Genomic DNA, 144,179 nt, shown 5'->3' with positions numbered 1-144,179 from the left:
ACTACCCCATAACCTTGGATTCAGCCCCTGGGAGTCCCAGCTCTGATGGGGGAACTGTTGCCTTATCTTGTTGGGAAACAGGCTAGCACACCACTGGCCAGCCATCCCAACTGTGGTGCTTGCTCCCCTGCCCACTCACCCCACTTTCAACCTCCCTTTTATGTGTTAGCTTCTCTTATTAAAATAAAAGTTCCCCCAGGCAGGGACTGTTTTACTTGGTTAGCTTCTCTTATTAAAATAAAAGTTCCTCCAGGCAGGGACTGTTTTACTTGGTTGTATTTGTATTCCCAACATTTAGCACAGTGCCTGGCACAAAGCAAGAGCTCAATAAATGCTGTCAGTCAGTCTGTCCATCTATCCATGCGTCCATCTTTCTATCTATTCATATATCCATCCTTCCATCTTTCTATTCATCTCTTTCTCTCTCTCTCTCTACCTGTGTACCTGTCTATTAAACTTCCTCTCATATTCCTTCCATTTTCTTGCATTCATGAAAACCTGGAGGATCAAAAGAGATAATATTTGTAAAGTGCTTAGCACAGTGCCTGGAACAAAACAAGAGCTTAATAAATGCTATATCTATTCTTCTATCTATCCAATCTATCCATCCACCCATCCTATCTATCCATTCATCCTATCTATCTATCTCTCTGTCTGTCTGACTCTTGTCTTCCAATCACTTTCACACTCCTTCCATTTTCTTGCATTCATAAAAACTTAGTTCCCCAACCAGGGGAGAAAATTAAATAATATTTGTAAAGGGCTTAGCACAATGCTTGGCGCCACATAGTAGGTACAATGCTTGGTACATATTCTATTGACATGGAATATAACAAACTCCTAGCAATATTCTGGGAGCTAGATAGAATAAGTGGAATGCTATCTATAAGCAAAGCCATCTGGAAGATCTCACCATCCAGAGGAAACCCTCTTCCACATGTACTAGACAGTGGCCATTCTCTGTAACTGACCTCTTCTGAATATTAAAAAAAAAATCCCCAGAAACCTCCCCCTCCCACCCCTGCACACATGAGAGCAGCTGTACTCAAAGCATTCATTGAATGAAAAAATGCCCAATGACAAAAGTTTCCTGTTTTCCATCCTGCCCCCACTCTAGCCTTTAAACCAGACAGTTGAATACTGAGCCCAGCCCGAACTAAACCACTCAACGTTTCGGCCACTGTGAGTCCTCATCCTCCCCACAATGATTCCCCATCATTCTGTGAGTTCATACCATACCCTCCCTACTCCAAGCCCCAACACATACACAGCTTGAAGAATGGCCATTCAAGGAACACTGCTGTCGCCATCAGTGGATGACCCTATTGCTCCACTCAACACCCTGTGACTCTGCAGAGCAGATCAGCCTTCCCTGGCCACCAACACTGATATGTGCTGTCTACCTCTATTAGAATATAAGTTCTTTGAGAGCAGGGACTGTGTTAATTTTGTATTAGTTCCCCAAGGACTTGGCACAGTGTTTAGCAAATAGTAGGTGTTTAATAAATGCTTTTTATTCATATATTCATACTAAAGCAGAGCTTTAAAGGAATCGCTATTTTTATCAGCCCGACTTACATGTTACATATATTGTCTATGTCCCAAGCAATGTGAAATATGCTCAAGACAAGCCAGGAGCCCATTGTGCTTCTTTATATCACTGCATCATGCTGAATGCTTTGTCGGAGTAAAGAGGGGGAAAGGGCAAAGCTTGGTGTGCGTATGGTAACTCCGTGACTCCTCAAGAAGCCACAGTGCAGAGCATGGGATCGATAGGTGTGATGGAAAGAGCAAGGACTCAGGGCCCGAAGCCCTGCATCGGAACCCGAGCTTGGCCACTTACTAAGTGTATGGGTTTGGCTTCATCTCCCTTTTCAGGGCTCTGTAACACGAAGGAGAAGCCCACTCCCTGAACAGCACTGGTTCTTAGGGTGGCCTTCCATCTGCATGTCACTGCCAGCCCGGGCTCAGGGAGCCGCCTGACTTATAATCAGTCATCAGAACTTTACTGAATGTTTGGACATCACCAATGCCTTAAGTCTCCCCAGGTTTACTGGTGCAGCTGTGATGGGGCACGGAGTTTATAATCTCAGAAGCCCCAACCGAAAAGAACAGAGCTCTGAGTCCCTCCTGCTCACAGGCCTGACGCTCTGGCTTCTCTTTGGCTGACAGTTAGAGGAAGCTTCAGGCCAGCTCTAAATTTGGGCATCTGCCAAGAGAAGAACACAAGGATTTTGAGAGTTACATTTTAAATCCTAATATAAAAAAGTGCAAGATGGTTACTAATGGCTTCCAATTCAATTAAAATGTCATCCCTTTGTTTTCACATTCATTAGGTTCTCAAAGCTTTGATCTGTGTCTACAAGGAAAATTCAGAAATTACTTATCTGGTAGATTAATTGTCATTAGTCCTAATAAAAAGTGATTAGAAAATAAAAAATAAAATTAAGAAGTGATTAAAACCTAAATAAAATAAAAGCCCTAGAGACTAGATAAACGTCTGTAATCTCTTCTAAACATCATGTGATCATAGATCCAGAAGGGATCTCAAAGGTCATTGGAATCAAACCTCCTCATTTCATAGATATGGAAACTGAGGTCTGAGGCTAAGTGACTTTACCCAAAGTACTTAGGTGGCATCAAAGGGGGTGATTTGAACCCAGGACCTCTCACTCCAGACCCAATAGCTCTTTTCCTTGTGCTACACTGCCCACCTTGCTGTAGGCATAGTCCATGATTTCACATCCCTGGGAACATAGGATCTTAGTATCAGTGGTCCAGTGAACCAACAATTATCAGAAAGAATCACATGGAGAGTTCCCCACTGTGGTTTGCTGGTCTTTTCCTAATAGCTGCTATTTGCTGTTGTCCACAGAACACTATGGAGCTCACATCCCAATCAACAAAACCATTTCCAGTAAGAAAATTCACCAGGCAGAACCATCTAAAAGTGGAGAGTTGGTAATTATCCTGTGAATGTGCCGGCCTGGAGAGCTCAGCTGGGTATCTCAGGGCAGGAGATAGAAGTGTTCACGTGGGAACAGTCCTGAAACATCAATGATCTCACTCGCTCCTGGAAGAGAGAACTCGAAGAGGCTGAGCAGCAGCAGGGGACACTGTAAGAGGAGTGGATTCTCAGTCAGAATATATTCCTGCCATCCAGAAGCACAGAATTTCCGAGCTGAAGTGGACCTCAGCACTGAGCTAGTCCTGCCCTTAGCCAAATAAGAACGATAACAATAACGACCAATACTAATGAGAACAACTAGCACTTATCTAGCCCTGCCTTTAGCCAAATAATAATAATAGCTAATAATAATGATAAAAATATGCATTTATATAATCTTTTATAAATATTATCTCATTTGATCCTCACAACTGTCCTGGGAGGTAGGTGCTATTTTTATTACCCAGTTGTACAGATAAGAAAACTGAGACCGAAGTGAAATGACTTGTCCAAGGTCATGTGGCTAGTTAAGTGTCTGAGATCACATTTGAATTCAAGTCATCTTGACTCCAGTGCTCTGTCCATTATGGAGCTGCCAAACTAACAGACTGACAGAGATGGCCAGATAAATAAATTAATAAATTGATCGATTAGTAGATGGGGGAAGAATGAATGGATAGATAGACAGATAGATAGATAGATGGAACAGATGTTTCTCTACAATATCCCTGACAAGTAGTCAGGGATGAAGACCTCAAGCAGGGGTGGATTGGCTACCTCCTGAGGTGCACCTTCCCCTTGGGGATAGCTCCACTCAGAGTTTTTTCCCTATATCAAGCCCAAATTGGCCTCTCAACAACATCCCTTTCTGGTTCCTTGTGGTTCCCACTGGGGCCAGGCACAAGGCTAAACCTCTCTTTACAGAATAGCCCTTCAAATGCATGAAGACCACCGACATGTCCCCCCCCTCAGGGCTTCTCTTTTAAACGCCCCCAATTTCATTAACTCAAGACCTGTCACCATCTTGGTGTCCTCCTTGAGCCAGCTGATCATTGCTTTTCTTGAGCCGTGAGTGTAGATGTGGTCCAACCCTAGAAGAGCACAGTTGGGATCATCACTCCTTGCTCCTGGAGGTTTGGCTGTTTTAATGTAGCCTGAGATTTCATTTGCTTTCTTGGTAGCCATATCATAGGAGACTGTTGTATGGGGCATAAAGATCTGGATAAAGAAAAAAGAACTGTGAAATCTAGATGCAGATCAAACCATACTGTTTCTCCTTTTTTGTGTTTCTTTTTTCTTTTTTGAGGTTTTTCCCTTTTGTTCTGATTCTTCTTTCACAACAGGACTAATGCAAAAGATGTTTCATGTGATTGTACATGCATAATCTACATCAGATTGCTTGCTGTCTTGGGGCGGGGGAAAGGAAGGGAGGGAGGGAGAAAAATTTGGAATTAGAAATCTTATAAAAACTAATGTTGGGGCAGCTAGGTGGCACAGTGGATAAAGCACCGGCCCTGGATTCAGGAGGACTTGGGTTCAAATCCAGCCTCAGACACTTGACACTTACTAACTGTGTGACCCTGGGCAAGTCACTAAACCCCAATTGCCTCACCCCCCCCCCCAAAAAAAACAACTAATGTTGAAAACTATCTCTATATGTAACTAGAAAATAACAAAATACTTTTATGATAAAAATAAAGATCTGGATGAAAACCAAGAAGACCTAGATTGAAGTCCCAGAGAGAGAGGGAGAGAGATGACCCACGGATAGAGTATTTCTTAAGTGTGCCAGACACTGTACTAAGAGCTGAGAATACAAATAAAAGCAAGCCTAACAGTCCCTGCCCCAAGGAGCTTTCTGTCAAATGAGGGAAGACAACATAGAATGGGGAGTTGGAGGGAAATGTGGGGTTAGGAGCAGCATTGTTGGGACCTGCTGGCTGGAAAATGAAGTCAAGTCCTGGTTTCAGAAGCTCAGAACCCGGTGGTGGAGCCCAAGGTTGGGTGGAGGTGCGAATGATGGTCAGAATGAAGGAGCTGATAGCCAGGGAATGGAGTGCAGGTAAGATGGAATGACTCCAACCAGGGTGGCCAAAGAAAGTCCTTGGAAAAAACCTCGAAAAGGCAGCTTTTGAATTCTGGGCAAGAGAATCAAAGCAGAAGGACCAGCTTGAAATACAGGAAATGGAAATAAGACCAGAGCATTCTGGTCGGTGGACTCTAAATCACTTACTCCTGCAATCTGAGTGAGGGACAGAGAGGGATGGTGACATAATGGCGGCAGAGGCTCCTGTGGATGAGAGGCCTGGAGCTGAAAATACCCTAGTCCCAGGGCAGCTGGGGGGCACCATAGTGCATAAAGCACTGGCCTGGAAATCAGCAAGACTCGTCTTCCTGAACTCACATCTGGCCTCAGACACTTACTAGCAGTGAGACCCTGGGCAAGTCATCTAACCCTCTTTGCCTAAGTTTTCCCATTTGTAAAATGAGCTGGAGAAGAAAATGGCAAACCACTCCAATATCTCTAAGAAAACCCCAAATGGGGCCACAATGAGTCAGATATGACTCAACAATACCTTGCTCCCAGAGGCAGCTAGGTGGGGCAATGGATAGAGCACTGGCCCTGAAGTTGGCAGGACCTGAGTGCTAATCTCACCTCAGACGCTTATTAGCTGTGTAACTCTGGGCCAGTCGGTTAACCCCAATTCCCTTACACATCTAGGTTCATCTCCGGTCGTCCTGATATATATCTTTCTACTAGACCCAGATGCTCTGGAGGAGAGAGTGAAGTTGCTGACCTTGCACAGCCAGCCTTCTCTCACTTGGATCCAATTCGCTACAAGTCATGACATTGCCCTGATATCATGGTTCTCTTGGGGAGCAAAGGACAACAACTTTGGTCCCATTAAGTCAAACTCCTTCATTTTGGAGATGAGAAACTGATTGTCTTCCCCAGGATCACACAGCTAGTAAGTGTATGAGGCAGGATTTGAAACCAGATCTTCTTGTCTCCAAGACCATTCTTCTCACTCTAAATACTAAGCTGCCTCCATGGAGCACAGATTCCATTTGCCAGGCTTGCACCACAGTCCCTGGCTGCCCTTTGCCTCCCTTTGTGTTTCCTTCCTTTAGCATTGACCATGTGAAGGTTGAAGGGTCCTGGAAAACCTATGAGTTCTGATAAGAAGCAGTAGAATCTACCAGAGTGGCTGTAGTTGTTGTAGTCAGGCTGGCACCAAAGGAAGAATGGCATCAGAGAAAGTGAGGCCGCTAGAAAGACGATCATGCTTGGTATCTAACTGGGCTGCCCTCCATGGAGAAGAAATGTAAACTGGCTAATTAGCCACACTGAACTGTTTATATCCTAATACAGTGTTAATCTTAGTGCCCCCATCTAATTATTCTCCTAGTGATATGTCACTGAATTCTACTCTTATCATTCTGTAATGCATCTCTAATTCTCCTATGCTTAGCATTCCCTTTCTGAATGGATATAAACCTGTCCTATACTTGATTTACTAAGACATTGAAAGCTGTTTTATTTACTGCCCGCCCGTGCACGCACACGCGCACACACACACACACACACACACACACACACACCATCTTCAGGGAGGAAAATCCCTAGACAGGGGGGCCAAAGGTACATTACTGTAATTAGCAATGTTCAGGACGTAGAGGTTGGGGGCCAGGGCGGGTAATGAATGAAGGAATATGAGAATTGGGAAGCTCACATCTCCTATTGATAAGTGAAGCTTCTCCCAGAGCTGAACCCTTGTCAGACCTTGATGACAGGTTTAGAGCAGGGATTGACACAAGTTGCTACCCTAGCCCAAGGGTACCTAGCCAGCCACTGTGCTAGAGATGAGAAATATTTTTCAAAGAAGCCAGTGAAGAAGAGCTAACACACAGGATCCCAGGAGACCTTGATAGTCTACAACATTGGGCTGAATCTTATTAGATAAAATTTAATAGAGATAAATGCTTTCTGTGGGGATGATTCTTTATCTCATCCAAGCTGGAAGCCCAGGAGTCCTTCATGGGTCCCCATCCACCGCTGAGTGACACAAAAACTTTGACCTGCTCTGTTTCTGACCTGGACTGGTTTGCTCTTCAAGACTCAGCCTTGTGGCTCCCCATTCCCCAAGACTCGGCCTAGTGCATTTGATGAGGAAGCCTGATTGGTTTTAGCTTCACAGAAGCTCAGAATTCCTGAACTCAAGGGATCCAACAGCTTCATCCTCCCCAGAAGTAGAGATTACAGGATAGGTAACCCCCCCCCCCACACACACACACGCACACACACGTGCACGCACACGTGCATACTCAAACATATGCACACATGTGCACATGTACACACAGAGAATGATAAAATCTTACATTTAATGATTTACACAAGTTTAAGTACTAATACACAAGTACAAGTTAAGGCAAGTGTAGCTAGATGAGAGCTCCGAAAAATATCTGGGGTTGGATTGCAAGCTCAGCATGAGTCATCAGTTGATATGATAGCATGGCCAGAAAGCCCAATGCCAATTTTATGCTGCAATAAGAGAAGCATGGCGCCCAGGACTGGGGAGGCAATCACAGTATCTTGGGATACTCTGCCCTGGGCAGACCATCTCTAGAATACTATGTTGGGTTTGGGTGCTACAGGAACCTAGGAACCTAGGAAGGAAGCTGGACAGCATCCAGAGGATGGAAAATAGGATGTGGATGTAGGGTTATATTTACTTTAATGACAATCTAGGGCCACTAGATGGCACACTGGGCTTGGAATCAGGAATACTCATCTTCGTGAGTTCAAATCCTTCCTCAGACACTTACTAGCTGTGTGTGACCCTAGACAAGTCATTTAATCTCATTTACCTCAGTTCCTCATCTATAAAATAAGCTGGAGAAGAAAATAGCAAACCAATGCAGTAGCTTTGCCTAGAAAACTCCAAATGGAGTCAGGAAGAGTCTGACTGAAACGACTCAACAACAATAATGACATCCTAGAGGGCGGAACTAGGAACAACAGGTGGACTTTTCAATGAAGTAAAGTTAGCCTAGAAATAAGGAAAAGTTCCTCACAATTAACATGCAAATGGGATGAGCTGCTTTGGGAAGTAGTGGACGGCCTCTCTCTGGAAGCTTTCAGCCCACCCAAGACTAGATATCTTGTTGGCATTCTTGTTTAGGGACAGGTTGGATGAAAGAAGTTTGAGGGTCATTTCTGTTCTTCCTTCCTGGTGTAGAGGGAAGAGCACCGTCAGGGAGAGGGAAACAAGCGGCACTAACAGTATCTGCCCATATGAATATTCTGGGAAGATGATGAAAGCTATGGAAATGCTTTGGAGAGTGGACCACATGTGAACCAGCTCCCGATGGCTAACCATGGTGGTGAAGAGAACGTTTTGTGATTGGTGAGGGAAGAATTCTGGGATCTAAAGAACTGACATAATAAAAATGGTCCTGCCTAAATTAATCTGTTAATTCATTGGCACACTCACATATACACTCACACACACACACTGAATGTTTCTTTTTGCCATTTTATTTCCTGTGCCTTGTACAGTAGCTGGGATTATGGTGTGTTGCATTGAACTAAAATACTAGACCTCATGGGGGACCCATCATGCCTTCAGCCCTCCTTGCCAATGAAAGCATGTCTCTTGTTCCAGTAATAACATGTGTGAGTGACTTCTCTTAGCATTTACAAGGGCTTTTATTCTTCGACTTTATCTTCTCTTTTTTTTTTAGCATAGCTTCCTATGTGGGGTTTTCTCAGCTTTTATTTGTGGTCTGTCCCATCAATTCTGATCATGTCTTTGAAACTGATTTATCCGGCACCTATGATGTTGTTGTTCAGTCATTTTTCAGTGGTGTCCAGCTCTTCGTGATTCCGTTTGGGGTTTCCTTGGCAAAGAGCCTGGAGGAGGTTAACATTTCTTTCTCCAGCTCAAATACAGTGAAGTGACCTGCCCTGGGTCACACAGTTAGTAAATAAGTGTCTGAGGCTGGATTTGAACTCACAGAGATGACTCTTTCTGACTCCAGGTTCAGTGCTCCATCCACTGCACCACCCAGCTGCCCAATTAAAACAGACATCTTATACCATTGAGCATTATTCATCAGAGGAACTGAAGATGCTTACCTTGGAGAAGAGAAGGTTCAGGAGGGACAAGATCGCTGTCTTCAAGGATAGGAAGGGCTGTCAGGGGGTGGAGAAATCCAATTGCTCCTCCTTGGTCCCGGTTATCACCGTTACTTCCCGGTGACATAATTTCCCCAATAATAGAGCCCAACCTTACAACAACAGCAACAGCAGCAGCAGCCGCAGCAGCCTCAGCAGCAGCAGCAGCCTCAGCAGCCTCAGCAGCAGCAGCAGCCGCAGCAGCCTCAGCAGCCGCAGCAGCCTCAGCAGCAGCAGCAGCAGCAGCAGCAGCCTCAGCAGCCTCAGCAGCAGCAGCAGCCTCAGCAGCAGCAGCAGCAGCCTCAGCAGCCTCAGCAGCCTCAGCAGCAGCAGCAGCCTCAGCAGCAGCAGCAGCAGCCTCAGCAGCCTCAGCAGCAGCAGCAGCCTCAGCAGCAGCAGCAGCAGCCTCAGCAGCCTCAGCAGCAGCAGCAGCAGCAGCAGCAGCCTCAGCAGCCTCAGCAGCAGCAGCAGCAGCCAAGCCAAATCAATTCCCTCTTTGGCCCGGCCTCACTCTGTGCCTCTAGTCCCCATCTCTCTGAAAAGAGATGACTTCCTGTCCATCCTCTACTGAGGTCTCAGACTGATCTTCCTTAAAGGCAGATCTGGTCTTGACACCTACCTCCCCCCTCCCACCAGTTAACTCCAGCAGCTCACTAGGACTCCTAGGATACACTATAAAATTCCCTCTTTGGCTTTTAAAGCCCTTTATAACCTGCCCCCTTTCTCCCTTTCCAGTCTTATCACACCTTACTTCCCCTCTCTCCCTGCCCCCGACCCATTCTGTGGGCCAGTGACACTGGCCTCCTTCCTACTCCCTGAGCGAGTTACTCCCTCTCTCTACATTTCTGTTTACTGGCTATCCCTCATACCTACAACTCTCCCTCTCTTCATCTCTGCCTCCTGTTCTCACTGGCTTCCTTCAAGACTCAGCTCACCTCATTCGGCATCAGTTCATACAAATCTTCTCAGGTTTCTCCAGAACCATCCCCTTCATCATTTCTTATAACACTATGGTATTGTCACATTCATAAACCACAACTAGTGGGGCCATTCCCCAGGGGATGGGCATCCCCTCAATTTCCGATTCTTTGCCACCACAAAAAAAGAGCTGATATAAGTATTTTTAGCATATGGGTCCTTTTCCTCTTTCTTTGATTTCTTTGGGGTATAGACTTAGTAGTCATATTGCTGAGTCAAAGGGCATGCCCAGTTTGATAGCTTTGGGAGCATAATTCCAAATTGCTTTCCAGAGTGGCCTGACCATTTCACAGCTCCAACAAGTGTGCATCAATGCATCTGTTTTCCCAAAGCCCCTCTAGCATTGGTCATTTTCCTTTTTTGTCATCTTATCCAATGTTATAGGTGTGAGATGGTACCTTAGCGTTATTTTAATTTGAATTATTAGTTATTTTTAATGGCTATTCATAGCTTGGATTTCTTTCTCTGAAAAGTGCCTTTGGCCATTTATCAATTGGGGAAAGTGTCTTATTTTTAGAAATTTGAATCAGTTCCATAAATATCTTAGAAATGAGAGCTTTATTAGAAATACTTGTGCCAAAGATTTTTCCCCCTCATCTGCTTTTTTTTTCTATTTTTAGCTGCATTGGTTTTGTTTATATAAAAACTTTTTAATCCTATATAATAAAAATGGTGCAGTTTATCTTCTGTGATCCTCTGTCATTTGTTTGTTCATGAACATAGCTCTGACAGCTAAGTGGCCCAGTGGATAGAGCACTGGTCCTGGAATCAGGAGGACCTGAGTTTGAATGTGATCTCAGATGCTTACTAGTTGTGTGACCCTCAGAAAGTCACTTAACCCTGATTGCCTCAAAAAACAAAAGAGAATTCATGCATTTAGGACAGCTAGGTGGCACAGTAGATCAAGCACTGGCCCTGAAGTTGGGAGGACCTGAATTCAAATTTCACTTCAGATTTTACTATCTGTGTGACAATGGGCAAGTCGTTTAACCCCAATTGCCTTAAATATCCGGGGCCATCTCCAGTTGTCCTGATGTACATCTTGCCTTTGGATCTAAATGGCTCTGAAGGAGAAAGTGAGGTTGGTGACTTTGCACAGCCCTCTCTCCCTTAAATTAAATTCACTGAAACTGCATCACCCTGATGTCATGGTCCTCTTTGAGAATGAAGGACAAACAACAGCAGATCTGACAGTTGATTTTTTCCTTGCTTGTTTAATTTGTTTATATCACCTTTTATGTTTATGTTCTAATTTGGAGCTTATCTTAATATGTGATATGACATATTGGCCTATAACTCATTTTCTGCTAAACTACTTTCTATTGTTCCCGATAGGTTCTTGTTAAATAGTGAGCTCATGTCCCAGTAGCTGAAATATTTGGGTTTAGTAAATATGAAACTGTTGTGCTTTTTTGCTTCTATATATTATGTAGTTAATCTCTTCCACTGACCAACCTCTCTAATTCTTAACCAGTACCAAATTATTTTTGATCACAGAAGATAAACTGCACCATTTTTATTATATAGGATTAAAGAGTTTTTATATAAACAAAACCAATCCAGCTAAAAATAGGAAATAAAGCAGATGAGGGAGAAAATCTTTGCCACAAGTGTTTCTAATAAAGCTCTCATTTCTAAGACCAACCTCTCTAATTCTTAACCAGTACCAAATTATTTTGATGATTACTATTTTGTAATATAGCTTGAGATCTAGTACTTCTAGACCCTCTTCCTTCCCAATTTTTTCCTTAGCTCTCCAAAGTAATCCTTTTGTAGTTTCATTGGCATGGCATTGAGTTAGTAAATCAATTTAAACAATATGGCCATTTTTATTGTATTGGTTTAGATTACACATGAGCAATTAATATTTCCCCAGTTATTTAGATATGCTTCTTTTTTTATTTTGGTGAAGCAATTGGGGTTAAGTGACTTTCCCAGGGTCACACAGCTAGTAACTGTCAAGTGTCTGAGGCTGGATTTCAACTCAGGTGCTCCTGAATCCAGGGCCAGTGCTCTATCCACTGCACCATCTAGCTGCCCCTATATGCCTTTATTTTTACAAAAAGTTCTTTGTAATTGGGTTCATATGGTTGCTATCTCTTGACAGGTAGATTCCCAAGTATTTTATACTTTCTGTAATTAATTTAAATGAAATTTCTCTTGTTATATCTTCCTGCAGGATTTTGTTAGTGAATACAGAAATATCAATGATTAATGTGTGTGTGTATACACAAGGCAATTTTTCTAAAGTTGTTCATTGTTTCATTTAGTTTTTTTTTCAGTTAACTCCCTCTCTAAATAATCTATCATATTAACTGCAAAATTTTTCTTTGTCTTTGCTTATTCCCTCAATTTATTTTTGTTGTTGTCTTATTGCTACAGCTAGCATTTTTAACATGCCATTGAATAGTAAAGATGACAATGGATATCCTTGCTTTACTCCTGATCTTATTGAAAAGGCCCCTCTAGTTTATTTCCATCATGATTAATGCCCTTTCCACAGGGTTCTTAAGTTTTTCAATGTTGTTTCCCTTTACAGAAGTATGGTAATTGTGTAACTTGTTCTCTTGGTTCTGTATCAGTTCATAAGAATCTTCCCAAGTTTCTCTGAATCCTTCGTATTCATCATTTTTATGGCATGATAATATTCCATTATATGTCTATACCATAACGTGGTTATTTGATATTTTGCTTATGAGGGCTATATCTTTAACTAAACACCCATTAATATGAACAATGTTTCTAAATATAGGCTTTTTTTTTTTAACATGTAGGTCCTTTGGCTAGTTTCTCTTTGAAAGCAAGAGCAATAATGGCTGAAAATTCTTCCGTGGCTCCAGCATGGGGCAGATAACAATCCTTTGCATGTTTCTCCCCCAAGGTGCAAAGCCTACTCTAGCTGGCTAAAGCAATTAACTTGCAGATTCTCTAACTCAGTTAAATGTATAACCACAGTGGCATTTAACAGAACATCTTCTAAGAAACCCAACTACCATTTCCACTTTTGCTTCTCTTTCCAATTCCTCTAAATGTCTTTTTTCCCCCCTCTCTCTCTCAGTTTGGCCCTTTACTGAGGTTTGTACACTTAAAAGAGTTTGGTCATGTCATTTTCTATGAACCTAAGCTCTCTTGAGTCTCAGGCTCACCCGTGAGAATACACAGCACTAAAGTCAGAGCTACAATGAGTAAATTTGATGCCTGAAACAGCAGATCCAAGTTCACCTAGGATTCGACCTCAGGAGGAGGAAGCACACCCCAGGACATCACGGTTGTGATGCCCAGCTGCAAAACTCCATTTGCCCCACCCTAATTACGGCTCCAAATGAGGTTGACAGCAGCTTGACTTGGAATGGGTGGGCTTGAGGTTTTGGGTTTTACAAAGTCTTTATATTCTAAGATTCTGCGAATGTGTAGAGGAGACTAAAGAGACCCCATGTCTGTGATCATTAGCTCTGGCCTGCTTCTTCCCCAGAGATTCTAACCCCTTAAAAGCCGGATTGCTTAGTTCACTTCTGCATTTGCATCCCGGGTGGGGCTTGGGGGGGGGGTCAGAGAATTTAAAGGGACAGAGGACCTCCAAGGCCATCTAGTTCAGTGCTTCTCAAAGGGGGCAGAGAATTCTATGGGCTTTGGGTTACACAGAATCATGGGACATGAGAATGAGAAGAGACCCCCATGACCACATGTGAATGGACAAGTAAAAGACTTCTCCTCTGAATGTTGCTGATTTAAATGGTCATCATGTTACAATGCTTGGGGGCAAAGAATACTGTGCATGAGCAAAAAAAAAAAAAATGTGAGAAGTACAGATACGGTCCAATCCCCACATTTTACAGAGCAGGAAGCTGGGGCACCTTGAGATTCAGTGACCAGCCTAAGGACCCACAGATTGTAAGGAGCAGAGGCAGGATTTGAACCCTGTTCCTCTTATTCCCAATTCTGATGCCGCTCCTGCCTAACACTGGATCCTGCCCCTTGGACACCAGGCTCTGACAGGTGACCTACTGCCCCCAGTCCTCTGAATAATTTCTCTCTCTCTGAATCTTGAACTCTGTCCTTGGGACTCTGGATTCTGATAGGTGAACTTTCTGCTTATTTTGCCTCCAGCTGACTCCCTGCCTTTCCAAACTCCCCAGCACAGCGTGCCACATGCCCCACTCCCTTTCCCCTTATGGACAGTCTTCCCCGATTAGAATACAAGTTGTCTGAGGACAGGGACTGTCTTTCCAGCTTATTTTTGAGTCTTTGGTGCTCATCACAATGACTGGTGTGATACACACTAAGCATTTAACAAGGGCTTAGATCTAATGCTCTTTCCACCACAGGATAAGAAATGCTCATTGACTGATTTGCCCCAATGAATGTTTAGTTCTCTCTCTGTCTTTTTTTTTTTTTACTGATTAATATGTTTTCCAGCCATCGGGGTCCATTGCAGAGATTAAAAAGGAGATGCAGAAGTAAAAGTCCCTTTAATTTGCCTTATATGAGGGAAGACCAGAGAGAGGATTCCGTGACAACTGGCAATACCCAAGGCAGAGGAGGCAGTGACATGAAGGACAAGGGGATGAGGGCAGGCTCCTGACCACCCTCCTCCTTGACCCTGAGTGCAGGACTGACACCTCCAAACTGAGGCAGCCCAGCAAGCCCCTCCTAGTGGGGCTGAGACTGAAGCGTCCAAGGTTGGAATGGACAGGCCACACTAGGGAATGTCATGGGGAGCCTTGAGCTTGTTGGTTTAGTAAGAGGCTACTCCCAGGGCTGGGTACATGAGTGCGCCAAGTTCTTCCTGAGGGTCCTGAGCTCAATCAACACAGAGCAGCTAGTTCAGGTTGGAGTTCATGGCAGCTCAGTGGGTTTACAGGAAGGGGGAGAGTCTTCATTTAGTACGTTTGATTGGTTTCCCACCCCTAAGGTCATAGCTGGGAGAAACCAATCATGAAGGAAACCAGAACTTTCTTATCTGGGATAGAAGATAGCAGATCAATCAGCAAACATTTGTTAAGCACCTTCTTTGCACCAGATGTTGTGTTAGACGCTAGGGGTATAAATGCAAAAAAATAAAGCAATCTCTATTCTTATAGAGAAGAGTCAGGGAAGAAAGGAGGAGATAACAGGCAAGAGGAGGGGGCATGGCCAGATAATACACAAGCTGTTAGACAGAAGTCAGAGCTTTTTCCAGACACTCTTTCAAAAATAATATCTCAGCAGTCAGCAAGACAACACACACACACACACACACACACACACACATGTCACGATGCCTCATCTTCAGCTGAAGACAAAAGCCCTCCATTTGTGGGGTGCCAGGTTCTCAGATATCTTTCAATGGGAAATCCTGTCAAATTTCTCAAACTCAGAGCCACAACATTTCCATGACAGTCATCCAACAGCCCAGATGTTGTTTATAGATGAAGAAACCCTATGGGAAATGCCAGGCTTTTGACAAGGAGCAGATCATTTTTTGAGATGTTCAGGAGACCAGAATTCTTTTTGAAGCACGCATCCTACCGCCTCCCCAACTCCTGGTCTGTAGGCAAGGTTGCTAATTATCCAGTCTGGCTCTGCCACTCACCACCTGTGTGACTTTGGGGAAGTCACTTAATCTTGCCCTTGTTTTCTCCATCTGTGAAGGAGTGGGCTTGGAAGAGACGCTCCTACATCGGGGATGAGATGGTGGGGTTATTTGAGCGCAAATCGGGAATGTTCAGTCTTTTCTTTCTTTTTATCATTTTCTTCCTTCGGCAACTTGAGGCTGAGAAAGTATAGGGGCAGCAAAAGCAGAGATAGAAATACAGTCAGGAGAGCGGGATTGGATTTACATCAAAGAATTTTTAATTCTAATATTACATAAACTTTTTTTGGAAAATTAGGAAAAGAAGGGATCCGAATTCTTTCAATGATATAAATATGATCTTGACCCTCAAATCAGAGAGAAAGAAACCTATAGACCAATATTCAAAATGACTATCAATCGATAAATATTTATTTAGAATCCACTGTGTGCCAGGCACTGTGCTAATTACTGGAAATACAAAAAAGGCAAAAGAGAATCCCTGCCCTCAAGGAATTTATAATCTAATGGGGGAGACAACATGCAAGCAAAAATATGCACATCGAGCCATATGCAGAATAAGTGGGGAATAATTAGCAGAGGGAAAATCCTGGGATTAAGAGGGAATGGTAGGGTTTCAGTTGGAACATAAAGGATGCCAGGGAGGTCAGTAGTTGAAGAGGAGAAAGAACATTGCAGGCATGAGGGGCAGCCAGAGAACATGCCTGAATGAAGAGATTGGGTGCCACTGGATGTGGGTGAGGAGGAAGGCATAAAAAGACTGGAAATGTTGGAGGGGGGTGGTTATAGAGGACTTGGAATGCCAAACAGAGCATTTTTTTTTTATTTGATCCTGGAGGTGATAGGGAGCCATTGAAGTTTACTGAGCAGGGGAGAGACATGATGGAACTTGTGTTTCAAAGAAAATCCCTTTAGTGGCTGAATGGAGGATATACTGGACTGGGGAGAAACTTGAGGCATGGAGACCTCACCCACCACCTCCAGCAGCTATTGCAGTGGTCCAAGAGAGTGAGGACAGAGCATGGCTCCCAATGGAGCCCCAGACATAGTGTGGCCACTGATGGATTGTGGAACTTTCTGTCTGTTCACCTGTTCTTCCCCTGCTTGCTGCACATCAGCCCATTATCCATATCTTTGATGTCAGCCTTTGTGCTGCTTCTCATGGACCATTCTTGGTTGGGGACATATCATAGTCTGCTCATGCCCATCTTGTGCTTCTTCATTGTGCCTTGGTTGACCCTCTATCCCAATGTATCAGAGTCTAATGCAAGCCCATGACTGGCAGGCAGACAGCCTCACAGGAAGAGTATGGCTGGTGAAAAAATGGGCCCTTTTTCATTACACACACTGTGACTTACCCCCCAGACAATTTAGGTTTCTCTACTTCTGTTCGATTTGGGGCCCACTCATAGCTCATGAATATTATCTGTCCAAAGTATACACACTGAGGGATTGGCTAAAATGGATTAGAAACGTCTTCATAGTAGGCATTCTTATGGTAATAGTAGTAGTGCAGTATGAGTAGCAATAGCAGCAGCAGTAGTAGTAGCAGTGGTGACGGTGGTAGTGATTGTGGTATTTGTATTACAGGTTAAGGTTTGAAAAACACTTTATATATGCTATCTCATTTGACCCTCCCAATAATCCTTGAAAGGTATTTGCTATTATTATTGCTATGTTGCGGATGAGGAAATTGAGGCTGAGCAAGAAAATGAACTTGCCCAGGGTCACACAGCTATAAGTGCCTGATGCAGAATTTGAACTCAAATCTTCCAGATTAGTTTGTGAATCCTTTGAGGGCAGGGATTATCTTTTGTCTCCTTTTGTATCCCTGGTACACAGTAAGCACTTAATAATTGTTTGCTGATTAATTGACTACAAGTCTGGCACTTTGCCCATTGCAAAAGGAAAGAAAGAAAGAAAGAAAGAAAGAAAGAAAGAAAGAAAGAAAGAAAGAAAGAAAGAAAGAAAGAAAGAAAGAAAGAAAGAAAGGAAGGAAGGAAGGAAGAAAGAAAGAAAGGAAGGAAGGAAGAAAGGAAGGAAGGAAGGAAGGAAGGAAGGAAGGAAGGAAGGAAGGAAGGAAGGAAGGAAGGAAGGAAGGAAGGAAGGAAGGAAGGAAAGAAGGAAGGAAGGAAGGAAGGAAGGAAGGAAGGAAGGAAGGAAGGAAGGAAGGAAGGAAGGAAGGAAGGAAGGAAGGAAAGAAGGAAAGAAGGAAGGAAGGAAGGAATTTACTACACATCTATTATGTGCCTAGCACTGTGAAAAGCACTTCATAAAGATTATCTCATTTGATCCTCTATATATGTACAGGCATCTTCCCCATTAAAAGTTAAGGGCAGGGCAGCTAAGTGGGGCAGTGGATAGAGCACTGGCCCTGGATTCAGGAGGACCTGAGTTCAAATCCAGCCTCAGACACTTGACACTTACTAGCTGTGTGACCCTGGGCAAGTCACTTAACCCTCATTGTCCTGCAAAAAGGAAGGAAGGAAGAAAGAAAGAAAGAAAGAAAGAAAGAAAGAAAGAAAGAAAGAAAGAAAGAAAGAAAGAAAGAAAGAAAGAAAGAAAGAAAGAAAGAAAGAAATGATAAGCAGGATGACTTCAGAAAGGCCTGGAAAGACTTGTATGAACTGATGTATAGTGAAGTGAGCAGAACCAAGAGAATATTGTGCACAGAGACAGCAACATTCTTTGATGAAGAACTGTGAATGACTTAACTAATTTCAGCAATACAATGATCCAAGACAATCCCAAAGGACTATGGATGAAACATATTTTCCACCTCCAAAGAAAGAATTGATATTGATGGAACACAGACTGAAAAATGCTATTCTTCACTTTTTCATTTTTTTCTTTTATTAAAGTTTTCTTATACAAAATGACTAATATGGTAATGGTTTACATAATTGCACATGTATAACCCATATCTGATTGCTTACTGCCTCAGGGAAGGGGAAGGGAGGGAGGGAAGGAGTGATAGAAACTTTAAATAACTTTACAACCGTAAATAAACTTTAACTAAAATACTTATTATTATTTAAAAAATAAAAAATTGGTTAGAGAAAAAAAGTTAAGGGCAGGGACTTTTATATCACAAGTAACACAGCTAATAGTAGTAGGTACCTAATAAGTGCTTACTAGTTGATTAGGATGTTTATGTATGTACAAAATAGATTTAAAACATTTTTGGTGGGGAGTGTGCTCTGGAGAGGGAGGCAGGGGAATCAGGGTGTCCTAAGCTCCATGAAATCCCTCAGCAACTAGGGATTCTTTGAGGTAGAGCAGAGGAGGGGGTGGATTCCAAGCATGGGTGATGGATGACTTGTGTGAAGGTACAGAGACTGTAGAGGGGATATTGTGTGTAAGGAACTACAAGAAGTCCAATTTGGGTCTACTACATGTGCCATAGAAAGCAGTATTAGACAATAAAAGTAGAAAGTTCGATAGGAGTCAAGGTATAAAGGGGTCCAATTCAATTCAGCATTTCAATTTATCATCACCACCACTATTGCCACCATTATTAAAGGAAAAAAGATCTAAACCTTCTAAATAACACACTCTCATTCCTGCTCTTGACAACTTTCGACTAGAGAATAATGATGGTTAGTCAATGCTTGTTATTGCTAATCTATTGCCATTAGATCGAACAGACATAACAGACTTGCCTTTTTATGAACTGTATCCAGTTAATAGTACATTGGAGGGGGCAGCTAGATGGCACAGTGGTTAAAGCACTGGCCCTGGATTCAGGAGTACCTGAGTTCAAATCCGGCCTCAGACACTTGACACTTACTAGCTGTGTGACCCTGGGCAAGTCACTTAACCCCCGTTGCCCTGCCAAAAAAAAAAAAATAGTACATTGGAGTCCCTTGTATAATCATTGTGAAATCATTCATTCATTGTTCCTTCCTTTAACATACATATATTTTATAAGACTTGATGTATATTTTACTATTTTTAGCAATGTGTAGTGATTTATACATGTAGTATCTTATGTTTATGACATGTTGTAGGCTCTCTCTATGATTTCTTTGACGCCAATGCCTTAGTCAGAAGGCAAAACCCAATTGCAACATTATATACATGGATGAACATAAACCACCTTACATGGTCTCTACGAATGGATTCTGGCAAAAAGTAGGCACATCAGGGGGTTAAAAAGAACTCTATAGTAGCAGGCATCAAATTTGGGTTCTAGACTTCACTCAAACACTGTATAGCCTGGGGTAGGTCACTTTACTGGGTATCAATCGTCACATCCATGAAATGGAGATTTTACTACCTAACCTCAAGTATCCTCTGGCTCTATGCTGCCTTTTTCTTCTCCCCAAGAAAAGTTGCATGTTTATCTAACAATAGAGGTAATTGTAAAATACCCATCTATTCCATAAGTAATCCTTGGTTGCAAAAGATGAAAGTATTATAAGATAGAATGGAAGGAAACACACAATTAACGATCATAATTGTGAACAGGAATGGGATGAACTCACCCATAAAATGGAAAAGAATAGCAGACTGGATTAGAAAGCAGAATCTAATAATATGCTGTTTACAAGGAAGACTTCTGAAATAGTCATGTATAGTTAAAAATAAGGGACTGGAAAAAATGTTATGTTTCAGATGCACTTATGAAACTAGTGATAGTACTCATTATTTCTTTTTTTCTTTTCTTTCTTTTTTTTTGAGGGGTGAGGCAATGAGGGTTAAGTGACTTGCCCAGGGTCACACAACTAGTAAGTGTCAGATTTCTGAGGCCAAATTTGAACTCAGGTCCTCCTGAATCCAGGGCCAGTGCTTTATTCACTACGCCACCTAGCTGCCCCCCCCAAGATTTCTGATGAGACAACAATAAACTTGAATAAAAGAGATAGCCAGAGAAATCACATTTTTATGTCCTCCTATTGCATAATGGTAAGATCAATTTTGGCAATGGAGTGTAATGGAATATTACGGTGCCATAAGAAATGAAATGGGCAACTGCACAGGAAACTAGGAAGAGACATGGGGTTTTGGACATGGCTAATGTAGGAATTTGTTTTGCTAAACTATGAAGTTATATATCAAAAATTTTGGTTTTTAGTGTTTCAGAAATTGTTCAGTATGGGTAGTGAGAGGGTCGGATTAATTTGAAAAATAAATTATTTTTTAAAATTTGTAAAGAAACATTTTTAATTAAAATAATATATATTAAATTAAAATAATATATTTTATTATTTTCCAGTTACATATAGAGATAGTTTTCAACTTTTGTTTTTATAATATTTCTAGTTTCAAATTTTTGTCCCTCCCTCCCCTCCCTCCCCCCTCCCCAAGACAGAAAGTAATCTGATATAGATTATATATGTACAATCACATTAAACATATTTCTGCATTAGTCATGCTGTGAAAGAAAAATCAGAGCAAAAGGGAAAAACCTCTAAAAAGAAAAACAACAGCACCAAAAACAAAAGCAATAGTATGGTTCAATCTGCATTCCACAGTTCTTTTTTTTCTGGATTTGGAGAGCATTTTCCATCATGAGTCCTTTGGAACTATCTTGGACCATTGTACTGATGAGCAGAATCAAGTCTATCACAGTTGATCAACACACAATGTTGTTGATACTGTGTACAATGTTCTCCTGGTTCTGCTCATCTCACTCATCATCAGTTCATGAAAGTCCTTCCAGGTTTCTCTGAAATCCGCCTGCTCATCATTTCTTTCTTCCTTCCTTCCTTCCTTCCTTCCTTCCTTCCTTCCTTCCTTCCTTCCTTCCTTCCTTCCTTCCTTCCTTCCTTCCTTCCTTCCTTCCTTCCTCTCTCTCTCTCTCTCTCTCTCTCTCTCTCTCTCTCTCTCTCTCTCTCTCTCTCTCTCTCTTTCTTTCTTTCTTTCCTTCTTTTGCAGGGCAATGAGGGTTAAGTGACTTGCCCAGGGTCACACAGCTAGTTATGTGTCAAGTGTCTGAGGCTGGATTTGAACTCAGGTACTCCTGAATCCAGGGCAGGTGCTCTATCCACTGCGCCACCTAGCTGCCCCCATCATCATTTCTTACAGCACAATAGTATTCCATTACATTCATATACCACAACTTGTCCAGCCATTCCCCAATTGATGGGCAACCCCTCAATTTCCAATTCCTTGTCACCACAAAAAGAGCAGCTATAAATATTTTTGTACATGTGGGTCCTTTTCCCTTTTTTATGATCTCTTTGGGAGAAAGACCTAATAGTGGTATTTCTGGGTCAAAGGGTATGCACAACTTTATAACCCTTTGGGCATAATTCCAAATTGTTCTCCAGAATGGTCGGATCAGTTCACAGCTCCACCAACAATGTATTAGTGTTCCAATTTTTCCACAGCTTCTCCAACACTTATTATTTTCCTTTTTTGTCATCTTAGCCAATCTGATAGGTGTCAGGTGGTACCTCAGAGTTGTTTTAATTTGCATTTCTCTAATTAATAGTGATTTAGAGCATTTTTTCATATGGCAACTAATAGCTTTGATTTCTTCATCAGAAAACTGCCTGTTTGTATCCTTTGACCATTTCTCAGTTGGGGAATAACTTGCATCCTTATAAATTTGATTTAGTTCCTGATATATTTTAGAAATGAGGCCTTTATCAGAATTACTGCCTATAAAAATTGTTTCCCAGCTTTCTGCCTCCCTTCTAATTTTGGATGCATTGCTTCTGTTTGTACAAAAACTTTTTAATATAATGTAATCAAAATAATCCATTTTGCATTTCATAATATTCTCTATCTCTTGTTTGGTCATAAACTGTTCTCGTTTCCAAATATCTGAAAGGTAAACTATTCCTTCCTCTCCTACTTTACCTATGGTATCACCTTTTATGTCTAAATCATGTACCCATTTTGACCTTATTAGAAACATTACTTTTTAAAGGCACAATAGATGATACATCAATATAAACATTTAACATTATGTACTGAATGGCATAGAATCTAAGTACTTAAAGGAAAAGTTAAGCAATGTATAGGAAGAAGTAGACATATTATATTTTGAAATCTCAATGTACTCCGTTCTATAGCAATAAGACAAAAAAGAGAGAGAGAAAGGAAGGAAGGAAGGAAGGAAAGAAGAAAGAAAGAATGAAAGGAAGGAAGGATGAAAGAAAAAAGAGAGAAAGAGAAAGAAGGAAAGAAAGAAAGAGAGAGAAAGAGAAAAGGGAGGGAGGAAGAAATTGAGTGTATATCGAGGTAAAGAGGAAACAAAAGTATCTCTTTTGCATATGATATCATGGTCTACCAGAGAATCCTAGAGTCAACTAAAAATAGGTGGAACGGTTAATCATTTTAGCAAAGTAACAGGATTTAAGACTCACAACTTATCAGCATCTATATATTACCAACAAAACCCAACAGGAAGAGATACAAAGATAAGTTTCATTTAAATTTACTAGAGAATGTGTCAAATATTTAGGAGGCCCCCTACCAACACAAATAGTGAAATTATTTGAATACAACTAGAAAAGATTCAAGAAATAAAGATAACTAGAATTAAGTGAAGATATTGTTATTCATGGCAATATAATAAAAATTACAATGCATCCTAAATTATTTTTACGAATTCAGTGACATAACCAGGAGTGTTCTGGTAAATGTTTAACAATCAGTGTGTTGGGGGCAGTGCAAGGGGGGAAGGCAATGTACATACAACACGCCTTTAAGTTCAATACTTTATAATAACTTCCTCCATCACATTAAGTAAAGAAATCAACAAAACAATGAATCTGTAACCTCTGATGATTTCTGAGGTATAGATGCTCACCCTGAAAATTTAACATTCCTCTCTCACAAACAGGTTCCAGCCAGCTCCCACACGCCACTGAATGTAACAGAAGTGAGTTAACTGGGAAGCCTAGACACTTAAGTTCAAGTCTCCCGGGGTCAAATCTCAACCAAATGGGGACATTGACACTTCCACTGCCTCCCTACCTCACAGGTTGTGGTGAGGGAAGCTCTAGAGTCAGCTCAGTTGAACAGGACTTCAAGCTACTGTTATCATGCTCACAATCTCACACTCAATTTGCTTAACAAACCCTTTTTTCCAAGAACAAAAGAACTGACATACAACCTAGCTTTCCTTCTGAAGGTTCTCAATTTCTGAATTAGTGAAGACTAGATTAATGAGGCTTTGCCTTTGACTAATAGAATCACCTTGTCTCACCAGATCATTCACATCTAACATTTCGACTTAAGGGCATTCTGAAGATAGAGGGAAAAGAAAACCTAGTGAGAATCTGTGGGGCACACATTTACCAAGAGCTTTAAGGTTCACAGAGGGATTACATACGTGACCTCATTGGTTCCTTGTGTCAGCCCTGGCCGGGAGGGGCCGTTATCCCTTTCTGCAGAGGAGGAGACTGAAGTTCATAGAATTAGACAAGGCGGCACAGTTCATAAATACCTTGGCTTCAAGTCAGTGTTCTTCTACCCAATGTCGACTTGGAGTCAAGCAACACCTGAGTTTCTAATCCTTGTGTGAATGTTTTCTAGCTAGAGGCAACCGGCCCCCAGTGACATAGGGCTTTGTGATTCCCAAAAGGATATTTTCTCTTATTTAATCATCATGATAACCCCATGTGGTAGTCAGTAAGTCAGTCAACAAACATTTATCATGTGTCTCTCATGTGCAGGGCACTCAGTGATGTAAATATACAGAGAAGCAAGATGACATCCCTGTCCTCAAGGAGCCCACCCTAATGGGGGGAATTAACATGCAGGCAACTGTGTACAAGCAACGACAAATTGGATGGAGGATAAAATGGAAACAATCAACAGAGGTCGGTGGAAAAATCACTTCGCTTCTGAGTCTTGGGAGAAGGCATTTATATAACACCTAAAGGCTTGCAAAATGCTTTCCCTGTCTCCCTAGAGCTTTATAATGACTGAGACCGGTGCCAATTATTTTATCTATTGCATTGAACGGATGAGAAAACCGAAGCTGAAAGGTGTTAAGGGACTTGACCAGGGTCACGCCAGTCAAACCCGGATAATAGAATAGCCCCTGTCTGAGATCAAAAGATCTTAGGACTGGGTCTGGCAGGGACCTAGAAGAAGGTCATTTCGCCCAAAACCCCTCGTTGTAAAATGAGATGAAGAAACAGGCCCGGGGACTCGCCCCAGGCCGCTCGGTGGGATTTGAACCCAGTTTCTGTCCAAAATTTAAAAGTCACCCAACCTCAGGGTTAGATGTGAGAAACCTGAAAGTGTTCTTCCCTTATTGAGTGGAATGTCCAGCGCCTGAAAACACTAGCTGTACTGAAAATATTTGCTGATGCAGTGATTGGTTTGAGGCTCAAATGCACGTGGTTGTGGATTTTGTTTAACCTGAGAGCAGACAAAGGTAAACCCACTAGAATACTTGACCTTTTGATAAGGGAGAGGGCACCAAGAACTTGGGGGACCCGGAAAGAGTGATGCTTGAGGGAACCTGAAAGAAGGAGGGATTCTCCGAGGGAGAGCATTCCAGCCTGTTCAGTTCGTTCTCTGGTAACCATTGCCATTTTTTCCCGACGAACTCCCGAGACCAGAAACCTCTCCGGCAGGGCCTAAGTGCTGCAGCTCTTCTGCAGTCCCAGAGAGCCTGGACCAGAGCCCCACTCAGGTACCCAGGGGGTTCTCGGTAACGGGTTCGAGAGTGGGAGGTACAGCCTCTGAGCTTGGAGGGAAGCCCCCGGGAAAGGGCCAGCCGGGCGGCCCCACCCGCTCGCTCGTTACTCCTTCCTAGTGCGGTCACATTCACACCCCCACCCACCTGGTACTCGTTAGTTACCCGCCGCCGCCGCCGGCAGCCGCCAAGCGCTTACCCCAGCCGGGCTCCTGGGGAACTCCGGCTGAGCAGGACGCGGAGCGGGGACTGCCAGGGTCTGGGGATAGGGGCTGCCCCAGTACCAGTGGTCCCCACCCAGGGCTTCCCTCCAAACGTTTATGCCCCCCCCCCAACCCTGGGCTGATGCAGCGGAGGCTGGGTCAGAGGGTGGGGAGCCGCGGAGAAGGTAGAGGAGCCAGTGACATTGACTCGAGGACCGACCCGGGTGAGTGAGAGCCGGCCACCGGACCGCCGAGAAAGGGGGCTGGAGGGACCTCGATTTCTGTGGAGCGGCGGCAGCTTCCAAGCCCCCGAGGGCTGCGATTCAGGTTCGCTTGTCAACCCCGGCGCTCCCCTGCTTTTTTTGAAATAGGCGGCCCTTTGCTCCGAGATGATAAATTGGGGGAGTTTGTATAATGGGGGTTCTTAAAAAATAAATAGCTTTTGGGAATTGGAGGAAGAGGAGGAGAGTTGAGGGGAACTGGGGTGTTCACTATTTTTCCTAATAGATAGCCTTTCTCCTATTTCTGGGATTGGGAGAGAGAGAAGTTTGGCGGCTAAGGGAGGAAATCGGTTGGGCTTTTTTTCTAGTAGGTTTCCATCCCGGGCCCCAGGGGAGGCTAGTGTTCTTTTATTTGGGTTAGGGGGGAGTTTGGCCAGAAGATTAGAGTGGGGCTTGGTACAGGTTGGGATCGTTCCCATCACTGGACTAAAAGCCTGGGCGTTGGTGGGGATAGGAGAGGGAGGAAGGAGGTGGAGTGAGGTGTGAAGAGAGGACAGACAGAAGGTGCCCACCCCACCACATGCCTGTTTCCCACAAGCTTGGGCTTGCTTTTGGAATCTTAAAAACATTTTTGACAACAGAGAATGGAGTCTTCATTAAAAGAAGTGGGATGTTGGGGCTAATCCTCGTCATTTGGAGCAGCGGTTCTTAACTTTTTAATATGCTCAGACCGCTTTGGCGATCTGATAAAACCTATAGACGGGCTCCTCCTCATAATAATGTTTTCAATGTATAAAATACAAAGGATTACAAAAGGAAACCAACTGTAGTGAAATAATTAGTCAAAAACAATTTAAATTCAGAGACTCCAATCTGTCAGCAAGCCAATGAGCATTTATTAAAAGCCAGACACTGTGCTGAGTGCTGATTAACTCCAGATTAAGAAACCCGAGATTTAAAGGAACCCCTGATTAGAGCAATGCAGACCAAAAGTTTCCTCTGCTATACTAGATAATGGGAGGGGGAGGGGAAGGGGGAGGGCAGCTAAGTGGCACAATGGATAAAGGACTGGCCCTGGATTCAGGAGGACCTGAGTTCAAATTCAGCCTCAGACACTTGGCACTTACTAGCTGTGTGACTCTGGGCAAGTCATTTAACCCTCATTGCCCTGCCAAAAAAATTTAAATTAAAATTTAAAAATAGATAATCTGAGTAAACCAGCTGTTTATTTCACTTTGGACTGTCTTCATAAATACTCCCCTTAGCTACAGGAATGGATTTGTGGAACCCAATTTAGTTCTCTCAAAAGCAGAGCAAAAAAGAGAATGTTTTACAGGGCAAAGGACAATGGATTTGCAGTTAGAGACCCTGGGCCCAAGCACAACTTTGCCATTTACTAATTCTGTGACCCTTGGACAAGTAATTTGGTCTCCTTTTCTTCATCTGTAAATTAAGGGGTGTAGACTACAGGGCCTCCAAGAGCCCTTCCAGCTGGTCATTTCTGCTCTTGCCTATAAGAGGCAAATATATTTGATTCTCCTTTCCTCAGCATCAAGAAAGAACACTTTCCACTGACTGCCTTTGGCAGAAGGCACCTGAAAAGTCAATAAAATCTGAGATCTTTAAGGATCTCTCCTCCTTGGTCCCTAACTTCATGGAAAATTATCACATGATTACCATGCAGACAAAAGAAAAAGAGGCATCTTTTCTAACACTTTCTTTTAAAAGACTGAATCAGGGTGTTTATGCTTTTATACAAAATCGCGTTACATTTATTTGGTACTTTGAGGGGATTTCAAAGGCTTTTGTAAACATCAGTCATCAATCTGTCTTTGAAAACAATCATCAGATAAAGCTCGTTTGAGCCATGTGTGTTTTTGATAGGAAAACCATCCTTGAAGTTCAAATAATGGTGTGATTTTGCCTTATTTCATTTCCTCTGCTCCCATACAGTAACAGCTTTGGTCTTTGACAAAGTATTTACTTCTCAAGATCAGAAAATCGGCCATCTAGAATTGGAGAGGACCTGGAAGGTCATCAGGTCCAGCCTCTTCATTTTGCAGATCAGTAAACTCAAGCCCCAAAAAAGGGGAAGTGATTTTCTCAAAGTCACATGCATAAGAATGGCTTTCCTTTATCTAGAGCTTTACCGTTCGCAAATATAATCTCATTCCATCTTTACATTTCAGAGAAGTAGGTGCTATTATTATATCCATTTTACTAATAAGGAAACTGAGGCAGGCAGAAGTTAAGTGACTTGCCCAGAGTCACACAGTTAGTATCTGAGGCCAGATTTGAATTTGGGTCTTCCTGACTCCCCATTAATATTAAGTAGCAGAACTAGAATTTGAACCCAGGTCCTGGGACTTCAAGTCTAGTACTATTTCTACTGCCCTTCAATGAAAGTTTTACTCTTCACAATACATAACAGTTCATAAGACTGCTTGCAAAACTCCCCAGGCATCCTCTTAGGTTGTCTGAAGAAAGTACTTAGCTCCAAAAGGAGATGTAATGAAGCCTTCACAGATCAGAATTTCTTAGGTAAGTGGGACCTCAGTGGCCATCTAGTCCAATCCATATCCCCAAAGAACTCTCACTATAGTTCACTAAACTTCATAAAGACCTCCAATGAGGGGCCACCGAACACCACTCCTGGCAGTTTATTCCAGTTATGAAGCACCTGAAGTTTTTCCCTGACCCCAAGCTTCAGTTTGCCTCTTTTCAACTCCCACCCTTTGTTCTTGGTTCTACCACCTGGAGCCAAAGTGAATAACTAATAAGCCTTCCATGGGACAGCCGTTTAAATACTTGGGGACCTGCCCTGCCTAAATCTTCCCTTCTCCAGGGGAACCTCTTCAGTCCCTTCAACTGTAACCTATGGCAGGGACTCATTTCAGCCAGTTCCCTTTCCCTTGAAGAGGCTTGAGAGTACTATTAGCCAAACAGCTGATCTCTTCACTTATCTACCTGACAGAGTCTAAACTAAGGGGAAAGAAGAAAGGCAGCTGCCCAGGACACCGCACATATTGGGGTGCAACAAAAGATGAATCTTAATGTGAGTTTTGTATGCGATTTTTAATGCAAGGAAATGTCCTCCTTCCTACTTCATCAGTGTTTATTTTGTGACACCCAGTAGCATCCTGTGGGCAGTAACCCATGGTGGCCACAATTTTGAAAGTTTGCCCATGTTATGAGAATAACTTTGACTCAAGTTTAAATGGATTCACTGAGCACCTACAAGGAGCAGAACAGTGTGCTAGGCACTTCGGGTCTTTAGTTTAAGATAGGATTCCTGCCCTCAAATAGTTTATGGTTTAGTTGGGAGTAGAGTGAGAGGAGAGACAAACACCTGTAAAGTTAAGTCTATACAAATGAGCAACAATGGACTCTCTAGACAGAAACTGGCCTGGGGGCTTCACCTAACCTTGTAGCTATGACTTGAGCAAGACCTTCTCCTCTGGACCACAAACTTCTCACAGGTAGAAGGAAGGGATTTCATGAGTTGATTTCTGGTTTCCTGTCCATCGGTGATTCAGGAAACAGTCATCTAGATGGCATAATGCATAGTGTGCTAAATTTGGAATCCGGAAGACCTGAGTTCAAATCCTACATCAGACACTGACTAGTTGTGTGACCTTGGTCAAGTCCCTTAACCTCTCAGCCTCAGTATCCCCCTCCCCTCCATCAATTTATTACCACTTCACAGAATTGTTGTCAGGATCAAATGAGATCACATGTAAAGTGCTTTAAAAATTGTAAATCGCTATTACACACACACACACACACACACACAAATTAAACAGTGCAGTTATAGGAGGTCAGAAGCAAAAGACAGCTGTAGCCTGGGATGGTGAGGGAGTATGAGTTGGGTCCCTAGAGAGAGGTAGGACTTTGGTTGGGAAGAGAAGACAACAGAAACCACTCTGACTGGGCAGAGCATATTAGTTTCGAATGGTAGGAAGTGAATGGCGGAAGGAGGTTTGTGGGGAGACTCGGGAGTGTGCTGGAGTCCATCTTTCAATTTTCAATATGAAATACCTCGGAAATCAGCAAACCCTACAAATCCTGGCTTGATCTGTTCATTGTCTAGGCTTAAGAAAATGATGGAGGAAATGCAAATAATATAGTTGAAACTTAAAAGTATACTCAGTACTTCTTACTGCTCCCCATCAGGTATAGCTGTTTGTTAAATATTTACCAGTGCACCAACTCCTGTACAAATTCATTCCAAGTCACAAACATTTACCAGCACACCTACTGCCTGGAAAGAAGTGTTGTTTGTCTGACTAGAGTTAATGGCAAAGAGTCGGATGAGATGAGGGAGTGATGTGATCAAAGCATTACATTTAAATCAAAAATAAGGTTTAGTCATGGCTTTTCTTAGGAGATAAGTCATTTCTGAAAGTGCCTCCCTTCCCGTCTCTCCTACCTCCTCCCCTCAGTAGTGAACGCTCTTTTAACAAAGGAAAACAGACCAAAACAGCCCACATGGCGACCCACACGATGGGGGCGTTGAATTCAAAATCAGAGTCCCAGAATTTTAGAGCTGGAGGGACCTGCATGGCTCCAGCTGTCCCCGCTCTCCAAGGCTCTGCTTCTCTTCTATGCACCATCTTCTGCTGGAAGCTTTTCCTCATCCCCCCACCTCAATGCCAGCTCTGAGGGTCCATTGCATTTAGTCGCTTTGTAAGGGTATGTGAGTCTGTGTATGTGTGGTATGTATGCTCTCCAAACCTAAAGAGATCGCAGTCTTCCCCGTTAAAGTGTAAGCCCCGCACAGGTAGGGGTTGTGTCATTCAATGGTATGCCGGGTACCTAGCACTGTGCCAGGCACCTAGTGTGCCAGGCACACAGCAGGTGCTTAGTAAATCCTTGCCCAAGTCCCACCACAAAGGAATCTCTCCTAAGAAGTCCTCCAGCCTTGGTCGGAAGACCCTCCCTGAGGGAAGCCAACCACCTCCCATGAGAAGCAAGAGGATTGGCTGAGCTCATGAATGAGGAGAGAGAGAAAATCCACTCAACAGACCGAATTCTAGGAAAAGCTGAGCTCTCAGGAGAGAAGGGCTCAGAGGCATACTCAAAAGCTTCATTCCAGCATCATAGAAGTCAAGCTGAAAGGGACGTTAGCTGCAGAGACGTGCTGCTAAATGTTTAACAATGGACTCTCCAAACAAGTAGGCTCCAGCACATTCCGGATTAAAGGGCTGCCCCCAGCCTAACCTCATTTTACTGCTGAGGAAACCGAGGCCCGGGGAAGGATGAAGTCACTTATGCGAGGTAACACAGCTAGTAAATATTCTTTCTGCTGTACTATACATTACCTCTCATGTTGGTTCCAATTCAGTCTAATCCTGGACTGTCCCTGATTTTCTCTATTGTTTTGGTCAAGTTAAAGATTCTGCCCTCTGGGGGCAGCTAGATGGCGCAGTGGATAGAGCACCGGCCCTGGATTCAGGAGTACCTGAGTTCAAATCCGGCCTCAGACACTTAACACTTACTAGCTGTGTGACCCTGGGCAAGTCACTTAACCCCAATTGTCTTACTAAAAAAAAAAAAAAAGAAAGAAAAAAAAAAAAGATTCTGCCCTCTCCATCTCCCCTCCCCTGCCCCACTCCCCATAGACAGGTAGGAAATAACCAATACTTACTTTACAGGGTTACAATTAAATTAAATAGTTAGAGTCTATACCTTATGCTTTGGCAAAGTACTAAATAAATACCTACTGACGATAATCAAGATAGGCACCTTAATTTTGAGCCTATTGAGGATGAAGTGATAGGCAGAAAGGAGGTAGGAGTTCTTAAAAGCAAGACTGAAATTGAACCTGTGGGTCTCAATGAAAACACCTTGAGAAAGAGCAGTCAAGATAAGAACCTTGATTTCATAATCCCTGGGGGACATTTTGCAGTTATCTGGAGAGGTATTGGGAAATGCTCCCCAATCTCTAAACAAAACTCTATAAATGTACACACACATATACATAAATGAACTCATATATATATATACACTCATATGTAAACAAAACTCATCTACATATACATATATTTGCTCATATATAGAAACACAACTCATATATGTACATATACACATACATATATATATATATATACATATATATATGGTGGGGGAGGGGTTTAAAGGATGCTGTATTGTGCTGGGGGTAAGGAGGGGTCAGATTGCTGTTACAGCTGCTTTTCCCAGAACAATCCATGTTGTCTCTGGCTTCAGAATATCATTGTAATGTTAAAAGGCCTGGAAGAAGGTTTCCAGAACATTGGGTGGATCCTCTCTGAAGGGCTGATGAGAATCAAGGGAGCTGAGTTCAAATCCTCCCGCTAGTTATATGTGGAACCTTGGGCAAGTTCACTAACCTTCCTGAGTCTCAGTTTCCTCATTTTTAAATGAGAGGGTTGGACTAGCTGTCTTCTCTGGTCTCTTCCAGCCTAAGCCTCTGGTCCTATCACCCCTCTGCATCTCCGTTTCTTCTTCCATAAATGAAGGGTCGGACTCAGGGACCTCTGAGGTCCTGTATAGCTCCCACTCTCAGAAGGATAAGAATACTGTCTATGCCTGGGTCAAGATGCTAGTGTTCTCCCAGTGTGGGTGCACGACTGTATGACATGGCGCATCACTGTCTTCCAAGAATGAAAGAGGAGGGTTGGAAAGGTACACGCCACGTGGCTATGACCAGGCTGCAGCATCTGGCAAACCAGGAAGCAGTGTCAGGGATGTGGAACTCAGTGAGTTCAAGAAGATGGAAGGAGCCGGAAAGGCAAAGTTTACAAATGAGACCTGGTTTGTTACCTGTGGAGAAGCATCCCAGAGAACCCAGGGAAGAGGTGGGCAGCTTTAGAGGGGGAGCTTGGGGAGGGTTCAGTTGAGGGGGAGGAGAGAAAAGGAAGGGGTTTGAACAATGGCGTCCAGGAGCCAGAATCGCTGGGATAAAGAGGGATTGCCTGGGTAGGAGGATGTTAATCACTGAGCGGTGAATTCAGATAGATTAGTCCACAGAGGTTCTGCCTGCAGGTAGAATTGTCCCAAGGCATCACTTAGCAGTGGGGGTGGAGGGAGGCAAGGCAGCTTCTTCAGAGTTGTAGGTGGTGGCCAGAGTTTGTCACACCTGCACATAACAACTAGTGGGAGGGAGAAAGGGAGACTGGGCAGGAAGAGAAGGGGGAGGAGAGAGGAGATGAGAAGGGGAGGGAAGTAGAGAAAGGAAGGGGTGGTGAGTAGGGGAGGAGAACTTGATCAAGGGCAGAGAGGAGAGAGGAGGGGAGAAGAGAAAGGGGACGGAAGAGGCAGTAAAGAGGGGAGAGAATGTGACAAGAGAGACAGAAAAGGGGAGGAGAAGGGAGGGCAATGAGGGAGAGCGGAAATGTGGGAGGAGATGGGAGGTGGTGGAAGAGAGGGACAGAAAAGCCAAAGGGAAAAGGGGGAGCAGTAGTTCATGACAGGAAGGAAACCTCTTTATGGAGTCATGAGGGCAAAAATGAAGAAGCTGGCAGGGGGTGGGGGTGGGTCAGGTGCTCTTGGGAGCCAAGAGAAGAAAGTTAATGTCACTTTGAGGTAGAAGAAAATGGAAAACAAGAAGGAGTGGGGGGGGGGGGGGAGAAACAGTGGAGTTCAGAAGAGCTTGAGCAGAGAGCAGAAGAGACCAGACCAGGTGCTTCTGGCTGCTCTTTCCTCACTCAGGTTTTGCTCAGAGCATTTTGTCTGATAACACCCCTTCCTGGGGTTAGGAAGATCAGTAGCTTTTGGAAGGAAGAAAATGAGTTCTCTTTTGGATACGAAACTCATAAGATCCCTAAAGGTTTGGATAGAGAAGAGTGCCAGGGACAGAGCCCCTGGTGTACTCCCACCCAGAGAGGAGGTCATGGATGGTGGGAAGATGCAGCCAGTGAGACAGAGGTCAGGCAGGTAGGAGGAGGGCAGGGGACAACTACAGGGAGGAGAGAATGCATCAGAGGGGAGGATGGTTCAAGGTGTCTAGAGCTGCCGAAAGGTCAAGGATGAAGACTGAGAAAGAGCCATTGGATTTGGCGATTCAATCATTAGTTGAGTGTTTGAAGTCCGAGGATTGCAAGAGGAAGAGAAGTGAATGGGTTGTGAGGAAGGAGAGGGGAGGAGTGTAGACAGCTGCTTCTAGAAGTGTCACCATGGGAGAGAGGAGAGCTCTAGAACACTGGGTTAAGGGGGGAAGAGTGGGGTCCACATCGCAACCCTAGTGGTGGCTGCTCACCCAATATGCTTCTTGTCTATGCCATCCCGTAAACCCCCTACAGAGAATCCATTGAGGTGCTGAGGGTTACCCCAGCTCTCCTGACATTTTATGATCACTGATGCACCCTCATATCATGAAACCACAGCCAATACAAATGATGCACTTAGAGGAGGGGCTAGTGCCAAGGACTGCAACTTTGTAGAGTGGAAAGTGTTGGATAAATGCTAGCACTTACTATCTTGTCTAGAAACTGAAATTAAGCTCCCTGGCCTATGGTTTGCAGGTTCTGCTCATTTCCTTTTTTAGAAAATAAGGACACATCCGCTTCTCCAGTCTGTGGTCCCCCTCCTGCCTTCCATGAGCTTTCACTATACCTGATGGAATCAGTCTGCAGGGGTCTTACCTTCATCAAAGGCAGTGAGGATCTTACTGTGTCTCGAGTATCCTCTCTGTTGTCCATCTTTGTTCCACCATTTTCCTTTTCAGAGAGAACAAAGCAAAGTAAGAATTAGCAGCTCCCCCTTCTCTCTGGGGTCTCTGGGGTTCTTCTAGCCCTTTACCCACAGGACAGAATCTGGATCCAGCCAGAGGATTGTTTAGTTGTTGAAGGAATGAATTTATATGACCCCATCCATGCTTATGCCCGAGGGCATGTGTTTGCCAGGGAGTTGGCCAAGATTTTGAGCACAGCCTGTGAATATGGCTTGATTTGAATAGGTTTCTCAGCAACAGGGCTAACTACAGTCCTGGGGTACAGAAATAGAAAAGCAGGAGCTAGGACCTAATCCTGGGAAGTGTGAACAACTCCTATTGAAAAGCTGTATGGCACAACAACAGATATGTGTGTATACATGTATACATATACATATATGTCTAGGGTTTTCAAATCGCCTTATAATTTTATATCATGTGAATCTCACAACAATCCTTGGGAATAAGTGCTATTATTAGCATTTTGCTGCTGAGGAAACTGAGGCTGAGAAACTCATTCAAAGTCACATAGCCACTAAATTCTAAGACCAGATTCTAACCCAGGTCTTCCTGACTCCAAGTCCAGCAGGACTCATAATGTTCTGAGCTCTAGACTTGGAGCCAGACCTGCTTTGAATTTTTGCTTCAGGCTCTTCTTCTTTGGGTTAGTCATTTGAGCTCTTTGAACCTCATTGTCATGTCTGTGAAATGGGATAATAATCCTGCATGATTTCTTTAAGAAAAGCACCTGGAGAATCTTGAGTTGCTACTATATGGCACCAGGGACTTTACGTGAATAGTCTGCTGTGACAGTCAACCAACAAACAAACATTAAGGGACCATCATTATTTACATACAAGTCTTTCCTTTGTGGGTAATTATTTATGTGCACATCATCCCTGAGAGAATGTAGGGGACCCTTTCATGTTTGTCTGTGTGTCATCAGTGCCTAGCACACAGTGAGCACTAAAAGCAGCATCTGATCAGGTGTCATAGAAAGCTGGTTCCTCAAAACAGCCCAGGAAGGTGGGGGATCATCGGTGGGGAAGTAGAGGACATTATTCCTATTTCATAGATGAATAAAACTGAGGCCCAGAAAGCTCAAAGCAGGAAAAATCGTATCCCAGTAGAAAACAATGCATTCATCTGTTAAGCACCGAGTGAGAAAGTGACAGCTGGCATCAAGGATGCTTCCAGTATCATGAGATTAGGACTTTTTAAGGGAGATACACCTCAGAGCAGTGCTGGGGAGCCAGATTCAGACCTGGCAGAAGTGAGGAAGGTGACTCTCTCATTACCCAGGCCTGGGAGTCCCCCCCCCAGGGGGTGGCCTTTCATCTCTCACTGTCTGGAAGCCGTCTGAGTTGGAGTGATGAGTCATGGTGCCAAGTTGCCTTTGATCATCTGGCCCGTCTGCAGCTACTGTATGATTTTGGTGTCATCTCTTTAAGGCCAGTTGCATGAAGGATGTTTATAGTTGGTGGGAAGTTTCACTTTATTGGAAAATGCCCCATTTACTTGAAGTCTTAAGGTGCCCTGAACTTCTCACAAGGGGAGTGACTGTGTGGACCCATCATTCAAAAAGACCAAGTCAGACTGAGCCCAAACATCTCCATGTCTGACACCCTCCACTCAGTGGACGTCTTCCACCCACCCATTGTTTGGATACCTTCCCTCAGACGGATCGGGAGGAGAACAAACTGTGAATTCCCATTGGCCACATATTCTTCCTTCCCCAAATCTCATGCGTCTTGGAAGTTGTAAGTCTGTAATGGACGGTTGCCATTTCAGAGGCAAGTAAAGAGAAAAGCTTCCTCTCTTCTTCACTCCCATCTGTTCCCCAGAATCTCCAGGGAGTGGATTTTAAAGTTAGACCAGAAAGCAGGAGGAGGGTGGAGGACAGAATTCAGGGCTTGGAATGTAGAACTGATCTGTGTCTCCTTGGCTCTGTCCTTAATAACACGGGTGATCCCATTGGGCAGAAGACTTGGCTTAATGATCCCCATCTGTAAAATGGGAATATGGATCTGTACCCTACCTACCTCACAGGGCTTTGGGGAGGAAAATGGCATAAATTACTTATTACTGGTAGGGCCTCGGACAACCTGGGGCAAGTGGCAGCCTCCTAGTACCTACCTCAGTTATCTCATTCATAAAATGGGGAGGCCGGATTTAAATGGTCTCAGGGTTCCTTTCTGCTTTAAATTTGTGATTCTATTACCCTGAACTATAAAGCCCTATAAAATGAGAGTTGTTATTTACATCGCACATTTTTGTAGACCAAAGGTGTTGGCAAACACCTTTTGGTTTTAAGGTTTGCACTTTGCAAACCTTAAAACCTTATATGAGGGGGCAGCTAGGTGGCGCAGTGGATAGAGCACCAACCCTGGAGTCAGGAGGACCTGAGTTCAAATCCGGCCTCAGACACTTAACACTTACTAGTTATGTGACCCTAGGCAAGTCACTTAACCCCAATTGCCTCACCAAAAACAAAAAACAAACAAAAAAACCCACCTTATATGAATGCCATTATTGTTGTTACTATCATTATTATTATATAATTATATTAAATAGTCTTTCCAACACTATGGTGGCATTAAAACTTCATTATTTGAAATTTTATCTCTCTCTCAAGTCAGAAATATAAATAAGACTGAATCCCTTTCATATTTATGTAAAATATGTTAGATATAGAAATATGTGAATAAAGTGTAAAACATGGTTATATAATGTAGATTTGCTCAGATATGTATGTGTTTGTAGAAAGTGTGAGATCAAGATCATGTGGATCTACATATGTTGATAAATATATGGGTATATAAATATATTTGTTCACAGGGGTATATATTTGTGAGTATATCTACACATGCATGTATACATGAAGACATATACGCATATATACACACAAAAAGATACTTGCACATTCATACATACATACATACACACAGATCTCTTGATAGCAATAGCAAGGTCATGCCTTCCCTTGACCTTAACCAAAAAATGAGAAGTAAGATATTGCTGAATCATAACTGAAATTTATTTAATGCCTTGAAGCACTCTACATTCATTTAGCCTCCTCCCTGGGCATGAGGAAAGGCCAAGGCATGTTGGGTAGAAAGTTCAGTTTGCACTTGGGAAGCCCCAGCTCCAAGTCTTGCCTCTCACACATCCAGCCGTTTGACCCCGGGCAGAGGCGTCCTCTAAGGGAGGAATACAAACTACCAACAACAACTTGGAAAAGATTTCTCGTTTGTTGATAATCCAAAATGGAAACCAAAACAACTGCAAGGCGTGCCTTGGCCTGATCAAACCAGGCCATATCAACATTGTCCAGCATGCACCATTAGCTATGTTATTCCCTCTTGCTTTCCAAAGGAGTTGAGCCAAGTGGTAACTCCCCTGGTGAATGACTGGCAGACCTGCTTTCCCACCTCCTTGTCAACATGCATTTTTCTATCTTGGCCAATTTGATCTGACAAGAGTGTCCCTCAGACTTGCTTTGATTTGCATTTCTCCGATTATTAATGATCAGGAAATATTTTTCAAGATATTGTTGATAGTTTGTGAGAGCAAACTACCCTGTCCTGATCAGATTTTAATACTTCTATTTCTGATCTGAAATAATTAAATTAGAAACCATTTTCTAAAAATTCTGCAGGGGGTAGAAAATATATACTTTTCTTAACATTTTTCAGAGGAGCATTTAGGATAATTGGCAACTTTAGAATTGAATTTAAAATCTCTTTCTAGAGTGAAATAATATAGCCCATGTGGGTGAGCCTATCTGCTCCATACCAATACTGGGAGAAACCAACAAGACAGTTCAGAATCAGTGAGGATCAAGCCACTTTCCTTCTCTGAGACTTGTTTCTTTGTCCATAAAATGATGGGGCTGATCTCCTAGGTTCTGTCTAGCTCAAAATCCTGGAATTCCACTGTTGGTTCTGACCTCACCACACTGTGTGCAGGACAATCATTCTATTGTCTTTTGCTGCTTATTAGACTCAGAGTCAAAGAAACTAGGTTGGAACCTCATCTCTGCCGCTGCTTCTCGATCTGTTTGAATTTGAGCAGGTCAGCTGACCTTTCCTGGCGCAGTCCAGTGGGACACGGTCTGAACTTGGAGTCAGAGGCCTGGGTTTTGAATATTCCCTTTACTCTACACTTCCTTTCTCTGAGCTTTGGTTTCCAATAAAGTGGGGAGATTGGATGAGATAACCTCCCACATCTCTTCCAGCTGTGAATCTACGGCACATCATTCGACCTCTGTGGTCCTCAGTTTCTCTACCAGTAAGATCTTCTGGAGTTGGACTTGATCACCAAAGCCTCTTCCAACTTTAAATCTATAGCACTAGGGATGCTCCTCAGGCGTACCCTAAAATCTTTCATGGTTTTGTTTCTTGTATTTATCCCTTTGTTGGGTATCCCAAAGAGATCACCATTTCAGTGAGTCTTGACTTATTCTGAATGTTTTGTTGTCGTTGTAATTTTCCATTTGAACTGCATTATATCAACACGTGGGCCAGTTTATGCCTATGGGGTTATAAGAATACAAATATTTGCTGGTGACTCAAGTTTTGCTGCCCTCAGTCAAGAGAGGGTGATGGGAGGTGATATAATAATGAACAAGGCAGAGTCTTGCCATTCAGCAGTAGAGATCCACGTGGATAATTGGAGGCTGTTAATATGAATGTATGGATCACCTGGATGCGATAGAAGTGCCTTATTATCCAAAAGTATTTTTTATGAAGCCCTGGGTTAATAGGAGTAAATTGTCCTTCAACTGAACTCCAAACTGAACGCAGGTAGCTAGCAGATAAAAGTCCCTACCTGGTGACTTTTTTCCCCAGGATAGTAAGTCCCTATCTTATGGGGACATCTGGGCGTCCTCATCCTTGCCAAACTCCTTTTTGGAATCCTGTAATCTTATCATGGTGCTTCTATATTTCCTCCATGCTTGTTATAACTGAAATTGTTAAAATTGCTTTGCCTTACACCCATTCTTGTATTTGTTTTTGGGTTGATTTGTATCATGCTAATGAAACTGACAACAACCTGTAACCAGTGAACAAAAAACCCCTCATATACCCTCAGAAAGAGGGAGTCCCCAAGCTCCCTTCTTAAGAGGGGGTCTCCACATGATCATGTTTCTTCCTTCTTGGGACAAAAATAAATTGGTATTATGTTTTTCCTGTCTGTCTCTGATCTGTTTTTTCCTGTAGGAGAAACATTATGTTCTCTGATCTGTTTTGTTCATAGGATGGATATGGAAACAAATTGTAGGAGATGTTATAAAATTTATTTCTCTGATCTCTTTATTATTATTATTATTATTATTATTATTATTATTATTATTTGTAGGAGACAGGCAGATAAAAACTGTATTTAACAAGTGTTAGGCAACATGGGAGGAAAGAGAGAACAATCCTAGCTCGAACATCTAGCTTCTTTGCTCTTACATTCTATGTTCTACTGTCCCTCCCAGTTTCTACAGTCTGGGTTCTAAAGGCCTTTCCTTGCTCTTACAATCTGTGTTTTTGCTATTGCTCATAGTTTGTTCCAATATTCTAAGGCTCCTAGCATTCTATGTTCTAAGGTATCTTCTGGAGCAAACATTCTATGTTGTGAAGTATTTCCAGGGTTCTCAAGTCCCCGCCAGCTCTCACTGTTTATGTTCTAAGGTCTTTTCTTGGCCCTGCCTCCTGTATTTTAATACACTGTGCCCGGATATCTTTTGTCATTTTCTCTGAATGCCGCCTCAGGAGGAGCTGGGCTCCTTGTCATTGGAAGCCTGGCTGGATGACCACTCTTTTCTATGTTATGAAGAGAAGTCTTTTCTTTTACAAACCTGAGATTGGGTTCGAGGGTCACTTAGGTCCCTTCTGTCTCCGATGTTGTGATTCTCTCTTTAAGAGCTTCTGAGGCACAACTCTTAAAAAAAAAAAAAACTAACGAAAAGAGGCAGCTAGGTGGCACAGTGGATAGAGCACTGGCCTTGGATTCAGGAGGACCTGAGTTCAAATACGACCTCAGACATTTGACACTTACTAGCTGTGTGACCCTGGGCAAGTCATTTAACCCCAATTGCCTCACCCCGCCCCCCCAAAAAAACTAACAAAATTTGGTGAATAACAAAAAGGTATTTTTTACTGTCCTAAACTACTTAAGTTACTGAATTTGGAGGATCTACATAAAATGCAACTATTTATCTTTTTTAAATTCTATGCAAAAAACCCAATAAAATAGATAAATCTTTGGTTAATTTGATTTTTAAAAAGACAGAAGAAAACCAAATTACCAGTATCAAAAATGTAGGGGCAGCTAGGTGGCCCAGCCCTGGATTCAGGAGGACCTGAGTTCAAATCCAGCCTCAGACACTTGACACTTACTAGGTATGTGACCCTGGGCAAGTCACTTATTCCCCATTGCCCCACAACCCTGCCAACAAAACCCAAAAAATGTAAAGGGTGAATTCACCACCAATGCTGAGGAAATTAAAACAATAATTAGGAGTTATTTTGCCCAACTTTATGCCAATAAATCTGATAATTTAAGTGAAATGGATGGATATTTACAAAAATATAAATTTCTCAGGTTAACAGAAGAGGAAATAAAATACTTAAATAATCCTATTTTAGAAAAAGAAATTGAACAAGCCATCAATGAATTCTCAAGAAAAAATCTCCAGGGCCATATGGATTTACAAGTGAATTCTACCAAACATTTAAAAAGCAATTAATTCCAACACTATATAAACTATTTGGAAAAATAGGTGAAGTAGTTTTACCAAATTCCTTTTCTGACACAAATATGGTGCTGATTGTTGTTGGCTTTTGTCCTTCATTCTCAAAGAGGACATCAGGGTGATGTCATGACTTTCACTAAATCGGATTTAATGAGAGAGGGCTGTACAAAGTCACCAGCCTCACTTTTTCCTTCAAAGCCATCTGGATCCAGTGCCAAGATATACCTGGGATGACTGGAAATGGCCCTGGATGTTTAAAGCAATTGGGGTTAAGTGACTTTCCCCAGGGTCACAAAACTAGTGTTTTAAGGTGAGATTTGAACTGAGGTCCTCCTGACTCCAGAGCCAGTGTTTTATCCACTACACCACCTAGCTGCCCCTATGGTGCTGATACCTAAAGCAGAAAGAGCTAAAGCAGAGAAAGTAAATGATAGACCAATTTATCTAATGAATATTGATGCAAAATTTTAAAATACAATATTAGCAAAGAGATTATAGCAATTTATCACCAGGATAATACTCTATGACCAGGTGGGATTTATACCAGGAATGCAGGGTTTGTTCAATATTAGGAAAACTATCAACACAATTGACTGCATCAATAGCAAAACGAACAGAAACCATATGATTATCTCAATAGATGCAGAAAAAGCTTTCGACAAAATACAGCACCCATTCCTATTAAAATGCTAGAGAGCATAGGAACAAATGAAGTTTTCCTTAAAAAGACAAGCAGGATTTATCTAAAATCATTAGCAAACATTATATGTATTGGGGATAAGCTAAATGTGTTCCCAATAAGATCAGGGGTGAAATAAGGATGCCTATTATCACCACTATTATCCAATATTGTACTAGAAAAGTTCTCTTTAGCAATGAGAAGAAAAAGAAATTGAAGGAATTAGAATAGGCAAGGAGGAAACAAAACTATTGGTCTTTGCAGATGATGGGATGGTATACTTAGAGAATCCTAGCAAAACAACTAAAAAACTAGTGGAAACAATTAGCAACTTTATCAAAGTTGCAGGATATAAAATAAACCCACAGAAATAATCAGCATTTCTATATGTTGTCAACAAAGCCCAGCAGCAAGAGATAGAAAAGAAAAATTCCATTTAAAATAACTGTAGCTTGTTTAAGTTTTTCTTTCAATACAAGTTGAGTATGATAGTAAAAAAATAAAATAACTGTAGACAATATAAAATGTTTGTGAGTCTACCTTCGAAGACAAACCAGGAACTATATGATCACAATTATAAAATACTTTTCACGCAAATAAAATCAGATCTAAGCAATTGGAAGAATATCAATTACTCATGGGTAGGCTGAGCTAACATAATAAAAAGTGACAATTTTACTTAAATTAATTTACTTATTCAGTGCCATACCAATCAAACTACCAAAAACATTTTATAGAGCTATAAAAATCATAAAATTCAACTAGAAGAACAAAAGTTCAAGAATATCAAAGGAATTAATGAGGGAAAATGCAAAAGAAAGCAGCCTAGCCATACCGGATCTAAAACCATATTATTTTTTATCATAAAAGCATTTTATTATTTTCCAGTTGCATGTAAAGGTGGTTTTCAACATTTGTTTTCATGAGATTTTTAGTTCCAAATTTTTCTCCTTCCCTCCCTTCCCACCCCCATTCCCAAGACAGAAAGCAATCTGATATAGGTTAAAGATGTACAATCACATTAAACATATTTCTGCATTAGTCATATTGTGAAAGAAAAATCAGAGCACAAGGGAGAAACCTCAAAAAAAAGGGGGAAAACAGCCAAAAAGTAGAAACAGTATGATTCAATTTGCATTCAGGATCCACAGTTCTTTTTTCTGAATGTGGAGAACATTTTCCATCATGAATTCTTTGGAATTGTCTTGGATCATTGCACTACTTAGAAGAGCCAAGTCTATCAAAGTTGATCATCCCACAACGTTGCAGTTACTATGTACAATGTTCTCCTGGTTCTGCTCAATTCACTCAGCATCAGTCCACTTAAATCTTTCCAGGTTTTTTCTGAAATCTGCCTGCTCATCATTTCTTACAGCACAATAGTATTCCATTACATTCCTATACCACAACTTGTTCAGCCATTCCCCAATTGATGGGCATCCCCTCCATTTCCAATTCTTTACCACCACAAAGAGAGTTGCTGTAAATATTTTTGTACATGCAGGTTCTTTTCCCTTTTCTATGATCTCTTTGGGATACAGACATAGTAGTGGTATTACTGGGTCAAAGGGTATGCACAGTACCATAGCCCTTTGGGCATCGTTCCAAATTGCTCTCCAGAACTGTTTGGATCAGTCCACAACTCCTTCAACAATGCATTAGTCTAAAACCATAATATAAAGCAGCAGCCATCAAAACTATTTGGTACTGGTTAAGAAATAGAGTGCTGGAGCAGTGGAATAGCCTAGGTTCACAAGACGTGGTAGTAAATAACTATAGTCATCTATAGGTCTTACAAAAATAAATGTTGAAAACTATCTTTACATGTAATTGGGAAAAAATAAAATATTAAGTGAAAATAAAGTAAAATAAAATTGCATGCAAATATTTATTTTTCTAAAAAACTAAATGTAATTCATTGATTTTTGTTTTGTTTTGCTTTTACAAGGAGGAAAAAGAATTTGGGATCACCTTCAGGAGCTGTGTGCCTTTCATGGCATGTGTGGCTGAAGTTTACTCAGTGACCCTAATATTATTCATCACATGGATGTTATTGAAGGCAGAAATAGGTAAGGATATTATGTTTAAAAAAAACCCGACAACACAGAGACTCCTTGCTCTAAGTTATAATTTATTGATTAAATACATTCCTTAGTAGTGTGTTCATATTTATTCCCCTTTTGCATTCAATCTCTAGTCATTCATCTAAATTGATGAGTTTTATCATATGTTTCTGTGTGTATTTCTCTGCAGTTATATATGACAAGTCCCTTATTAATTCTGTTGTTCCACAACCCCATTTTTTACTAAAGTGGTAAGCTGTCCAACAAGAAGAACCATATAGGAATTCTTGGGAGGGTTGTATTTTAAATAACTAAGCCACAGAATCTGAGTTGTTGGGAGGAACCACAAGGGTCATACTCCACCTGACTAAGATGCCCTTTCTATACCTCACCTTACACCTTCCCAGGTAGCCATTTACTGATTTTCGTTCTGATCTCACCTTCCACCCTTTGTTCCTATTTGATTTTCTAGGGTTGAGCCTAACAAGCCTAATTCCTCTTTCATGTTATAAGCCTTCAAATACTTGTCAACCAGGTAACAGGAGTCATAGTGGATAGAAATCTGAACTTAGGGTCAAGTTCAAATCCAGCCTGAGACACTTACAAGCTAGTCATTTGACTCTTTCAGCCCCAGGGTCCACATCTGTGAAATGAGGATAACAGTGCCTCTGTCACAGAGTTGTGATAATAAAGTGAGAAAACATGTATTATATTTTGTTATGTCTATTGTATATTATATGCATAATATACAATATGTGTCATATGTACAAAATATATGTATTTTGCAAACCTTAAAGCCCTATGCAATGTGATAATTAAAAAATTCCAAGAGACGGAGTTTCTGGGTAATTTAATCATTTTATTAAAAAAGCCATGCTTTTTTGTTTGTTTTGTTGTTGTTTTTTTGGGGGGTGGGGGGGCAATGGGGGTTAAGTAACTTGCCCAGGGTCACATACCTAGTAAGCGTCAAGTGTCTGAGGCCGGATTTGAACTCGGGTCCTCCTGACTCCCGGGCTGGTTGCTCTATCCATTGTGCCACCTAGCTGCCCCCAAGGCCATGCTTTTTAATAAAAGGATGTTCAATTGGCCAACTCTGTTAGACCAAAGATTCCTCATGGGGGTGGGCTCACAGTTTATATGCCCTTGGAAGAGCAGGTATTCCTGAAGGGTGGCAATCAACTCTGATTGGATAACAACCAATGAGAAAATGAGTATTACAGTGAGAGATGGGGCTATGTTACAGCGAGGGTCTTGGAGTCACCCAAATCTTGGTAAAGGAGACATCAATTTCCATATCACCTATCTGACAAAAGGGAGAATCAACCCTTCCCCAGACCTTGTCAGAGCAAACACAATGAGCAGGAACACACCGTTAGCCCAAGCTTAGAATTTCTTTTACTGTCTGATTAGATCTTGGCCTGGGTAAATCTTTGAGAGACTTCCCACACTGGCTGGTTCCTGGATGAGGAAGTAGGAAAGGGGAAAAAGCTTGGTCCTAATAGAATAATTAATTAGTTATTAAATAAAAGAGAGAAATATTCATTTCTCCCAGTAGTTGCTAGTTTGTATTCAGTGCCTGTTATGTGCCAGGGATACAAAGAAAGGCAAACAATCCCTATGCTCAAGAAGCTTATATTCTAAGCTAATGGGAGACAATATGCAAATAAGTGCATATTTCTTATCTATAAATGCAAGGTAGTCTCAGAGGGAATGCTGGCGCAGCTGGGAGGAGTGGGAAAGACCTCTGCAGGCACTGTGATGGAGCTGGACCAGCTCGTCCTTCCTACGAAGGGCCGAGTCTACACTGATGCTTCTTTGTCTCTGTGTAGAGGCGCTGGTCTGTCCTCCCAACCTGGAAAAACTGGACCCAAAGACAGACTGGAAAAAAATCCCATATTAGCTGGTTGTGAGAGAAAACAGTCAAAAAAACCCAAAACTTCAGATTAAGGAATTTTGAATTGCTTGAGTTCTTGGGGGGAGGGGGGAGGAATGGAGGGGGGAAGAGAAGTTGGAACATAATGATTTTAAAAATTGATGTTAAAATTTTGTTTTACATATATTTTGGAAAAATAAAATTCTATTAGAAGGAAAAAAATGTTAAACCAAGATTTTCAAAACAAATAAAACTTATTCAATCAAAAAAAAAAAAAGACAGACTGGAGCTATTGTCAGAGGACCTGACTTTGGGGTCTCGAGTTTGGGAGAAGTTAATTGTCTATAGAGAGTTGGCTACTTGGTGATAATCCTCTTTTGGGGTCATAGCATCTCCTGAAGACAGGCTACCAAAATAGGGTGCGGGTAGAGCGGGAGAGAGTATTCTTACCAATAAAATCAGTGTGTGAGGACAACTGATGGTTTGTCTTTGAGGGAATTTAGTTACACTGAGGACAGAATGCTGGATATTTTGTTTGTTTGCTTGCTTGTCCCGAGAGATTTCCTTGGTTCTGAGGAAGCCAGTAGGTTCTCTAAGCCATCAGGACAGGCAGCGTAATGATTTAATAAATATAAAAATAAGAATACCTCTTTTCATTTCCCTTTCTCACCTCCACCCCTACCCCATATCCAATCTGTTCCCCTGGCCTCTCTGTTTTATCCTTGTACTGTCTCTCACATTCTCCCCCTTCTTTCCTCTGACATCACCACCCCTCTAACACGGACCCTTCAGCTCACACCTTGACTATGGCAAGAGCTGCTGGTGAGTCAGCCTGCATCAAGTCTCCCCTCTCCCCTCTAGTACATCTTCCATCCAACCACCAAAGTGATTTTCCTAAAGCAGAAGTCAAATCGTGTCACGCCGGTACTCAGTAAACTTCAGTGGCTCCCTATCGTCTCTAGGAGCAAATACAAAATGTTCAGGCTTTTAAAGCTTTTTCCTGTCTTTCTGGTGTCTTTATTCTTCCTCCTCCCCTCCCCCAAAACATACATACTCTGAAATCCACTGACACCAACCTCCTGGCTGTTCCTCAAACAAGATGCTCCATCTCCCAACTCTTCATATCTAATGGTTGTCCCTCCTGCCTAGAACTCCCTCCTTGTTAACCATCTTCTGGCTTCTTCGGCTTCCTTCCAGCTAAAACCAACCTATTATAGGAAATCTATCCCAGTACCCCTCAGTGCTTGCTAGTGCCTTTCCTCCGTTGCGTATCTCCAATTCACCTGTGTTGGGCTGTCCCCAAAATCTTAGTATAATTTGAGATGGGGAAGACTTTAAACTGCACTGATTTTTGCGACAGCTTCATCTGGTTTTGTACAGTCGTTTGCCCTTTGACTGTGAGCCTCCTCAAGGGCAGGGACTGTCTTTTGCCTTTAGTTTGTATTCCCGGCACTTAGCATAGTGCCTGGCACATCGTAGGTGCTTAAATGTTGGTTGACTTGACTTTTTCCCTCAATTATTTTTTTTTTTTGTGAGGCAATCGGGGTTAAGTGACTTGCCCAGGGTCACACAGCTAGTAAGTGTCAAGGGTCTGAGGCCGGATTTAAACTCAGGTCCTCCTGAATCCAGGGCCGGTGCTCTATCCACTGCGCCACCTAGCTGCCCCTAATTATTTTTTATTTATGAAGAAGAGATCACATTTATGAGTATTTATGAGGAATAGATTATATTATTTATGAGAAATAGGGAACTGGGCTCAGAACCACAGAGATCTGTATTCTAGCCCAGTCTCTGATACATATTGGTAGTGTGACCCTGGGCAAGTCACTTAATTGCTTAATACTCCATGCAACTTTCTAAGAATATAAATTTCAGAAGAGATGCCCACCTGTATTGGTAGAGAGAGTTTCCTTTCCTCACTCAGTATTATATTTGCCAATGAAATCTCAGATCCTATTGCTTTGTACACATTCTGTATCCATTTGCATATTGTTCTTCCCCATTTAATCTAAGATCTTTGAGGGCAAAGACAACTTCATTTTGTCCATTTATTGCCACCACCACGGATAGCACTTGTTACATAGAAGGCACATAATACCAACTTATTGATTGATCATTGAATTGAATTGAAGGAAAACATAGCCTCTAGCCATTTATCTGCTTCACTCTCTTCCTTGAACACAGAGAAGGTTCCTGGCAGATACTGGATTTTCAATGTCCACCTGCTGATTTCTATAACTTTTGTATTTCTGCCTGCTTATGTTCCAAAACCAGTGATCTTGTGACCACTTCTGTATACCTCTCCCTGGGGCTATATTGGACCATAAAGATCAAAGAAACCTTGTAAAACTTAACAAATCTCTCCAGTGGAAGCTTTGCATAGTATCACAAAGTTTAGAATCTAAAATCATGGTTATAAATCTAAATTTGTAATCCTCTCTTTCCAACCATTCAGCAAATAACACCAGGAGAATGCCATGGATAATAGTTTCCCTAGATTTTAGAAAAGTGTTTGACAAAGTGTCATCTTGTGAGCAAGATGGAGAGATGGGGCTAGACCATAGAACATTTAGGTGGATTTGAAATTGGGTGGGTGGCCAGGTCAAATAGCAGTCATGAATAGTCATGTCATCTTGAATAGGGGTCTCCAATAGAGTGCCTCAGGAATCTGTCTTTAGTTCTATTTTTTTTTTTTGCGGGGCAATGGGGGTTAAGTGACTTGCCCAGGGTCACACAGCCAGTAAGTGTCAAGTGTCTGAGGCTGGATTTGAACTCAGGAACTCCTGAATCCAGGGCCGGTGCTTTATCCACTGCGCCACCTAGCCGCCCCCAGTTCTATTTTTTAGTAACACTTTTTAGTTCTTTTTGTTTTAGTAACATTTTTGTCAGTGTCTGGGAGATAGCTAGGTGATGCAGTGGATGGAGTGTCAGCCCTGAAGTCAGAAAGACCTGAGTTCAAATCTACCCTCACACATTTACTAGCTGTGTGACCTTGGGCAAATCACTACTCTACCTCAGTTCCTCGCCTGTAAAATGAGCTAGAAAAAGAAACAGCAAACCACTCCAGTATCTTTGCCAAGAAAGCCCCAAATGGAGTCACAGAGTTGGACATGACTGAACAATCCAACAACAATACCAGTGTCTTGAATAAAGCCCTTAGTGGAATTTGCCAATGACACAAAGCTAGGAGGATCACTGAGACACACCGGATGACAAACAGGCTACAAAGCTGTTACAGGCACACTTACCAGCAACTATCTTTCTGTTGGGTTTGCTGGATAGAGTGGGGCATTTGCTGTTTCTGTAGGTGTCCAAGTCAGGATTAGGTTACAGCTGCCCTCAGGGGCCAATGAAAGGGAGAAAGGTCTGGAGCTTTCACAGTAGTCAAGACAGGGTGAAGTAGAGGGATGCTGGGTTATAATGAATGAAATGTAAGTATGGTTGTATTGGAAATGACCCTCAGGACTGACCATCCCTGGGGACAGTGGGAGAAGACCCATCTCCTACCCTCTGATTACTCGATCAAGTAGCCGTTGGCAACAAGCCACAGCCCCCTTGGGGTCATGCTAGGGCCCTCCCAGGGTGCCTACCACCACCCCCTCCATCGCTTTGGAGACCACCAGGTTAGAGGATTAAATCAGGTCTAAAAAATGAAATCTCAAGAGAGATAAATATAAAATCTTACAGTTGTATTTAAAAACAAAAACTTCACTAGTGCAAGAGAATGGTGTAGCTATTCAGTGGTTCTTCTGAAAAAAAATTCTTAGTCTTTCAAGTATACTAGAAGCTCATTATAAGTCAGCAATAGGATATGGAAGCCAAAAAAAGATAATTTAGCCCAAAGCTGTGTGGAGAGGTATATATACCTGTCCTCCCTAAGATCATGGAGGTATGAGAGTCCCATTGTCCTCTTCCCTGGTCAGAGCTTATCTGAACAATTGGATCCAGTTCTAGTCACCATACTATACAGTGGATATTGATCAGCTTGAGACTGAGAGTGGCCAAGACCTTGAAGGGCCTTGAGAACTTACCAATAAGAATCAGCTGAAGGATCATGGGATGGTTATTCAAGAGAATCGAATCTGGGGAACATGTGAGCTGTATCCCAACAAGCATCTGAGTAGAAATACTGGGAAGAGGAAGTACAGGGGTTTTGGTTTTTTGGTTCTTTGCCTGACCTCTAAGCAGAATGAGGAGCAATGGATGTAATTCCAGAGAGGGAGGTCTAATAATTTAGCTCATTGGAAATCTTCAAGCAGATGGCTAGACGTCACTTGTCAGGGATGATGTAGTCTGTCAACAAGCATTTAGTAAGCACCTACTATGTGCCAGGCACATATAAGCCATGTGTTAGGGGTACGAAGATTGTTACTGTTTCTCAATTGAAGTAACTGTTTATTGTTAATAGTGTTTTCAAAGGCTCTATAATTTAACCTGATTCCCATTGCTTGTATACATTTGTTTTCATTGTGTTTCATTGAAAAACGAGAATAAAGTGGGATTGACACTTCAAGGTGCTTCTAGGCTCCACTGGAGCAATGTCACCAGGCTTTGTCAATGACCACATCTGCCATTTTCCAAACACCTGTCCTTGGAAGTGTCCCCAAACATCACATGTTTTTCATTGCAGATGTTTGCAAGAAGGGAAATGTAACTGTGAGTCCTGCCCGGACAATATTGTTGGGATCCACGGTCAATATTTCATGCTTTTTGAAGCCCGAACAAGGCTGTTCACACACTTCAGATTTCCAAAAGTTAACCTTCTACCAGAATCGTATTCGGGTTAACTCCCTGAAGAGCCACTCTCTCAGCATCCAGGTCTCCAATCTCCACCTCGGAACAACGGTGTTTGTATGCAAGGTCTCCTGTGGCAGCTGGATGGAAAGTCAAGTGTGCGGGGCTGATGTCTCTGTTGGCAGTAAGCAGACTTTTCAACCTTATGCTTTCACGGACTTATGGTGCTTCAGTTGGGATAGACAAAGATTGAAATAGCAGATAACTGAGGTTGTCATTGATCTCAGTAGTGGGAATGCTAGAATCTCAAGCCTGACATATTCCCATAGAGATATAGAAATAGATTTAGATATAAGAAAACATTCTTGGATCCCAGGTTAAGAATTCCTTTCCAAGGGAAAGCCAATATATATAGGGGAGTGTGACTAGAGAAGGGGGTGTCTTGATCTGGGAAGTCACTGGAGTGTGAGTGGAGGCAGGACAGCTGACCTATGACCCCGCAGCCTTAGAGGTCTGATTGGTGCATTTCGGGGCTTTGTATCCCTGGCACCTAGCACAGTTCCCAAAGCACATCAGGCACTTAGTTAATGCTGGAACAAGTCATCCCTCTGAGTCTCCTCATCTGTACAAGGACGGATGGTACAACATAACCTCTCCGGTCCATTTCAGCTCTAAATCTAAGACCGGATGAGCCTCTCTGCCTGGTCCACTAGATAACCATTATGTGCCTTTGCTGTGAGGTTTGCTGCAGCTTTGGGGGTCGGGGCAGGGAGGGGTGGAACCAGATTTTGTTGGTGTCAGGAACTCTCAGGGAAGAAGCCCTATGAACTGGTACAAATTGGCAGCTCTAAAAGCGGACTGAAAGCTCCTTCTCGGGGTCATGTAGCCTATGAAGCTACATTGTCTCTCTCCTTTCTAGAATCCCAACCATGTTCTTCCTGGTCCCTACTTTGCCACCCAAGCAGACATTGGAGTATTTCTAGCTGTTTGAGGTTGGCTGCCAGTGGCAAATTGATCAACCAGCATTTATTAAGTGCTTACTGTTTTCCAGAAACTGTGCTAAGAGGTGGGGATGCAAAAATAAATAAATAAAATAAAAGGGAAAAAACCATCCCTGCCCTTGGAGCTTAAATTCTAATGGAGAAGATGACATGTACAGAAATGGGGCCAAACAAGATAGACAGAGTAGATGGAAAGTGACCTTAGGGGGCAGCTAGGTGGTGCAGTGGATAGAGCACCAACCCTGGATTCAGGAAGACCTGAGTTCAAATCCAGCTTCAGACACTTGACACTTACTAGTTGTGTGACCCTTGGCAAGTCACTTAATCCCAACTGCCTCACCAAGGAAAAAAAAGAAAAAGAAAAAGAAAAAGAAAGTGGCCTTGGACAAGAAAGCAGCAGCAGCAGGTGTGGGCACTGCAAAAGCCTTCTTCAGGAGATGAGGCTTGAGCTGTCTTCTTTGTTGTTTGTCTCTTCATTGTTCTTAACTTTTCCCCTTTCTTTCCTTTTTTGTTTCTTTCTCTTTTTTGTAAGACAATCAAGGTCAGGTGGCTTGCCCAGGAGCACACAGCTACTAATCCTGTGAGAATGTATTTGAACTCAGGTCCTCCTGACTCCAGGGCTGGTGCTCTATCTACTGTGCCATCTAGCTGCCCCTTTCCCTTTCTTTTTTTAAAAATTAGATTGGTTTTCCAGCTAACAAGCATATATTATCTCTTCCTCCCATTGAGAAGGGAAAAACAAGATAAACCAAAGTCTTTTAACAATTGTACATAGCGAGCCCAAACACATTTCCACATTGGCTGCATCCAAACATGTTTGTGTCATTGGTCAGACTCTCCCTCTGTGTCCCCCTGCTTCACTGTCAGGACTCTGACATTGTTGGTCTTTGCCTTGATCAGAGTTCTGAAGTCTTCCCAGGTTCTCTGAAACCATCTCCTTCCTATTTCTTGTAGCCCAATAAGGTTTATGGACCATAATATGTTCAGCCATTTCCTGATTGACGGGCACTCCCTTAGCTTCCATTCCTGTGCCACCACACACACACACACACACACACACACACACACACACACACACACTATTGTTTGGGCTGTCTTAAAGGAAGCCCAGGATTCCTGCTCATGTACTTGTCTGTATCCACACAACCATCTCCTATTCTCCATTAGTGTTTACCATGATGGACTTCCTGTAGGCTGGCTCCCTGGACCAAGTCATGGGCTCCTGCAGGTATATGTAACCATAGAGACAAATGACTCCTGGAAAGGGGTGTGTGGGTGTGTGTGTGAGATTGAACTCTCATGCACGTGTGCAAAATTAGCACCCAGAGGGAAACGAAGGAGTGGAAGTCAAACACCCAAGAGATGTTAAAGGACATTACTCTGAACCTGGACAGTCCTTTTCCAGGAAAAGCCAGTCAGAGAGAGCTGATAGATAGTGGGCGAAGCCGCCTGACTCCAGTCTCTCCCCACTACAGCCCCCAAAGTGATTTCCCTAAAGCATAAGTCAAATCATGTCACATACACACACCCCCGCGCTGGATAAATCCCAGGGGCTCCCTATCACCTCCAGGGTCAAATATTAAATCCTGTTTGATTTTCCCCACAATTTAGCTCCCTACCTGTACTCTCTGATGTGATGACATCAGGCTCCTGACTGTTTCACTGACAAGACCCTCCGTCTCTCAGCTCTGGGCATTCTCTCTGTCCCCAAGGCCTGAGATACTCTCCCTTCTCAGTTCTAATTACTGGGTTCCTCTAAGCCTCAGCTAAAACCCCATCTTCTGCAGGAAGCCTTTCCCAACCCCTCTTAATTCTCTTACGTATTTCCAAATCATTCTGTCTATAGCTTGTTTGTATGTATTTGTTTGCATGTTGTCTCCCCCAATAGATTGTAAGCTTCTTGAGGGCAGGGGTTGTCTTTTGCCTCTATTTGTCTCCCCAGTGCTTAGCACAATGCCTGCGTCATAGTAGTAAAAGTTTGGCTGACAGGGACCTCAGTTCCTCTCGACATGGAAGTAAAGTCGACCCCCTACCTTGTTGGGGAGAGCATGTAACCTCTTTCTGAATGACTGCCGGCTATGATGTCATCAGCCAAGTGGAGTGTTCCATGGGAGTTCCACCGGCCCACAGAAGGCTTCTGAGTGTTCTTACCACAAGTCTGAGTAAGCCTGAGGCTTGGCAAGCAGAGTTCTCGTGGGACTCGGTGTCTTTAAGTCACTTTTCCCCTCCTTCCTGTGGTTGGGCTGTTCTTTGAATTGTAACCAACGACCCTCATTCTCTCTAGGCTTAATAGAGGATTAGTGACTTGTTGGCTCGGCTCCCCTGTGGGAACCGCAGAGCCCACTAGTAGGATCCTATGTCACTACCTATGAGGTCTTACACTTGTCTAGCTTTTCAGGTGCATTTTATGTCTGATGCTCTCTCCATTTGAAGTGGGGCTCTTTCTACACAGCCTGATCACCCTGGGCCAATGGCTTTCACCTTTTTTTAAACCACAGACCCCTCTGGCTGTCTGGTGAAGCCTAAGTCGCCCCTCCTTCTCCAAAAATGTTTCTCAGTGCATAAGATAAAATACAGAGGATTACAAAGGTAACCAGTTATCTCGAAATACAAAGAACAAATCCACATACCCAAAATAAGAGGTTACCCATGACATGGCTTAGTCCAGGAAGCCCAAGACAATGGGTACAGCCCCTTCCTAGAAACAGAGAATGGGGGGTGGGGGGGTGGAAGGAATGCTGCATCTGGGGCAAGAGACCCCTGAATTGTGGCTATGACTTCAGGCAAGTCATTTTCCTTTTTCAGACCTCAGTTTCCTCATCTTTAAAATGGGGGTGGGGTCCCACACTAGATAACTTCAAAAGTCCTTTCCAACCCTAAGTTTATGCTCCCATAAATCTTCTGTGGGCCAGTGGCCACTATTCTTGTGCCCTGCTAGAGAGGGGGGAAGGCATTCTCACAGCTTGTACCCATAGCTTGAGGTATTTAACAGGCAGATCTGTAACCGGTTGTGGCTTTGTGCCGTCAAACCTGCTACCCATCGTGAGGAAGGAAGCACCTGCAGAAGCTTAATGAACACCTGGCTGCTTTCCTGGTTTTCTTAGTGTGAGGGTAGGGAGTAACAAAATAATTTACACACATGTTTATGCCTCAGGAACAAGAGGGAGAAGTAAGTGGACGGGAGGGGGACTCAACTGTTCAGGGAGGTGATAGATGTGAGTGAGTTTCTCTTTCATCTCACCAGCTTCACAGGAAACAGTTCATTTGCCTCATTTGCCCGGGCTGTGCAGGTGCCTGGACCCCTCTCCCTTGTCCTTGCCTTCTCTGAGAATCCCTGCCTCCAACCAAGCTCAGCTCGAGAGGCTTCCTATCTAAAATGAGCAGCTTGGACTCAGGGGCCCCTCCCGCTGGGGTCTTTTCCTAGGTTGTCTGGCCACAGGTCACAGAACAGGTGTCGTTCTTCATTGGCTACAAGGATGGCTAGAGCCTTCACTCACATCATGTGCTGAGCCTTTAGGTGCTGAATAATTGCATGTTATTGGATTGAATGTTAACTGGATAATGTCTACAAGGGATTTGAGAGAGGATAAAATGAGACAATAACTGGAAGGTTCTCAGCACTGTGCCTGGCACATAATAAACACTATATCAATATCAGATAATATTATTGTTAATCCAAAATTAATTACACCACCATTCCAGTAAGATACAGAGGTTCTTGTACTTATTAACCCTTTGCTTTTTCTTTGTAAAGTCACTCCAGAACAGCCCCAAAACCTCTCCTGTAGCCAACTTGGAGAGCATGGGAATGTGATCTGCACCTGGGACAAAGGAAGAGATACCCACCTGTACACCGTGCACACCCTGCAGTGAGTGAGGCAGTTCCAGCCTTTGTCTCGGGCCCCCTAACAGGGCTCCCTTAGACTGCTTCTTTTAGCACCAAACAGAAGGGGCTTTTCAGATCTCCTGCCTCACTAATTCACGAGCAAGTCAAGTCATCACCCGTGATGTCCTCCTAGAAAACGAAGGACAAATGAACAAGGATCAGTGCAAGGAACACTGATCCTGGAGTCAGAAGAGCCCAATCCTGCCACTGACACTTACTGCCTGGGGGCCACAGCTAAGTTCCTTCTCCCTTTGGGCCTCAGTCTCCTCCTATGTAAAATGAGAAGATTGAACTCAGTGGCCTCTGAGAGTCACTTGTGGTTATCTCTTAAGACTCCTACAACAGCTAGGAGATGCCACAATGATCGGGGCCAGAGGTGGGGCTGGAACCCAGCTCTCCTGCCTTCTAGTGCTCCGTCCTGGGCGCTCACTTTCTTTTGTTCTTTTCCTGAAGACTCTCCCCCACACACACATACACACAGAATATCCCCCGAGTCTCACACCAGACACCCTTACCCCGACTCCTCCCGGATGGAAAGGGAGGCAGAATTTGTTCTGTTTGGGTTTTCTAGTTTTGTTTTCATCTAGTTCATTGAATCAGAGAACTAGAAGTGAATCTCCAAGGCCACTGAGGAGCAGCAGTAGTAATAGCTAGCCTTTATAGTTTACTTTAAGGTTTTCAAAGGATTTTACACCTGTTGTCTATTTTGTTTGATCCTTACAACAACTCCGGGAGATGGATGCTACTGTCATTCCCATTTTCACAGAGGGGTAAACTGAGGCAGACAGAGGTAGAAGTGATTTGCCCAAGGTTCCCTAGCTAGTGTCTGAGGCAGGATTTGAACTCAGACTGCCTCCAGAAAAATCATCGTGACTATCAGAGCCTCAGTTCCTTCATCTGTAAAATGAAGGGCTTGGATAGTATGTTCTCAAAGGTTCTTTTTAATTCCAGATTATCTTGTTTCCCCCTTAAAAGCTCTCTGAGTCTTAGTTTTCTCCTCTGTAATACAGGGGTGGTAAAACTGACAATATTTCACAGGTTTAGTCTGAGAAAAATGCTTTGAAAACGTAAAGCTCTGGACTTTAATCCAGGGAGACACAAATCCAAATCCTATCTCTGACACTTCCTAGATGTAGGACTCTGGACATGTCACTTAACTTCGGTTTGCCTCAGTTTTCTGTAAAATGAGGTGGTGAAACTAGCTAAAGGACCTTTGAGGGCCCTTTCAGCTCTAGACTTTCCAGCCCTAGACTTCTACGATCTTATGAGCTTTAAGTGCTATGGAAATGTAAAGTGGGGTGGGGTGGGGGTGGTAGTAGCAGCAGCAGCACAGTGGTGGTTGCAGCAGCATGGTAGTAGTGGTGATGGTGGTAGTGGTCGAGATCACCTAGCCCATCCCGATCATTTTACAAATGAAGAAATTGAGGCACCCAATCAGGTGATCCTGCCCTGTGGTCCTGCCTCTCATGAAGCATCTTATGTGTCTCTTCTTTATAGGTTGACAGGGCCAAACAATTTAAATTTGGAGAAACAATGTGCTTTGTATCATGATGACTTGGATCTTGGAATAAGTCTGAGCCCAGCTTCTCCCGAAGCCACTTACACAGTTAAAGTTGTTGCTGCCAACAGCCTGGGCAATTCTTCTTCTTTCCCGTTGGTGTTCTCCTTCCTGGACATAGGTGGGTATCTTTTGTCCACCATTTATGCCACTCACTTGATGCTGGCACTTGCGGGGGGCAAAGGGGGGCGTTGTCAGCTGTTGTTTCCTGTGCCTCCCAGATAATGGCCCCAAGAGGACAGGGAAGTTTCTCTAGAGGCGGGGCTGGCTTGATGCTACTTCGTCTACCTTTGCACCAAGTACCATGCCTTGCATGCAGTTAAGAGCTCTCTAAGGTAATAAATACTTCTTGATGGATTGCTTTGTATGGGCCATCTCCCTTGGACCTAAAAGGCTTCCTAATTTATCTCTTGGAACTGAGATTTGGTACAACCCTCCACTTGTGTGCAGAGTGTTCATGGGAAGCTTTGCTGACCCCCTCCCCCAACTCCCTGGTACTCTCTCCTTCAAATGAACATGTCTCTTCTTAGCTGTGCGTTGTCTTCCCCCTAGTAGAATGTCAGCTCCTTGAGGCCAGGCATAGTCTTATTTTCATCTCTGTATTACTGGTGACTGGTGCCTAATAGGCATTAGCAATTCAATCCCAGAAGCCTGTAATCAGCAGTTACTTTGTACCAGACACTGACCAGGTGTTAGGGCTACAAAGCCAGGACTGAGAGTCCCTGCCCTCAAGGGCTTTACGGTCTGCTCAATGTTTGTTGGGTTAGGATCCTGGGGTAGGTGAGGCAGTCATTTCATTTAGTACCCTAGGACGCGTGCAGAAGAGAATGGGTTGGGGCAGCTAGGGGGCGCCGTGGATAAAGCACCGGCCCTGGATTCAAGAGGACCTGAGTTCAAATGTGACCTCAGACACTTGACACTTACTAGCTGTGTGACCCTGGGCAAGTCACTTAACCCTCATTGCCACGAAAAACAAAACACAACAAAGAAGAGAATGGATTTCAGGAAATTGTTTAGTTTCACTTGCTCATATTCCTTGGTGACGCCCTGCCCTTCTACCGCGCACACTGCCCATCCCAGCCTTCATTCCTGGTGCCATCTCTAAACTTCCTTCTTTCTCCTCCTCTTCTTTCTACTTCTAGCCCTTCCCCCACCCAAGGTCCTGTGCTTATTGCTCTGGGGCACCGTGCCTTCTTTCTTCCTCCTCTTCCTTTGTCTCTTCTCTGTTCTTTCCAGCCTGGCAGGTTATTTCCCCCACAGGGTCTGTATTTTGTTGAATTAAAGTCTTTAAATTAAAAAAAAAAAGTCCAGACCAATGATTTCACCAACATAGGGAACTTCTAATGTGGAAACTCTCTGTCTATGAATATTTAGCCTTAAAAATAGAGTCTTAAAGAATCTAGATAGAATTCCAATGACTTTCCTAGATTCAGACTGCCATTTTGTGTCAGAGGGAGCACTTGAACCCAGGCCTTTGAGAATCCAAATTCTTTATCTACTAAAGCAATGAAATCATCACCAGGACTGGTGGTAGTCATTGCTTAATTGGTAAAAGTCAGGAGTGGGTTAAAGGGATAAAACCATCAGTACCACCTCACAACTCAATTCTCTCTCTCACCGCAAATGGGATGTCATCAAATGAAGTTAATCGTGCTCATGGGAAATGAGTTACATGGCTTTGGTTACACCTCAAATACCCCATCCTCAGCCCAGTGGTGACCCCTCAAGCTGCTGGCTAACTCACTTTTTCATTTGTGTTCCTAGTGAAGCCTCTTCCTCCGAGCGACGTCAGAACTGACTTTCCCAATTTGTCGGCCAACTTCTGTACCTTGCAGTGGCAAGATCAAGGGCCGGTGGTGTTGAATCGTCTCCGATTCCGGCCAGTCCTAGGGAGTGCCTGGGAAATGGTAATCTTTCCATGGTGTCGAGAAGGGGACGGGAGAGGGGCCCTAATTTAAATGTGTAATATTTGTGGTAGGAAAGAGGTTTCTTTATCAGATATTTTCAGTATTACTACCTCTGTGTCATTGCTATTCATCTCTTCCTATCTGAAAAGTAGGGGCCCTGAGATGATCTGACCTAAAGGATACATATTTGAGTCATTCCTGAAAGTTCTGTGTGGTTCAGTCTCTCAGTAAACGTCTTAGACTTCAATCAATGATATTCTTCCTTTTGTTTGTTTTTATATCCCCGATGACCAAAATAATCATTCACTAATGATAAAATAATAATAATAGGATTCATATAGCTCTTGAAGGTTTGTAAAGTGCTTTACAAATTTTGGCTCATTTTATCCTTACAACAACCCTTGGAGAAAAGATTATTATGCCCATTTTAGGGGTGGCTATGTGGCACAGTGGGTAGTGTTGGCTCTGGAGTCAGGAGGACCTGAGTTCAAATCTCACCTGAGACATTTACTAGATGTGCAACCCTGGGCAAGTCACTTAACCCCAATTAATTGCCTTAAAAACAGCTGAAGCTATCTCCAGTCATCCTGAGTGAGGCTGGTGACCTTGCACAGCCCTGCCTCACCTAAATCCAATTCAGTGCAAGTCATGACATCATCCTGACATCGTGGTCCTCTTTGAAAATGAAGGACAAACAACAATATCCCCATTTTACAGATAAGGAAACTGAGACCCAGAAGCTTAAGTGACTTGCCAATCTAGTAAGTGTCAGAAGTAGGATTTGAACTCGAGTCTTTGTAATTCCAAGCTCCAAGCCCTGAACTCTCTCCAGTTCTATATCAAAGGAGATAACATTTGTAATGCCCAATGTCTGGCACATAGCAGGATGCTTGTTGAATCAAAATAACCTGCATTGTTCTCTCCATGGTATTTTTTTTCCGAGGCCTCATCTAGGTGACCAGATTTACGGTTTATATCTCTGAAAACAAGTGAAATGTATTGCTTCAGCACAGGCCTCAGCTTTGTCTTTAAGCGAAGAGAATTGGTCATTCAATTCAATGTATCAGACTCTTACTGCGCACCTGCTATATCCTCGGGCACTGTGAATACACAAAGGATGAAACAATTCTTATCCTCAAGAAGCTCATGTTTTCTCGAGCAGAGTGTAGACAAAATGATTTTCCTAAACATGTCTTTGGTCATGTCACTGCCCTCCTCAATAAACTGCTGTGGTTCCCTGTTACCCTTAGGGTTAAATACGGGCTCCGCAGTTAGGCAGGGAAAGCCCTGTCCAACCTGGACCCAGCCTTCCCTTAGACCATGAAAAATATGTTACTTCTATTATCCGGTTAACGAGACCTTCTTCCTTTCCTCATTTATGGCTTTCCACACCTTGGTACTGGCTGTTCCCCATGCCCAGAATTCATTCCTTCCAGCCCTTTATCTCTTACAATCCCATGATGAGGGAGCAGAGACCTATTGAGATGAATCGTGATTTGCTGAAGGTCACTCAGCCAACTAAAGGGCAGCCTGGGATTTGAACCCAGATATTTCAGTAGCTTCATTTGGCTCTAACCTCTCCTTCACACAACTGGAAAATTGATCTTGCTGAGAGAGTGAAGGGTTGTGACATGAAGTTGATCATGGGAAGAAGGAAGAGAAAGGATGAGCTGAAGAGGCTGATCCAGGAGAAAAGGCAAGAGAGGGTTAGAAGGGTTTGAAACAGAACCAAAGGTGAGAAGAAAGACTTCTGTCCAGACAGCGGCTCCGAGCTGGGCTTCTAGCTGCACACATTACTTCTCAGATCTACTCCACTTAAGTCAAACTGGACCACTGGTCTCCGTTCAAATCATGGACAAGACTTTTTTTTCTGAATCAATAGTTTGATTTACATGATTCTCTGTGCCTGGAAGGTCTCCTACCAACATGCCACCTCCTCTGGGAGAATCTTCCCTGACCCCTGATAGTGGTGATGGAGATAACTAGTATTTATATATTGTTTTAAGGTTTGCAAAGCACTTTGCAATTATTTTATCATTTCATCCTCACAAAACCCTGAGAGGCAGGGGCTTTTACTGTCCCCTTTTTACAGATAAGGAAACAGAGGCAGAAAGAAATTAGGTGGCTTGCCCAGGTTCACTAGTAAGTGTCTGAGGCTGTATTTAAATTCCAGTCCAGAGCTCTATTTATTGCACTGATCTAGATGCCTCAGTGGTGTCCTCCCCTTCTTGTACTGCACATAGCACTTCGTACCAATCATTCATTGTATAGTATAATTATTTACATAGTGTATCATATCCCTCCACTAGATCTTACTCTTGATGTGGCAAGGAGAGTCGTATCTAAACCCTGTGCACCCTCCAGCATCTAATAGTGTTCTGCATATGATGTAAGCTTCTCTAGTAGAGATTGTTTCATTCCTGCTCTCATGTTCCTGGTACCAAATGCAGTGTCTGGTATTCAGTAGGAACTTAATAAATACTTACAAATTGATAGGTAGTCGGTGTTTAATGAATGGTCATTCGAATAAAAACTCAGAGCAATGTGGTCAAAAATCCAGATCAACTGAATTTCTTCTCATAGAATCAGAAATGGGAGGTAGCTTGAAAGAGCATCAGTTTGACTTTACTTAACATTCATTGTTCTCCTGTGAACTTTTGGTTTGTATTGTCCGGTTCAAGGTTCATGCTGCTAATGCCGGAGGAAGATATGATTTGTACAACCTGAAGCCATTTACCGAGTATGAATTTCAGATTTCCTCTAAGCTGCATTCTGTCAAAGGAAGATGGAGCGATTGGAGTAAATTACTGAGGACTCGGACTCCAAAAGAAGGTATTAAACTAACTCTCTCTCTCTCTCTCTCTCTCTCTCTCTCTCTCTCTCTCTCTCTCTCTCTCTCTCTCTCTCTCTCTCTCTCTCCCTCTCTCTCTCATTATTCTACATCTGTGTGGTCATTCTATAGCTATATGTCACTATATGGTTGATCAGAGGATTAAGACTGGACAAGACCTATGAGGTCATGCTGAACAGCCCCTTCATTTTACAAATAAAGAAACTGAGCCCCAGGCAAGTCACTTCACCTCTGCTTGCCTCAGTTTCCTCATCTATAAAATGGGGATAATCAATGCACGTATCTGCCAGTATTGTGAGGATCAAATGATAGCATATGTTAAGTGATTTGCAGACCTTAAGGTGTTGTACAAATGCTGACTTAATATTATTAAAGGGTATATAGAGTATATTTCAAGGGGGAGTGAGCACCCACAATTGAGGGCAGGGATTGTGCCTTGCTTCTCTTTGTATCCTCAGCTCTTAGCAGAGGGACTAGCACCTAGTAGGTGCTTAATAAAATGTTTATTGATTGACTGATTGATTGAATTGGCAGCATCAGGCAAGGCCTTGTTGGAGGAGATGGAACAAGTGAAAAGCTCGGAAGGAATCTAGGGATTTGAAGAAGAGATGAGGAGGGGGCCTGAGCATTCCAGATATTGATGGCAGCCTGAACACAGCCGCTGGAGTGCTATGTATGGGAGAGTCAGGGGTCAGGACAGTGCTATGTGTGGGACAAGCTGCAGTCAGCCAGTCCGGACTCCTAAGAAATCAGACCAGAGAAGAAGGTGGGAGCCAGGTTGGGGGGCATTCTAAGTGCCAGTCTGAGGACCTTTGCTTCCTCTAGTAGGGGCTCTAACCCCAGGGTCCAAGACTCGTCTGGGGTCTGTGAGCTTGGATGGAGAAAAAAAAATGACCACTGCTTTTTACTACCCTCTGGCTGAAAGAGCATTTCCTTCAGTTATTTAAAACTGTTCTTCTAAGAAGGGGCTGTAAGTTGCTGCCAAAGAAAGTCCAGGACACCCTGCCTAGAGGCCACGTAGGATCAGGGAAGGCTTGGGGCATACAGCACCTTAACCCTCCTGATCGATTAGCCTGAGAAACAAGGGGTTTTGTCCAGGGCTCTCTCGTCTTCATTGGTTATCAGTCATAGGCAACACTCAGATTGAAGGCTGGAGGAGAGGCGGTTTTGACTGTTGGCTTCGCTGGTTCCCTCTCTTGTCCATCAGCAAACAGACTCGGAGGATTGGGTAAAGGAAATGACTACAACGCTAAGTGCATTATAGGAGTGAGTTTAATCTTGTCCTTTTAAAATAATTGTGTTCTTTTCTTCCCTCCCATGATTTTGGACTCATTCATCAAACATCCTATACATTATAGCTTCCAAAAGTTTAATTTGGTCTATAAGACAAATTTGAATTGTTGTTCAGTTATAGCCAACTCATAGTGATCCCACTGGGGTTTTCTTGGTAAAGATACCGGAGTGATTTGCCATTTCCTTCTCCAGTTCATTTTACAGGTGAAGAACTGAGGCAAACAGGGTGAAGTGACTTGCCCAGGGTCACACAGCTAGGAAGTGTCTGAGACTGGATTTGAACTCAGGTCTTCCTGACTCCAGGTCCACAACTCTATCATTCTGCCACCTTACTTATTAGAAGGAGGATGGTCATCCGAGAGAGAGAGAGAGAGGGAGAGAGCGAGCGAGCGAGCAAGCGAGCGCTGGGCTTGGAAACAAGAGGGACCTAAGTCTAAACCCTTTTTCTGATACCTAATAGTTGTATAGTGCAGTAAACCTTTCAGCATCATGGATTTTATCTTATTTGAGTCTCACAACAGGGAAGTGAGGTATGAAGTAAGAAGATTATTATCTCTAGATAAAGAAATTAAGGGACAGGGAGGTCAACCTCGCTGGGATTTACTCAAGATCACACAACTAATGATTCTCTAAGAGAATAAGCTACAGATGAAATTGTGGGTCTGGATAAGTGAAGGGCATTTCCATGCAGGGAGTTGCTTCCCTCCCCCTTGGTCCCCACCCCCCACCCCATGCAAACAGTCCAGGCCAAAAAATAATAAGAAATAAACAATTTGCCATCGACCTTTCCAATTCCATAATATGCCCAACAAGAGACGTATTAAAGGATAATTAGATATATTAGCCCAAAAGAAAACTGTCTTTCTGAAGACTTTCTGATATTCATGCAGAAAAATGCCTACTCCCCTGAAACACACCTTCCTTAGCACAGTCTTCTTGGCTGACACCCAATGTTTTCATCTTCCTTTTCTGCGTCTGCTTTTCTTGTGGGCTGCTTAGAGACCCGGGCTTTATTCTTAGCTGCTCGGCTCTTACCACTTACCGCTATTTCTGTCATCAGTTCCTTTCTGAAACACTAATTGATGCAAGACCCAAAAGGTGTGATATTTTTCTTCTCTCTCTCTCTCAAACTTTCCTTTTAACCCCTTCAGTGCACATTTGTCTGCTCGGGGGTTTTCGCTTGGGTTTTTTCCGCTGCTAATTTGGTAGTGAGGTTTCAATTCAATTTCATTCCTACCGTAACTATTATTGTACATTAATAGAAGAAATTGAACGTTGGCTTCCTTCAAAGCCCTCCAGCTGCACCGCAGCTTCTCAGAGACACATTCTGATACATCGTTTCAAAATCAGAGAATCTCTGAGCTAAATCAGCGCCCCTGGAGCCCACCCCATTCCAGACAAAGTATCCAGTAAACCACATGCCTGACCTTTGCTGGAAGGACTTTAATGAGGGGGAATCTGGCAAGTTTGGATTTGGTCGTTTACCAGGCTGGCCATTCCAGAATAGCTTCTCCTATGACATGAGATCATGAATTTCAAAGTTAAACAATGTCCCAGGCAATGCAGAAATCCCCTTGCCCCGCTTTTAAAAATCTTCTTTTTCCCCATCCCACCCCACTTTGTCTTTGGGGGGGGGGGTGCAATGGGAGTTAAGTGACTTGCCCAGGATCACACAGCTAGTAAGTGTCAAGTGTCTGAGGCCGGATTTGAACTCAGGTACTCCTGAATCCAGGGCGGGTGCTTTATCCACTGCGCCACCTAGCTGCCCTCACTTTGTCTTTTAAGTGAGAGATTCTGTAGTCTTAGGAAATCTAATTTCTACCTCATTTTTTGGGGGGGGGGGAGGTGGAGAAGGCTTAACATTTCCTGGCTCTTTTTATGTTCCCAAACTCCTTGGGTTGGGTAGAGAACTGGTGTCAGGAAGACTTAAGTCTGAATCCTATTTTTGGAGCCTTCCTTGGATCATCCGTCAAGTGGGGAAAATATTGCCTGTAGGTAGCGCACTGCTGTGATTGTTGTGAAATCAACAAGCATTTATTAAACGTTGGCTATGTATGTGCCAGCACCTGAACTCTGGGAATACAAAGCACTCAACAAGCATTTATCAAGCGCTTCTGGGGCGCTGCGGTAAATATGCCTGCAAGACAGTCCCTGCCCTCAGGGATCTTATATTCTTTTTTTTTTTTTTTTTGGTGAGGCAATTGGGGTTAAGTGACTTGCCCAGGATCACACAGCTAGTAAGTGTCAAGGGTCTGAGGCTGGATCAAGTGTTAGATTTGAATTCAGGTCCTCCTGAAACCAGGGCCTGTGCTTTATCCACTGCACCACCTAGCTACCCCCTAGTTTGTGCCTTTTGAAGCGAGCAAGCTAAAAGGTAGGAGTTTAAATGACGTTTTGTAGTGCTAAGTAGCAGAGTATCTGCTCTATTTTTACTTGAGTTCAGTGGTTTGACACTGTGGGTCTGAGCACTTTACGCTCCTCAGCCCAGGCAACAACCCAGGCGTCCTCCTGGTGAGCCTACACGAAGGGCTTGGCCGTGGGTGGCCGCTTTCCTCGTCCTGTGCCCTAAGGCTCACTAGGCACTCTCCTCACAGCCCTCCTGCGGGCAGGTGCAAGGAGAAGAATTCCCATTACGGGAGGAGGAAACAGACTTGTCCAGAGTCAGTCATCAGTCTCATACGTGGCGGAGCTCGAACCGGAGCTGCTACCATAGAATGCACCGCCCGAAAGCACTATTATTATTTTTATTTTTATTTTCTTTGTATCACTAGAGCGTAGCTTAGTGCCTGGTCTAATAAGCCCATAATAAACATATGATGGTTGATCGTGTCATCCAGTCCCGGGCTTTTGCTTCTGTTTCTCCCTGCTTCCCTAATGAGACCCCTTCCAGCCCCAATCCAATTTATTAGATCAGCAGTGAGCACTGGACTTAGCATCAGAAGACCTGGCTTCTAATCTTGCCTCAGTGGATAGAGTGACAGGTCTAGAGAGTCAGGAACATTCATCTTCCTGAGTTCAAATCCAGCCTCAGAGGCTTACTAGCCCTGTGACCCTGGGCAAGTCATTTCACCCTGTTTACCTCAGTTTCCTCGCCTGTAAAATGAGCTGGAGAAGGAAATGGCAAACCACTCCAGTGTCTTTACCAAGAAAACCCCAAATGGGGCCACAATGCGTTGGGCACGACTGAACAACAATGAAAATATCTTGTTAGTAAATAATTACTTTAGAAAAAGGCACTTACTACCTGCCTAATTCTGGGTAATAGTGATCAAGGATCTGGACTTGAAGTCAGATAGAATTGAGTTTGTATCCTACTAGTTGTGTGACTCTGGACTATGAGGCTTGGGGGGGAAGGGAATCATATCTGCAGCATTTACCTTACACGTTTTGTGTGAGAACCAAATGAAATCATTTTGTGAAGGTTCCAAGGCATTATACATGTTTAAAGGGATAGTGTTATTGTATTCTTCCTAAGAATTGTTGTTATTAATATTAATACTTGTGATGACGCAAAGGATGTTACAATTTAGAGCAAGATTTAAATACATACTTCTTCAGTTTCTGGCATATATTAGACATTAATAAATGCTTGTTGATTTATACATTATACATAGATGAGTATGTATATATGCATACATGCATATACATATATACGTGTGGTGTGTTGATGTATGTATGTGTGTGAGATTTTCCTGACTCCAGGACTGGTGCAATATTTACTTCACCATCTAATTGCCCCGTGGGAACAGCTAGGTAGAGAAATAGATAGAATACTAGTCAGTCAGAAAACAGTTCAAATCTAGCCTCAGACACTTGCTAGCTGTTAGACCTTAGGCAAGTCACTTAATCTCTGTCTTTCTCAGTTTCTTCATCTATAAAATGAGGTGGAGAAGGAAATGGCAAATCACACCACTATCTTTGCCAAGAAAACTCCAAATGGGGTCATGGAGAGACAAGACTGAAAAATAACTAAAAAGCAATAATACATATGTGTATACAAGCATATGCACATGTTCACACATGTATCATATATAGTACATATCAACCAATATGCGTTTATTACATATTATATATACATGTGTGTGGACATATGTATACATCTATTAATACATGCCTATATGTTACTATATACATATACTGGTGTCTGTTTTATTTGACTGCTGTATTATTGCTTAATTTCACTTCTATGTTGGAGCCATGTGATGGAGACCTGTGTAAATCCTATGTATCTCACTTGCCCTAAAGCCTTATTAGCATCTGAGTCTTGTTGATGACCCCAAGACCCCCTCAGTGACTTAACTGGGTGTCAAAAGTCCTGCATTTTGCTTCAGATTTTGACTTGCTCTAATCTTCACCACAGTAGGAGGGGCCAAACTTTTGTCAGGTGGAAAGCCCTGTTTACCCTTTGGAAGTTCCCTGTCCTCTTCCTTGCTTCCTCATCTCCTCATTGTTCAACAAAAGAAGGGAAATGTCAGAATCAGCAAAAATCAGCCGAATTTGATGTCTGTCTTGTGTGAGAGCCCCTATCTGTGATGGTCCATTGTCATTCAGAAAGGAGTTTGCCAGAATCCCCTCTTAATTTCCCCCCTCTATGTTGAGCCCCACCTTACCTGAGTCTTCAGATGATCTTCCTTAAACAGCACACACAGGATTAGTTTACCCTGGATATAGAATACCTTGTTTTAACCCCTCGGCCCCCCCCCCCGCCCCACCTTACAGAAGATCATATTTTTTAATTCTCATAACAAGGTTTTTAAACAGACGATTTCCCTCAGGACCAAAAGCAACTGCCAAAGTTATATTTCTTGACTTAAAAGGTGAGGAAAGCCTTTGCACGTTTGCTTAGGATGGTGGGACTCATTGATGTTATTCCAGCTAATTAGGCTATGTTCAAGAGTTTCTGATAACGTAATATCATTTGTGTAATTTTCTAGTCTACATCTTAAATTTCTTGTCTGACACCAGGATGTTATTTTTTCCTCCAAGTCTGGTAGGACCATGCTTTTCTTTGGTGATTTTTGTTCTGAAATAAGCTTTTCATCACTAGAGCTGATTTGGCTCTTTATCAGCTATTATTTAAAAATAAATATTTGACAGATGGTGTGGTATGGTAAATGGAATGCAGGACCTAGTATCAGAAAGACCCCATTTCAAATCTCATCCCCAGCACTTACTGACTGTGTGACCCAGGGCAAGTGACAACCTCTGTGAGCCTCAGAAACCTCTAATATTCTGAGTTATCTGCAAGCTGGGGGAAGGAAATTCCTGTGCCAGTTAAATCACAGGTCCTTGACTTGTTGACATAGAAATATTTGACAGTTTGGCAAGTTGGTCTTTAACCAACATTCCAAGCTAGAAGTAAGTCAATTCAACATTTATAAAGTGCCTACTATGTGCCAGGCCAGAGGAAAGAAGGAAGGGAGGGGAGAGGGAAGGAGGGAGGGAGGAAGGAAGGAAAGAGGGAAGGAGGGAGGAAAGAAAGAAGGAAGGAAGGGAGGGAGGGAGGGAAGGAGGGAGGGAGGAAGGTCTCTCCTTGCTCTTGAGAGTTTGAGTCCAGACTGTACCACTTACTAGCTATATAACCTTGGACATAGCCTCAGTTTCCTCATCTGTAAAATGAAGACATTGAGCTCAATGACCTCTAGGTTCCTTCCAACTCTAAATTCTGGCTCTTCTGCAGGGATCTCCCTCACTCCCAGTGCCTTCCCTCTCCAACTTCCCTTTGGTATTTGACACCAAGGTGTGCCTTTCTGCTTTTTTATAGACTGGAAAAGAGATAGAAAGGTGGGGAGGTAGAGAAATAGAAAAACGGAAAGATAGCTAGGCAGAGATAGAGCGTTGATTAAGCACTTACCATGTGCCAGGTACTGTGCTAAGGGCTTAGGATGCAAAGAGCGTCCTTCCTCTTAAAGAGCTAATAAGGTAAGATCCACATAAAAGGGCGTTGGAGAGAGGAAGGGAGAAGGGGAGGGGGCAGTACATGGTGGGGACAGACCTGAGAGTGAGCAGGGAGGGAGGCTGGCAGCATTGCTGGGACTTCTGGTGATAGGGCAGCCAGTCCTTCTATCCCCAGAGCCTAGCACATAGTAGGTGCTTAATAAATATTTGTTGAATGATTGATCCATTGATCCTCAGTAAATGAAAGGGAACTGAAGAAGGATAAGAGCATTAAGACATATGGATGTGTCCTACTGGGCTTCTAGCACCTAGCACCTAGCACGCTGTGCTTTGGCTAGAGAAGGTACTCAGTAAATAATCTTTCGATTCATGGGTAATGATTGAAGTATGTGGTCAGGTGCAAACCTCTTTGTGTCTCTTTAATAATAACAATTATCATAATAGCTAACATGTATAGCACCTACTATGTGCCAGGCAATGTGCTAATATCTTTACAAATAATGTCTCATTTGATCCTCATAACAACTCTAGGAGGCAGGGGCTCCATTTTTACAGTTGAAGAAACTCAGGCAAACAGAGGTTAAGTGACTTGCCCGGAGTCACACAGTTAACAAGTATCTGAGGCTGAATTTGAACTCAGGTCTTCCTGACTCGGGGATTGGTGCTCTTATCTATTGCACGACCATCTCTTCCTCTTATTTCTAGGACAGTGGCCAACACCGAGAAGGTCCTTAATTAATTCTTTATTTAATTGAATTGAGTAGAAATGGGATTCATTTAACTTAAAGAACCATTCTATCAAGAGAGCTCCTGACTTATTTGTTGTCATGGACCCCTTTGGGTGACTGCTGAGAATTCTGGATCCCTTTGCGGAATCATATTTTTAAATGCACAAAATCAAATACAAGAGATTACAAAGAAAATCAAATTGTACTGAAATGCAATTAGCCAAATATTTTGTCAAAACAAGTCACAAGCCCAGGAGATGAGTCTCAGGCAGCCTGTGGCTGGGTAACCTTTCAAAATTTTGTGGAATGATTTCAAATGACTCTGTTTCCGCTACTTTAGAAGCTCTGCTTGACACGAGCGAAACCCCTTTTTTTCCTTTTCTTTTAAAGCAGAACCAGGTGGGACGTTGGACGTGTGGTACACGACGTATGACTTGGGAGACGGCCTACAAACTCTCTCTGTGTTTTGGAAGGTGAGGTGGGGGTGAAAGCGACAATTCTATTGAATCCTTTTGCCCCCTGGGGGTCCCTGAAGTATGAGTCACTCAGCTACAAGACTTTCTCCTCCGCCATCCCTTTGTGGGGCTGCCCGGATCACAGCCCGTTTATAAGAGAGAGTTTGAGAGCTTCGAGAATTACTGGAGCTCACACAGATTGGAGGAGTCAGAGGTAGGATTTAGACGGGATTCCAAGGCCAGCTCCCTCTTTGGGATAGAAAGCGAAGATCACTGCACCTCTCTGGGCCTCAGTTTCCCATCCATAAGAGGAGGAGCTTCCTTCCACCTCTGGAACTGAGGTTCTCTTGTGGTTTCTGGTGGAGACAGTGCAGACCGAGGGGTGAGCCCTGGGGCTCCAGAGATGGATGGGGGAGAGGGTGCTCTGGGTCTGCTGATCCCCGATTTCCAGTGTTGGCCAGACTTCCTTTTCTTGGGCTAGGTAGCAGAAGGAGCAGCAGCAGGCAGAGTCATTCAACCCTTCTGATTGACTGACGAACAAGGGTTTGACTGGGGGAGGTAGGAAGGAAAGGAATTGGGATCTCTTCCTCCAATTCCCGCAGTAGCAGCCACTTCCTACCACTCAAACCAGGTGTTCTCTCTGCCCAATCACAAAGAGGTATCCATAGGAGAGTAGACAGAGTGTTGGGCTAAGTCACAAGACCTGGGTTCAAATCCTACCTCAGATATTTCCTGCTTTGGTGGCTCTGGGGAAGTCATTTCATCTCTGCGTCTCAGCTTTCTTCTGCATAAAATGAAGGGCTTGTCCTCCATGATATCCATGGTCTTTTGTCAATCTAAATCTGTGATTCTGTGAATTACACCCTTCCTCTAATCTGAACCCAACCACGTTTCTCCCTGTGCCCAGACTGCATGCCCCCTCAGTGCAAACCCCAGCCAGGCCTTCCCCCACCCTAAATCCCTAATCTCTTTCCACCCCATCCCTCCAACAACCATGTCCTCTCTTTTCAGCCCCAACTCAATCCATGGTTCCATATCCAAACACGTCTTTCCCCTAGAGGTAACGGGGTACATCAAAGGAGACCCCACTCTAGAGTCAGATATGTGTTCAAATCTCACCTCTGAAGTGTACTGCCCCGTGACCTTGGGCAAGTCACCATCTCCCTGCCCCTCAGTTTCCTCCTCTGTAAATGGAAGAGTCGGACCACATTGGCCTCTGGGATGACTTCCAACTCTCAGCCTGTGATCTTCTTCATCCTGTGACCTTGTCTGTTACCATACCATAGCGTGCTTTCTTTTGTTTAAAAATCTTACCTTTTTTCAATCTTTTGTTTTTACACCATTTTAATTTCCAAATATATGCCTCCCCCTTTCCAGTGAGTCATCCTTTTTGACAAAGAATTGAAAAGGAAGAGAAAAAAGTCAGGTCAGGAATCCAACCAACACATCAAACATTTCTGACAATATGCCACACTCCAGGTCCCTCTTCCATCCCTGATCATAAAGAGAAAGAGTCAAGCTTGGTCCCCGAGTTCTTTTCCCACCGACCCCTCTGGGGTATTGATATGGGGAGAGAAAAAGAGGAAGGAAGAACAGGAAAAAGATGCATCGATGCTTCTTCCCCCCAACTGTAAGAAGCAGATGGGTTGTCTTTCCCGTGCCCCAGCCCTCCCTCACACTCAGGGCCCCTTTCAATACGGGGAACTGTCCAAAAGGATGCTGCCGCCTCATTTCTCAGAACCCACTTCCCTTTCCTCATTGCTATCCCCAATGAAGGGTAAATAGTAGTAGTAGTAGCAGTAGTAGTAGTAGTAGTAGTAGGCCTCCACCAGTCGTGGACAACCACGGATCAGCACCTTGAAGAGCCACAGGCCACAGTGTGGCTGTGCAGTCCGATACAGGAGCCGCAGCTCCTGAGTGACTTATAACCAGTAACTGCTGCATCCCGTGTTGTATCTACCCTATGAAGAGTAGCTGGAGTGTCCTCTCCAGGGCGCTGGCCTGGGCGGATCAATATGGAAAACAAGCTGTTGCCCATGCAGCAGGTTTTCCCTCTCCACGACATTGGTGGATCCAAAGGAGAGGCAGAGCCAATACGGTTTGGCACCAGTGCTGCCACAGGAGTTGCCAGAGGGATGTGATGTCCAACATCCAACTGCCTAAGGGACTCTGGCTCCTGATTTTCCCTCGGGGTTAACTCCCGAAGCCTTTCCCATAGATGGGTATAGCCGCAAGGAAGCGGAGGTTTCAAAGCAGGGTTTCCTTCCCCTAGGCGGCTTGCCTGCCAAGGCTAACGAGCCCCACCTGCCCGAAGTGACTGGTTTTTAAGGCGCCCCTTCTCCTGTTAGTGGAAAGAGTTCTGCCACGAGAAGGCCAGGAGTTGGGCTTTGGTTGTCAGAGGCTATTGGAGACACACGCCATTGGAGCATTTTAGAGAGAGTGGGAGCTTCTCCCCACTCCCACCCCTGCATGCTCAAACAGATCCACAAAGTCAGAGTAATGGTAAAGGGGGGCTCTATAAAAGAGAGGTTCCCAGGTGGTTTGGGGAATATTCCGCATCCTTCCATTTTCAGAAATGAGGTAGCTGGGGAGGGAGTTCTCTCTTCCCCATCCCCATTTTGTCTTGCTTTCCCTTCTCTTTCTTCTCCTCTTCTTCCCCCTCCTCCTTTTCCTCTTCTTCCCTCCTCCTCTCATTCCTCTATCATTTCTTCCCCCTTTCTCTGTTCCCTTTCTCTTCCCTCCCTTTTCTTCTTTCCCTCTTCTCTATTTTCTTTCTCTTCCTTCTTTCCTCTCCCCATCCTCTCTACTATCCCTTTTTGTTCTCCTCCCCACTCCTTCCTTCTCTTTCACCTTCCACCATCCTCCCATCATGTCTCATACACACAAAGGTTGTTGGGTACCACCATCAGCCTCTTCATCAGGGACTTAATATAAATAGCAGGCTGATTGGCAGCAAAGGCCTTGGAATGGCTGCCATTCTTAAAATAGAGATAGGGATTAGAGTGTCATTTCAATGACCCAGGGAACTCCTGGAGGAGGAAATGCCTCAGGCACCTTCTTTGTGATGTATCCTCTTAGAGATTTGCCGAGGGCATTGAGAAGTTGGACCAGAACCCAGGTCTTTCTATTGCCACAGCACTTAGCACAGTGCCTGGCATATAGTAGGTGCTTAGCAAATGCTTATTGACTGTCTTGCTATGCCAAGCTGCCTTCATTCTGATTCAAAAGGAAACAAAACAACCGTTTAGCAGCCTTCTTCTATGAAGGTCAGCCAACAAAGCAGCCGCCATCTTGGGGCACCTTCAGAGAGATAGAGCTTCCAGGAATAACAAGGGGAACTTACCCTGCTATCCCTGGTCCCAGTCAGATTTCACACCTGGAATGCCGTGGTCAGTCCTGGGCACCACAATTTAGAAGAGACAGGTGTTCTGCAAGGGCAGACAGGATGGCAAAGGGCATTGAGCTCCTGCCATGCAAGGAGGAATTCAAAGAAGTGGGTCATGTTCAGCCTGAGGGAAGGAAGATGGGGGGTGGGGGGTATTAATAGTTGCCTTCAATGTGAAGGGCTCCCGCAGGAAGAAGGGATGTTCTCTTCAGCCGCAGAGGGAAGACCATAGCCAACTGATTTTGTCGGGAAGCCTTCCCAACCATGGGAGTTGTCCAGAGGCAGGACGTGCTGCCTCAGGAGCCCACGGGCTCCCTCTCTTTGGTGTGTTGTAGTGGGGATCTGTTGGTGTATGGGGAAGACCAGATGCCTGCTGGGGTCCTGTGATCTTTATGTATCCGAAGGGACTGTTAGGCCTGTGCTGCTTGACCCAAGAGGGCCGAACCAGGAGTAATGGGTCGAAGGGGTAAGAGGATAGACAGACTAAGTGTGATATTGGAGAATAACTTCCAGCCAGTCACATCTGTCTCCAAGCAAAATGGGCTGTCCTTGCCTCTCTTTACAGAAGAGGAAACTGAGGCCAAGGGAAGCCGGTCCATGGTCCTCCAGCTCTCAGACTGTACGTGTGCTTCCAAGCATTCCAGGGAGTTAGCCAGCTGTCCTTCAGTGTCTGGCTCACACAAGATAATGATGTCCAGATTCTTGGAATTCTGGGCAAACCAATCGAGCACTCAACAAACAAACAATTATTTAGCACTCACTGTGTGCCAGGCACTGCACGGGAAGCATACAGAGAGAAGAACGAGCCTCTACCTTCGAGGAGCTTACAATCTAAAGGCGGAGTCCTGTAGACAGTTGTACTTCCTAGATACGAGGGTGCATCCAGTTTAGTCAGCAGGAGGGGGAGAGGGATGCTCCAGGGGCTGCCACCAGAGACGTGGACCCCTGGACCCTGAGCATTTCCAGTTAAAGCCCTGCAGGTGGGCATCTAAGGGGCGGGGGGAGGTTCTCAGCCTGGGGAAAGACTAGACTCGTGGCTCTCCTGTTTCACTTTTGTCGGATGTTTACATTAAGAGGGACCAGTTTGGGTTTAGAATGACTCAGGGCAGCCCCTGGAGTCAAGAGAGGAGGGAAAATCCCTCTCGTGGCACCAGCATTTCTAGGTAGTTACTTACTCATTTTTCCAGGTTTCTTGGATGAGGGGCAGTCTCTGTTTCTCCTCTGAAAGCACAGTTTCCCCAAGATCTCTTGTCTTTCATTTGATGGTGACTATTTTTAGATCAAAAAATACTTTCTTTAAACAGTCAAAAAACCCAACCAAGGATATACTATGAAAACAAACGCATTGGGGTATTGTGTTTAAAAAAAAAAAACAAAAACCTAAGCATTGCTAGATAGAAACTCATCTTGATTTAGAAAATGGCATGACGGTGTTAGGTCACAGCACAAATATGCTTTCTTTTCTGATACTAGATGAGAAGCACCTACTATGTGCTGGACATGTGCTAAAGCTGGTAATGCAAATAGGAAAAGGAAAGTCTGCCTTTGCCCTCTAGGGGCTTACAGTCCTGTGGGGGAAGACGAAAAGGGGGTGGGATGGGGGAGGATGGGGGCAGGGGGAGATGGGGTAAAGTGTGGAAGAGGGGCAGCCAGCTAGGAAATGAAGAGATGGCTGGCCTGGGAGCCTTCTTTACGGGGAGATCAGGGAGTTCCTGTCTCCATCCTCCAACTCACAGGGCGGCCGAGGGAGAGTAGAGAGGGGAGAAGAGAGAATAGGGGAGGGATATTGGCATTTGCAAACACAGCAGCTGCTCTTTTTTGGCCTCAGGGTGCAGGTGTTGGGAGAGGGGCATGGATAAACCCGGAAATAAAGTGGGAAAGGTCCTGCTAAGGTCAAGTCCCAAAGAGGTTTCAAGCTGCAAGGAGTGTCACAGAATGAAATTAGCTGCCTTAAAAACGGCCCCTGTCTTCCCAATCCTGGGCAGTATGGGAGAGGGGGTAGGGCAGAGGGAGCCAGTCTTCCCGGCAGGAAGACCCCTGAGCCTTTGCTCTTCCACATTGGAGTGTGAGCTCCTTGATGGCTAGGAATGACGCCCCCTGCTGGAAACTTACTGTAGGAAATGAGGAGAAGGCACCTGAGGGCAAGACATGTGGCTTTTCTTTGGCGTCAGGAAGTGCTTGTAGGAGAAAGAGGGGGCGAGGCTGGCACTCTCGCTCTGGAGAGCAGAGCAGGAGAAGTGTAGCTCTCCGAGATAGATAGATGAATCTAGGCCTTTCTCTCTCTCTTCACCAAATTCTTATTCTCCTTAATAAATGCTTCAAAGTCTAAACTATTGCTAAAGCTTATAATTTATTGGTGACCACTCATTAGATATTTTAGACAGACTAGCTAGAATTTTAACCCTTTAAAGCACCCTGTTTTTTATTTTCTCTCTATCTCCAGAGCTCAGCACATGGTTATGCTATACATAGTATCTGCTTAGCAAGGGCTCATTGATTGACTGGTAGACTGACCGAGGCTCACGGGAGCCCTTCCTTACTCCTGGCTGTTCTCAAAGCTATAAGATAAATGAGGACCAGTTGCTGATCTTCTCAGTGTCAGGAGTGTTCATATCTGGGAATTCTCCCCACTTGCAAACACGGGACCAGACAGAAACAAAACAAAAAATCAATATCAAAAGATCTGAAAAGATTGTGAAGAAAAAAATTTTTTAATTTAAAAGGAATTGTTACTGTATTATACTTTTGGACAACTTGGTATCAGGAAGCTTTCTTTCACATAAGTCACAAATCTGCCCAAGAGTGTGCTACAGCCTCAGCAGAGGGCAAATACCTCAATTCTGGGCTTGGCTTGTTTTGTTGATTATCTAGACTTAAGAAAGTGTTAATAATGCAGATTTTAAAAGTGAGGATGCAGACTTTCTCTCTGCCCCAAACCCCAGTCAGTTGTTAAATCTTTACTAGAAACCTATGAACCGGCAGCTCTACACCTTCCTCCCATTTCTCTGGGTTCTGTCCTTCCGGGTCAAGCAGAATAATTCAACCTCATCCTTGGCCCAATCCTATTGATGGAATTTTTTTAAAAACCACTTTTAATGCAATTATATATTTTGATTTGATACAATACTTTCTCTAAATGCCCCAAACTCACTCCTAACAACAGCTGACGTATAGCACTCCCAAGGTCTACACAATACTTTATAATACATGACTGCATTGTTAGGGGGCAGGAGAATTAAATATTTTTCTACTGCTTCTTTCAGTAATTAGAGAGTTTTCTTTGCTTTTATGATTTATTATTATCATTATTATTTTTTGCGGGGACAATGAGGGTTAAGTGACTTGCCCAGGGTCACACAGCTAGTGTCTAAGGCTGGGTTTGAACTCAGGTCCTTCTGAATACAGGGCTGGTGCTTTATCTGCTTTTATGTTGGGTTGGGGGGGGGGCAATGGGGGTTAAGTGACTTGCCCAGGGTCACACAGCTAGTAAGTGTCAAGTGTCTGAGGCCGGATTTGAACTCAGGTACTTCTGAATCCAGGGCCTGTGCTTTATCCACTGCGCCACCTAGCCGCCCCCTTGCTTGTATGTTTTGAAAGGAAAATAAAACAGCATTGAAGTGTAACATAGCAGAACTTACATCCAAATGAATGTTGTGACTTTCAAAGTAGTTCCCTTGGAAAACTACAACTTCTTCCAGTTGTACTCCTAAGCCCTCTTTGGAAGTCTTCTTGGGAAATAGAACTATTGAGATTCAATTGAGTTGGGATTCAATGTAAAGTCTGACCCTTGGCCTCAAAAGATCACAAGTACAAGGTGGCAGAGACAAGATCAGACTTGATAGAGATGCATAGGTCACAGATCTATGAACATAGATACATGGGTCATAGAACATAGATCAGGTTGTCCAAAAAGGACCTGGGGGTCTTAGATGATTGCAAGCCCAACATGAGCCAGCAGTTGGATGTGGCAGTCACGTACACCGATGAGACTTGGGGCTTCACTAAGAGACCAAGGAAACGATTTTTGTTGTTGAGTCATTTTGGTCACATCCTACTCTTCATGACCCAACTTAGCAAAGATATTTCCTTCTCCAACCCATTTTACAGATGAGGAGCTGAGGCAAACAGGTGAAGTGACCTGCCCAGGGTCACACACAGCTAGTGAGTATCTAAAGCCAGATTTGAACTTGTGAGGATGTCTTCCTGATTCCAAACCCAGTGCTCTATCCACTGTGCCATCTAGTTGCCCTGTAAGGAGGCTGTAGTTCTTCCATGTTTTCTGCCTTGGTTCAACCACATCTAGAGTGTTGGAGAGGAAGAGGTAGCCATGATGGTGAAGGTCCTGAAGTGCATAGCATGGAAGGAACGTCTCCTGAATCAACTAGGGTTGTTTAACCCAGAGAAAAGATGACTGGGGGTGGGGGGCGGGAAACAATCACTGTCTTCAAGTATTTGAAGGGCTTGTACACTAGAATGGGGTTACGCTCGGGATCGTAGCTTTAGTTGTAGAATGACTGTCAGAGGTCACCTAGACCAACTCTTCTTATTTTACAGATGGGAAAACTGAGGCCCCCAGGGGCCAAAGTAGTTTTCTCATGATTCCACATCTGGTCCTCTTATTTCACACCTGGTGTGTCCTTGGATCATGGAGCTAGAGTTGAAAAGACTATAGAACCCGTGTAATCCAACCTCTTCATTTTACAGTAGATTAAATTGAGACCCAAGACGATAAAGAGATTTGCTCAATATAAACAGGTAATCAATTGGTCCATCAATAAGCATTTATCTAGCACTTACTATATGCCAGACATAGCACTAGTTGCTTAGGGATGGGCAAAAACCAAAGTGCTCATGTTCTCATGGGTGGTAGTAGTTTTCATTCAAACCCAAATCCTCTGACTAATACTCTCGCTGCCTTCCTATGGTGCCCTGCCTTCCTATGGTGACACAGTGCTAGAGAGTTGAGCAAGAATGCCCGCTGGAAAATTCTGCAATAGTCCCTGTGGGTGATGATGAAGGCTTGGCCCCAGAGGACAGAATCAGGAGCCATGGTAGAAGCTGGAAAGATGCCAATTTAGGGTCGATGTTAGGAGAAACTCCCTAACAATTAAAACTATCCAAAAGTGAAAAGGGGAGATCTCTTGAGAGGTGGTGGGTTCCACAGAAGTCCTCAAGCCAAGGCTGGATGAGATGTGTGTGTGTGTGTGTGTGTGTGTGTGTGTGTGTGTGTGTGTGTGTGTTGGGGTCTCTTCCACTTTCTGATGCTATGATTTTGCAATGGGCTTAGATTCTGGAGCATAGACAGAGAAGAGCAGAAAGGCGGATTCTGGAGCTAGCCAAATGTAGAACGGGAAGGGGTTGAGTTCTCTTTCACAGATCTTCCAGCAAAGACTAGATGACTGCTTCTTGGGTGTATCATAGAGAGGATTCTTCGCATCCAGATTGGACTCGGTAGCTTCCTAGACAGTTAAAGACAGGGCAAGGACCTCGGAAGCCATAGCGTCCAACCTTCCAGGAAGGGATCTGCAGATAATCTCTGATGCTGAGCTCAGGATTCCCAGCAGGAGGGTTGACATGACCAGTGGTTATCCAATGACATGACAGCTTCCTGTCATAGAGAGAAGGCAAGACACAAGCATGGACCTGGTCATCAGAAACATATGTTGGTTAATGATCACATGAAGGTGAAAAAGAAAGGACCCACCAGGGCAAGAGTGAACTGGAAAGCAAAACATTTGGCAGGTAAACTGACTCATTCCCCAAGTACTCAAATTCCCCTAACTTTTTTTTTAATCGATGAACAAAGATCTATTTTCTCTCCTTCCCACATCTGTCCTCTTCTTTCCTCAATTTTTTATAATTTTTATTGTGTTCTGGTTTCTTGAAACTGAGTGCCAATAATTGTATTTTTTTCTTTGGGGGTATGTGGCTCAGAAACAAAATCTGAGTGTATGGATCTCCATAAAAACCCTATTAAAATTTTTTAAAGTTTATTTTACACCTTAAAGTTACAGTCATAAAAAATCAATGATTAAGATCCAGGGAGGGGCAGCTAGGTGGTGCAGTGGATAGAGCACCGGCCTTGGAGTCAGGAGTACCTGAGTTCAAATCCAGCCTCAGACATTTAACACTTAGTAGCTGTGTGACCCTGGGCAAGTCACTTAACCCCAATTGCCTCACTAAAAAAAAAAAAAAAGATCCAGGGAAGCCATCCTGCCCTCTCTCCATGTAATTCTCTAGATAATAAATGCCTCGTGTGTGCTGCGGACGGTGCTAGGCACCCAGGATGGCACAGAGACAGGAATGGAGCTCAAGTAGTCTCCAGCACCTTAGAAACCAGAACAAGGTGTTTGTGTCTGCTGGGCAAGACTGGAAAGTCAGAGTCCTACCTACAACCATAGTGTGTCTCTGTCCCCTGGAGGGGGATTGTGATTCTTTCTGCCTCTAACACACCAGTTGTGTGATCGTGAGTAAGTCATTTAATTTCTTGGGCCTCAGTTGCCTCATTTGTGAAGGAGAGATAACACCTGTGGCACTTACCTCGTGTGCTACTCACTGAATGACATGCACAAGGCACTTTTATGTAAAATGTCCGTTGTTTGTTATCATCTACCTAGTCCAGGCTCTATACTCCTCGGCTCCCCCAATCCCCCTTTTCATTGCTTTAAACAGACTCAGAGACAATGTGGCATAGTGGATAAATGTGTCCTTGGAGTCAGGAAGACCTGGATTCAAATTCTACCTTTGGTACACACCAGCTGTGTCATCTCTGGCAAGTCACTTCTCAGTGCCCCAGGTGACTCTTTAAGATTATAACATGCAGGACAGGGGCTGATTTGCTTTGGTAAAGGGGGTTTCCTCATTAAGACTTCCCTGTCTCTGCAGGTGAAATCATAGATCTCCCCCCCACCCCAAGAAAAAGAAAGGCAAACCAAACTTTGAAGGCTCAGGGAGGGCACCGGGCACAATGCCTGGCACCCAGCACTCCATTTACTGAGAAGTCGGGTACAGTGGAAAGACGCCAGCCTTCGGAGTCAAAGAACCTGTGTTCAAACCCCGCCTCAGACATGTCATTTCACTTCCCTTTTCCTTGGTTTCCTTATCTGTAGAATGAGGGATGAGTAGCAATACAAACGTTTGAGGTGACTTCCTAGAATTCATGATCTTCTGAATAGAAGTGAAATGTGTCTGTTAATATGACGTTGACTTTCCATCATATGTGGCAAGCCGTACACACATACATGTCCCTTGGTGTGTGTGGCTCAGAGGACCCTGGTGATAGGTGTGTTTCAGGTATCTGTCACCCTCTACTGCCTGGAAAAATCAGCCAGTTAGCCCCTTTATTTCCACCGTGAAGTATGAGGGAAACAAAAGAAAATTCATTAGTGAATACCTCACAGCCTCTTCTTTCCCTCAAAACCTTGAAAGCCTAACAAGCCCATGGCGTAACAGTGGCTTACTTCGTGCTTTGTATCTAAGAAATTTGCTTACCAATGTGAAGTATTCTCACCATCTCTCTCTCTCCCCCTCCCTCCCTCCTTCGGCTTCCCTCTCCCTCCCCCTGTCTCTCCCTCTTTCCCTCAGTACAAGCAGAACTCTCAGATAGCTCAGGTGCCCTTTTCTGCATCCACTAGAGGGAGCACTGAAACCTTGAGTAGTATTTGCTCAGCACGATGAGTGATGGGAAATGGGTTATTTGGATCAATAATCGGTGGGAGGGTTTTTTTGGGGGGAGGATTGTCCAGAATAATAATTATGATGATGATAACTTTTTCTGTACCACTATGAGTAATATAAAGCACTTATTTCCCAACAGCCCTGGGGAGATAGAGTGTTATGATCTCCACTTGACATATGAGAAAGCTGAAATTCAGAGCACTTATACTTTGCCCTGTTACAGAATTAATATATGATGCAACTCGAGTTCGAACCCAGGTCTTTAGACTCCAGGACCAATATGGGGGACACACTTGTCCCTGATTATGGAGCCTCTTTTCCATGCTGGAAAACTCATGGTCACACCTTCTCTGCTAAAACTGTTACAAGGGGAAAATGAATTCGTATCAGCGCCTGTGACACAGTGAAATGGATGCTGAATCTGAAGCCAGTGAACCTGCTTTCCATTCTCAGTCAGCTGCTTTCTGACTGTGTGACCTTGGACAAGTCTCTTTTCTTTGAACTTTTACTTCTTCAACCATAAAAGGAGGAGGTTGGACTTATGGCCTCTGAGGCAGCAGTACTGCAACTTCAGCCTGGCCCAAGGCCACCGAATTTTCAGATGAGAAGACCCAGATTGGAGTCCCAGTTCTGTCCCTATCTGTTAGTGTGACCTGCCACTAATTAGCTGTGTGGCTCTGAGCCTTCATCTATTCGTCTTGGATGGACCGATGGACAGATGAATGGATGATGGATGAGTGGAAGGAAGCACAATGGATGGATACATGATGCATAGACAGATGGAAGGATGGATGATGGATAGATGGAAGGAAGGATGGGTAGAGATGGATGGATAATGGATGGAAAGACAGATGGATGCATGCATGAAAGAAGGAAAAGAACATTTAAGTGCTTTGTATGATACAGACAGAAAAGTGAAACTGCCTGTTCCCAAGGAGCTCACATTAGAAAGGAGTTCAGCTGCAGGGCAGATGGGAAGGCCCCGGATCTTTAGAGCACATCAGGAAGGCAGAAGGTGATGGCTCAAGGACTTGGAAGACACAAGGGCAGAACAGAGGATAAAGCCCAGAGGTCTTTAAGCTTTAGTGGTAGGACAGATGGCCAGGTTCAATGATCCTCCATCTTACCTGAAGGATCATGGCTGGTGACTCCTTGCTTACCAAAGCTGTATGACTGGCCACATCTGCCCTGCATGCTTCGAGGCTGCCTGTGCCCACAACATCTTAGAAGGAGATCTTCAAAATGGGGGTGGGGTGAGGAAGGAATGCCTGCATTACTTCCTTTACATAAGGGATGCAAGGAGAGTACAGCCAGGCAGTTTAGTAGATGGACTGTTGGGCCTAAAGTCAGGAAGATCTGAGTGCAAATCCAGCATCGGAAACTTATTAGTTATTTAACCTTGGGCAAGTCACTTAACCTCTATCTGCCTCAGTTTCTTTAACTGTAAAATGAGGATTGTAATATTACCTCCCTTGCATCGTTGTTATAATCATCTAACGAGATTTTTATAAAGTCTTTAACATAGTGCCTGGCACATAGTAGGTGCTATAAAAATGATAGCTATTATTATTAGTGCAAACCTTTGCTTTATAAACATGAGTTACTATGATTCAATTCCCTGCATCTTAGGAGAAAGAGATTCCAGGGTCAGGGCTCCATAGTTGATACCTGCTTCAAGTCCCAGCATCCCAGAATCTCAAAGGTTGGCAGGCTCTCAGGGCCAGCAGATAATATCTCGGCTGTACTTGACGCAAATCCCTTCTGAGAGCCTGGGATCCTTGATCTGCCCCCCCCCCACTCCCCGCATTTTACACATGAGCACACTGGGGCTTAGACAGAGAGTCTAAGTGACTTGCCCAAGGTCACACAGGCTGTGAGTATCAGAGGGCAGATGAGGACCAGATTCTGTCTCCAGAGCCAGTGACCTTTCCATGGTCCTACATCCAGAGAAGTGGCTTCTCCAGCTTTTGCCTAAAGACCCCCAGAGAGGGGAAGCCCTCACCTCCTAAGCCAGTCTGTGACACTTTTCAGTGGTTCCAGCTGTGAAGTTTTTCACAATATCCAGCCTGAATCTGCCTCTCTGTAACTGTTACGGTTCCTAGCTCTGCTCTTTGTCCCAAATAGCACAAGTCCAATCCCTCTTTAGGTAGTTCAGTGGATAGAGTGCTGTGCCTGGAATCAGGAATACCTGAGTTCAAGTCTGACCTCCCTATGTGACCCTGGGCAAGTCACTTCACCCTGTTTGCCTCAGTTTCCTCATCTGTAATATGATCTGGAGAAGGAAATGGCCGACCATTCCAATATCTCTGCCAAGAAAACTCCATGGAAAATCAGACATGACTGAACAGAAAAAACAAAAATCCCTCTGCCACAGGACAGCTGTTCAGCTATTGGGAGACTTCTCTCATCTGCCCTGGGTTTCTCAGCTCAGACTAACCATTCCTAATTCCTTGGACGCTGTGGCGCGACCCTAAGACCCAATTTAGATGCAGCGCGAGCATCGGAGGCCTTGTTCTGTCTGAGTGCACTTGTTCTAGGCGTCTTGCTCCTGGCTAGGCACGGACCAGCTGGGGCTCTGCAGCATGGCACTCACCGCAGTGCCAGGAGCATGGAGGAAGATGAATCGGCCACACGCCTTTGCTCTCATTATGACGGATGCCTTTTCTCTCTTTTTAACCAAACTAATTATGCCGTCTCTGAGAGCTTCGGTGGGTGAGTCCCCAGCCAACTCCACACCTGTCTTCCTGACCCACGCCAGGCCTGGGCTCCATGAATCCCATAGGGCAAGCTTGGCCTGTCTTCCAACTTGGGCAGGGGTAGATTGCATACAAGATAATAACCTTCATCTCAGCACTTGGACTTGGCTTTTTCAAGGGTTCACACTATTGATCATCTTCACTGACTCTTTCCTCCCACCTTTTCCCTCTGAAATTCTGCTCAGAAGGAGGACTATGAAAGTAATTTTGCAAGTACCTGGGCCCCAGTTTATCACCACCACTGGGAAACTTCATTGATCTTTGAGGCAAATGTTCCTTTTTGTCGGGCCACAGACTGTTCCAAGGTTACCCAGCAGTCGTTGGAAATGTTCTTGAGAATTGGTGTTGCCTAATAGCTTTCTCATTGCTTCAGCAATTCCCAATTGCTTTTGAGCTAAGTTTGCCTCCAGTGAGGTTGTTGGCTTGTTACAAAGAGAGGAGAGAATAGAAATCAATGGTTTAGACAGCAAGCGTTCATTAAGTGCCTAGTGTAGGTGAGGTACAAGGCTTGAAAGAAACGTGAAATGAGCAAATTTAGAGCCATCTCCACTCCCAATGCTCACATGGACTATTTGTGCCTGGCCAGTGGCAGAGCCTCCTGAGCCCATGTCGGTCTGATCGACCTCGGGCCAACACACTGTACCTTGACCTCAACGCGGGGATGCCATTTGGGTCCCCTTTGAGAACAAAAGCCAGCAGACACTTTCATCAAGTACACAGACACAAAAATAAGAGCCTCTGGCCTCCGAAAGCTTCCTCTCAACTGAGATGATATATTTTTCTATTTAGAGTTGCTTTTCGGGAGCCAAGATGGCGGAGGAAAGACATTAAGCTCACTGGGCTCCTGATACAATAACCCCCAAAATAACAATAAAAGAACCCTTGGGGCAGAAAAACACACAAAAATAGGGGCTGGGAGTTTTCTCCAGCTATAGATAGATTTCAGGGGGCTGTGCTGGGCCACGAATAAAGCCTAACCCCACAATCGGGCCAACACACAAGACACCCGCCAGAGGAATTTGCCCCAATGCCTCTGAATCGGCTGCGGCACCGGCGTCTTCTGGAACCAAGTGCGCGGTCGGACTGAACGGCTGGCCTGGGTGGGGTAAGTGCAGGGGTACCAGTGGATTGAAGGGAAGGATTCGACTGTCCCACCCCAGCGGGCAATCAGGAAGAAATCCTGAGCGTCGGGAGACCCAGGTGGGGGAGGGGAGCAGGGGAGCAGTCTCATTGGAAGCTGAGAACCACACCACAGAAAGCTTGGCTGGTTGGTTTCTTAGTAAATAGGCCTGAGGTTATCTCCAGACCTGAGAACAGGCCAGGTGAGATTAAAGCCTGCCTCCCCTCAACCCAAAAAACCTGGGACCCTCTGAAGCTGAGAACAGGAGTGGAGCCGAGAAGCAGCCCCCCCACGCTCGCCAGTGGAGAGTTTAAAATCAAATGAAAGCGAGGCCAGGCAGGCTGAGAAGAAGCCCAACCATCCCCCAGGCCACGCTGTAGCTTGAACAGTGTGTCCTGGAAGCAGCGCCACACTTAAAGAAGGAGTTAAAAGCCAAGAAATAGTAAGCCAGGATGAGCAGGCAGAGAAAGCAGAAGACCATCGAAAACTTCTTTGGGGGTAAGGTAGACCACAATACAACCTCAGAAGAAGAAGATAATAACAGGGTCAAAGCTCCAACATCCAAAGCTTCCAAGAAAAATATGAACTGGTCTCAGGCCATGGAAGAGAAAGTAGGAGAAATAGAAAGAAGATTTAGAGAAAAGGAGGAAAGAATGGAAAGGGAAATGAGAGCAATGAAGGAGAGTCATGAGAAAAAAGCCAACAGTTTGAAAAGCCAAATGGAAAAGGAGATTCGAGTTGCTTTTCCTTTCAAGTTTCAGGTTTGATCGTTATGTTGAGTTGGGCCAGAGAAAGAAAGGGCAGCTGTTCTGTAACTCTCTGTGCCTGCCTCCCTCCAGGGCTGGATCAGGCTCAGGAGGGCAGACAGCCTCAGCAGCTGGGGCCAAAGATGCTACCAGGGAGGCGATAAGGAGAGAGCAGAAGGCAGCCGAGTGGGAATGAACAGAATACTGACCCGCTATCCTCCAGATTCAATCCAGCCCTGTCTTTAACTCCCCATCTCCTCTGACAAAGACCCAACAGCCACCTTCTTTTAAAATAATGATATACTAGTAACTGGCATTTCTAATGGGTAGAATTTGAATCTCACCTGAGACACCAGCTGTGTGACCCTGAGCAAGTCACACTTGGTGCCTCAGTTTCCTCATCTGTAAAGTGGGATAACAAGAGCTCCTACCTCATAGGGTTATGAGGACCAAATCAGAAATATATGCCTATATATAAAGTACTTAGCAGATCTAAAAGTGCTACGTAAATGTTAGCTGCCATTGTCAACATTTGCAAAGTGTTTTATATTTGTAACCTTGTTTGAGCCCTTCAATAGCCCAGTGAGATCAGTGTATCAATGATCTAAAACTGTAAACAGCCAAAAACCTTGGAGAGATGCCTTTGGCTCAGAAAGGTTTGCTGTCTTACCCAGGCTCACACAGCCTGTTAGTGGTGTCAGTCATGGTGGTAGTGTTGGAGATTTGAATCCAGGTCTTCCTAATACTTAAGTCTACCCCTTTTATCTTCTGGAACACAATGTCTAATGATATACCGAGGCTGGGAGCAATAGGTGATGTGTCTGGGTGTTGTTGAGGGGAGGAGGGGGTCAAGAGCTAGGAAGTAGATTTGTGGGAATTGTGTGGGGAAAGAAGGGAAATAAACAGTCACGTCAGTGACATGTAAGACTGAAGAGCTAAACATTAGACACTCATGGCTCTGGGGAAGTTTGTATGTTAAGAAGGTGTGTTAGGGCAGCAAAGGCACCTCTGTCTTCTACCAGAAGGAGGGAAGGAGGGACTCCTTAGGGGGTAGATGTCTTCCCCTCTTTGATGACCTATGGGCTTAGGACCCCTCAGAAAAGAGACTGGGGTGTCCAAAAGGATGTCTCAGATCCTCAGGCCAAGGACTAGGATGGAGGAGAGCAGATTATAGTGGGTTGAGGGGGCACAATTTATTGAATTTATCAAGAGTGAGGGGCAGCATATGGAGAATTGCCGTGTAATCCTTAGGCCCATAGAATGATGACAGACTCAGGGAAGGGTCCCTGGCATGTTGCGTAACAGGTGAGAAGCCGTGGATGTGCCCTAATCTGTATTGGTCCGTGAAATACCTCAACCCCTCCTGGTGAGATCAAGGATGCCTTAAAACATGGGGGCAAACATTGCTGAGTAAAGAAGCCCTGCTCTCCTCAGCTCCTCTGGCTGCCAGGCTGATGATGTCTTTCCTCAGCATGTATTGTGCCTTTGTGGTACATTTCCCTATCAAGGTACGTGTCCTCTCGCTGAATGTAAGCTCTTGAAGGGCAGGGAGTTTCAAGATGGTTCTTGTGTCACCATATGGGGCCCATAGAAGGCGCTTAATAAATGCTTTGGGATTGATCCTGTCCATGAGCAAATAGAACTTGGTTTCTTTTGTTGTAGAATCCAGGTGTGTCTGAAGCAAGGGGGAACATCCCCAGGTATCGGGTGACCGTCCAGGAGTGTCTGGCAGTGGCCCAGAGCTGCTCAGCCACGCTGCCTACCCTGGAGAACTGCACCGCGCACACTCACTTTGTTGGCATTGTGCCCCAGAAGGACTACGCCGTAACTGTTTCTGCAGTTCCCTCAGATGGAAGCTTCTTTCCCACTCGGACCTTCATCCTCCGTCAGCCCCACAAAGGTGAGTCCGACCTCTGGCTAGCTTTAGCTTGTAGGATGTCCACGGCCAGGAGAGCCAGCGGCTCATGCCTCGGTTTTCCAGAAGCACCTTTGTTGTTATATTCTGGAGTCCTGGACTCAAACCCCTTCACAGCCCATTCAAATGCAGTCCTGGCTCTGATAAAAATTGGGATAGGCCATTGGGATCAGCCCTCAGGCTGATGAGGCAGAGTGTTGGAGCAGCCAGATTGTGGCTCTGACCCAGGAAATGCCTGGATTCCCAACCCACCCTGATTTTTACTGGCTGGGTGGCCTTGGATGGGTCACCTAACTTTACCATCAATAGATCCACCAACCATTTCTTAAGTGAATGCTACGGGTGAGGCACAGTCCTACAGTCTGTGGTTAACACAGACAAGACCATCCTCTTCCCCAGAGAGGCCTGGTCCTAAGGGGAGGCGACATGCACTGTGGTAGGTGTATGTACAACATGGACAATCAGCATGTGCCGGGCCCTGCCCTCCAGGGGTTCCTGGTATAGGCATGGTGATAATAGCGCCACTTCCTGCATGCAGTAAGTGCCTAATGCGTGTGTGTTTGAATGATTCCCCCATGGAGACACAGAGATTTAACCCTGTAGTGGTTTCTAATGGGTGCTGGGGCCAACTATAAGTAAGGTTCCACGCCTTCCTCCCCTCTGCCTCCTAGACCCGGGCTCTCCTTCCAGGTCAGCTCAGGAGCATTCTTTGCTTGAAATCATATGTGTATCTGTGCCTGTGTACACATGTGTACTTGGGTGTGTGCATGTATGTACACTGTGGCCCTGATGACCAGGTTGGAAAAGCCTTAAGAGCAGCTACTGGTTCATTCTTATCTTTGCTTATTGATTAATGGATTAATTTCCCAGAGTACTTTATATATATGTGTGTGTGTGTTTATGCACATACACATATATGTATACTTAACATACATACATGTGTGTATATTTATGTATGCATATATAAACAGAGAAGCAGACAGAAACAAGAGATAGAGAACTAGATGGCACTGTGAATAAAGTGCTGAGCCTGGAGTCAGGAAGATCTGAGTTCAAATCCTGCCTCAGACACTTACTAGCTGTGTGACCCTGGACATGTCAGTGAAGCTCCATCTGATTCAATTTCCTAATCTGTAAAATCAGGATAATAATCATACCAAGCAATTCCCAGAGTTGTGAAGATGAGACAATATCTGTAAACCTCGCAAATCTTAAAGCACAATATAAATGCTGGCTATTTTATATAGGTAAATATGCATATATACATACACACATCTGTATGTATATGTATATATATATACACACACATAAATAGATGTGTCTATATTTATATAATAGTCTACAATAAATATAGAATACTATGAGATTTACGTGGTGGCCTGAGTTAGTATTTTATCCCAAAGGGTCAGAGTGAGTAACTGAGCCCTACCCTACCCCAGCTCTAACCCACTAGACTCCCTCTTCCTAACTTTCCTGACACTATCCCAGATACTGCCAGCCCCCAGTCCATCAGGGTCACAGCCTTGGTATCATCCTCGACCCCTCACTGTCACTTCCTCTCCTCCCCCCACAATTATTGTCTCTCCAATAACCCCATGAGGTAGGTACGATTCTCTCCATTTTGTGTGTTCCGTCAGTTCCCACCTATTTGCGACCCTATTGGGGGTTTTCTTGACAAAGACACTGGAGTGGTTTTGCCATTTCCTTCTCAAGCTCATTTTATAGATGAGGAAACTGAGGCAGACAGGGTGAAGTGACTTGCCTAGGGTCACACAGCTAGTGAGTGTCTGAGGCAGAATCTGAATTCAGGTCTTGCTGATTCCAAACCCAGCATTCTAGCTACTTTGCCACTTCACTGCCTAAGATACAAGCCAGTGTGAGTTTGCTTCCTTATTTTTCCCAATGTGACAACAAATGAACCCTTGAGTGTCTCATGCGTTTATAGCTGGTTCATACCTAGAAATGTTAGTTATTGGTAGTGTGGCTGTGGTGGGATGGCTCAGTGGGTAGGGCTCAGCCAATACCATTCATTGCCTCTCATTTTACTATTGGCTCATTGCCTTGAAGGGTTTCCTTCTGTGAACATTCTCCCTCTTCCCTGAGGAGTTGTAACCAGAGGTAAAATCTGTAAGGTACTGTCCTTACCTCCTAGGTACAAGATCTCATAGGGAAGACATGACCCATTCATGAATAATGAGAACACAAAAGAGACCACGCTGGGGATAATTCACAGCAATAGAGGGCTTTACAATTTACGCAATGCCTTTCTCACACTAACTAGAAAGCAGTTAGTCCGAGAATTATTATCCCCCTTTCACAGATAAAGAAACTCAGTTGAAGTGACTCATCACATGAGATAATAGAATTACTGGATAAAAGATTTACAACTGGAAGAGACTTTGGAGACCACTGGGGCCAATGTTCTCATGTTAAGATGAGGAAACAGAAGTGTAGACTTGCTCAAGGTCCCATACCAGTAAGGTCTATGGTGGGATTTGAACTCAGGTCTTTTTTTGTCTGGTCAGACAGGTAGCTCTTGGAACTGGGATTCAAATCCATTCTCCTCATTCTTAGCTGAGCTTTTTTCTCACCATACCATGGCTTCTAAGTGAAGAAGAGAAGGAGAAGCAAAGACAAGTTGAGGTCTAAAGGGGGGAAAATCCCTTTCTAGAAGATGAGGAAGCTTCATGGCCTTGAAGGGCAGAAGGAGATTCCAGCTGGCAGAGATGAGCGAGACATGCACAGGATCACAAAATTTAGAGCTGAAAGAGACCTTCGAGTGCATCTCCTCATTTTACAGATGGGGAAACTGAGACTTGGAGAGGTTATGCTGTTGACAGGATTGTGAGCCAATGCACAGTCAGGGCTCGCCTCATCTCTGCAGGAGCATGTCCAGGTTGCAATGATTGTTTGCTTTGGCTGGAGCATAGGCTGTGTGGAAGGGAGCCCCGTGAGCCAAGGCTGGAAACTCGATGATGCCAGATCACAGAGGTCCTTGGATGTCAGGCTCGGGAGCTTGGCTTTATTCAGCAGGTGCTCAGGAGCTTTTGGAAGGGCTGTGAGCAAGGAGAGTGATGGAGGCAGCTCTCTACTTAAGGACACGATAATGATGTGCAGGAGACAATGGATTAGGTCAGGGAGAGGGAAGGGGTCCAGTTCCAGGTGGAAAGAGAGGAGGGGCCTGTGGCCCATTTCAGAGACATTATGCCGGCCCAGCTTTCAGGAAATGGGTACGTGGCCGAACAGATCACTTTGTGCGGCACCTCAGATGTCATCCCTCACCCATGAGCAGGTACACGACGGTTCATCAGCCCATGAGCAACGCTCATTGTTTTTCCTACACTGAGCCCTGCTGCTCACAGATCTGATGGGAGCATGGAAGAACAGACACGCTCACTGCCTACGCGACCCGGGCAGCCTCAGTTTCCTCATCTGTAAAATGGGGGTGACAACAGTACCCACCTCCCAGGGGCCGTTGTTTGGAAGATTGCTCAATATGCTGCATGTAAAGTGCTCAGCAAACCTTAGTGTGGTGCGTAAATGTGAGAGACAGGATAAGGAGAATCCGTCAGACATTCTGAGAGCAATTCTTAAGCTCTGTTAGGTACCAAGCCCTGTGCTCAGCACTGCCCTCAGTGAGCCTATATTCCCTCAGGGTACATGTAGGTGCGTACGTGTGCATACACAGATAGGCATTGGGACACAGATCTCCTTGCGTGTATTTTCTATGAAGTGATACATGTTGTGTGTAGACATAGACATGCACATATATAGACAACCTTGTATCTGTTTTGTTTAAAGCTATAGAAATGTACCCATATCTATAGCAGTAAATAGATATGATGCTCCTTACATAGATACATGTAGCCATATCATCATACAAAACAGATACAAGGCCAACTATATACGTATGGGAATATGCAGACATAGCTTTATACAAAATAGATACCAGGTAATGGGGCAGGAGAGGCATTAGCAGCCAGGAGGGGGTTGAGAGAGGCTTCACCTGAGCTGAGTTGAAAGAAGCTAGGGATCCTGAGACACTGAGGTGGGGAGGGAGGGCACTCCTGGCAGGGGGCAGTGAGTACAAAGGCTTGGAGGCAGGAGATGGAGTGATTGATGTGTGTGAGGAACCTCAGGAAGGCCAGTTTGGCTAGACTTCAGAGCCCCGAAGGGGAGCAGTATGTGAGAAGGCTGGAACATTAGGTTAGATCCTGGCTGTGCAGCACTTCAAGGACAGAGAAGTTCATGAAGCTGAGTATGTGGGAACACAGATGTCAGAAATAGATATAAGTAGAAACAAAACGGTAGGTGCCGTTTCCAGAAGGGAGAACGGAGAACTAGAGAGGGGTACGCTCTGCTGACAGTCACAGGGCTAGACGGAGCTCGGAGACCCGGCCCACCTGATCTGTGCTGGGCTGTATTCTGTGCTAGTCTGGGGCGGGGGCGGGGCAGGGCAGGGCTTCGTGCCAGAATGAGCCTGGAAACAGACTGGGGAGGAGGCAGGTCGTAGGTAGAGCTTCAGAGGAGCAAAGAGACTTGTCTTGGTGCAGAGAGAGTGCGGGTGAGGCCTGAAGTGCTTGGGACAGGGTAGGAGCAGGGAGCGATCTGCTTGGCTGAAGGAGGGAGCATCAGCCAGGCTGTAATGGCCATTAAGGACACTCAGCTAAACGTGGGAACAGGGCAGGGACAAGTGGCATTCAGCCTCGGATTGGAGCTTGAGAGTAAATAAACCCTTAATGGGAGCCTCCTTGGTGTTTGCTCATTCAGTCAACAAACACTGATTAAGCATCTCCTGTGTGCAATAATGTGTACAGATGTATACACATATATAATACTTTTAGTAGAATGGAAAATATATAAGCTGTAAGATAAAATATCCAAAATGTAGATATTTATATTATATAAAATATACAATAAATATATGTATTATGTAATAGATATAATGAGCATAATATATTGTATAACAATATAGTAGATATAATTATTTATATATGTGTGCATGTATATATGTGTAGATGTGTGTAGATAGATAGAAGGATGGGTGGGTGGGAGAATAGATGGACAGTCAGACAGATATATAGATATATAAATTAAAATATATGATCCCTGGCCTCAAGTAACTTATAATCTAATGGAGGAGATAAGAACCAAAGGATGATAGATTTGAAACTAGAATCAGTCAATCAACAAGCATTTACTAAGCATTTTCTATATGCCAGATATTGTCTTGGGTACTTGGGATAAGGAAGGAAGGAAGGAAGGAAGGAAGGGAGGGAGGGAGGGAGGGAGGGAGGGAGGAAGGAAGGAAGGAAGGAAGGAAGGAAGGAAGGAAGGAAGGAAGGAAGGAAGGAAGGAAGGAAGAGAAATCCTGCCCTCGAGAAGCTTACATTCCATCAAGGGAAGCAAGTAGTAGAAGGACTCCTGGTCATCTGGTCCAGACCCTCTTTTTTGTATGGATGAGGAAGCCCGTCATTTGGGAGAGAGGTGGGATTTGAACCCAGCCCTTCCGACCCCCAGTTCAGGGTTTTTTCCATCAGTGCCTCTTGGCTGGGTAAGGAGTGGCAGGAATTCCTTTTCAGGTCTGAGGCCCCTCTGACTCTGAGATTCTGACTCAAGTCTTCCCGGGAATGCGTTGCTCTCACCCCTCCCTCAGGCTCTCTTTCTCTCTCTCTGCTTTTTCCTTCCCTAAAGCTCCTCAGAACATCTTCGCTAAATCTCAGGGGACAGACGGCATCAAGATGACCTGGGAGCCTCCTGGTAAAGATGCTGCCTCTGTCAAGGAATATTTGGTAGAATGGAGAGAGCTCAGCACAGGCAGCAGCCACTCTGCCCCTATCGACTGGCTCAGACTTCCCACCAGCAACACGTCGGCAGTGATATCAGGTAACAAATCGTCAACCTTCCTCTAGAACATTAGTGGCTACTTTTGAGTTTAAGAAACTATGATGGATGGGGCAGCTAGGTGGCCCAGTGGATAGAGCATCGGCCCTGGAGTCAGGAGTACCTGAGTTCAAATCTAGCCTCAGACATTTGACACTTACTAACTGTGTGACCCTGGGCAAGTCACTTAACCCCAATTGCCTCACAAAAAAAAAAAAAAAGAAGCTATGATGGAGAATGAGTCAACAAGCATTTATTAAGCACCTTATGTTTATAAGGAATTATGCTAAGCGGTGTTTTGGGGGGACCCAAGGACCAAGACTTGAAAGCTGTTGTGTAGACACACAGTGTGTCTACAAAACACAAATGGGTTGTGGATGTGCCTAGGACTGTACTCAATAGCAATGATGATGATCAGCCAATGGACATTTATGATGCGCCTGCCAGGTACTCTGCGATATAAGTTCTACTGACTGTCTATGTTATTCTATGTCTATGTAATCAAGTTATAGAAGTCATGCTGACAATGGATATACATATATGGTATAGTGTTGATATATAGGCAGTATAACAGAGAGAGAGGAGAGAGAGTATACAGGTAGTGAAACACACGTGTATGTATGTATGTATTATATTTCTCTGAATATGAGTTATAGAAGTTATGCTGATATATGTTATACTGAATATATAAGCAGTATATAGGTAGTATGACACATGTGTGTATATATGCATTGTGCATGTATATGTATATGTATTATACCCCTATACACAAAATAATTACAATAGAGTATAGCTGGGCAGCTAGATAGTGCTGTGGAAAGAGCACTAAACCTGGAGTAAAAGACTCATCTTCCTGAGTTCAAATCCAACCCCAGACACTACCTAGCTGTGTGACCCTGGGCAAGTCACTTAGCCCTCAGTTTCCTCATCTTTAAAATGAGCTGGAGGAGGAAATGGCTCCAGTGTCTTTGCCAAGAAGCTCCCATAGACAGCATTGGCAAGTGCTGGTCCACAGTCACAAAGAGTCAGGCATGACTCGACAATAACGCCAATGGTGGGTTTACAAACATACCAGTGACATAACGTCAGGAAGGGTTGCCAATCACTTGATGACAGAGTCAGAATCTAAAGAGACCTGGGCACAGGTGACAACTTTAGATCACGTGGAATAGGATGAAATTTAGGAATGAACATAATTGTACACTTAGATATAGTGAGAGCTAATGTTTGCAGGACTGTTTAAGGGTTACAGAAAAGTTGTTGTGCATTATCTATCCTGAGACTCACAATAACCCTGGGAGCTAGGGGCAACTGGCATGTTCATTTCATACCCATTTGACAGATGAGGAAAACGGGGGCTCAGTGAGGTCACAGGATTTGCCCTTGGTCACTCAGTTCATTCAGTGTCAGAGGCAGGATTCAAATGCAAGGCTTCCCAACCTCCGGTCCAGTACTCTATCCCAGGAGTTTCAAAATCAGATCTAGAAAATACTAAGCCAAAGACATGCCTGTGAGATATGGAAATTGGGCTCCTTGAGACTACAGGACCTCCCACTTAAAGATAAAAATGTGAGACAGAACAGCATAAAAAATATATAAAAAGGAGGGGATTTTTTTTTTTTTGCTTTAGCTGGGGAGTTGATTGTCAAAAAAAAAAAAAAGGAGATATTTGCTCTCCAAAGATGTTTGCCGCCATAATGGAAGGTATCCTTATGAAAAGGAGAGCTAGATGGTGCAATGGATGAAAGAACTCATCTGAGTCCAAATCTGGCCTCAGACACTTAGCTGTGTGACCCTGGGCAAGTCACTTAGCCCTCAGTTTCCTCATCTTTCAAATGAGCTGGAGAAGGAAATGGCAAACCACTCCAGTATCTTTGCCAAGAAAACCCCAAAAGGGTGACGATAATTTGGACACACCTGAAGACAAATCCAGTGAAAAGTCCAAATGGAAGTTCTAACTTGTGGCCAGGTTCCCCAGATGCCTATTTGCAAATTCTATGACCCAGATTGTATCAAACCCTGTAACATTGTCAGTGAGACCTGCAGCCACTCAGAAGGGTTCGCCTGTCAACCCACATGGGAGAAAAAACACCTAATCGGATGAAGAATGCCCCTTGTCCAGCCTGTGATAGAGAGTCGGCTGCCCTGCGCATGGAGTTGATCAATCAGCACACATATTTTGAGCAGACCTCGATGACAGACAATTGGCTGAACTCAGAATTGAACAGGAAGCAGGATGCCCTTTGGAGAAAGTGCATTGTTTTCTGTAATTGAGAGATGCTTTCTGGAGAAAATGACAACTCCCATTTTTTCCCCTTTTTTCCATACCAATCTTCTTCCAGGCATCTCTCCAAGATGCTGAGTTGACAAGCAGGTGCTGCTCTGCATTGGTAGAGGGATTTTTTCTTATTACACTAATGAAATCACAGGTCCAGGCCAAAAAAGAGCCAGAAATGATTTTATTGAGAGGGATAATTAGGTGTCAGTAGTGCTTTGCCTGAGTTCAAATCCTGTCTGAGACATTTACTGGCTGTGTGACTCTGGATAAACGACTCTCTGTGCCTCAGTTTCTTCATATGTTAAATGAAGGTAACACTATCTCCCTTGCAGAGGAGATAACATTTGTAAAGCACTTTGGAGTCTTAAAAGAGCTGTGCAAATGTTAGCTGTTATCATCACTTAACCTCTGGAGTCTTAGAGGATACCTGGGGGCCACTATGACCACAGACACCAAGGAGCTACTTTTCTGCATCAATGGTGTCATCTCCACACCTGGACTTCTATACACAGATGAAATCATAGGATTGTAAGGTCATAGATGCAGAGCTGGAAAGGATCTCAGAGGCTATCAAGCAGATGTGGAAACTGAGGCCCAGGAAAGTTAAATGATGTCCTTTGGGTTGCACAGCTGGTAAATGTCTGAACCTGGGTCTTTCAGACCAGCAGTGTCAAATTCAAATAGAAAGGGATCCTTATAGACTGGCATATTGACTGAGAAAACCACAAATTAACATTATCTGTGTTGTGTTTTTATTAATTTTGTTAAACATTTCCCAGTTATATTTTTTTTTTGGTGAGGCAGTTGGGGTTAAGTGACTTGCCCAGGGTCACACAGCTAGTAAGTGTTAAGTGTCTGAGGTCAGAATTGAACTCAGGTCCTCCTGAATCCAGGGCCGGTGCTCTATGCATTGCGCCACCTAGCTGCCCCCTCCCAGTTACATTTTAATCTGATTCAGAGGCATGGGAGTTTTTCTGGCTGTGAGTTTGATACCTCTGTTCCAGACCCCAAGTCTTGGGTTCTATCCATTGCACAAGTTGACTTATCACAAGGCCAGACTTCCCCCTAGATAGAAAAACGTGCTTCTGGTGATGCCATGGCTCATGAATCATCACCATCTCTGGAAAACAGGCAGCCTAAAGGACAGGGAAAGAGATCCATGGCAGGCATCATTGTCAGTGGAAGCTTGCAAGCTGAGTATATTGCCATTGTAGGCTCACACCATAAATGGCACAAACAATTTCCATCCAGGAGATGGATGATTGGAAAAGGTGAGTTGGTCAGACTTTGAGTGAGGGCTAGCAGCTAACAAGCTCGAATCCACAGCCATGACCTATTAAGAGTCAGGAAGACCTGAGTTCAAATCCTCCTCCCAACACAAATCCTGCCTTAGACTCTTAGCAGGTATGTGAGAAGGGAGAAGTCATCTCGCTTTTGCTGGATGGCGCTGCATCTTCATTCATGCTGAACCACCGAACAGAGCCACAGACTTTGATGGAGAACTTTCCTTTCTGGGTCTTCAGAAGCTGTGGCTGCAGCTCCTGCAGGAGCAATAACCCATCTTTGGCTCCCATGGTGGTGGATAGGCTGGTATTCAAACCCAGACCTTCTGTCTCCAAATCTTATCCCCATGATGCTTTTCAGTGGGTCCATCACAGTCAGAACCAGGCTCCTCAGGCTTAGGAATGTCAAGAAAAAAACACCCACAAAATCCACAAATTTGGATTTTGACCCAGATATCTTTTGAGCCCAGGCCAGGGTCAGGGGACCATAGACTTATTGCTGGAAGAGAACTGAGAGCACAGCTAGTCCAGTCCTCTCATTTTGTAGGGGAGGGGTACTGAGACCCAGAGATCTGAGGTAGGCATCCAATGCCAGACCAGGACTGTCCGCCTACAAGGAGGAGTCCACACAAGGTCATGCCATCTCTTCAAATATCTCACCAGACACCTTCAGACTGAGGCCCAGGCGGGGCCTCCCTCAAACCTTTAATTAAGATCGCCAAACTTCACTGGCCAGGTGCAGCTCATTGGTGCATTGGTTTGTGATGTGGATGGAACACCCACAGTCCCGGGTGGTGCTCCGACCCATGTGGGGCTCACCTAGGGGAAGGCTACACTTAATGTAGCTCTGTTCTTGTCCTAGGAGTTGCTGAATTGGCTTGGCAGGCTGTTGAGATAGGAGGGGGCTCTTTCTGTTTTTCGGGCTTGAGCTAGTGGTGCATCTTCCCCTATTTTACCTGGCCAAGGTAAACATGGTATAATCTCCAACAACCTTCCCCACCTAGGATTATTTAGGGGGCCCAGGGGTGTGTTTTCATGGCCTCTCCCATGATCGGTAGTGCTGGCTCTGTGGTCCTACTGATTCCTTAATTCGACTTCTTGGTAACAAAAGGTTGTCTTCTGAAACTATGTCTGTCTCTTTTTCTCCCCTCTCTTACTCTCTCTGATCTCTTCCTCTTCTTTCTTTTTTTTTCTCTCTCCCCTCTCTTCCTCTCCCTTTTTTCTCACAGTGTCTCACACACACACACACACACACACACACACACAGTAACTTACTATTTAAAGTCAGGGTGTTCCAGCCAAAGAGAAAGTGGTCATTCTAACCGATTTGCCAGCTATTCAACTACCACCCCAGATGGGGCCCTCATTGATGAGCTGAATGATTGCAATAGCCTCTTAATTGGTGGCCCCACCTCAAGGCTCTCCCCACTCCAATCCATCCTCCTCTTGCTGCCAAGGAGCTCTTCCTAAAGAGTAGGTCCGATGGTGTCATTTCCCCTCCTTAGTAAATGCCTGTGGCTCCTGATGCCTTCCAGGGTCCAATATAATATCCTCTGTTTGGCATCGAAAGCTCTTCATAACAACAAACATCAAGTTCTTCCCACGTGCCCTTCACTAGGCACTGGGGGATATACAAAATTTAAATAAGGTACTGTTCCTGCCCTCATGAAACTTAAATTCTACATGGGAACGAGAGAAATGTGGATAACAATATTCCTTAACAATCATTTTCAAACTTTTTGGTCTCAGAGCCCCTTTATGTTCTTCAGAATTATTGCAGACCCCAGAGACCTTTTATTGATGGGGGTGGGGTATATCTATCAACATTTACCATATTGGACATTTAAAATGATAAAAAAATTTTTAATGTTATTTTATTTAAGATAATAATTACAAACCCATTATATATTGACAAATGACAGAATTCATGAAAAATAACTATTTTCCAAAGTAAAAAAATGTTGTGAGGAAAGTAGCATTGCTTTTTACATATTTTGTGGATTTTTGCAAATCTCTCTAATGCCTGGCTTGTTAGAAAGCAGCTGAATTTCCCTATCTGCTGCTACGGTTGGGATAAGATATTTTGGTTGAAGTCTAAGAAAGCCCATCGTATCACAGATATGTAGTTGAGAAAGGAGACATCAATAGGTAAATACGTTTCCTTGAATTATTTTGAAGGTAGTTTTGGCCACATGGGACTAGTGGAAAGGTTCTTGAGTTCCCGAGGGGTCCTTGAGCCCCACTTTGAGATCCCCTACCCCATGAAATTGCATAATAAATGTATTAGGATGGTGCAAAGAGGAGACCTAAAGGTCAATAGCTCATCATGTCTGAGCATCATCAGGGAAGGCTTCCTGCAAGAGGCGGTATTTAACTGGGACTTTAAAGGATGGAAAGCCATTCAATAGGCAAAGAGAAGGATGGAGAACATTTAACAGGAGACAGCCTGCTACAGTAGAGGGGACAGAGTGAGGTCTGGAGTCAGAGGACCTGGGGGAGGGGGTATTACCTGTGTGACCATTGGTGAGTTTTTCTTCACCTATCCGAGCCTCGCTTTCTTCATCTGCAAAATGAGGGTTGAGGCTGAGATATCTGATGAGGTCCTTCCAGCTCTAAATGAAGAATCTTTACATTGGAAGGGATCAGAGGCGTCTCATCCAACCTGTATGTGAACATAATCCCTTCAGAAACAAACTGAGGTAGCCAGCCTCTGCCCAAAATCCTCCACTGAGGGGGAGCCCACCTGTAGTAGCATGTCTGAAGATGAGAGAGGTTCCCCTTCCTTCCAGACAAAATGGCAGTCCACCAGATTGGTGGAGGAGCTCACAGAAGGGAAATATATGAGGTGAGGTTAGAAAGATAGGGAAGCCACAAATTGTGGAGTCTTGAATGTTAGGTCAAAGATGCTGAATTTTATTTGCTTGGTTAATAGTACTGTGGCACAAAATAAAGGGCTTCTGGAGACATAGGACCTGGGTTCAAATTCTACCTTTGATGTTCACTATGTGACCTGGGACAAGTCACCTTCCTGTGGCTATTTGTAAAATGAGGGGTTGGATTAGATGATCTCTGAGGTCTTTTCCAGGACAGATCTTTGACCTGTGATCTAGAAAACTACCAAAGATTTTAATAATAAGAAGAAGAAGAATGAGAATAAGAAGCCCATATCTATGTAAAACGTTCAGATTTCCAAAAGGCTTTACAACACATTACCTCATTTTTTAATCAGTCAACAAGCTTTAAGATTAAATCCCTACTAGGTGCCAGACAGGGCTGGGTGATCCTCACAACACCCCTGTGTGGTAGGTCCTGTTATGATCCCCATTGCAGAGATGGGGAAACCGAGGTTCAGAAAGGTTAAGAGAGTCACACAGGTACGAAGTGTCCGCATCAGGACTGAGCCAAGCTCTTCCTGCCTCCGAGTCCGAGCCCGGCACTCTTTCCAGCTGAAGTGGGGAGAGTCTATAAGGGCGGGGAGGACCTACAAGGAGGCTACTGAGGAATGCTTGTGGTTTGGGAAATTGTGGTTGGAGTAGGCAGTGGCTTGGGTTTGTCCTGGTTGACCGAAATGTGGTCTTTTCTTTTTTTGTTTTGTTTTTGTTTTGTGGGGCAATGGGGTTAAGTGACTTACCCAGGGTCACACAGCTAATAAGTGCCAAGTGTGTGAGGCCGAATTTGAACTTAGGTCCTCCTGAATCCAGGGCCGGTGCTTTATCCACTGCTCCACCTAGCTGCCCCAGAGCAATGTGGTCTTGAAAATGCACTTCGGGGGTTTAAGTGGGAGCCGCCCGGAGGTGTGAACCCAGGGAAGGAGGAGGGAATAGAAACAAAAAGAAGGGAGAGGGGATGGAGTGTCAGACTTGGGTGGGGGGGCAGAGGGGCGACTCCCGGACCCAGGGGTCGAGCAGGGGAGCCCGAGGTCATCGCTTTCCAGGCTTCACATCGTAATCAGATTCTTCCTTTCGTTGCAGAACACGTAAAACCCTACCTGTGCTATGAGATCCGCCTGTGTGCCCTGTGGGAGAAGGGAGTCGGGTGCGCCAGTACCTGGGCTGACCTGACCAGTAAAAGTGACTCTCTGAGCCCCTGGGAAGGGCGGGGCTGGGGGAGGTGGCAGGGCGGGGGGGGGGGGGGCGAGGCCGGGGAGGCGGGGGCGCGGCCAGCCCGATCGCATGCCCTGGCTTCCAGGGATGCTCAGGCTCTCCTGTTGTACTTGGTTACATTTCACAGAACCAGTGACTGGCCCCCACGTCCATAGCGCCACTGGGGGAGAAGGAACAGCTTCCGTTACCTGGGACGAAATTCCTGCCCAAGAACAAATGGGCTGCCTCCTTTATTACAGGATATACCTGCAGGAGCGGCACTCCCAGTCTGCAGCTCGCATCTTGGGTGCGTGGATGTTCCAAAGCCTGGAAGGGGGGAGGGGGAGGCACCGCCCCACCCCCAAGCCTCCCGGCCCTTCTTGGAAGTGACAGGAGAGAGACAGAGACAGAGACAGAGACAGAGAGACAGAGAGAGACAGAGAGAGGGAGGGAGAGGGGAGAGGGGAGAGGGGAGAGGGGAGAGGGGAGAGGGGAGAGAGACTGATTGAAGCAGGTGATTTTGTGGTGCAGGGAAGAGCACTGCCTATTGAGTCAGAATGTGAGTTCAAATCCTCTGATGGGAAGGTCCCAACCTCCTGGGCTCAAGTTTCCTAGTCTGTGTAATAAGGGGGTCAGACTAGATCGACTCTCTCTGAAATGGTAAGCAATCTGCTATACGTTATACATGTGCAATCATGTAAAACATTTCCATATTAGTCATTTTGTACAAAAAGAGGAAGGAAGGAGGGAGGGAGGGAGGGAGGGAGGAAGAGTATGCTACAGTCTGTATTTAGATGCCATCAGTTCTTTCTCTGGGGGCAGATAGCATGTTTAATCATGAGTCTTTTGTAATTGTCTTGGATCATTGCACTGCTGAGAAGAGTCAAGTCTATCACAGCTGATCATCACACAATGTTGCTGTCACTGTGTACAATGTTTTCTTCGTTCTGCTCACTTCACTTTGCATCTGTTCATGGAAGCCTTTCCAAGTTTTTCTGATATTCTGCTTGTCATTCCTTATTTCCTCTTCTGTAAAATGAGCTAGGGGCAGCTAGATGGCACAGTGGATAGAGCACTGGCCCTGGAGTCAGGAGTACGTACCTAAGTTCAAATACAGCCTCAGACACTTAACACGTACTAGCTGTGTGACCCTGGGCAAGTCACTTAACCCCAATTGCCTCACTAAAAAAAAAAAAATCAGTTTTTATCTTGCCACGTGAATTACTGAGAAAATAGAAGCTATTTTCTTTGAGTTCCCTCTTCTCCCCTTTCTATAGATCTCAAATCTCTTTAACAGTACCATATTCTCTTTTTCTCCATTCTTTAATAGGTTCCCCTTTTCCTCATCAAAGTCAACCACTGTACATATACCTTTGATCCTATCCCCTTCACTTAATAAGGTAGATTGCCCCCACAATCACCCATGCTTTCAGTTGGTCAGTAATCATTAATCAAGCACTTACAATGTGCTAAGCACTGGGGATATGAAGAAAGGAAAAAGATTCTCTCTAAAATGAGCTGGAGAAGGAAATGGCAAAATAACTCCAGGATCTTTGCCAAGAAAACCCCAACTGGGGTTTTCATGACTGAAATGACTGAACAACAACAACAACAAACCTGTTTCTCCTTCTGTAAGATGAAGGAGTCGGCCTAACTGGTGTTTGAGGTCACTTTCCCCTTTACATCGATGAATCCATGATCCTGATAAGCATCCATGCCACCCTTTTCCCAAATGTCTTTTTGGAAGTGTCTCCCACATACATTCTGCACATGGTCAGTGTAGGAATTTGTTTTCCTTGACTGCATATTTGTCAGAAGGGGTTTTTTTTCCCCTTTGTTCTTTTAAATTGAGAAGGTCAAAAGGAGAATAAATGCTTTTTAATTGAAAAATAAAATGGAAAAAGTGAACTGTCTCCTACCAGTACACCAGTATCTCTCTTGCTATCTGATAATCTGCCTTCATCCCCTATCCCCTTTATCTAAATCTTTCCTCCCCTCACCCAGAAGTTTATTAGAAGGAATCCCATGGGGCAGCTAGGTGGCGCAGTGGATAAAGCACTGGCCTTGGATTCAGGAGTACCTGAGTTCAAATCCAGCCTCACACACTTGACACTTACTAGCTGTGTGGCCCTGGGCAAGTCACTTAACCCCCATTGCCCCACAAAAAAAAAAAAAAAAAAAAAAAAAAAAGAAGGAATCCCAGGGGCAGCTAGGTGGTGCAGTGGATATAGAGCACTGGCCCTGGAGTCAGGAGTACGTACCTAAATTCAAATCCGGCCTCAGACACTTAACACTTACTAGCTGTGTGACCCTGGGCAAGTCACTTAACCCCAATTGCCTCACTAAAAAAAAAAAAAAAAGAAGAAGAAGAAGGAATCCCAAATCAAAGGAATGTCCATCCATTGTGGAATGGCTAAACAAGTTGTAGTATTTGATGCTGATGGAATATTATTGTGCTTTAAGAAATTATAAGCAGAATGAAAGACTTGTATGAATTGATGTATAGTGAAGTGAGCAGAACCAAGAGAATGTGGTGCACAGTGACAGAAATATTGTTTGATAAAGAACTGTGAAAGACTTAACTATTCTCAACAATACAATGATCCAAGACAATCCCAAAAGACTATTGATGAAGCATACCATCCACCTCCAAAGAAAGAACTGATATTGATGGAACACAGACTGAAACAGGCTATTTTCACTTTCTTTCATTTTTTTCTTTTATTCAAGTTTTCCTGTACAAAATGATTAATATGGTAATAATGTTTTATATAACTGCACATGTATAACCCACATCTGATTATTTACACCCTCAGGGAGGGGGGAGGGGAGGGAGGGGAGGAGGGATAGAATGTGGAACTCAAAACTATAAATAAAAATGTTGATTGTTTTTGTTAAAAAGAAGGAATCCTAGATCTCTTCCCAAAATCTGACTCTGCAATCCTGACCCACATCCCAGACCGGCATATCTTGCTAGACTTCTTCCTCTCCCCTTCAGTTAAGCTCCAGACCACAGAGCCCGCCCTTGGCTATCACCACCTCCAGATGCACCCATCTAGCACACCCTTGCCCAAGCTCCCCACAGCCAGGATCCTGTGAGCCATTTTTAAAATCTTTAACTCAACACACTGTCGTACTCCCTTCCCTTCCGGGACAGGACCACTCATCTCCTCCTCACAGCAGTGAAAAGCTGGTTGGACAAGCCTGATCTTGAGAAAGCTAGGTCAGCTTAGCCGGGTTGGCTCCCATGTGGTATGATGGAAGGAGTCTCAGCCAAGGAGGCAAACACTCAGGGCACGAGGCTGGTCTGCTGCTCACAGGCACAGGTCAGCCTTTCTCCAGACGTAGGCCCCTTGAGGACTAGAGCCGCTCCTTTGTTATGTGTGTCTACACAGCCTGGTACTTAAACTAAACCACAGGTTCTGACTCTTTTTGTGGTGTCTGCACCCTTGGGCAGTCCAGGAAAGCCTGTGCACTCCTTCTCAGAATCATGTTTTTAAAGGCATACAATACATTATATGGAAACAGGCAAGATACAATCCTGGCCCACTCAAAAACCAAAGTGAGTTGGCCCCACTCTTGAGCACTTGGAAGGTCATCGGAGGAGTTATTGCTCCCCCTCCCCCCACCTCCCATCAGTATTTCTTTGCAGGGGGAAAAACAGCCTTTGAGCATTTCTCTTAAAATATCCTTGGCTGTACATAACATCAGGGAACAGGAAAAGCCTAAGGAAAGTGAGTTTAGATTTGAGGCTGCTGTTAACATGACCCATGGAAGGTTCCTACCATTTTGTTGAATGGCTTCACACCAATGGAAATAGTAGGACCATTGTGTTTTAAAAAATTCTTTCCCTTTGAAAGAGTACAGTGAGATGGAGAGAAAGAGATATAGATGGATAGAAAGATGGCTAGAGATAAATGGAGAGACAGAGAGATGGCTAGATTAGATGGATGGATGGATGGAGAGATGGTTGGATAGACGGAGAGATGGAGACAAATAGATGGTTAGATGTTTGGATGGATGGATGGTTGGATGGATGGATAGGATGTGCTGTGCTGCCCTATTTCTGACTAGATAAGGCAAAAAAGGTTCGCCTTTGCCCATGGAAGGGAGCCTAGTTTGTGGTGGGGCATAGGAAAGGGAGGGAAGTCCCACGTTCTAATTTAAACATTCCAGCCTTTCCTCTTTTCTCTGTCCTCATCCTTCCTTTCAGAAATTCCTTATGAAGCAGCAAACACTTCGAGTCTGATCAGAGGCCTCCGGTCCAGAGTCACTTACATGTTGTGGATGACAGCCTCGACGGCAGCAGGAGAGGGCCCCCCCGGAAATGAGAGGGAGCTTTTCCTGGAAGGTAAGATCCACGCTCAAGGAGAAAGCCTGCAGATCTCCTCCATGGGCATGTCATCCTGAGGAAGGAGCCCAGAGAGGCCCAGCCTCCTCGCTCTGCCATCATCCCACAGACCCCTGTGCTCCCTGGCTCCTGCTGACCCACCACGCCCTCCATCCTTGACAGTCAGTGTCCGAGAGCCTCTCAAGGTTCCTTTCTCCTTACTTATCTCATTTCACCTTCACAAGGTAGGTCCCGTTCTTCCACCCCACACAGGAGTTAAGTGACTCCCCTGAGACCACCCATGGAGTTAATGGGAGAGCCTGGGAACCTAATCAAGGCACCTGCTCTTCCTACTGCACCATCCTCCCTCACCAGCAGGCTAATTCGTTTCTTTGGCCCCACCTGTGATTTTACCAAGATGGAGAACACCTGGGCTTAAAACTCCTTCCATGGCTACAGACCAGGGCACTCTCCACTCCTAGGCTCAGCCCGCATGCTTCGTTTGGTCAGCGATGGTCAGTGGCGGAGGCAGGCCTTGAACCTGGGTTCTGCTGGCTCCCAAACTAGCCACCTAGCCACCATCAAATAAGATAACATATGTAAAGCAATCACAGCCTAGTTGTGCATTGTTGTTTTTGTCCATTTTGTCATTACTAATCCATACTGCTTTGTTAGCAGAAAGTAAAACTCTTATAGACTCATGGATTTCTTTTTTCTTTTTCTTTTTTTGCGGGGCAATGAGGGTCAAGTGACTTGCCTAGGGTCACACAGCTAGTAAGTGTCAAGTGTCTGAGGTCGGATTTTAACTCAGGTCCTCCTGACTCCAGGGCCAATGCTCTTTCCGCTGCGCCACCTGCTGCCTCATGGATTTTTTTTGCCCCAGAAGGGATAGTAAGAGGTGACTACACCAGCCCCTTATGCTTACACATTCCCTTTCCCCTTTAGCGTGTCAGCTCCTCAAGGGCCTGGCTGTCTTTTGCCTCTCTTTGTGTCTTCAGGGCTTAGCACAGGGCCTGGTGCACAGTAGGTGCTTGGTAAGTGCATGGTGACTAAGAAGCTGAGGTGCACAGAGACTTCGCAACTTGCCCAAGGCCACACAACTAGTTAGTAGGAGAGTGAGGACAGGAACCCCATCCTAAATGGTGTCTCCTGACACCATCAACTCAATAAACATTATTTAAGCACCTACTGTGTGCCAGGTACCATACTTTTTTATAGGAAAAGAGGCAAAAGGCAGTCCCTGTGGTCACGGAGCTTACAATCTAATGGTGGGGGCAACACGCAAGCAAAGAGAGAGAGAATGTGCAAGCACTTGCGTGCTACATTCAGGATAAAGAGGAAATAAGAAACAGAGGGAAGGTGCCACTTCCTCTGTGGAGGGAGAGCATAGGTTGGTGTCTAGAACTCAGAGTCAGAAGAGACCCGAGTTCAAGTCCTTGCTCCAATCCTTCCTGACTTGTGTGGTGCTGGGCAAGTCTCTCCACCTCTGAGAGCCGCCCGATCTCCTTCCCTTGCAGGTCTGTTGGGACAAAAGCATTTTGTAAACTTTTTAGCGCGATGGCTGTGAGTTATTATCAGAATAAGAACCTGAGCTTCCCTAGGAGGAAGAGTAGCCGAGGAGATGTTGGCCAGACATCCCTGAGTAATAGCTGCAGCTCACCTGTAAGGACTTGGCTTTTACACAGAGCCTTTCACTCTTTATTTCCCAGCCAGCGTCCAAGGCAGGAGTTACTGGTGGTGTCATTATTATTATTCCCATTTTATAGATAAGGAAACTAAGAGAAGTCATCAGAAAGCAAGGAAACAAGGATAATACTGTCATCTGAGGGTCATGTTTTCAATCCGTGTATTCACAAATGAATTAATGAAAAAAGGCATTTATTAAGCACTTGCTGTGTTCTGAGCACTATGCTAAGCCTTGGGGATACATACAAAGTTTGAGACAGTTTTTGCTCTCCAGGAGCTCCCACCGTGATTGGGGAGGTGACACATAAGGCAAAGCTCATTTGGAAATTATATAATTTATATAATATAAATATGTATAACATAATATATAAATAAATATGGGTGTGTGATATATAGATATATAATATATAGAACACAAATTTTATATAATTATATTAAATTATATTTAAAAAGCATTGGTGGGCACCCACTAGCTGTACACTAGGGTGCTTCCTTCTCATGAGAAGGAAATAAAAGAGCCTTTGTCACATAAAAAAAATAAAATAAAAAGCATTGGCTCTCAAGTCAGGGGACCTGGGTTCATATCCTTTGTATCTATTTGTGTGTGTATTTATAGCCTTGGGTATGGTCTTCCTCCCTTCTTCCTTTCCTTCCTTCCTTCCTTCCTCCCTTCTTCCTTTCCTTCCTTCCTCCCTCCCTCCCTTTCTTCCTTCCTTCCCCTGTCTTGTTCTTGTGACATGGGTTTTTCAACCCAAATTCAAAACTTTTTATTTATCCCTTGGTAGAGTAGCCATCCCCTCCTTTCTGCCCTCCCTGTATAGATTTCCAACAAAGGGGTCGTTTTTTTTTCAGCATCTGCTCGTTATTTATGTCCATGGTAAAATCTGAGCAATGCAGTCTGCTCAGCCACCCTAGGGGTCCACACTGCCTGGTAATGTGGCTTCCTTCATTTGCTTAAAACAAGTTGTTCTAGCTTTTCATTGGGAGGTTAATTGGGGTGACAGTTTCTCAGAATTAGCCCATCCCTCCAAGTTACCCCCTCCTTTGGAGAGCAGGCAGAGGTAGCTTGGTGAGGGATGACAGTATCATGGACCTAGAGCTGGTGGTTTTCTGGTCAAATCCACAAACTCCGAGTTCGTGCTCAGTAAGTGCTAAACGCAGAAAGACAGTGCCCTCCTGCAGGGAGCTTACATTCTGGTGGGGAAAGACAGAAGTAAAAAGGAAAGCGGGGAGAGTCTGGAATGAAGACATGGCGGGCTTGGGAGTTCTTCTCAGAATAGAGGCTCTGGGAGGAACCATCCAGTCACAAGAAGGAGCCACAGGAATGGAAAAGCACTACCAGTGTGAGCAGCCGGGGAAGAAGGAACTTCCAGAGAAAGGAGGCTTCTGGGGCCTGGTAGGGACAGCCTAGAGGCACAGCTTGGAGAAGACCGAAGACTCACGCGCTAGATGAACACTTATTGCCTGACCAAGTTCACCCAGGTGGTTAGGCCTCAGGCAGGATTTCATCCCAGGTTCTCCGCTCACAAGCGCAGGAGTGAGGGAGTCCTAGGCTGGAATCCTGGTTGTGGGATCCACTGACTAGGTGTGTGATTCTGAACAAGTCTGGGTCCCAGTTTTCCTATCTATAAAATGGGCATAATGATCGAGGGGAGGCTAAATCTGGACAATGTACATGATGGGAAATTCTAAAAAATTGTTCACCATGGATAATTTTACAGTCTCCTCAACTGCAAAATGGAGATGATAACAGCACCTGCCTCGCAGGGTCGTTGTGGAGATCAGATGAGATAATGTTTGGCAAAGGCACCTTAGCAAGGTGCCTGGCACATAGCAAGCGCTATATAAAAGGCTTACATCCACACTCTCCCAGTTGTCAGGCACTAGGAAGCAGAGACGGTGGCTGGCCAGCAGAGAGTGGCAGTAGTCAGAGCCAGGATCGTTTTTTTTTATCAGAAAGTACAGGGTCACTTTCAGAGAACCAAGTTAGAGCTACCACTTCATCCTCTATTGAAAAAAACCTTCTTTAGCAGTCCTATACAGCCTCTACCATGAAAACCCTCAATGCCTTGCTCTTAAAGACCTGTCCAATCTGGATCCTCCCAGGTTTCCAGTCTTATTTCCCATTTTTTTTCTCTGTGGGAGCTCAGTGACCCATTTACCACGCTTTTCCTATATGTGGCATCCCTCAGCCTGCCTCTGGGCTTGAGCTGGAGGGATCTCCCTCATCTGAAGTGCCCTCCCCTTTTTCTTTCTACTGGAAGAATCCCTAGCATCCCTCAAAGCACCTCTGTGGTTCCCCTTTCTCCCCGTGACTTCCTGACTGTTCTTTCTTTTATTTTCATTTTCTCTCTCTCAGAATCACTTGGTATAATTTCTACTTTGTCTATGTCATAGCCCCAGGAGAACATAAACTCCTTGAGCTACTTGCTTTTGTATTGATTTCCATTGTCCAGATGCATAATAGGTCCCTGATAAGTACTCATTGGGTTGAATTGAGCCTGCACTGTCATCTCACTCAGTTTAATAAATTTTCGTGGGACTCCTGGTGATCTGTCTTCATGGGATTCAGAAGCAGGAAGGTTTTCAGTTTATAGATGATAAACCAAAGCAGGGCGGAGTTATGGGGCTTGCCTTTGGTCGTGTAGCTAGTTCCATGTTCATTCCCCATTTATTGAGAGTGCTGTGTGCCAAGGCTGGAGAGATGTTTGAGAAAACAGAGCCCTGCAGAGATTCATCATTTAGTCCTGTCCTGGAATAGAAAGAGGGGTCCAAGTAGAGGCTGGGTGACAACATATACACAGAAGAGAGATTCTTTCTTGTTATGTGCTTGCCTGAGTCCTTTCCACTTCTCACATTTTGTCACTGAGCATTAGATTTTGAGTCAAAGGACTGGGGGTTTCCAATCCCTGCTCTGTGTATTACCTGGGTGACTCTGGATGAATCACTTCACTCAACTGAGCCTCGGCTCTTCTTCTGCCAAATGAGGAGTTTAGGCTTGAAGATTCCTAAGACTGCTCTCTATAATTTCTCTGTACCATGAACCAAACTGCACCTGTTAGAGCAGGGGTTCTTAGCCTTCTCAGTATCGTGGACCCCTCCAGCTGCAGTCTGGCCCCCTTCTCAGAACCATGTCTTTCAATGCATAAAAAAATACAGAGGATTGTAAAGGAAGCCAGCTATATTGATAGACGGTCTGTAGAATGGAAAACTGTGAGCATGTGCAATCTGGCAGTTAGTCAAATAAGTGAACATTTTCAAAGTAAGTGATAATTCCAGATATCTGTAACAACTGTAATGGGATACAAAAATGTCTGTGATTTCTAGGAATGACAAAGTCACAGGTTCTGATAGTTAGACTGTGGTTTGTTGAATAATTCATAATTGAAGGAAAGGCTAGATTTCAGTTAGGGGCTGGGGAAAAGAAAATTATTTGTTTCCCAGCTAAGCCCAGGTTCAGAACCCTTGCAGTATGACACCGTTACAACCAGGTCTCCTCACTCCCAATCCAATATTAGTTCTCCTCCTCCCCCACTCCCTTGAGGCTCATCCTGGGGCTAGATTGCTGTACTTTCCCTTAGGACTTGTGACTCATTTGGGGGGCCAGCTTTAGTGGTATATGTTGAACCCAGAGGTGGTCACTTCCACTTCCCAACATGCTCAGCCAAGTCTTGGGGGCAGGGATGGATGGACAGGATACCTAGGAAAGAAGAAAGGAAACGCGGGCATTTATTAAGTGCCTACTATGTGCCAGGCACTGTGCTGGTGGCTTTACATTTATGGTCTCGTTTGATCCTCTCACCAACCCTGGGAGGTAGGAGCTGTTATATAGGAAACTGAGGCAGGGGTGAAGGGACTTGTGCAGAGTGTTCAAATCTTCCTCTGAAGGCGACTGAAGCCAGCTCGCTAATGTTTCAGATGCTCCGAATTGGACTGTTTTCGTGGTGCTGATTGTGGTGGTCTTCGTGACGGTGGCGATTCTGGCCGTGCCTCGCATTCGAGCAAAGTAAGTTGACTGCTCAGTCTCACGGTGACAGCAGGGAGCGAGCTAGCTCTGACCACAGCGTCACAGCAGTGACCAGATTTTTGTCCTGGGCTTCGACCCCGGCCTCAAGGTGCCGTGTGGAAGCCCCAGGTCAGACACCGCAGGGCACGGCTCTCCTGACGCACTTACAGCCTGGGCAGAAGTGCACAAACCCAGCTTCTGAGAGGATCCAGCCTTCTGGCCTCCAATACGAAAGCTTCCCGGCATCCACAAAAGCACTGACAATTGTGTCAAGCATATTTGTAACAGCAAAGCCTGCCGTGTCAGCGAAACGGAAATCCCGGGCCGGGGGGACGCGCATGGGCTTTTAATTGGTTGCTTTCATTGCAGAGTGATGTCCATCATCTCTGCCCTACAACCCCAGTGGTTTAATGAAGAGATTCCAGACCCGGCAAACAGCTTATGGGCCAAGAAATATTCCATCATGGAGGTAAGTGCTGGATCACCTGAGCCAACTCCCCTCATCTTACAGAAGGGGAAACTGAGGCTGAGGGAGAAAAGTCAGTATTGCAGTGTCATTTGTGAACCTGAAAATCCATCTTCTCGTAGCATAGCCTGTGTTCTTCCCGGATCTGAAGCCAGTAGGAACAGGTGAATTTTCTGGACCAGATACTCAGAGACTAAATGAAGATTGATTAGAGGCAGAGCAGAAGACAGAGAGCTGTCAGACCTAGAGACAAGAAGAACTGGGTTCACATCTTAGACCGTGATGACACTTACTCTCTGTGTGACCCTGGGCAAGTCACTTAACCTCCATGGGCCTCAGTTTCTTTGTCTCGAAATGTCTATAGAACCTTTTATTTATGATCCTAGAACCCCAATCTGCTGGCCTTGATATTCGGAAGCCTTTCTTTTTTCTCTCTTGGTCCCCCACACCCATCCTTCCATATATGTGTGTAGACATAGTCAGATGAGCTGTTGCTCAGCTAAATGCTTATGGATTGATGCACTTTCAAGGCCAAGAGTGAAATGACCTTAGGCTGCTCTCAAATTCCAGGCTGCTGGCCAGCCTGCATGACAGGTCTTTAAACATGTATAATCAAATTATTACACATGTATAACCGATACTGGATTGCTTACTGTATCAGGGGAGGAAATGGGGGATGGAGGGATGGAGGAATAGAATTTGGACCTCAACACCTTTTTTAAGTATTAAAATTGTTTTAACATGTAATTGGGGGGAAATAAAGTATTATTTTTAGAAAACAACATGAAGGGGCAGCTAGGTGGCACAGTAGATAGAGCACCAGCCCTGGAGTCAGGAGTACCTGAGTTCAGATCCGGCCTCAGACACTTAACACTTACTAGCTGTGTGACCCTGGGCAAGTCACTTAACCCCAATTGCCTCACTTTAAAAAAAAAAGAAAAAGAAAAGGAAAACAACATGAACAGTCAAGCAAAACAATTCCCATTTTGGCCATGTCCAAAAATATAAATATAAATACACACACACATATATATGTGTGTATGTATATGTATATGTATATACACACACATGAACATATATACTTATATACATACATATGTATGTGTGGTGAATAAAATTATATGGGGTCACCCTATAATTGCCCCAAGTGTTAGGGAATTTAGCTGGGATTATATATTTGTTACTTAGAAATTAGAGGCTACTGAATCAGTTTGGGGGCATTAAGCATTATTAAAGTATATTAAATATTAATAAAAAGATAGAACACATGGCTCAGAGAATTAAGAAGCCCTACATACCTAGAATAGAGGAAGAAGCAAGAGCAGCCAAGAGAGAGCAAGAGGCCCCTCTCCAGGGTTTTTAACCTGTCTCAGGTAGAGGTGGGTCACTCCACCTTGATCCAAGCTAATTGGCTGGTAATATTCAAGTCCATTGATTGACATGACTTGGAGGTGGTCTTAAGTTAGTTAACTTCCTTTAGTTAGGAAGGTCGATTTACATTTCCTTTGAAATTCTCCTGACTCTGGGCTGGCCCTGCAAAACCAGCATGTGTGTGTGTGTGTGTGTGTGTGTGTGTGTGTGTGTATGTGTGTGTGTGTAGTCTCTGAGTCCCCAAAACCCTGTTATTTTCTCACATATGTATCTATTTCTCGTTCTTCACTCTGAGTTCTTCACTATTCTACCAGGAGGTGGGTAGCATATGTCACTGTCAGTCTTCAGAAATCATGGCTAGTCATTACCACAGAGTTCCTAAGTCTTTCACTATTGTTGTTATTGTATAAGTTGCTGGGTCCACTCACTTCACTGCATCAGTTCATCCAAATCATCTTAGATTTCTCTAAAAACACCCCCTTCATCATTTCTTTTTTTTTTTTTTAGTGAGGCAATTGGGGTTAAGTGACTTGCCCAGGGTCACACAGCTAGTGAGTGTTGTGTCTGAGGCCGGATTTGAACTCAGGTCCTCCTGACTCCAGGGCCGGTTCTCTATCCACTGCGCCACCTAGCTGCCCCCCCTTCATCATTTCTTATACCACAATAGTATTCAATCAAGCACATTTATAGATCATAACTTGTTCAGCCCTTCCCCAACTGATAGGCACCCCCTCACTTTCCAATTCTTTGCCACCACAAAAAAAGTTGCTATAAAGTTGTGTACATTTTCAGGGTTTTTTGCTTAGAACTCCTCCCTTAACGTACCCTTCCCCGTATTCCCCCTTCTCCCCTTTCTAAAGTTTTCTTGTTTAGTGGAATATATTTCTATATCCCACTGTGTATATATGTTCTTCCTTCCTTTGACCAGTTCAGATGAAAGCATTTGTGTAGACTTCTGCTTGCCTGATTATGTGGGATATATTTTCCTAACCTTCTTCCCCCCCCTTACCTAATACCTGGTGTATTGCTCTTCTCCTCCCTTTCTTTTCTTTATTTAAGATCATCAAAATATAATAAAACCACTCCTGGGCCTTCTAACTAGACCCCCTCTTTGGCCCCTGATGAAAAGGTTCAGAGTATAGTAGAATATAAATAACATATCTATTGTTAGTCTCTTATGATTGCTCAGCCATGTTTGTCTTTTTTGTTTTTCTTGTCTCTTGAGTTTGCACTTCAAAAGTTTTCGGCAGCTCTGGACTTTTTATCAGGCATACTTGGAAGCTCCCTATTTCATTTCACTTTTTCCCCTGAAAGATTATACTTAGTTTTGCTGAGGAAGTTATTCTTGGTTTTCCATGTGTGTTTGTGTATCTTTGCTCTGTGCTCTTTTGTAGTGGTGGGTGTTTGCTGTATTTTTTCTTTGACCCAGGAGCTCTGGATTTTGGCCATAACATTCCTGGAAATTTCTATTTGGGGGGTTATTTCAGGAGGTGACTAGTGGCTTCTTTGCATTTTCACTTTGTCCTCTGGTTCTAAGGAGCATGGGCAGTTTTAAGATTTCTTGAAATGTGCCTTAGGTTCTTTAAGGATCAAGAATTTCAAGTAACCCAGTGATTCTTATATTATCTGTCCTAGATCTGGTTTCTAGGTCAGTTGTTTTTGCTATGAAACTTTACATTTCTTCATTTCCAATTTTTAAAAAATTTCATTCTTAAAAAATTTGTTCTATCCCCTTAAAAACAATGTGATTGCCTCATCTCTTCCAGGAATTCTAGCTGAATTTGTGCCCAAGCTGTATTTTTCTTTGAAGCTTTTCTTAGAGCTGGGTTTGTGTCTTGAGCATCTCTTTCACCATAATAGCTTTTTACAGTGAGATTTTTTTGTTTACTGACTCTTTCAGCCTATTTCCTGGCTTCAGACTTTGTCAGGGCCAGGCTCTGTACACTTCTATAGGGAATGCCTGGGCTGCTACTGTTGCTACTTTCTTTGTGGAATTGTGCTGTGTTTATTCTAGAATGTCAGGGACAGCTCATACTGGGGACTGTGAGCTTTCAGAGCTCCCAAAATGGTAGGGTCCAGGACAGAATCTGTTTTCTCCCTGAACCCCATCCCAGGCTGAAATCTTCAAGTTCCTGAGCTGAACTGGGGTCTGAGCAACATATCTCTGGACTTGCCCTGGTTGGAGCTCCAGTAGACTGATACTGGACTCTGCCACCGGGAGCCAGATGGAGAGCCCTGCTGGTTCACAGGGACAGAACCGTAGGCTTTCCTTTCATCTGGGATTCCTATCCTGGTCATTCTTCTGCAGACATCAGACTAGGTTGGAAGCTGGAACTGACCCACCCCTGGAGTCTGGGCCACAGAGCTGCCACTGGCTTCTGAACTTCCTCCTTGCTAGGGTCCATGACTGCTCCTCACCCTGAAGCACCGCCCCTTGGCACAGGTCCCGTCCTCAGTCCGCCCTGGATCTGTGACTCAGAACTGGGTTGTGAGCAACTGAACTGCCAGTTGGTCCCTGTTCCTGGATCCTACACAGGTTTAGGATCTAGGTGCGCTCCCCGCTCTGTAATTTTTCTCATGTCATTTCTCTCCTGGCCAGACCCAGTCCCCAAACATCTCCCTCTGCCCATGCTAACCTGGGCCAGAAACATGACTCACTGAGATTGGGAAGACAGTTTATCTAAGCCCCCAACCCTGTCCTTAGGTAACTTACATGTAGGCTCTGGGCCTGTCTCATAAATGCAATTGATTAAATTTTTAAAAAGCAATTGATAGTATTCCATATGTGGGTCAGGACATGCCTACAATAAAGCGCCACCTATGGGGAAGGGTTGTAAGACAATGAAAAGTGAGTCCAGAGAAATCACCCAGTCCACCCTAAGAGGGATCCAGTTGAAAGACGCCCTACCCCCACAGCTTCCTGGGGAATCAGAATTCTAAAGATGGAAAGGACATCAGATGCTGGCTGGCCGGCCAACGTTACTGATGGGGAAACTGAGGCCAAGCAACTTGTCCAAACTCATAAGTGGCAGGATTACCGTGGAAATTCCATCTCTAGACTGCTGGTGTCCTTTCCAGTGTGATGCCCTCTGTGGGAGTTCTCATCCTCTCCTTGTGCCTGAGCTGGGGAAATCAGTGACTGATACCAAGCTCTTTTATCCTAAAGAAACATCCCTGGAGAACTCAGTTTTTGTTTTCTGTTTTGTTTTGTTTTGTTTTTTGGCGAGGCAATTGGGGTTAAGTGACTTGCCCAAGGTCACACAGCTAGTAAATGTTAAGTGTCTGAGGCCGGATTTGAACTCACGTCCTCCTGACTCCAGGGCCGGTGCTCTATCCACTGTGCTACCTAGCAGCCCCGAGAACTCAGTTTTTAAAAAAGCTAGCCGTCTGAGCAGGGCTTCCTCCTTTTTCTGGCAGAGATGGGTGGCTACAAGTAATACTGAGTATCAGTCAACGGGAGTTGATAAGTTGGTTGGCTTTGATGATCAGCTTTTTCCTTCCTTCCTTTTTTATTCTTTGTGGTGTGGGATGGCTCATTGGGATGAGGGAAGGGAGATAACTCAGAGTTCATGTTAAAAACATTTTTGGGGTGGCTAGGTGGTGCAGTGGATAAAGCAGCGGCCCTGGATTCAGGAGTACCTGAGCTCAAATCCAGCCTCAGACACTTGACACTAGCTGTGTGACCCTGGGAAAGTCACTTAACCCCCATTGCCCTGCAAAAAAATAAAATAAAATGCAGGAGGAGATACACATTAAAAAAAAAAAAAACATTTTTAGGAGAAAAAAACCTCTGTGTGTGTGTGTGTGTGTGTGTGTGTATCTCACACTCTTCCCTCCTTCCATCAGGATGAAATGCAGCTCCATTTTGATAGTCTCTCAAGCAAATGGACCAGTTCTGAAGAACCTGAAACTCTTGAAATCAAAGAAGTAATCCAAAAAGCAGCCCCTGCCCTTCGGGAGACACATCCCTCTCATTGGCCAAGAAACCAAGAGTTCCCTGAGCCAAACAGAGAAGGCTGGATTCTGGCTCCAAAATCCCCCGACACTGGAGCAGAGTACAGCATCTCCCACCCCTCAACACCAGGATCACGCCGGGCTGAGGAAGGACAAGTGGCTGATCTGTACAGGGCCATGGGATCTGGGGGCCCAAAGGCAGAAGACCCAGCCAAACACCTTAGGGACATCCCCGTGGACTACCTGCCTGCCAGCCTGGACTACCTGCCTGCTGTGGCTGCGGACGACGCCCTAGAAGGGAGTGAGCTGCAAGGTCTCCCGTTCTCCATCTTCCCGAAGGGCTCGTTTCACCCACTCATCTGTGGAGAGAGGCTGACCCTGGATAGAGTGAAGTTTGACTCTGGGCCCGTTGCTCACTAACTGGCCACACTCCAAGGGCTTTCCCGGATGCTGCCATTGTAATTTCCATCCCATGACCTGGTTAGCTTGAACAGAGCAGAAGTTTGTCCCTCTCTCCCAGAAGGACTGTCCCACACCCACACCAAAGCAGGGGCTTTTCCCCACCTGGGTACCAGCCAGCCAGCTCAAGTAGTCAAGGAGTCAGTCACGTTTACCTTCAGAGGTTGCATCCCATTCTGATTTTTTACTAGAATGTAAGCCTCTTGAGGGCAGGGACATTGCTCATTTTTGTGCCCATAGCACCCTGAGACTTAATAAGCAAAGATTTTTCTGGCTTGACTTCTTTCACAAAAAGCTTTAGGAGAAACAACTAAATCTACTTGGTTCTGGAAATAACAGTTGTTCATCCATTGGGAGACTAGAAAAAAGAACTATTTTATAGGAATGTAATGAATAAATACTGCACTGAGCATGGGGGATATGAAGAATTCTGAGAAATGGGGGCAGGTTTGGAGGAACTGCTGCAGAATGAAGGGAGTGGTAACGTACCCAGTTACTATCGTGCTGAAGAAAGATGGACGAGAAGCTGAATTCTGAGAAGTCCTAGAGAAGAGACAACAATATCCATCTCCTCGCTCAGAGCAAAGAGGTGGGGGACTACAGGGATGCAATACTGTATTTTCTGAAGAAGACATTTTTGCTTAATCCTTTTTCTTTGTTATAAGGGAAAAGAAAGATAATTTGGAGAAGGGCAATATTTCAGGGGCTCAGGGGAAGGGATTTTTTAAACGCTGGATAATTTTTTAAGTAAAAAAATGTTACCCCACATTCATTTGGTGAAAATCTTAGGGGCTTTAAAATGTGTTTGCTTACTTGTCCCTGAATCTGGTATTCTGCTTCTTCTCCAGAAAGTTCACTCAAAGTGGAAAACTTTGTGGGGTTTTCCAGAATTAGGCTGAGCCAGCTAATGCCCTAGCTGTCACCCTCCAAAGAGGTATTTTTGAAGCAAAGGTTTTGCTTTGAAAACCAGTTTGGTTGGGAGCAGAAGCCACTCCTTCCTGACTGTGTTCATCCAATTTAGACGCTGGCTAGAGAATGCATCTCATCAGCCCCACCCAGCCTGAGAATCCAAAAACATCTTACCTCTCTATATCAGCTCACAGTTTACAAAGAACAGTGTCATGGGGTCCCCACAACCTGAGTTCAAATCTTACCTTAGACACTGACTATGTGACCCTGGGCAAGTCTTTGAACCTTTCTGTACCTTAGTTTACTCATCTGTAAAATTAGGTGGTTGGATTTGATGGCCTTCTGACTCTAAGCCTTAAATTGCTTTTTACTCCCCAATTTTGTTTTTAATCATTGGGATAGTTCTTTGTCTTCTTATTCCCAAGCTTATTTGCACAGTTTCAAGCATATAATAGACACTTAATAAATGCTTATTAACTGGGCAATTAATACCTTTCATTTATATAGCACTTTAAAGTTTGCAAAATACTGTATGTTATCTCGTTTAATAGGTAATGGGGGGAGGTCGATACATTCAGAAGCTAAAATCATGAGAAAAAGTTATCAATGAAAATAAGATATATAATTTTGTGGGGTAAATTCGAGGTCAGAATTGGGGGTGGGAATCAGTTGCCATGTCCTGGCTTGGCTCCTGACTTGTGGTCCTGAGGTTCGAGACTCTGTCTACACAGCAACAGTTGGTAAAATTCCTAGACATGGGGGCTGATCATTTTAATAGCAGCGAGAGGGTCCACTGAACCCATACCAGAGAGTTAGCAGAGCCAGCAGGCATCTCCAGCACATCCCGGGCACACGGGGCCATTTTGCCTGGGGGGAGAGGGGAGAATGGGAAGACAATAAAATGGCGCCAAGCACAACTGTGAAAAGGGCAGAGCTTTTCTTTGGTATTCTTCCACCTTCTAGTGCACTGGGCCTGGAGTCAGGAAGACCCAAGTTCAAATCCTGCTTCAGACACTTAATAGTTGTGTGACCCTGGGCGAGTCACTTCACCTCTACCTTGGTTTCCCAATAGTTAAAGTAGAACAGCACCTCCCTCCCACGTTTGTTGTGAGGATCCAAGCACACTGACACACAGTAGGGATTCAGTAGATGCTTGTCCTCCCCCCTTCCCTGTGATCCATCGAGGGGCCCGAAAAGCCCCTCATCCTGACCAGAACCGTCAAAATGTCAGAGAAGTAGAATGGTGGGTGGGAAGCCCATGCCCTGAATCAGACAAAGCCCCCCCTTCCCATAGGGGAATAAGTGAGTCCCAGGCTGAGGCTGGGAGAAAAGGGACTTGCTCTGGTCAAAGAGCTTCCTTCTGCCCCAGTGGAACGTGGGCTTCCCTGCTGTCCTGCCCCTGTGGGGCCCCAGCTCTCAGAGCCAGTGTCCTCATGGGCCTAGTGAGAAGCCATCTGCGTTCCCTCGCCAGTGAAGGGGGCCTCTTTGTGGTCTGCCTGGCACTAGGGTTATACCTGGTGGCTTCAAGGTGTCCTTCCCCTCCCCCACGTCCCAGCCTTTCACAAGGAATGACCTCCTTCACCTAAGCTTCTGGGACCAACTTCGGCTGCCCTCTGGGCTACAGACGGCAGCACGGAATACAAAGCTGCCCACAGACCCGGTGCCCCTGGTAGAGTGTTGGGCTTGGAGTCAGATGAGCTGGATTCAAATCCTCCCCAGTGTGATTCTCACTGCCCATGGGGCTTTGGACAGAGGGCCCTCTCTGGGCCTCTGTCAGACTAAAGGACCTCTGAACCTTTCCAGCCCCATATCTGTGACTCTGTGATCCTTCCAGTCCTAACCCCAATGACAACACATTTCAATGATCTCTTAACAGAACTACCTCCTTTTTCCCCATTCCTACATTCTCGAAGAAAATGAATTTGGCTTTGAGAGATGTTTTGGAGCGGAGAGCTCTGGGCTGGGAGACAGGAGGGACCCAGGTCCCACTGATTAGGCAAGCCGCCTCAGTTTCTCCATCTGTAAAATGGGATTAATACTTGTGTTACCCACTTTATTCAGCTTCTGGATTGTGGGACCTGCACCTCTCAATCCCATTCTTTTTAAACAAGTCTAATTTCCCAGTGCAGTGAAGCTCACATCCAATTCTTGGATTCCCCCTGACTTTAATTGCTATGAATATGGCTAATGGGCTCATCTCCATTGGTCAACAGGGTTCCTACTAAAGCAGCTTTTCAGTCTCAGGATACAGTTGGATTCCCAGGGGAAAAGGTGGTTATTCCTAGAGCAATGAGCAATGGAGAGGAGGGAGGAGGGATGGAGAGGAAGGATGGGGAGGAGAGATGGGGAGGGGGGATGGGGATGAGGGATAGGGAGAAGGGATAGGGAGGAGGGAGGAGTCATCTAACTGGACTTGTGCCTATTCCCTTTTCTCTACCCTGAATCGGTCTCCTTCTCTGGATTCTGTCACGTGTGAGAAGAGGGAGAATATGTCACCAAATTTCAGTCCATGTCCTCATCTATCGCTCAGTCATCATAACGGCGCCCATCTCACCAGACTTGTCTCAAGAATCAGACAGGTTGTACATTCTGCGCCTTGCAAACGTAAGTACAACAGACGTGAGCTTAGGGATAGCTGTGTCATTATGTGCCTAGTCTTCACCGTGAATGTCCTGGAGGGTATGGGCTCTCCTCAGGGCTGGGGGCCAATATTCTGTCAGCTTCTCCTCCTGCTGCATCTGCTTTTCCTCCTTCACTTCTCTCTCCATGTCCCCCTCTTTCTCTACCCCGCCCCATATTCCTTCTTCCTTAAAATTCATATTTGCATTTGACCATTTCGGACACACGTGGTCCCCCTGGATCAGATCTCAGCACATCCACAGCTCCTGCTCCTGAGTCTCCACCAGTGCGAACTGTTGGAAATCACCCTTCCCCAGCCTCTCTGGTGGCCAGGGTCTCTTCTTCCCTGCATTCACCACTCACTCACACACACACATCCAGGTGGGGCTCATTTGGTTCTTATCATGCAGTGTGTGTGGGTGTGGGTGTGAGCTCCCTGTGTGCAGGGGAGGGTGAAGAAAGTACCATCTCAGACTCGAGTCTGGCTGGGGCCCTGCCTTCCCCTGCACTGTCCATTTCAAGCATCCCCAGGTTTGTTTTTAGAAGGTAGCAATTATACTTCCAGACAAACCCTAGTAGTGCCAGCCATTTTATGCCAAAGGATGTTAAGTTGCACCACAGAAAGCCCTGTGCCTTTAGGAGGGGGAAGGGGATTAAAGATCTTGTACTGGGGGGCAGCTAGGTGGCACAGTGGATAGAGCACCGGCCCTGGATTCAGGAGTACCTGAGTTGAAATCCGGCCTCAGACACTTAACACTTACTAGCTGTGTGACCCTGGGCAAGTCACTTAACCCCAATTGCCTCACTAAAAAAAAAAAAAAAATCTTGTACCAAGGAGGCAACTAATTTTCCAGTAAACTGGGCAATGAGGAGAGGCTAATGCATTGCTCTCCTCTTCAAGCTTCTTCCCCTGCCCCACCACAGATGAGCACCTTCCTGGTTTTGTAAATGGTTGTCTTCTGAACCTCAGTAGGAAAACAATCCTTACAGTGGGGGCTGGTCCTCAGGCAATGAGCCATCCTGGATCAGGTCAGATTGGACCCTGGATTGTACCCCATGCCTTCCTGTTTAATCTTCTGGGAGAGCCTCCAAAAAGCAGAGTCCCCCCCTTTTTTTTTTAAACATAGTGAGGCATAGGACATTAACAGAAGCAGTCCATTGGAATGAGACCACAAGAAATAGGTGGCTACTTGGTAACTCAGACTCTTGGCTGATCCTATTCCTTCACCAGTTACCTTCACCAGACATTAGCAGCTCTGGCAAAAGTGAAGAAAGGTCTGAAGAGGCTCTAAGAATCTTGGGGTTTTTGGTGTTTTGGGGGGGGGTAATGGGGGGTTAAGTGACTTGCCCAGGGTCACACAGCTAGTAAGTGTCAAGTGTCTGAGGCTAGATTTGAACTCAGGTACTCCTGAATCCAGGGCCGGTGCTTTATCAACTGCACCACCTAGCTGCCCCTAAGAATCTTGTTTTTAAAAAGGGGTAGGGAATCCCTCATTTGAGCCAAGTTTGATTTATCCATTCTATCTCACTTCCAATTCTGTTATGCCAATAAATATGCCAGCATTTATCATCGTATCCTGAAGCACTATGATAAATGTCATAAATACCCTGTTTTGTCTAAGTCTATTTAAAAGAATGGTTAGCTTACGGTTCCAGTGCCTTGCCTGAAATGGTCATTGTGTGAAAACATTCAATGAGCCAAAGTAATTCAGCACTTAAATTCAGAGGTGTGACCACAGAGTTTCTAGTATTGGTATTATTATACTTAACGAAGAGCAGAGAAATCTAACAAACCAGGTAACCATCATGACCACCAATAACACTGCTGAGGGCAAGCCCTAAAACAGAAATCAGCCCCAAGGGAATACACACTTTTGCTGGACTATCATACTCGACCAAAACAGGATAAACCCGGCCATCGAGGACATGGGTCCCCTCTACAGCGCAAAGATGCAGCAGCCGGGGGCTAGCATTACAAACAGGGTGACTGCAAAGGCTTGGCTAGGGAACCTACCAGTAAATTTAAAAGAATGATTCAGAACTGACGTGGAGATCATTTCCAAGGCCCCTCGTTGCTCTGAAGTTACCAGATGCACAAGGTCCCGGATTCTGTACTCCAAGTTTTAATAATCAGAAGCAATCCAGGATTTCCTATTGACCCTCTACTGGACCTGAATGGTTCCTGAGTCAATGAGAAGAGAATCTGCTGATTTACTCTCCATTCCCTAATACCGCTTATTGAAGCTCAGAGGAGCATCCCGTGGGTTTTACAGCTTCAGGGAAGCCAGTTGTGCTTGGAGGAGCAAGGTCTGAGCAATTCTACAGATGGTTGAATGAACACCTGAAACCTCAGTGTGCTATCTCCAGGACACACGACGAACACTATTTCAATCAAACATTCCAAAGCTTTTTAACTCCCTCCAGGTACTTCTGGTTAAGGGAATATTATTGCAGATATGAAAAACAGCCTAGAATTACGGAGAAAATATTTTATGCCAAGTAGGGGGAAAAATCCAAAACTTACTTCATCCATTTATATATTTTTACCGTCACAGGGAAGAATAGGATGCTTAAGCAAAGAATCTAAAGCAGGTATTGGTAGGTATTTTTGTTGTTGTTTAGTCATCTCGGTTGTGTCCAAAAGATACTTGGCATGGTTTGTCATTTCCTTCTCCAACTCATGTTACAGATGAGAAAACAGAAGCAAATAGTTAAGTGACTTGCTTAGGGTCACACAGCTAGCATCTGAGGCTGGATTTAAATTCAGTTCTTTCTTTTTTGTTATTGTTGGGTTTTTTTGCTTGTTTGTTTTGTGGGGCAATGAGAGTTAAGTGACTTGCCCAGGGTCACACAGCTAGTAAGTGTCAAGTGTCTGAGGCCAGATCTGAACTCAGGTACTCCTGAATCCAGGGCCAGTGCTTTATCCACTGTGCCACCTAGCTGCCCCTTGAATTCAGTTCTTTCTAACTCCAGCTCTATCACTCTATACACTGCCCACCTAGCTGCACCTGGTAGGCACTTAGGTTCTGTTTAATCTCAAAGTAGCCCAAAATACATTAGATCAAGATATATATATGTGTGTGTGTGTGTGTATGTATATATGTATATATATATTTTTTTGGTGAGGCAATTGAGGTTAAGTGACTTGCCCAGGATCACACAGCTATTAAATGTCAAGTGTCTGAGGCCGGATTTGAACTCAGTTACTCCTGAACCCAGGGCCAGTGCTTTATCCACTGCGCCACCTAGCTGCCCAATAGCTATGTTTTTCAAACAAGGCACAACATCTTGATGAAAAGCACTTAACCCTCATTGCCCTGCCCGGAAAAAAAAAATATATATATATATATATATATGCACACACACATAGCTACTGATATAGCAAATCATGTTTCTAACTGCATTTTAATAAGAAATCCAGTTATTTTTCAAAGCAATGAAATTCTTCAGCAGTAGATGCCCTCTTCAAAACAGGTGCAATCAGGTGTTCTATCCCTTTTACACATGTGCAGACATTTCCCAGGTCGCCTGGCTACAACACAGTGACCGATCATGACCACTCTGACAAAGCTGAGGCCAATGAGATCTTGCACAGTTGCTTGGAAAAGGTTAAGTTCTTGGCAGCACTTAGAGAGGAAGCTTCATCAAGCACTCAAAACCATCTACTCTCGAGCAAGATTTTTTTTCAGATCACCAGCAAACGTTTCCAGCTTACAACTACTTGTTGGTAGAATCCTAGAGGCCAATCTGCATTGGTCTCAGCAGTGCATAAAACTGTCAGATAAAGTTCTGAGTGTGCTAGATGTTTGCCAATTTCAAAGGAAAGCCAGGGGTCACCACAATCTCCAAAAGTCTTTCAGTCTGGAGCAGTGAAGATATTCATCCCCACCTAAAGCTTACTAAGCTGGTGGATTTAAGTGATGCCAAAAGGCTGGTCAGTATCATGTGCCTCTTACAGTGGTGACAGCCAATTGGGATTCCCAACACCTACTGAGTTCTTACACGACAGTGCTATTAAAGCATGCTACTGAAGGAAAATCTGGGGAAATTCTCCACCTAATTAATGATATGGCTTTGATTTCAAACGGACAGTTGTATAAAACCAATCTGGTTTTTTTTTTTTTTTTTTTTTAGTGAGGCAATTGGGGTTAAGTGACTTGCCCAGGGTCACACAGCTAGTAAGTGTTAAGTGTCTGAGGCCAGATTTGAACTCAGGTCCTCCTGAATCCAAGGCCGATGCTTTATCCACTGCACCACCCAGCCGCCCCAATCTGGTTCATTCTTGAAGAAAAGTTACTGGGGGAGGAGGGATGCTCATCCATCATTTGTGTGGGTGGCTAATATTGACTATTATGTAACTGGACCTCGAGGTCAACTGACCATTTAGCCATTAGAATAATTGGCTTTGCTGTGCTTGGTAAGCAACTGCTTTCAATGAAGGCCTAGCTAACTACAAAATGGAAACATCCAAGGTCTGCTGCTAAATATATTTGCCCTGGGTATGATCACTAATTCCTATAATCATGGATTCTTGTATCAACAGGGTCTGAACTCAGAGTTTCAATATTCAAATGCCCCACAAGGCCAGAATAACCTAATGGATCATCCAATCAAACTATTAAGCTTGTTTTCAATCAAAATAGTAAAATAATCTCAGGGCAGATGAGAAAATTCATGAACCTACTAGTCAGCTCTGCAAAGAGTACCCCAGGGAACAGTTATTACAAAGGGCACAACCTTGTGTACTAACAATAGGAAATGATGGTTGTTTCAACTGTATAGTTCTCATTCTAAAGGTACGACACCTATGAGAGGGCAAATGGAAAGATAGTCTAATCATCCTAAATTATAAAAGTCCATGCGGAACCTTCTCCCCAAACCACTGACCAAGTGAGAGAACAGTGAAATTCTGAACTGTACTAAGAATTTCTACTCTCCCACTAAAGGCAGCCATGATTCAAAAGGGGAAAAGATACAAGCAGCCAGGTGTTGACTGTGCATTTCATCATGAATACAGGAAAGTGATAAGCCCAAATCGATTATAGTATCAGACATCCTGTTGCTAAGTTTTCCCCTCACAAAACCTAGTTAGAAAAAGACTGAAGATTCTACGGATGCACTCAAACCCATCAAGGCTACCAACAAGGGACCAAGTCACCAAAAATGACGGCACAGTATTTTGGGGTTTGGTCCTATGGCAATTAAAATCCAAAGTCCTACCAAAAGCCAACCTTTGTGAACAATGACTATTGTTTTATGTAGCACACAAAGGTTTGCCCAGTGGTCTGTTATCTCCTTTGTCTCTTACAGATGAGGAGACTAGCAATGAGGCTTAAGCCACTTGCCTCTTGTCACACAACTACTATTTGAGCTGAGATGAACTCGGGTCTTCCTAATTCCAAATCAACTCCCCAATAGTAATTAAAATGGGCAGCCTACAGATATCCTCTGAAGCCATCTTTATTCTCAACAGTTAGGAAACAAATGTTCACGGAGAAGGGTTGGTATCCCATCAATGCGTCACCCTACAGGATTCAGACAAATAGGGCATATTTCAATTTCTTCACTTACAAAAGGGAATTACCCTCCAAGAATTTGTGGGAACCAAGAAAACGGGTTCAATGCTAAGCAAATGCCCAATGCCATGGAGAGCTGACTAAACCACTGTGTAGGGCATTTCCCACTGAGCTTTATAGTTGTACTATTAGATTTTAATTATTGACAAATTCTTGGATAGTTCTTTTAGATTTACGTGATTCCTTGACTACCCAAGAAGAAATAGATTTGCCTAAGACTATATATGAATAGACGTGCTGAATTTCCTAAATTACCTTTCACATAAAATACCAGCAATCATCTCTGCAGAAAGGCCAGCCCGGTCTTGGATTTGTAGCAAGGTCCTTCCCACACCAAACTCAAAAGCTTGCTTTGGCAATCAAAGGGAAAAGCAGGAAAATGTACTTGTAGCTAAAGTCAGATGCCACATAAAAATTAACTATCAACAGTCATGAGGCAGAATTTTAGTACCAGCCAATAACCACTACCAGGGGGCCCGGAATGAGATCTCCTTGTTCCTCTAATGTCCTGGGGACATCTCCCCTCACATGACCCCTCCCTGGGCAAAAAATGAATGGAAAATTACTACTTGCCAACTTTCAACTCTGGCTTTTTCTGCCTTATCACTGTCTCCCCAAACAGAAGCTATGAAAGTTATGAGATAGCCAAGGGTGGACCATCTGTATTGTGCTGATGTGGTTTTTGCCCCTCATCTGTAAGCTATCCAAGGCCATCCCTCCCCACCCCTCTTCCATGACTTCAGTCAAGATTATTAGATTGTGTCCAACCACACTTAGGATACTCATTTTTAATTTAGTTTTTAAGGATCATCTGGCTATTTTTCTAAAATCCTAATACTGATTTTCTCATCCATTAATTTCCTCCAAACCCGACTTCAAGCAAAATTTATAGTACTATAAAGGTTGTTATAACATTCAAGGCATATTTTCCCAGTCTGAACATAATCTCCACACTATGTTGTCACCTTCCATTCGTTTCACAGATGCTATCACCAATCAATCTATTTAGATTCACTAGGCACCAGAGTCCTGAAATATAAAGATTTCTAGTGTCTTTAACTACACTGCTATTGAATATACCTTATTAGATATGACTTTTTTTTTTTTTTTTGCTTTAGTGCTATTTGCATATGACTTTAAATGACATATAAAAGAAATTCGCTGGGTTTGGCTTAACTTGGTACAAAAACATGTTGAGGGGCAGCAAGGTGGCACAGTGGATAGAGCACCTGCCCTGGAGTCAGGAGTACCTGAGTTCAAATCCCGCCTCAGACACTTTAACACTTACTAGCTGTATGACCCTGGGCAAGTCACTTAACCCCAATTGCCTCACTAAAAAACCAAACCAAAAACATGTTGAGTGCTAACATACTCTTCCATATTTGCATCTTCATTACTCAGACTATTTTAGGTTTCAATGTTACCTTTTTTGACTATAAAAACCATCATTGTACCAGAAGTACCTAATAACATTTTTATTTCCTAATACTTTTAACCAGTGAAAACTGAAAAGTTGTTGTCAACAAATGGTTAAGTTTCAACTTACTCTTATGAACTGTCAATTTAGGGTTAAGCACAATCTTTTTCATGAGTTCAAAATTGCTTCTCAAGTTAGCAGCATATGCCACTTTTTCAAAATATACATTTGCCCTGCTTGACACCTAAGTTCCATGATGCAAATGTCTACTTAAAGTGAGAAAAATGCAAGTTAGCTCCAGATATTTAGATTTTCAAAGCACTAGCTTGCAATGCTTCAGGCAATCTGAGAATACGATTTTGCATATATAGATATATATATATATATATATATATATGGAATCACATACAACACATCAACTAGACTCATTCCCATCATAATAGCAAAATAACATTTATGGGCACTTTCCCCCTCAAAACCCTTCCATTCTGGCATAAACTGCTGGAATAATCTGGGCCAGGTTGACTAGTAACTAAAATCTTCACATCTTCAAGTTTTCTCAAGAGGACCCAGCACCAAAAGTCACTAACACTCTCCATAGATTTTCTAAGGTGGGCAGGACATAAGCATGTCATGCCTGTAGTTTATTGGGGTAAATACCCACAACACACAAACTTGCCCTTCCTTCAAAAAGAAAAAAAAAAAGCATTCCTTTAAATAAGCAGCTTATACCATCTATCCCAACTTAAAAATAAAATCAAGATTGACTTTCATGCTCAAATCTACCAATAGATGCCATGTGTTTCAATTCTTACAAGAGCTAAATCTTCCAGCTGAGATGTAGCAGCTTATCACCAGCCCCCCCCCCACCCCCCCAAGGGAACACCACCAAGGGAAGCTTTCCCGAAGGGGGTCATTTAGTCAAGAAAACTGCCTGTCCCTCCCACCCCCCAGTTAAATACAGGCAATGACAATCCCATAAAACCAAAGCCTTGAAAAAACAGGTGAAAAACCAGGAAACACATGACTAAATGGGCTATTTCAAATTGTTATCATGACTTTTTTAAAGAGAGCATGAAAATAAACCTTTATTTTCAGTTTTCACCCACCAAAGAGATTATGTTCACAGTTTTAGCGCGACACAAAATGAACCAAGAGGCAAATTTACATCTATCAGAGAAACAGATCAACTTTAAAGTACACGCTGGCTTGAAAATCGTTGTTTGTGACATATTAACCCAAATATTGCTCTGTGGTCTGGTTTGTCAACAGGGAAGTTCCTTCTGGGACAGAACCACTGATTCAAGCCTTTATTCGCTTGCATCCTAGAAGTCTGAAGGGCTAAGGTGACCAGGAAAACAGTAACCAACAAAGCTGGGAAAGGAGAAAGTGCTATCTGAATGACCAGCAGTTTGAGACCGCTGTGCTTTGGAAAGTCAGCGAGTCGCTGGGCCACTAGACCATGTTCCTAAGGAGGGAGGACACCACACTGATATGTCTATGGCCGTGCAAGCCCAGAGGATTTCTAGTTACACCTTTTGACATCAGGTACTGCAAGGAGATTGTTCTATGTTAGCACCAATACAGAAAGAACAAGCTTAAGTGTCAAGACTAACGCCAGCACAGAAAGATCACTCACAAGTGAAAACTTACTTCCTTACTGTACTGTAGTCTCCTTTCTAGAGAGTAAATGAAGTGAATGCATTAAAGAATCAATACACGTGTGTTAATACTCTTGTACAAGTAACTTTTCTGTAGAAAAGGTCTAGGACAGCAAGCCAGCCAGAGACTATTTTCATATTCAAAGTTATCTAATACTCGGCCTTTCCTGTACAATTTTTTTTTCTTTAAAAACAGGGCATTATTTTTCTAACTACCTTAGTTTTAAAAAATTACAAATTAATTGTTTAAAGAATTAAACATTAAATGAAAATCCTGTTTCTTATTATCCTAACAAATGTGGCAAACCAAAAAGAAAAAGCATTTATTAGTCGCTAACTCCAAGTTCAGTCTTTAGAAAGTGGTGATGCTCCTGTTCACAGGGATAAATGATTAACCTAATTTTCCAGAAGGGGAGAAGTTCTCATGGGGGGAGGGGAGAGAACAAACACATTCATCTGTCAGCAATTGGATCCCAGAAATGGAAGTAATAGAGCAAATTCAGAAAACACTAAGAGGTTTTTGGTTTGTATTTCAGGCAGCATGCTGTAGTTCCCACCATCTCCAAACAGTCGGCTTTTCTCTTTCAGGAAATTAAAACATTCCCTCCTTCTCCTAGAGCTAGCAAGCGCCCTTTGGTTTCTTCAGAACATGGGTTCCAAATCATGGTAAGTTACACATTTTTCCATCCACCTTGGACACATACAAATCATACCGAATGGCCACTTATTCTGCAGTAGCAGTTCAAATACGCTGCATTAACCAAATCAATCCCTTCTCTCACCCCACCCTCTAGAATAACACCCCCGCCAACTTACATGACAGAATAATTTGTCTCACCAACAGTTAGTTTAAACAACTTACCAAACAAGGAATCTAATTTGTGTTTGTTTTTTTAAAATCGAGAGAAAAGTTTCACATCCAAGTGTAGATGGTGGAAGGGTGAATAAGGCCTAACTTTTGCCTAATGAACCATGCATCACTGCTGGATCAAGGGTCATGTGACTCAACCAATGTGCTTGGAATCTCTTCAAGTACAGATACTGCCTGTATACGAACACTTAGCATACATGACAGCTACTAGCATAACAGTCCTTCCGAGACTGAAATGATGAAAACTAAGTCAGAACACTTCAGGAAGTTTTAGTATTCCAGTGTTTCAAGTTTGCCAAATTAAGTGTACGTGTCCCATTTGACCACATGTGACAAACTGCAAAGCAGGTACTAAAGAAAACAAATGATGTCCAATATTTAAAACCAGTTTGTAGTTGAGGGAAACACCTAAAATCCTTAATTAAAAAACACAAATGAAATGAAAGCTTTAACTGGTACACACTGTTCACACCTATATTTCAAGTTTGGAAACGCATATTTTCAAGCAGCAATACAAAAAAGTATCCATGAAGAATGCATAATCTCTGAAAATTATGAAAACATCCCTGCTACCATTACATTTCTAAATACAAAACTGACTACCATATTGTTGCTTCTGTGTAGCGAGAGAAGTTCATTTTCAAAACAGATAAAATTCAGTCTTTAGGTGTGAATGGTATGAATGACAGTCTTTTTTTTTTTTAAAATTTCTTAGTCGTTTAGGATCGTTAAGCATGCAAGCCTCGTGGAGGAGGGTCCACAAAGGAACCGGGGTCAGCTTAGGACGTCCAGTTTAGGCCAGAGCTGGAAAAGCCTCTGGGTCATCTACGTCAGGAGCAGAAGCGCTCGACTGCAAGAAAAACAAAAGACAAATTAACCAGGACCTTCTCCCCCATGAGCCACACGCACGCATGCCTCCGTTCTATCCCACTCTCCCCAGACGTGTCATGGCTACTTTTAGACAATGCAGACAGAGCAAGAAGTCAAATGCTGGGCCACAAAACCACCCCCCATCACTGGCTGGTCTCTAGTTTCTGTAAAGCCATACAGAGCTCGCTATCTACAGTGCAGTGTTGATATTAAGAGCAGCAGGTTTGTTGCCAATGAAGCTTCTGGCTTACTCTAAAAATGTGAACTCCAGTTCACACGGACTCTAAGAATTTAAATTTGGGTAACACCCCTTAGGAGGTACCAGCATGGGATATTGCTCCCCCCGCCCCCCAAAATGAAGGCCTTTAGCTCTTCTCCAGTAACAGCTGCTGCTAGCCCCAACATACCGGGTGCATCAATGAGACAAGTTTGTGCTTAACTGCAAAAAGCCCAAGGATCTTTCTAGGAAAAGAGCACCGCTAAGCCTCGCCAATCAATGTGTTGGGAATCCGTTATCTAGCTTTGATCACTGGCAGTTTGATAACCGCTTCCGGGCCCATGATAAAAACCATGAAATCCCCCTTCACCCACAGCCAAGTCCCAAGATGCTCAGGACAGCAGCCCCAGCCCAGAGTATGGGGTAGAATGGGTAAGGCCACACAGTGATGGATTGTGGATGACGGAGATACTCAGGGTCAGGCCAGCCTCCCTCTCATAATCCCCCCCCCCCCAAAATGGCTTCCAAAAAGCCAGGTCTGCTCTGGGAGAGGCCTGCCTATAATGAATGACCCAGGTGGCACCTACGAGTCCATACCTTGTCAGTTCTGCTTCCACGGTTGGGCCGCCCACCACGTCCACGCCCGCCTCTCCCTCCTCTGCCGCCACGTCCCGGGCGACCAAGGTCTCCAAAATTTATCTCCAATTGGGATGTAATATCATTGGCGGGCTTACGGAAGTGATGATCCATCACAGATTCTTCCGTGTGAGCCTGAAACAGAAGGGAAAGGCACTGAGCAATTAATGAGTCATGGGGAGGCAGCCACCAGTTTTCTGGAAAGATCAAAGACATTATAATCTATACATGGTGAGACCACCACCTCCTCTGGTGTCAACAGATGCCCTCCTCCCCCCAACTTGCCTAGAAAATGCTCCCAAGGAAACCCTACCCCCTTGCAGCGCAGCACAACAGGGTGGCCCTGAGGACACCTCTACACTGGTAGCTCCCGCAGTACCATGCACCCAGTTTTCCCAAATAGGTTAAGTTTTCAAAGCAAAAGGCTTTATTTGTAGGCTCGTGATTCAGAAAGAGTTTTGACATACCTGGATTTTATTTAAAAAATGCATCTTGTTACTCAAATAAGAACACTGAGAGAAGACAGACCTCAGCACCAAGTTTAATCAATGAAGATACCAACTGCCTTAAGAGTTCACCACCCCTAGGCCATCTTACTTATGACTTTACTATGTTTTGACATCTAAAAGTTGTCACTAAACAAAGAGTCATTCAAGTCTTATTGATAACACTCCCATAATCTTTAACAAATGTATTGTATTTGCTTAGTACATGCAGTCACTTCTAGGTCTCATCTGTATTTTATCAAGATAGGATGTACTCAAATTATGTTAACTGGAACAGGATCATGTGTGCAAATGAAAACCGTGCTGTGAGAAAGGTATATTCCTGCAACGTCATCCATAAATGGGAGTACACTTTAAGCACAACAGAGGAATTCCTTAAAAGCAAAGAAGGGCTCCCAAATCTCTTAACAGACCAATCCAAAACTGCCATGAAGTTTGTCTCAAGTCATGACAATGTCTACGATCCGAAATCTATAAATGGATAAAAGAATGTGTCATTTTGAACAATGTCCATAGCACATGAGAGTAACATAAACTGAGAGCAAAAGCCTGAAAGGCTTAGAAGTGAAAATTAAGGTGGCTCTGAAATTCTGCGAAGTCTACTTCCAAAACAAATGACATTTTACAGAACGAATGGAATCTCTGAATGTAATAAATTCTTCCCTGTTACTGGGGTTTAACAATACTTTTGAAATATACTGATTTCAGGTGACACCCAGTTATTGTATAACTATTAGGTTCACAGTCTTTTTCACAATGGACACTTCTGAGGAGGAGAAAGTGTAGTCTAAGAATAACATTCAGACAATTTTCCCAATTCAGCGGTAACATGAGATGCTAAGAATGAGAGTCGGAAGGCTCACCACTATGTCTATAACTCAAGGGACTTTCCCCGTCTCTCCCTAGCCTCCAAGGTAGATACTATTGCCAGAAGGCAAAATCCTGGGCCAGATGGAGCAAACAAACAGACACACACCATCAAAAACCTTAAGTTTTACTATGGTATCTTTTGTTCTAGAGCAATGAGAACCCAGGGGGCTGGAGTTCTTGTCTTACTTAGTTCTGTCACTAATCTGAATGTGACATATGGCAATTCGAGTCATTTAGCCATGCTGTGCCTTCAGTTTCATCTATAAAACAGACAGTCATGAAGAACCAGTAAGATAATGAATATGAAAGGGCTAGGAAAATGCTAAGCAAGCAATTACAAGTTATTCTACTGCTTCTGCGGAGCAAACTCCAAGTGACCAATGCCAGCCAAGCGCTACAGACACTGCAAAAATACAAGAAACCTTTTAACTACTACACAATTGGTTAAGATCTGTAATATAATTGGGAGAACCTATACCCAAAGGGAGGAAAAATGGCATATGAACCTTTCGCTACAGTTTCTCTGCATAAGAAACTGTTTTAAGACTAGAAAAGAAACAAAAATGAAAAGATCAGCACCTCATTTGACTCCACAAGGCTCCCCTGCACCTCTGTCACTCCCTTCGTCTGAGGTAAGTCATTGGTCCACACCCAAGGAAAGGGGGAGAAAGGAATAAATGAGATTACATATGGAATTAAAAAACAAAAACAAAAACATGAAACTTCTAAAGTGAAAAGGCCAAGACTAAAATACCAAGGTAAGCAAGCATCAAGGTCTTATTTTACAAAATGTACAAAGAAAGCCATTCGACAGTCTGGGGTCAGCAGACAAGAGGTCAGACTAGAATGCAGATTCCCCGGGCAGCGTGGGGCCAAGACCCAACTGAGAGCCACGGCAGCAACAAGCCCCTGGGGTTGCCAGGACAAACAGTCCCTGACTAATGCCTGAGGAAAGTCCAGTTAAAGCCTCACAAAGGGATAAAACCCTTCCTCCATGCTCCCACAATCGGGATGGGGGGGAAGGGGGGGGGGTGTGTGAATCTGCTCTCAGGGGAGGTCTACACATGGCTGCCCTCTTCCGGCCCTGCTCCTTCACTGCTCCTTCCACCAGCACCGATCCGACGTGGCCACGCTCAGCCACACACCTTGTTAGATGAGCATCTCTGAAGACTGAAAATGTGTTCTTATGAAATAAAGCCCCGATGAAAACATGATGGCCTCACAGCAATCTCCTACTTGAACCTTTTAAGATGTTTCTGTCAGAAGTTGGAGAACAGCCTATTTCTTAAAATGTGCCAAATAGGAAGTTTTAGGCTACCTAACCCTACCTGATGTGTCCTTGAAGAGGTTAATTCGTAACGGTAAAGTACAGGTGCAAAAAGAGGCAATCAATTTTTATCTGCTTCTCTTTATGAGTAGTATACAGTTAAAATAGCAACAGAAAAAAAAAGGGGGGAATTTTTTATAACAAGCAGCTCACTTAATTACTCCCTGACTTAAATGATCTCTTCTGTGAAATTAATGAAGACTTTTCTGACTAGCAACGGGACTCACTCAGGGAATAAGCAATGACTTCCCTGTGAGGCCTATAAATGATTCTTGAGTCTCTGGGGACTCTGTTGCTCCCTATTAAAGCACCTTTCTTTCTATTTCTCCCCTCTCCCCATCAATGCATGTGGTCTGAAGAGTTTATATGCAAGAATATTTGAAAAGGAATCTAGGGTGTGGAAAATAAAGAGTTGGGCAGGGAGATTAGCTTCCAGAACTACCAAAGATGAATCAGTACAAGAGAAAAAAGAAGCATCAGGCCTGAAAATCGCAGTGAAGAAGTCCCTAGACATTGAAATTTATCTCAAAATGTCGTTCTTCGTCTTGTACACCCCACCCTTCCCATTTCCCCCAAAGCTCTGCCATGAGAAATGAGCCCGTAAGAAAGCAGCACAGTAATGGGGGACAGGAGGCCCATCACTGAGCACATCCCTCGGTAACAAGTTGGATCAGCCAGACACGTACAAGTCAATGTCTCTGCGAGATCGAAGCTGTTGAGCCCTTTACCTTCTCTTGCTCGACTCTTCCTGATGTGCTAATCTTAATGGCAACTCGATGACGATGCCCACCCGAAGAGGAAAGCAGCCACCACCCTGGGCCCCCCAGCAGCTGGTCACGAGGCTCCTGTGGGCAGCCAGCAAGCAGGGTGAAAGCACACCAGGACCGTGGTCTGTTCCCCACACCTGCTCCTCATTCTTCACTTTAGAGTATTATACAACCACCCATCTTATCTCACGGGTTTCTGACCCCTACAGAGGCTGCCGACCAGGAGTGAGTGAGTACAGGTCAACAACCCCAATTCATCTGTACAGTGTCAATCGAAGAGATGGATCCTCAACAGTTACAGGGCCAGCACAAAGCAAACAGTTAATCATTATTAACTGCCAATGGCCAGGGGCTCCATTTTGCCCAAGGGGCTCGTCTCCAGGCAGATTCTAGAGGTGCAGTAAAGCAAAGCTATCCCTGCTTAGCCCACATTCCTGTGGCTGCCCAAAGAGGGCATTCAAGTCTATTGAAGAACCAACAGGACGGCCTCCCCGTAACACACCCACAGCCTTCTAGGACACTCCTGTTAGGTGGACGTCAGCAGGAACCTTCTTCAACTCAAACTCTGGCGAAGGCTAAAGTAAAGCTCATGTCCCGACCAGACCAAGCGTGACCTCTCTGACCTCCTCTGTATTACATGGCTTTACTCCCCTTGACCAAGGGGAGTCTGGAGGAGGCGCTCAGACATGAAGCTGACCCCTTTCATCTTGTAGCTGCAGTACCCACTTCCCAAGCAAAGACACCAGAAGCAGCACACAGGGGTTCCCTTGTGAACCCCCCCATCCCCCGACAACAGCCATGTGGTGAGCCAAGCATCCTCCAAGCCCCGGGTGACTCACCTCCTCGCTCTTGGACTTGTGCAGCACAAATCCCTTCTTCCACTGCCCGTCGGCGCCCTCATTGGGTTTGCGGATATTAAATTCTACTTTTGCCCGGTCCTTATTTTGAATCGCCTTCCACTCATCCAAGGTCATTTCTTTCGGGCCCTCCTCCTTCACCTCCTCAACTTCGTTTTCTCTGTGAAAAGAACGTTTCATAAGACTGAGGACGGATGAGAACATCATGTTGCCCCACTTGTATACACCATTAAAAATACAATGCTTACAATACCACAAAAGGCTAAGTCAGAAAAAAACACCGTTTGAGGGCAGTTTTATGCTGTTAAAGCTTGGAACTGCACTAAGACTTTTGGGACCCTGCACAGTAACCCATAGGGATTTACTGATAGTATTACATAAAGTACCAAACAATTTCACAATTTAAAATTAGAGAAAGGTTAGCCATCAGGCACTGCACTGAGCCCTGGGGGTGGGAAATGAGAGCCGAAGGCAAAGGTCTGAGGAAAGGCCCCCTGTACGAGGTGAAGCTTGAGTCTAGTCTGGAAAGACGTCCGCCAAGAAGAAAGAGCATCCCCGCACTGGGAGGAGAGTTGTGGCTAAGGACAGCAGGCAAGTAGACTGGCATGGTGGAACCAAAAAGCAACAGACGGCTCCATGTGCCAAAATGAGGCCCACCCTATATTTAGGCCAATCACTTCAGCAGCTGAATGGAGGGTGGAGGGACGTGCAGGGAAGAGACTTGGAGGCAGATTGTCCCTGTATGATGCAGGAGACACGAGAGACAAAGGTAGAAACTGTCTGGCAAAAGATCAGAGTAGGTTGGGTGAGTGAGGGCAAGACTCAAGGAGGTTGCCTGAGGATTTCCCTTGACAGGAACATGGAAGGGAGAATTTTTTGGAGGGGTGGTGGTGGTGGTGGTAGGGGTTTGGGAAGGATTGAGTTGTTTTGAAACCAGTTTAAAATTTGAAAAAGCAACATCTTCTTATGAGTTTTAAAAAAAATGACTGAGGGGCAGCGAGGTGGTGCAGTGGATAGAGCACCGGCCCTGGAGTCAGGAGGACCTGAGTTCAAATCTGGCCTCACTCAGACACTTAACACTTACTGGCTGTGTGACCCTGGGCAAGTCACTTAACCCCAATTGCCTCACCAAAAAAAAATTAAAAAAAAAAAAAGAGTCTGACATCAGGCAAGATAGAAATTTACCAGGTGATTCTTAACAAAAGCCTTCGCACAGTAGGCAAGTGAGGCTGGACAAGGAGCTCCAACATAATTGTAGCCCATGACACCCTGCCACCATTAGACTGGGCTATGACATCAATGAAAACCCAAGGATAAAAAAGTAGCCCACTCAGAACCAAAAATGGCAGCACACTGGATCCCTGTCCTCCAAGTGCCACCAGCGGTATGTTGAGAGCTGCGCTATTTCACCCTTTCAAGGTTTTTCATGGACGTTGTCTGTTGTTAGAAACACACACAGTATCTAACTTCTAAATAAACCTTTTGTTCAGGTGCACACTCAGCGTGGAGAGCCCCGGTGCAGACGTCCACACAGGGTGAGCAGACCACCCCAGGGTGCAAAGTTCTTTCTTTCCCCACCAGGGCCTGCTTTCGACTCCCCAAGGCTACACAAACAAAGTCAACCAGGGAAGAGGCTGGCAACCCCTCTCCTTTGGGGACCTGCACAGACCAGCCCTTAGAGGCTGCCTGGTTGTGGAACCAAGAGGCCGTACACAGACAGGAAGGCACAAAGTGCCACAGCTAATGGTACATCAAATGGCTCTGGATTCCCAATGAATCTTAGGGCAGGGGGCACCTGGGAAGCAAAACCAAAATTCTCTACATTTCAACTTTCAAGACACCTGCTACTCATTCCTAAGAGCGCTTGGCCAAGGAAAGCCGTGCCCAAGAGTGGGATTATTCTTGAACCTTTCCCTTCTGCACAAAAAAGCCCAGGCTGTGCTGTCGCTGTCTTCAATACTTGATTCACAGCATTATGCATTTCTGATAGAAAACCACATAATTATTCATATGGGAAAAACCTCAAAATATTTTAGGTTTTGACTTGGCAAGTATCCATGTTCTATTTCATTTGTTAATGTTAGCTATTATGAATTACTATTATGATGGAATAAAGTTGCATGGTCCTGTTGAATATAAGCACCTGCTGCAGGCCAGACTACTAGGTGGCACTACAGTGGATAAAGTGCTGGGCCTGGAGTCAAGAAGGCCTGAATTCAAATCCAACCTCAGGGGGTGGCTAGGTGGCACAGTGGATAAAGCACCGGCCCTGGATTCAGGAGTACCTGAGTTCAAATCTGGCCTCAGACACTTGGCACTTATACTAGCTGTGTGACCCTGGGCAAGTCACTTAACCCCCATTGCCCCGCAAAAACAAAAACAAATTCAACCTCAGACACTACTTGTGTGACCTGTAGCAAGTCACTTCACCCTATTTGCCTTCAGTTTTCTCATCTGGTAACCTATGCAAGGTAGGTGCAGTTATAATTCCCATTTGACAGATGAGGAAACTGAGGCAGACAGGTGAAGTGACTTGCCCAGGGTCACACAGCAGCGTCTGGGGTCAGATTTTAACTCTGTGGTCTTTCTGACCCCAGACCCAGACCCCTATTCTTCTACTGTGTCCTGTGCTGCTACCCCTTACTCCAAGGACAGTTGTACTTGAGAGTCCGGAGGAACCTGGCTTCAAGCTGCGCTTCTTGCCCTTGGCCCCCTCACAGGGTGGTTCCGAAGAGTCCAATGACATATTACGTGTAAGAGGCTTTTTTTAGCCTCAAATTCAACACGGGATGGGAAATCTGCGAGCACATGGCTCCTACCCCACCTTCCCACCTACCATGAGGGAAGTCGCCTCCTCCCTTCTCGACATTTTCCTCCAATGAGGGAGGCTCTATTTGGCCCCGGGCAACCCAGAGGCCACCTCCCCCCCCCTTTGCTGTCTCTTCTCACCACTCCAACCCCAACTCCCCCACACAGATCTTTGCCACCTGCTGCGCCTGGGCCTCTCTGGCCCCCACTTCCCCTGCCCCCTTCCCTGGCACAGCTGCCAAATGCCTCTCACCAAAGCACAGGGCTGGGACAATCCCTCTCCTACCACTGCCCCTCAGAACAGACTTCCTCCAGGACCAGCTGGAAAACCACCTTCTAGAGGCCTTTCTGAGTGCCGGCCATGACTGCTCCAAACCCAGCCCACCCATCCTCAGGTAATCATGCCTTATCTACCTGCTTGTGAACATCCCCTCCCCCCAGAAAACAGTGCCTGCCTCACTTGTCCGTGCCCTTAGTGATGAGCATACAGCAGGCACTTAATAGCCAATCACCAGGGCCGTTTGTGCCCCAAGACAAGCTCCAACCCCTCTGCCTGTGCCTCAGCTTCCTCTGCTGTAAAACCAAGGGTTAGGCCCTCAGACCTCTGAGGCAATGAAGCCAAGGAGCCTCCCAACTCTGGCGCCACAGCAGCACCAGGGGAGGGGAAAGCGTGTACACCACCAAGGGGCAGGATTTGAAGAACTCGTCCCTGCTTAAACCAACAAGAGGCATCAGATACAGCCAATGATTCGTCTGCTCTGAAAGCTGTATTGATGCAAAAAGGCTCCTTCAGAAGCATTGCAGGCTCCTTCATGGGGGCCCTCTGCCATCCTCAAGGCTCCCCTCAAGGAGTCACTGCTCACTTGGCTGAAGAGCTCTGGACACCCCCATGCTCCTCAAAGATCATCACAGCCTTGCTACTCACACCTCAAGAGCAAGAGACTCCCCCCACCCCAAGCTCCACTCCAGGAGGGCTCCCAGGCCAGCAGTCTCCTGTACTTCCACCCTAAGCTCCCTCTAGAGCTTCCTTTCCTGTGGGGTCTCTCCCATTCGATTCTGAGCTCCTCAAGGGCAGGAACTTGTATCCCCAGGGTTTGTCCCAATGCCTGGGGCCTATCAGGAGCTCAGTAAGGCTTTACTGACTGAACAGAGGCTACAAACCAAGGCCAAATGACAACTGTCTGGAGGCACCGAGGATGCAGAGGAGACTTTTAGAGGGGACAGACTGATGTGGAAGAGGGAATCCACGTGATAGGAATAGCCTTTGGGGAAGCTGCTGAAATAAATTCGGGCTCACCATAAAGGAGAACCCCCTGCCAATCAAGTACACCCACCTGGCAGGCAAACAGGCCTTCCCCTTCCTCCTCACTCGAGCAAGGTCTGTGAGCTAAGCCTTGATCCCAACATGTCAGTGATGGGATGCAGAGCTTCTGAGCGATTCAAATCCCATGAATCTTTGACAGAAATAGGCAAACCAGGAAATACAGGGAGACCAGATGTTCCAGAAACACACCCCTGGAGTTCAGGAGAGGGAGGCAAGGTGAGCGCTTTAGATTGGTGGGTGACCCACGTACAAGTGAATCAAAGCAGGAGGCTGGATGAGATGAACAAAAATCAGGTGCCTGAGTCTAAGGCAGCCTGCTATCTTCCAATAGTCAAATGTGTGGTAAAAAGTTTTAACAGTCGGTTAGATAATGGAGAGATGCCAGTTTTTTTTAGGACCACCCTTTTGGGGAGGAGATCAACAGCATGAGCTACGCACACCAGTTCGCCTGAGACGCACGCCAGACTGCCTGCTAGCACTCCACTTCCGGGGTGCGAGCTTAAAAGGTAAGGAGAGAACGGAAGCGGGGCCTTTTTCCTGCTCCGCTGGTCTCCTGACTGCGCTGCACAGACAGACGCGGACTGGAGTTCGACGCGGCCCGGCTCGAGGTTAGCAGCAGCACACGGTCTCTCTCTCCCCATGGGTTTTGGTGAGTTTTGTGCGGAATATAGACTAAGCCTAGACTTAAAGACGATTTGTATTGTGTTTCTACTTTCCCATCCTTCTAATCAACATCACCTTGTGACTTCCATACAATAAAAGCTCTAACTAGAAAACCAGAAGCTTCTTCCATTTACTAGTCTGGGAGATAAATTAAGGGAAAGGTTAAAGAGGGGAGATTTATGATCTAATATCCAATTTTAAATCTCACAAATGGAAACGTCAGCTGCCTGAGGACAGGGCCTACTGACCGTCTCCCATGTCCTAGGCAGCACACAGAAAGCATCTGAGAAACGCTTGTCTAACAAACGAACACTCAGGCAACAACAGTTTTTGAAGCAGGGTCATTTTTCCATCTTTTCACTCCCAACTCCTCATGGGTCTCTAAGAAATCCTTGCTGGAATGAAGTGAGCCCTCACAAGTACCCACGACCCATGTCCACACACACAGTGACTCCTAAGACACGAGTCTCAAAATCAAGACCCCCTATGAGGAAGAACAGAGGAAGAAGCTCCACCAGGGCAGGGAGCTGACAGGGCTCTTGAAGATGCTAGAGCCCACATGGGCCATGCACGTGCTAAGTGGGAAAGGCGGATTCCATTGCCAGCCCAGCCAGGGGGAGGTCAGGAGCTGCCCAGCACCAGGCAGGCTGCGGCTAGCCATTTCTTTAGCCACAGCTCTTCTCCAGTTGTAGAAGGGCCGCACCTGCATTGATGGAAGACCCTACACATCCCTGAAGTCATGATGAGCCTCTCTGAAGAAACAAGGAATGGATGCCAACCTGTAGTGGATACAGGCAGAGTCTGATCACTTAACTTCAAGCTTCCTATATATGTGGTCTGCTAGACGGGGAGATGAAGACCAAAGCTGCAAGAACCCTGGCTCAAGCACTTCCAGTTCTCAGGGAGGTTGCACAGCATAGGTTCATGAACGAACACAGAACGAATCCGAGGGAGCTCCAGAGAGGGCGCCAGCGGCCGGAGCCATCAGGAGGGGCTCCCTGCAGGGGCCGAGGCCAGCGGCTTAGTTAGGGCCAGCCCGAGTCAGCTCTGAATGAATGCCCCTGTCCAATTTCTTGATGCATGAGATGCATCATAAGACACGACAACCAACAAGGATGACAGACTTTAAATCAAGGGGAAGATGACGAGTGAAACAAAGGGACACAAGTCTAGGAAAGCAAAGAGAGAAGCTCTGTAGCCAGGCTCAGCACTGGAGTGGGAAGGGGCTGGGGCGTGCACCAGGGCTAGAAAATAGTGCAGACCCTCCCAGATGTAGGTCAGAGTGCAGGAGATCCCCCCACTGCAGAAGCTGACCACACTCCCTCCAGACAGTCCCACAAGCCTGTGACCAAACGGTTCCAATATCCCCCCATCTCTTTGGCTCAAGCTTTTGTTTCTAACCCCCTTCTCGAGGCATTACTTTTCCTCTAGCCAATGTTCACCCTCCTGCTCCATTGGGCGGCTGATCACTTGGGACAGGATTTCAGAACAGGCCAATATGGCCATCCTGATTGTTTCCCGGACTAGTCTGACCCATTTGACCTTTCGGGTGTGCTTCTATAATACTATCCTCTATTTAAGCTAGCAGCCCTTCCTTTTGAACAAGATTTTCCTAAGGGCATATGAACAGTAGCATGCAAATAGAATTACTCAGCCTGTCCCAAAACCTAGACAGGGAAAAACGACCTATGTCCAGTTATGCGCCTACCCGCGACCTGTGGGGTGGTGTAACGATTGGAATAACGCCACCTGCTGGATACTAACTGTAGAAGAGTTCTGCCCATGAAGCGAAGGTCTTTGAGGGCAAGACCAGGAGTCTTTTCTTCAGGAGTCAGGAAGTGACGCGGACTAGTGGGAGGAGGAAGGAAGAGACTGGCGCTCAGTCTCGCGCTCTCTTTCCTTTGGACTCTGGTGGAGAGCGGAGCTAGAAATGTGCTCTCCCTTTAATAGCTAGGAATTTAGGCCTTTTTCTCTCTCTTTACCAAATTCTTATTCTCCTTAATAAATGCTTAAAAGTCTAACTCTTGCTAAAGCTTATAATTTATTGGCGACCACTCATTAGATATTTTAGACAGTTTAGCTAGAATTTTAGCCCTTACAGTGGGCAGTCTGAAAGTACTAGCTACTGCCTGGTCTCTCCAAATTCTGCTCCTGCTGACCTCAAAGCAAAACTCTATTATTCCAATCTAAGAATCCAGGCCTTTGGCCCCAAAGTGGAAGGTGCTAAACTGTGCAGCATCAAAGGGAAATTGAGCGAGTCCCTGGTGCCTCCCCAGGGAAAGGGCAGCTGTACTGAAGCCCTAACAGGTGCTCTGCACTCCCACAACTTCTGTCCTTCTCCCCAATTCCTGGACATAATCTGTCTCAAAGCCAGGCTTTCTACCCCAATACATCAGCAACGGTTCCATTAATGGGTCAGCTTTCCCTCACCCCTTCCTCACCATCACTAACTAGTCTTTCAATCAAGATGCATTTTCTAATGGGCCCAAAAAGCCCTCATGAAAAGAGTCAGTAATCCCTGAGTGACTGTCCACCATCCATGTGCTCGGGAGAGGCTGAAGCTTGGGGACAGAAAGACAAGGGCTGGCTCAGGGACTGTCAACTCGACTCACTTATTTTCTGTATCAGCCACTGGGTGCTCTTCTCCTTCAGGTGTCTCCTCCGTCACAGTGGTTTGCTCCAAGTCACTGCAATTATAAGACATTTGTTTCTGAATGTATTGGGGGCCCCCTCTAAGGAGAGAAAGAAAGACAAGAAAGGCAGCTGGTTCATTTATACATGGCCGGGTGGAATGGCTACTTAACCCAAATAAAAA

At 44.5% G+C, this 144,179-nt stretch overlaps 2 protein-coding genes across 9 annotated transcripts in view; one reads left to right on the top strand and one right to left on the bottom strand.

The window, feature by feature from the left end:
- The first annotated feature begins 25,666 nt into the window (after positions 1-25,666).
- On the top strand, positions 25,667-118,803 carry IL12RB2 (interleukin 12 receptor subunit beta 2). The gene is made up of 16 exons (XM_044005181.1): positions 25,667-25,709; positions 43,771-43,891; positions 50,389-50,676; positions 55,248-55,362; positions 56,877-57,058; positions 58,702-58,844; positions 61,526-61,676; positions 70,005-70,087; positions 87,416-87,653; positions 93,363-93,554; positions 101,084-101,182; positions 101,343-101,501; positions 105,408-105,545; positions 111,129-111,216; positions 111,586-111,685; positions 116,900-118,803. Exons 2-16 carry the CDS (start codon positions 43,816-43,818, stop codon positions 117,425-117,427), a joined length of 2,580 nt encoding a protein of 859 aa, XP_043861116.1. The 5' UTR covers positions 25,667-25,709; positions 43,771-43,815; the 3' UTR covers positions 117,428-118,803.
- Positions 118,804-129,046: 10,243 nt separating this feature from the next.
- Positions 129,047-144,179, bottom strand: part of SERBP1 (SERPINE1 mRNA binding protein 1) — a 19,349-nt gene continuing 4,216 nt past the window's right edge. For 2 of the 8 annotated variants that reach the window (XM_043999743.1, XM_043999744.1), the window contains exons 5-9: positions 143,977-144,096; positions 136,552-136,729; positions 134,198-134,245; positions 132,204-132,377; positions 129,047-131,369 (exon numbers count right to left, since the gene is read on the bottom strand). In XM_043999743.1, coding sequence (XP_043855678.1) covers positions 131,313-131,369; positions 132,204-132,377; positions 134,198-134,245; positions 136,552-136,729; positions 143,977-144,096 — 577 coding nt within the window. In that variant the 3' untranslated portion in view covers positions 129,047-131,312. The remainder of the gene's footprint in view (positions 131,370-132,203; positions 132,378-134,197; positions 134,246-136,551; positions 136,730-143,976; positions 144,097-144,179) is intronic. The other 6 variants (XM_043999745.1, XM_043999747.1, XM_043999746.1 and 3 more) reach the window with 3 other exon arrangements.

This window comes from Dromiciops gliroides, chromosome 4 (genome assembly GCF_019393635.1).
Source record: "Dromiciops gliroides isolate mDroGli1 chromosome 4, mDroGli1.pri, whole genome shotgun sequence".
NCBI lineage: Eukaryota > Metazoa > Chordata > Mammalia > Microbiotheria > Microbiotheriidae > Dromiciops > Dromiciops gliroides.
This window is presented reverse-complemented; position numbering and strand designations above follow the sequence as displayed.

Excerpts from the sequence above, each read along its gene's own strand:
- IL12RB2 (XM_044005181.1), top strand. The coding sequence starts at position 43,816 with ATGGCATGTGTGGCTGAAGTTTACTCAGTGACCCTAATATTATTCATC. Across the intron at positions 58,845-61,525 it reads TAGGGAGTGCCTGGGAAATG|GTTCATGCTGCTAATGCCGG; the intron begins GTAATCTTTCCA and ends GTCCGGTTCAAG. Across the intron at positions 93,555-101,083 it reads CACGTCGGCAGTGATATCAG|AACACGTAAAACCCTACCTG; the intron begins GTAACAAATCGT and ends CTTTCGTTGCAG.